The sequence below is a fragment of the Leucoraja erinacea genome, chromosome 1 (assembly GCF_028641065.1).
Source record: "Leucoraja erinacea ecotype New England chromosome 1, Leri_hhj_1, whole genome shotgun sequence".
NCBI classification, from domain to species: Eukaryota; Metazoa; Chordata; class Chondrichthyes; order Rajiformes; family Rajidae; genus Leucoraja; species Leucoraja erinaceus.
The window spans coordinates 64662666-64806844 of NC_073377.1; the positions used below are offsets into that span (position 1 = coordinate 64662666).

The window sequence follows — 144179 nt, forward strand, 5'->3', positions numbered from 1 at the left end:
GATTACCTTTTGTGTGGGAAGACAAGCTTTATATTATTTTAATATCCAAATTTAGATTGCTTATTAAAAAAATGCTAAATAGCGCTGATCCAAATATGTTTTTAAAAAAAGGCCACCCTCTGCCTAATTGTTTTGGAGTTTCTGCAGGATTATTATGCAAGGGAGTTTTGTTACGCAAACAAACTGGATTCCTTTGCAAGGTACCTGTCGGAGGAAGCCTTGTAACTCTCCAGATAAGATAATAGTTATTCTTAGGATGGCTGTGGTCTTCATGTTTGTGCAGATTGCAGATGGGTGATCTCAGTGTAAGAGAGCGTTAAAAACTGTGCAGTGGTGCACTTCCCCAAAACAGAGAACATCAGACCACAGAAGGATGCCATTTCCCGAGCAGCTGTGGTTCATAGAAGTTTGGAAACATTTTTCTGCCATTTCGACAAGCTTCTTGTTTCCTCTTTGCAACTGTTGAACTACTGTAATCAGCCGCTCAGCCACTAACTGCAGCAAGATCTCCTTCTATGCTTCCACTCTCTTTCTCTATTAATCCTAATATATAGTAACATTTGTAGGATCGGATTCAATTATATAGTTTAGTATAGTTTAAACACAGGCCCTTTGGCCAACCACAACTATTGATCATCCGTTCACATTAGTTCCATGTTGTTCCATTTTCGCATCCACTCCCTACACGCTCAGAGCAATGTACAGAGGTCAATTAACCTACAAATCTGCACGTCCCTGGGATGTGGGAAGAAACCGGAGCACCCAGAGGCGACCCACATGGTCACAAGGAGAACATGCAAACTCTATACGTGACAATACCCAAGGTCTGGATCGAATAGTAATTGTGAGGTAGTAGCTCTACCAGCTGTGTCACTGTGCCACCCCATCATGTGAACGATCAGGGAGCACTAGATTCATTCACGGAAGCTCAATGTTCTTCCTGATACCTAAATGATCATAAGATCATGTGATAGTAGAATTAGGCCATTCGACCCATCAAGTCTACTCTGCCATCCAAACGTGGCTGATCTACCTCTCCCTCCGAACTCCATTCTCCTGTCTTCTCCCCCTAAAACCGCTGACACCAGTATTAATCAAGAATCTATCTAACTCCGCCTCAAGTATATCCATTGAATTTGTCTCCACAGCGTTCTGTGGCAAAGAATTCCACTTCTGATAATGGATAAATTGAAGTAATTTTGCAGAAATGGATCTTATCTCAAATGCTTCAGCAAACTCACTATACTGGCCCTCAATATAAAATCAATCTCAAAATATGGATCATGAGATTTAGATCTGCATTTTTGAACAAATAACTAATATGTGCAGATGACATGGAACATTTTCTCACAGACAACAGAGCCAGTGGCTTTGTGCTATGTTTATTTACATCCTTCAGCAGATAATCACCCACTGTAAAACGTGGAACAATACAGATCATTTTGTAATCATTATGTCTGTGGAATAAAGTAGATTGGGAAGGCATTATTAGTTATTTCTTTCTTTGGCTCATGCTGTCTTTTAGCATGGCAACCAGCTGGGAGAACCAGATCATATGATTCATTTTTTTGTATCTCTTGGAGGGTATCGGATCAATTGATTGATGATCCTTCTATAAATCTCAGATCTAATTAACAATGAGAATGGCAATCATCATTTTCTGATTAAATCATTTTTTTAATGTTTAGCTCTCAAAGATAACTTTTCATCTCATGGTTGCTTTGATTAATCACAGTAAGCAACCTATTGAACATATCCTGAGGCATCAGTATGACAAGTTTAGAACTCAATAGGTTAATTAACTCATTACAAACCAACTGTCAAAATAATGGAGGTACTTATGGAAAACCACATGTGGTCATTCAGTTTTATGACCTCCAATGACCTTTGCTGCAATTGAATGCAGGTTGATGTACCCCCATGTCTAATTACCCACAGACACTCATTAACAGGCCCGCACATGAAATTGGTTATTGCTGCCACAACTCGAAGAGGTGAAGCTTTCCATGGAATTACATTATCCCAGGGACAAGCGCAAGAAATTGCAAAAATTAAGAATAATATTGGGAAAGGAAGATTTCCAGAGATTAATTTGCAAATAGGAAAAGATTAGATGGCCACTCACTCGGGTTTCGAATATGATCTTAAAACTGCTTTATTCATAATAAAGAAAAACTATTGAGCCTTTCTATATTTCACCGAATGTTATTGAAACTAAAAATAATTCTCAATGACTTACATTGAAACCATGCGGGATTCTCATTTCCCTGAAAGGGATATTGGCAGGAGATAAGGTCAAACAAGCAAAACGTTAATGTAAATGACCTCATCCGCATCATAGAAGATACGTGCCACGATTCAGGCTGTCACACAACAACCCTTAGATCGTTTCATCAGTGTAACAATGTGCCAAAGCAAACATTAGGAAGGAAATGTTCAATTACAAATGTTCACAGATTCTGATTTCAGTTTAACTTTGCAGCATTTCTTTGCAAATGCACTGGTCGTACAAAGTCAAACGTACTTCCCATAGATACGGAAGTACCAAGCATCATTACAGGATAAATGAAAATGTTATAGTGCATTAAAGCACATGTTACAAAGCTACAATAAAGTATTTGTTCTCTCACCCGCAATTTGAATGGAGGAGAAGTTCTTTGCTTTACTATTCAGGAGAATAGAAGACTGCTCGTATATTTTATGAAAGTTGTTTGGACTTCCTTGCTGCCCTTCTCTTGCAATGTAATGCAGTGTTATATTGCCCATCATACTAACTAAAACAATTGGAGTCATGGAGTCAAAGAATGATACAGTGTGGAAGCAGGCCATTCGGCTCAACTTGCCCACACTGGCCAACATGTCCGAGTTATACTTATCCCACCTGCCTGCGTTTGGTCCATATCCCTCCAAATCTGCCCTATCCATGAACCTATCCAACTGTTTCTTAATGTTGGGATAGTCCCTGCCACAACTTCCTCCTCTGGCAGCTTGTTCCATACACCCACCAACTTTTGTTTAAAAAAGTTATCCTTCAAGTTCCTATGAAATATTTTCTCCTTCAACAAACCTATGTTCTCTGGTCCTCGATTCACCTACCCTGGGCATAAGACTCTGTGCATCTACCCGATCTATTCCTCTCATGGTTAAATACACATCTAAAAGATCAGCCCTCATCCCCCTACACTGCAAGGAATAGAGTTCTAGCCTACTCATCCTCTTCCTATACCTCAGACCCATAAGTCCTGGCAACTTCCTCGTAAATCTTCTCTGTATACTTTCCAGCTTGACGACATCTTTCCTATAACATGGTGCCCAGAACTGAACACAATACTCTAATCAGTCTGAAGAAGGGTCGCGGCCCGAAACGTCACCCATTCCTTCTCTCCAAAGGTGCTGCCTGACCCGCTGAGTTACTCCAGCATTTGATGTCTACCTTCGATTTAAACCAGCATCTGCAGTTCTTTCCTACACAATACTCTAAATGCAGCCTCACCAACGTCTTTCTAGGTAATTTATATCACCTAGAAATTCTTTCACCTAACATGTGGTTTAAGAGCTCTTTTTAAGCGCTAATCAAGTTAGTTATTGCATTAAAAAGTGCTGCAATACAGCCCCTACAAATGCTGTCATAGATTGGAGGATTGGAGGGTAGCTAAAGTTATTCCACTTTTTAAGAAAGGTGGGAGAGAGAAAACAGGTTAGCCTGACATCGGTGGTGGGGACGATTCTGCAGTCAATTATAAAAGATGAGATAGCCGCACATTTGGATAGCAGTAACAGGATCGGTCCGAGTCAGCATGGATTTACAAAGGGGAAATCATGCTTGACTAATCTTCTGGAATTTTTTGAAGATGTAACTAGGAAAATGGACAAGGGAGAGCCAGTGGATGTAGTGTACCTGGACTTTCAGAAAGCATTTGATAAGGTCCCACATAGGAGATTAGTGGGCAAAATTAGAGCACATGGTATTGGGGGTAGAGTGCTGACATGGATAGAGAAGTGGTTGGCAGACAGGAAACAAAGAGTAGGGATTAACGGGTCCCTTTCAGAATGGCAGGCAGTGACTAGTGGGGTACCGCAAGGCTTGGTGCTGGGACCGCAGCTATTTACAATATACATAAATGATTTGGATGAAGGGATTCAAAGTAACATGAGCAAATTTGCAAATGACACAAAGCTGGGTGGTAGTGTGAACTGTGAGAAGGATGCTATGAGAATGCAGGGTGACTTGGACAGGTTGGGGGAGTGGGCAGATGCATGGCAGATGAAGTTTAATGCGGATAAATGTGAGGTTATCCACTTTGGTAGCAAAAACAGGAAGGCAGATTACTATCTAAATGATGTCAAGTTGGGAAAAGGGGAAGTACAACGGGATCTGTGGGTCCTTGTACATCAGTCTATGAAAGTAAGCATGCAGGTATAGCAGGCAGTGAAGAAAGCGAATGGCATGTTGACCTTTATAACCAGAGGAATCAAATATAGGAGCAAAGAGGTTCTTCTGCAGTTGTACAGAGCCCTAGTGAAACCACACCTGGAGTATTGTGTGCAGTTTTGATCCCCTAATTTGAGGAAGGACATTCTTGCTATTGTGGGAGTGCAGCATATGTTTACAAGGTTAATTCCCGGGATAACGGGGCTGTCCTATGCTGAGAGAATGGAGCAGCTGGGCTTGTACACTCTAGAGTTTAGAAGGATGAGAGGATATCTCATTGAAACATATAAGATTATTAAGGTTTTGGACACGCTAGAGGCAGGAAACATGTTCCCCGGTGTTGGGTGAGTCCAGAACTAGGGGCCACCGTTTAAGAATAAGGAGTAAGCCAACGGAGACGAGGAAACACTTTTTCTCACAGAGAATGGTGAATCTGTGGAATTCTCTGCCTCCGAGGGTGGTGGAGGCAGGTTCTCTGGATGCTTTCAAGAGAGAGCTAGATAGGGCTCTTAAAAATAGCAGTCAGGGGATATGGGGAGAAGGCAGGAACGGGGTACTGATTTGGGATGATCAGCCATGATCACCACATTGAATAGCGGTGCTGCAGGGCCAGATTTACGTGTAAGCTTGACAAGCTTAATCTTAGGGCCTCACGATCTAGGGGGAGCCTCGGCAGAGCCGGATTTACCAGGGATGAGGCTTCATAGGCTGAAGCACCTAGGGCCTGAAACCTAGGGAGATTTCGTCCTAGGCCAAGGCCAACAGGACACCTGAAACTTCAACTCCAATGGGCAGCCCCCCCTTTCTCACAGATCTCTCTGTGGAATTCTGCCTGTCACTCTCCATCTCCGGCCCGCCATCCGTATCCATGCTAGATAGTCTCTCTTAAAAATAGCTCTCTCCTCATCCGATATGGGGACGGGAACGGGGTACTGCATGATCAGCCATGATTGCCACATGCGCAGCAGTGCTGCAGGGCCAGATTTACGTGTAAGCTTGACAAGCTAATCTTAGGGCCTCACGATCTAGGGGGGCCTCGCAGAGCCGGATTTACCATTAGGCTTCATAGGCTGAAGCCCATGGCCTGAAACCTAGGGAACCTCCGGCCAAGGCAGGACACCTGCCGTTCAACTCTGGGCAGGCCCCCCTCTCTATCTCTCTCTCTTTCTGTCTGTCACTCTCTATCTCCGCCCGCCATCCGTATCCATGTCCGGGTCTCCTCTCCCCGCTCGCTCCTCATCCGCCGGCACGGCAGGCCGCCTTGCACATGCGCACTACGGCCAGCACATCCTCCCCCCTGCACAAGCGCACAGCCACGGCCAGCACATCATCGGCTGCCCTGCGCATGCGCACTGCCACGGCAACCGGTCGGCGCTGGGCACTTTCTTCCTCGCTTTGAATTGTGGGAGATCTGACCGCCATTGCTGTCCAGTCGCTACCTCTCCGCGACCGCTGAAAACCAATGACTCCCTGACCCTGGATCTGGAGTAACTCCCTGGAGTAACTCTTGCTTCTGGTTTCCTGGTCCTCCATAAATATTCCAAATGGAATTTAAACTGGAAGTGGCATAGGGCTGAACAATAACAGCCTATTGCATTTTATATGTTTATTTATTGTGTATATATATATATGGTCTATGGTATATAAACACACTGAACTTTTTTCTCCTGTTCTGTATTATGTTTACATATTCTGTTGTGCTGCAGCAAGCATGAATTTCATTGTCCTATCAGGGACACATGACAATAAAACTCTCTTGACTCTTGACTTGGACTTAAGCAAAAAAGGGTTCTTGGGGAAAAAAGAGGTATCTTAAATTTAGTTGCGTCTGGTTGGGTAACTGTAGTAGGGTGAAGACTATTCCATGCTTTAATTATGCGGGGGAACTCCATGGAGCAGCCAGCAACTCTGGATAGAAGAAATTGGATGACGTTTCGGGTAGAGACCCATCTTTAGACTCCCTCTGGTTTTAGTGTTTTAATTTAATTTAAAGATACAGCATGGAAACAGGCTATTCAGCCCACCGAGTCCACGCCGACCACCGATCACCCGTACACTAGTTCTATCCCTCACATTAGCGACGTAAGTCAATAGTGTTTTATTCTCTCACGTCCCAGTTAGAACAATGAAATTCTTACTTGCAGCAGCACAATAGAATATGTAAACATAGTACTCTGTAAACAATGTTATAAACGAGAAAACAAAACGGTGTATATTTATATATGAATATATAACTATATAAATATATGTGTGTGTGTGTGTATAATATATAAACACACACACATACACACACATACACACACACACATATATACACACACACACACACACACACACACACACACACACACACACACACACACACACACACACACACACACACACACACACACACACACACACACACAATTTCCCTCCTGGGATTAATAAAGTTCTATTGTATAGTATTGTGTGTGTAGGAAGGAACTGCAGATGCTGGTTTAAACTGAAAATAGACAAAAAAAGCTGGAGTAACTCAACAGGTCAGACAGAATCTCTGTACAAAAGGAAAATATTAAGTTTTGGGTTGGGTCTGAAATAGGTTCCTGCACACCTTTGGAATGTGGAAGGAAACAAGAGCACCCGGAGAAAACCCATGCGATCAAAGGCTAAAGGAGCAAACTCCATACAGACAGCACTCGTATTCAGGATCAATTCCGGGTCTCTGGCACTTTTAGGCAGCAACTTTATGGCCAATGTACTGCCCCATAGTCTTGAACTTAATTAAAACGACAAGTGTAGCATTTCCTGCGGTTGCAAGGGAAAGTGCCAGGAGAGGTAGTGGTTTGGGTGGGAAGGGGCGAATTGACGAGGGAGTTACGGAGGGAGCGGTCTCTGCGGAAAGCCAACAGGGGAGGAGATGGGAAGATGTGGCCAGTGGTGGGATCCCATTGGTAGACAAAAAAGCTGGAGAAAATCCGCGGGTAAGGCAGCATCTGTGGAGCGAAGGAATAGACGATGTTTCGGGTCGAGACCCTTCTTCAGATTGATGTCGGTGGGGGGGGAATGACATGAAAAAGAAAGGAAGAGGCGGCGACAGTAGGCTGTGGGAGAGCTGGGAATGGGAGGGGAAGGAGGGAAAAAGCAATTAGAGAAGCCAATGTTCATACCGCTGGGGTGTAAACTCCCCAAGCAAATATGAGGTGCTGCCCCTCCAATATGCGGTGGGCCTCACTCTGGCCATGGAGGAGGCCCAGGACAGAAAGATCGGATTCGGAATGGGAGGGGGAGTTGAAGTGCTGAGCCGCAGGGAGATCAGGTTGGTTTATGCGAACTGAGTGGAGGTGTTGTGCGAAGCGATCGCCAAGCCTGTGCTTGGTCTCACCGAGGTTGATCATACGCTGAATAATCCAACCACATTTTTGTTTGGAAGTGGAAAGAAATAATAGAAATTGATTTCATTGCAACGTGTAAAAAGAGTTGAGATACAGTATTACAATTTTGCTGCATGACATTGTGGCATATATCATGTCTTGATTGGTGAATATGTTTAGTTTGTGGCTTTATTTGAAGCAGAAATAATATGTGAATGCTTCATTGAGTATAATTCCGACTGGTAATTACGCACTTCGTCCAAGCACATTATCGCACGCGTCATGCAAGCTGTCTTAAATGACCACCTAAACTGTCATTTGGCAACTCAAAAAGCGGCCAAGGTTGCCCGGCTGGCAACAGAGAAAAAAAAATTAAGTAAGAGCCCTGCAAGGTATATAATATTTTTGACACTGTCATAGGCCTTTCTTACATATGCTGTCACAACGCACTGTAGTCTCTAAACAATCCTTCAGTAATTTTCCGTGCCCTCCATTTCAGAATAATAGTGATTTAAGCCAATAACTCGAAACTACCACTGGCAATAAATAAATAAAGCACAGCTTTCCAGCCCCTTATCTCATTGGCCACATTCGGCCGCAAATCGGTGTCAATCTGGTGGACCATCTTCCTCTAGTCGTGGGGTGGGGGATTGGGGGGGGCTCACAAGTGGGACAGCTTAGGGCCTCTCTTCATCTAAATCCGGCCCTGCCTACATCGCCAAGCCTGTCTGAAATTTGGAAATTCTAAGTTCCCAGCTCATTACTATATTAGGTCATAAGATCATAAGACATGGGAGCAGAATGAGGACATTCGGCCCATCGAGTCTGCTCCGAGCTATTTTTCCCCAACAACCCCATTCTCTAGTGTCCATCAGAGGCCATTGACTGCCTGTGAACGTCAAAGACAGGTCTTCTCTTGACATGATCATGACTGTTGACCGTTACCCTTTAGAAAAGGATCAATAACATCACTTATGATCACAAGAGAGCATTAAACAGGCACCGGCTGCATGGTTGTGAAGGCTCTCATGCAATAATGCTGTAGTTGATGATCTGCCAGTCTGTTCCTCCAGTAATGAGGTTCATGACTGGTTTCTGGCCAAACTTCTATTTGAATATGGCATTGAAATAATGTATCTACAAGCTTCCAGTCAAAATGAACGAAACCAAATATATGAAAACAACCCTTACCAAAGGTCAATACCGGGACAGGCTGCCTTCATGAGTGCTAGCCCAACTACAACAAACAATACTTAAGAAGTAACTGCAGATGCTGGTTTAAACTGAAAATAGACACAAAAAGCTGGAGTAACTCAGTGGGACAGCCAGCATCTCCGGAGAGAAGGACTGGGTGACGTTTCGGGTCAAGACCCTTCTTCAGACTGGCTCGGGATAAGGGAAACAAGAGATATAGACGGCGAATGGAAAGATAAAGCACAATGAATGAAAGATATGCAAAAAAGTATTGATAATAAAGGAAACACCCTAGTTTGTTTGTAGGGTGAAAATGAAAAGCTAGTGCGACTTGGGTGGGGAAGGGATAGAGAGAGAGGAAATGTCGGGGCTACCTGAAGTGAGAGAAATCTAAATTCATACCACTGGGCTGTAAGCTGCCCAAGCTTAATATGTGATGCTGATCCTTCAATTTGCATTTAACCTCACTCTGACAATGGAGGAGATCGAGTACAGAAAGGTCTGTGTAGGAACGGGAAAGAGAATTAAAGTGTCCAGTAACCAGGAGAACATGTTGGTTCACGCGGGCTGAGCAAAGGTGTTCTGCAAAACAATCGCCCAGTCTGCGTTTGGTCTCGCCGATGTATAAGAGTCCAGATCTTGAATAACGGATACAGTAGATGAGGTTGGATGAGGTGCAAGTGAACCTCTGCCTAACCTGAAAGGACTGTCGGGATCCCTGGACAGAGTCGAGGGAGTAGGTATAGGGACAGGTGTTGCATCTTCTGCGATTGCCTGGGGAGGGGGTTGTTTGGGTGGCAAGGGATGAGTTAACCAGGGAGTTGTGGAGGGGAATGATTGCTGCGGAAGGTGGGAAGGGGTGGAGATGGGAAAATGTAGCTAGTGGTGGGATCCCGTTGGAGGTGGTGGAAATTTTGGAAAATTATATATTGTATACGATGGCTAATGAATCGGAAGGTAAGGACTAGGGGTTCTCTGTCTTGTAGAGAGAGGGGGAGCAAGGGCGGAGTTGCGGGGTACCAAGGAGACATGAGTGAAGGCCTCATCTATGATGGGTCAGGGGAACCTCCGTTCCCTAAAGAATGAGGACATCTCGGATGTTCTAGTATGGAACACGTCATCTTGGGCACAGATGTGGGGTAGACAGAGGAATTGGGAGTAGGAGATAGAGTTTTTGTAGGAACCAGGGTGCGAAGAAGTGTAGTCAATATAGTTGTGGTAGTCAGTGGGTTTGCAATAGATATCAATTAATAGTCTATTTTCTTGTGATGGAGACTGTAAGACCAAGAAAGGGGGAGGGGGTGTCAGAGATAGTCCAAGTAAATTTGAGTGCAGGATGAAAATTGGTGGTGAAGTTGATGAACTCCATGAGTTCTGGATTGGTGCAGGAGGTAGTACAAACCTAATCCAACTTGGGCAACAGTACACTAAGCACTACCTCTTTAAAATGTATACTGTCATGAATGTTTTCCAATTGTATTTTGCACTAATGTCTTTTGTATAGTCTTTCTTTTCACTGCTTTGTCGAATTTATGTACAATTTATGTTTTGTGTGCTGTCTGTGTCTATTTACCTGTGATACCACTGCACACAACATTTTCTTTACAGCACCACACCTGTGCTTATGACAACAAACTTGACATGGCTTGACTGACTCCCTTCTTCTTCTTGTGTATGGTGCGCACAGCCTAAAGTTGTTGATCAAGTGGCATGAAAAACTATATCTATTTGTTTGTGCACGTCGGACTGATTGCATTAGTCGAAACAGGGTGGACCATGTGAAGGTTGCAATCTCCCACCCCACTGTCTCCCTGTCCTTTATCCAATACTAACCATCTCAATGGTCCCTCCAGCACACAGAAGTGGGAGCAAAGATATGAGTCATCAGCTTCACATGATTTAAAAGTAAAATGCAAATGTTCAAATGAATGACATGAAAACAAAAACATCATTATGCAAATGTTAATTGGAATGCTTCATAATCATTACCTTGAATAAACAGCATTCAGATGTTAGTGGTTTAACGTTGGGCCATATGAGGGTGGGTGCAGCTCACCCACAGCCCGAGCTAGGCCAGTCAGAGTACTGTTTGCACCTGTTCCCATCTCTACAGCCTTGAGATTTCCATTCTGCAAACATCCCATAGCAATGAGCAAACTACATAAGAGAAAAGTTGGTGATTCGTACTTTGTTTCATTTAGAGATACAGGATAGAAACAGGCCCTTCAGCCCACCAAGTACACACTAACCATCGATCACCTGTTCACACTAGGTCTATGTTATCCCACCCTCACATCCACTCTTCACACATGAGGGGCAATTTACAGAGGCCAAACAACCTACAAACCTGCATGCCTTTTAGATGTGGAAGCAAACCGGAGCACCCAGAGGAAACATACGAGGTCAGGAAGGTGGCCAGGATCGAATCCGGGGCTCTGGTGAGGTGAGGTAGCAGTTTTACCAGCTGCACCATTGTGCCTCCAAAACCTTGTTCTCAATTATATTTTGGCATGAGGTGCGTGAGAAGAAGCCACATCAACAGCTAGATATGGGTTACCTACACTTCACATTATCTGAATGGTGGCCGATTAGGAAAGGGGGAGATGCAACGAGACCTGGGTGTCATGGTACACCAGTCATTAAAAGTCGGCATGCAGGTGCAGCAGGCAGTGAAAAAGGCGAATGGTATGTTAGCATTCATTGCAAAATGATTTGAGTATAGGAGCAGGAAGGTTCTACTGCAGTTGTACAGGGTCTTGGTGAGACGACACCTGGAGTATTGCATACAGTTTTGGTCCCATAATCTGAGGAAAGACATTCTTGCCATAGAGGGAGTACAGAGAAGGTTCACCAGACTGATTCCTGGGATGTCAGGACTTTCATATGAAGAAAGACTGGATAGACTCGGTTTGTACTCGCTAGAATTTAGAAGATTGAGGGGGGATCTTATAGAAACTTACAAAATTCTTAAGGGGTTGGACAGGCTAGATGCAGGAAGATTGTTCCCGATGTTGGGGAAGTCCAGAACAAGGGGTCACAGTTTAAGGATAAGGGGGAAATCTTTTATGACCGAGATGAGGAAAACAATTTTCACACAGAGAGTGGTGAATCTCTGGAATTCTCTGCCACAGAAGGTAGTTGAGGCCAGTTCATTGGCTATATTTAAGAGGGAGTTAGATGTGGCCCTTGTGGCGAAAGGTATCAGGGGGTACGGAGAGAAGGCAGGTACAGGATACTGAGTTGGATGATCAGCCATGATCATATTGAATGGCGGTGCAGGCTCGAAGCGCCGAATGGCCTACTCCTGCACCTATTTTCTATGTTTCTATCACCACTCTCTGGAATGCATAACCTATAACCCAAAGAATATTTATGGATTCACTGAAGTAAATTTAAGGCAACAAAAGCACTAAAGTTACATTTCAGTGAATTTATTTTATTATTTAATTCAAAGACTTTATGCTTTGCAGCCAGATTATATAAACAACATTGAGACTGATCCTTTTCTATGTTTGGTGATATTTGGTTTGTTTGTCTTTGTGCTTAACTGCAGGCAAATAATAATTTCACAGAGCAAGCTGTTGGATCACTTAATTCACATTGTTACAACAAAAAGGAGGTTTGCAGCAAGAAAAAAAAAAGTTGATTTTACCATTTCCACGAAAGGATGTCTTGGCAAGTATCTCATTATCCTGGTCATGCTCCAGTGTGTAAGATGACAAATCAGCTGTGAAATGTGCTGGGACTTGCAAAAAGCTTATCGAGCTCCCTCATATTTTGTTTTCTAAGAATTATTGGATCAATGTAATCACAGTATTGGAAATGTCGTGTCAAAACTGTAATTTAGACACAATTTTTGTACTTGGGAATGCAATATAAGATTTATGTTAAGTTTTATTTTATATTTTGTTTTCAAATTAATAATTGAAAATGTGCAGAAATCTATCTATCTAAAATCAGCCCCTTGAGGTTTACACAATGATCTTCTATATCCTTACCATAGGCCCTTTCTTTATATACCTGAAACACAAAGCAATGAAAATGAATCACAAGAGCTGAACAAATGTGAACACAGTCAGAGGCAAAACAGGACTTTGTGAAGCTGCATAAGTGTCTGTTCATCTGAGAATTAGAGGCTGGCTATGGCACAGGAGGAGGCCATGCAGCCCATCAGTCTGTGTTAGCACTATACCGGATAATGCAGGTTCTCTGCAGCTTTGCAAATGTTCCTATTTCTCTTTTGGGCAGCACAGTGGTGCAGTGGTAGAGTTGGTGCCTTACAGTGCCAGGGACCCGGGTTTGATCCCGACTTCAGGTGCCGTCTGTACGGAGTTTGTATGTTCTCCCTGTGACTGCGTGGATTTTCTCCGAGTGCTCCGGTTTCCTCTCACACTCCAAAGACGTACAGGTTTGTAGGCTTATTGGTTTCATAAAAATTGTGAATTGTCCCTAATTGTCCCTTCCATGCTGTCCCTCTAAAGTCTAAAGTCTCAATTCTCTGCAGTTTTGTATATTTTTGTTTATCATATCTTTATGCAATCCCATCTCAAAGATCACAAAGGAATCTGTCTCCACTGCATCTGCAGGCAGCGTTGTCCACATCCCAATCATGGACTGTGTAAAAATGTTTTCCTCTCATGTCACTCTTAATTTTCTTCCCCTTTGTTTAATATGTGTGACCACTAGTCCTGCATCCCTCCACCAAGGGGAACAGCCTCCTACTGTCCACTCTGTCCATATCCCTCATTTATCGAATCTCTCTCAGCTTTCTCTTCCCCAAAGAAAATTATCCCACCCACTCAAACTTAACCTTATGCCTATACTTCTGCAGTTACTCAATGCAGGACTCATTCTCATACTATTTTTCTGGAACCTTTCTAATGCCTTCACATTCTTCCTGCAGCATAAAAAACAGAATTTCACACTCCAGCTGATGTAGGATTTCTGTTTTATAAAGGCTTGGCATGGCTTCCCATCTTTTATACGTTGTGCCCCTATTGACAAAATGTCATAAGGTCATAAGTAATAGGAGTAGAATTACGCCATTCAGTCCATCAAGTTTACTCCGCCATTCAATCATGGCTGATCTAAATCTATAAATTGTAACTTGCATCCTCGTTTAGGTAATTAATATAGATTAAAAAAGTGATGGAAGCAGGCTCTTCGGCCTATTGAGTCCACACTGACCAACGGTGATCCATACACTAGTTCTAACCTACACACTAGAGACAATTTACAGAAGCCAATTAACCCACAAAGGTGCACATCTCTGGAATGTGGGAGGAAACCAGTACACCCGGAGAAAACCTACGCGGTCATGGGGAGAACGTACAAGCTCCGTACAGGCAGCACCCCGAGTCAGGATCGAATCCGGGTCCATGGCACTGTAAGGTAGCATCTCCACCACTGCGCCATAGTGCTGCCCTTTGTGAAGAAGGAGATAACATTTGCTACTCTACAGTTCTCTGACACTTCTCCCATATGTAAAAAAGATCAGATTACTGTGAGTTTCCCATGATTTCGTCCCATATTTCTCCCAGAATCCTAGGAAGCATCCAATATACCCTAGCGACTTTTGGATATGCAGGAAATGAATGAATTTGGATCATGTTCAGGCAAAGGAAATCAGTTGAACTTGACATCATGTTCAGCTTGGACATTATGGGCTGAGGGGCCTGTTCCTGTGCTGTACTGTTCTATGTTGCTTTTTTTTTTTATTAGCATATCCTGTATCTTCTCCTTCACTATTACTTTGGAAGTTCTCTCTTTCCTGGTGAAGATTGGTGCACATTTGGTACCTTAAAAGTACCCTCAGCACCCACATTTAACTTCCCATATTTGCTACTAATAGGCCCTCCCTCCTCCCCTTATCCCACTTTTATGATTTATATACCTATATAACTTGTTATTCAATAATGAACGTTGATGATGAAAATAGCAATGTCCAAAGCCAACTCCCAAACAGTCTATAGCAGAGCAATAGCATTTGCTGCTGAGCATCCTATTATTTTTATTTATTATTTTAATTTTATTATTTATTTCGAACAGAATAAAAGAATAAAAAGCAAGTGTGAAACAGCATACAAAAAACAAAACAAACATATTTATAAAGTGTCATAAACAATATCTATAAATAAATGAAATCATGTGTCTGAAAAGGAGCAGGAAGAAGCCAAAGCTTATTAATTCCCACCCCTTATTCAACTGCTTGTAATGATCTTATACATATTTAGCAGCTATATGTACACCATATGTACACCAGCCACTATATGTACACCAAATTATTTACATTTGAACACTAATCAAATATTTACAAAGCCATACAAAAAAGAAAAAAAGAAAAAGAAAAAAAAAAACAGCATATACTATACAGTATCTTAGTCATATATACAACCCATCACTCTATAATCACCCTTCCCAATACAATCAGTATAACAAATATCACAATCACCTATCCTCATCCCAATATCCTTTTAAACAAGTGTTTTTGTACATCTTTTTAAACTGAATTATGCTTGTGCTAAGTTTTATCTCCTGTTCCAGACCATTCCACAAATTCACACCACAGATTGCTATGCACATACTTTTAAGAGTTGTTCTGTTTAAGAGTTTTTTTAAATTATGTTCCCCTCTCAAATTATACCCACCCTGTCTTTCCATAAACAGTTTTTGTATATTTCTTGGAAGTAAATTATTTCTTGCTTTGTACATGATTTGCGCAGTCTTAAATTTAACCAGATCAGTGAACTTCAGTGTATGTGACTTTAACCTTATAGTGTGTTGTGTCCTGTTGATTTTTATTGAATGGCTGTATGGAAATTCATTTCACTGCGCCATCAGGCACACGTGACAATTAAATCTATCTTGTATCTTGTATCTTGTATCTTGTTTAAGAATAATAAATTGGTATGTTCAAGATATCCAACGTTATTGATAATTCTTATTGCTCTTTTTTGTAATGAGCATAATGGCTGTAGATTGGTTTATAAATGACTAAATGGCCAAGTGGTTGGTCTCAAACCTTGATGGTTATTCCAACATGGTCTGTTGTACGCTACGGTCCAACGGTTTGAGTTATCTAAACCGTCCATTTCTGGAAAAGCAAATATGCCAACAAGACCATTTAACAGGTTCGCAAACTGCCGTTTAATTACTAATAATTCTACTGTAGAGCCTGCTTCCCATTCACCAGTAAAAATAATTACAAAGAAAGTTCAGCATTTATTAAAATGATATCTAGATTTGTGAACAAATTAAATATTACAGGGACGTGAGCTCATTTATTGGGTATCATCTGGAAAGATGAATGGAACCAGCTCAACACACGAGCCCACAACTGGATGGAGAGAGGAATCACTCCGACTGAATGCCTCGCCAGCGGGCACGACCTCCCATGGCCAACCTGGAAGACCCTCAACAGATTACGAGTGGAGCAGGGGAGGTGCAAAGCACTTATGAAAGCATGGAACTACCAGGCAGAAGACACATGCAGCTGTGGAGCAGTACAGACAATGTCCCACCTACTGGAGTGTGACGAAGCCCCCCAGTGCAACCCCCAGGACCTGGCTGAACCGACCCGACCAGCGCCTGCGCCAGATACTGGCAGAACGACATCTGAGATTGCAACGGACTCGAAGAAGAAGAAGAAGCTCATTTATATTGAAAACCTTTAAATGATTGTTTGTGTTTTCATTTTGAACTGTATTCTTAATTGGTATCCTTAGTTATAATGCAACTGCATAAATTGAGTTATGTTTCTAAATGTAACAAGCCAGTGCATTTTAGTTCCCTCTTTTCCAAAGCCTTAACCACAGTAGGAAGTAGTAAACAGTCTCTGTTCCATGTTATGGTCAGCTTCTCTTGCTTTTCTCCTTGGCCTGAACTGGGGGTGTAATGCTTGTAAAACCACAAACCAGAAACTGCCACAGTGAAAAAGCAGTAAACTAATAAATCATAACTGAAAACAAAGCTCCCTGTTTCACAATATCCAGTTGATCATCGCAATGCGGGACCATTTATAACAGAATTTTTTTTGTTAACTTTATAAATTTTTAGCTCTCGGGTTGCAAAATCATTTAATTTTAAATATTGAAATTAGCCTGTGCTCAAAAGAAATGAGTCCCACTATTCTGTTTGACCTGGGTGTCACATTGGCACAGCTGGCAGAGCGGATGCCTCATAGCCCCATAAAAACTCATGTTCGATCCTGACCTTGGGTGTTGTCAATGTGGAGTTTGCATGTTCTCCCTGTGAGAGTGGCAGAGTTTAAAAGAGATGTGTGGGGCAGGTTTCTTTGATGCAGAGAGTGATGGGTGCCTGAAACGTGCTGAAACAGGTGGTGGTGGAGGCAGACACGATAGTGGCATTTAAGAGGCTTTTCAACAGGCACACGGACATGCAGAGAATGGAGGGATATGGATCATGTGCAGGCAGAGGAGATCAGTTTAACGGCATCATGTTCAGCATGCATTGTTCTATGCATTCGGTGGTGCGATGGTGTATGTCAGACTTGTTGAAATATGTTGTGAGCTACAATTATTCAATCACACTTAGAAATGAGACTCCCAAGGAAGCAATGGTTCCCCTTCAAGTAAAGCATTCTTCAGAAGCACCTACCATTTACAAAATAAATAATTGCATAGCATCATTAGGCCACTCGGAAAAACAAATTAATCCAGGCAAGGGACATCTCAAGGAGCAACAGAGGCCAGAAAATTGCACTCCTGTGCAACTATCATTTGATCGTGCCATGTCTTGGGAAGGTACCAAACTGCAGCAGCAGGAAGCCTTTTTCAAATATACAAATTAGTGCCTTCTGGCACTAACAGGGTCACAAGTTACTTTAGAAACAAAAAAAAAGGCTCAGCAGTGGACCTACAGTGATATTAGGAACGACAAGCAGGAAGAATCATTTGTGGCACGTGATACATGTTTGTTTTAGGCTGGGTACTGTGGTCACCTGCCCACTGAGGCAGCTGAGAGGCCACTTTAGCTGCGAACATCTCACCCTGGATATGCCGTACAGTGTATGCCCCTGCATGGCCAAGAAGAGGGAGAATCCTAGCCGGCACAGCTGCTAAACTAGCTGACTGTAAACAGAGGAGACATGGCACTGGGCCTGGGCCAGACTGATCATAATATTTATTTGTGGTCAACTCCAAGTCCCACAAAGATGAATTTCATTAAGACTTGCTGGCAAATAATTTAATAAATTGTCAGTGATTAGAATTCAACAGCATACACAAGTTAGACAGAAAAAGCTGGAGTAACTCAGCGACGCAGGCAGATTCTCTGGAGAGAATGAATGGGTGAAGTTTCGGGTCAAGCCCCTTCTTCAGAATAGGTCTCGACCCGAAACATCGCCCATTCCTTCTTTCCAGAGATGCTACCTGTCCCACTGAGTTACTCCAGCTTTTTGTGTTTATCTTCGGTTTAAACCAGCATTGCAGTTCCTTCCTACAGCATACACAAGTTGTTGTCTGGTTGGATCACTATACGGTTTGAGCATGACCTTTCAAAGATATTGCCAGCTCCACTATTTGATTCATCAATGGCTGTGTTGCTTGATGCTCTACATTGATTGGCATGGCTTAGTACCAAATTTTTTGAGGTGTCTCAATCTCTTTTTTAACTACCCACAACGGAAAAACATTATTTTATGCCACTAATCAATTCTCCAAGCATTGAGATTTTTCAACTTTCCCTTTTTGGTTGTAACAAAAGAACAAAAGGGCAAGTCGCAACCTGTACTGTTGAATAACAACAAAGCAAGGTTAAGTTAAAAGAATTGGGAGCAGTTCAGGTTGTGCTGGCAGAGATTTGAATTGAGGCTTGTTCATTCTTCTTTAAATTAGCTATTTAATTTGGAGTCTTTACCAGAGGAATGTTCTGTACGCATTCAATAATAAAGGATACCACAGTAAAGCAGAGTTGTTTTGCAACCTAGAAAAATCATGAGATTTGTTAAATTAAGCAACTATGATTCAAGAGGAGTAGTTGAACTTTAAGATTCCTACTCCTAATGTAGGTTTACATTAGTTTAAAGTCTGTTTCCAATCTAAACTGTAATCCAAGTGCATCTAAAGTCACATAATATAATACCCCTTTAATATTCCTGACTTAATTAATCAATCAGGAAACTTGTTAGTTGCCCATGCATATATCTGCTCTGGTTGCCTGATGGGATTACTTAGTAGCTACTAATGAGAAAAGCCCTTTGTCTCAGCAGCCTGCTTGTCATCCAGTGGTCTGGATGGAAAACAGGGATGGTTGTGGATTGGTACAATAGGAAGCGCCACACCTGCTCCTCGCTATCAAGGCAAGTTTATATACCGTCACTAATCAGTTAAACATATGATTGAATTTTACATATGATGAGCGTTTGACGGCACTGGGCCAATATTCGCTGGAGTTTAGAAGAATGAGCAATGAAATGCCTCAGAATTAAAATACATCCTTTTAGGAAGGTGAGGAGGAATTTCTTTAGTCAGAGGGTGGTGAATCTGTGGAATTCTTTGCCGCAGAAGGCTGTGGAGGCCATCAATGGATATATTTAAGGCAGAGATAGATAGATTCATGATTAGTGCAGGTGTCAGAAGGTATAGGGAACAGGCAGGAGAATGGGGTCAGGAGGGAGAGATTTTTCAACCATGATGGAAAGGCAGAGATGGGCCAAATGGCCTAATTTTGCTGCTATCACTTATGGTCTTGTGATCTTATGAATCAGTGTGATTGCTTCAACACTAGTCAATCTGATATTTTTTGCTATCCTTCACTGCCTTTTATGGTATGGACCTTCTTCTTTAATGTTACAGTCCATGGGCCCAACATGGGATAATTTGGCAATGTGGAAACGTGGAATGACTTCACTGAGAAATAAATTCCCTATCAACTGCTGATACTAAATGTGTGGTATCGTAGTGAAGATAGTTATCAAAAATTGTAGCAGTCCCTTGATCAGCTGGGCAAGTGGGCTAAGGAGTCTAGTTTAATGCAGATAAGCGCAAGATGTTGGATCATTTTGTGAAGACAAATTAGGGCATGACTTGCACAGTGAATGATAAAGCCTGGGGAGTGTTGTAGAGCAAATGGATCCAGGATACAGGTACATAGTTCCCTGAAAGTGGCACCACGGGTTGATAGAGTGGTCAAGAAGACCTTCATCGGTCAGGGCATTAAGTTTAGAAGCTGCGATGTTATGTTAGAGTTGTGCAAGACCTTGGTGAGGTTACATTTGGAGCACATAGTATTTGGTTTTGGTCACCCTGCCATTAAGATGGAAAGAGTGCAGAAAAGATTTGTAAGCGGGTTGTCAGGACTTGAGGGGATGAGCTATAGGCTAAGACTTGGAGTGCTGGAGGCCGACTCTTTAACCCAGAGTCGGAGAATCAAAAACAAGATGAGATATGTTTAAGGTGAGAGGGGCAAGAGTTAATACAAACCTGAGGGGCAACTTTTTCACTTAGTGGGTGGCGAGTATATGAAATGAGCTGTCAGTGGAGGTACTTGGGGCAGATACTATAACAGCATTTAAAAGACACCTGGCAGGTACATAAAAAGGAACGGTTGAGAGATATGTGCCATATGCAGACAAATGTGACTAGCTTAGATGGAGCATTATGGTTGTAATGGATGAGTTGGGCCGAAGGGCCTAGTTTCATGCTGTATGACTAAATTTATAGCAAGCACTGGAAAATGAAGTTCCACTGATAGAAATGGTTCACGTTTCCCCTATGACCAATTCAATCAACAGTTTGTCAATTGCTATCCTTTACTGAAGTATTTACACTAGTCAAAGTAAATTAAAGATCAGTTCACCAACAGAGGCAGCAAATGCCTTCTCATGAACAAATGGGATAAATAGAACACATAGGAAAATAAGTATTCTTGCGCGCCTACCAAAATTATGTTTAACAGCAGTCTCAGCACAATCATAGCACTAGAATGCACGTTAGTGTTCTGTGGCAAAAAATGGTTCCCGGAAGAGGAATTTTCTTTTCATCAATTTTGAATGGATATGTATAACTGCAGTGGTGAAGTGGCCCAAGATCATGTGATATTGCAGTGATCATTTTCAACACGATTGGTAGCTGCAAGTAAGCTACAGGTGAATACAAACCAACTGTTCGTTCCTTAGCGACTGCACATTCTGTGAACCTTGCCAAGTTTCCGTAAAGCCAGCCATGCTGAATTCAGCATCAGCACCTGAATGGATAAGCACTGGATACTGTGACAGCAGTAAAGCTATGGTGCACCCATCCAACAAATACTGCACATTTAATGAATACAACATACTTCATTTACAACAAAATTATTTTATTTAAACTTTTCTTTGAAAACAATACACCATGTTAAATTACATAGAACCATATTGTAGATGCCTAAATTCTAAAAAAAAAACTCACTATATACAGCATAGATACAAAGGACAAGCCATCCATCAGAAGCAAATATTTCAGACCCATAGAATCAAGTACACTTTATTTCTGTTGGCAGAGACTGGCATTAACCGGGCATGGTGTGGGTTCAATAGCCAATGTTTATTATTGGCAGTAACCATAGATCATATGGGTCATGACTGTCCACCTAGGAGCAATAATGGAGGAGGTTATCATGAAGTAGAAACAAGGAACTGCAGAAGGTACACAAAAATGCTGGAGAAACTCAGCAGGTGCAGCAGCATCTATGGAGCGAAGGAAATAGGCAACGTTTCGGGCCGAAACCCTTCTTCAGTCTGAAGAAAGGTTTCGGCCCGAAACGTTGCCTATTTCCTTCAGTCTGAAGAAGGGTTTCGGACCAAAACGTTGCCTATTTCCTTCAGTCTGAAGAGGATTTCGGCCCGAAGCGTTGCCTCTTTCCTTCAGTCTGAAGAAGGGTTTCGGCCCGAAACGTTGCCTATTTCCTTCAGTCTGAAGAAGGGTTTCGGCCCGAAACGTTGCCTATTCCCTTCGCTCCATAAATGCTGCTGCACCCGCTGAGTTTCTCCATCATTTTTGTGTACCTTCGATTTTCCAGCATCTGTAGTTCCTTCTTAAAAACAAGGAACTGCAGATGCTGGCTAATGGACACAAAGTGCTGGAGTAACCCAACAGAACTGGCAGCATCTCTGAAGAACATGGATAGGCAACATTTCAGGTCAGGATCCTTCCTCAGACTCTTATTTGATGAAAGGTCTTGATCTAAAATGTCACTTATCCATGTTCTCCAGAGATGCTGCCTGACCTGTTGAGTTACTCCAGCACTTTGTGTCCTTTCAGGTTATCGTGAGGTTTACTTCTATCTCTTACTCCTCTTATTGCCTCTTGGGCTCCAGAACAGGGTGATGCCTGGCCCAGTACTTTGTTGGTCATATACTTGTACTGGGGTGTTGAAACTAGCAGTGGAAGGATTATCTACCTGCAAGCTTCCTTCACTCCAGTGTTTGTTAACTGTCTGTATTGCCTGCTGAGTGGATAGCATGCAACAAAAAAATATTTTCAGTACCTTGTTACACGTGACAATAAACAAAATTAAATTACGCACACCATTCAGATCCAATAGGCATCAAAAATTCTCAGCACTTTATGCATACATCATCAAAATGTAATAAAACAGAAAAACAGTCAACAACTGGAAATTTAACATTAGGACCCTAAAGGCAATATTAATTTTGGACTATCTATTTTCAGCCAGCACTGCTAATTGGAAGTCTGTTACTCTGGCTCTTATAAAATTGCTCAAGCAAAAATTCCCACCACCTAAGCAATCACACAATAGGTTTATCAACACAGTCATCAGATTACAGAAGATAGAAATTGTAAAAACTGTCATGATCTATACAATCAATGGTTTGATTTGCACTCCCAATGAAATTAGTGGAGTGCAGAAATGAATCAGGCAGGATGATGTATGTGCCACGATTCACTGTGAGAAACAGCATCTCATCCTCTACCTGGACAATTGGTCGCTTCCTGGGCTCAAGATCAAAATCTCCACCTTCCGCTAACTTGCTTTCTCAGCCTGAATCATCTCGTCTATAAGTAACCCGTCTGTTTAGTTTACGTCTTTGGAGCGTGGGAAGAAACCGAAGATCTCGGAGAAAACTTACGCGGTCACGAGGAGAACGTACAAACTCAGTTCAGACAGCACCCGTAGTCGGGATCGAACCCGAGTCTCCGACGCTGTAATGCTGTAAGGCAGCAACTCTACCTCTGCGCCACCATGGAGCCTGTTTACAATGATATTGGCTCAGTTTTTCTCTTTCCATTAACACACCTAGTGGATATGCCCTCAGCCTTGCCTCATCCCAACAACTTTTCATGTTTCTCTTCTGGTGTTTGGACTCTCTCGTTGCTCTCATTTCTTACTTTTGTTTTCATTGTCGCTATCAAACTGGCCTCATTACCCAATTGATCTGATGACCACCACAACCTATCCCCACAGAAATCTCATCTCGCCCTAACATAGATGTTCACTTTGTTTAGTTTAGTTTATTATTATTGTCAGGTTTATCGAGGATCAGTGAAAAGCGTTATTGTTTTCTTTTTACCTCTACAGTGCATTCAGAAAGTATTCAGACCCCTTCACTTTTTCCACATTATATTACATTACAGACTTATGTTAAAATGGAATAAATTCATTTTTTTGTATCATCAATCTACACACAATACCGCAGAATGAAAAGCGAAAACAGGTGTTTAGAGATTTTTGCGAAGTAATTGGAAAGAAATAACTGAAATATCACATTTACATAAGGATTCAGACCCATTGCTATGACACTCAAAATTGAGCTTAGGTTCATCCTGTTTCCATTGGTTATCCTTGAGGTGTTTCTACAACTTGATTGGAGTCCACCAGTGGTAAATTAAATTGATTGGACACGATTTGGAAAGGCACACACCTGTCCATATGAGGTCCCACAGTTGACAGTGCTTGTCAGAGCAAAAACAAAGTCATGAAGATGAAGGAATTGTCCGTGGACCTCCGAGACAGGATTGTGTCGAGACACAGATCTGGGGAAGGGTATAAAACAATTTCTGCAGCATTGCAGGTCCCGAAGAGCACAGTGGCCTCTGTCATTCTTAAATGGAAGAACTTTGGAACCACCTTCTTCATACAGCTGGCCGCCCAGCCAAACTGAGCAATCGGGGGCAAAGGGCCTTGTTCAGGAAGGTGACCAAGAACTTGATGGTCACTCTCACAGAGCTCCAGAGTTCCTTTGTGGAGATGGGAGAACCTTCCAGAAGGACAACTATATCTGCAGCGCACTACTAATCAGATCTTTATGGTAGAGTGGCCAGACAGAAGCTACCACTCAGTAAAAGGCACATGACAGCCCGCTTGAAGTTATCCAAAAGGCATGACAAACAAGATTCTCTGGTCTGATGAAACCAAGATTGAACTCTTTGGCCTGAATGCCAAGTATCACGTCTGGAGGAAACCAGGCACCGCTCATCACCTGGCCAATACCATACCTACGGCGAAGCATGGTGATGGCAACATCATGCTGTAGGGATGTTTTTCAGCGGAAGGAACTGGGAGACTAGTCAGGATCAGACGAAAATGGGAGAAAGTGCCCAAATACAGGTGTGTCAAGCTTATAGAGTCATACACAAGAAGACTCGAGGCTGTAATCGCTGCCAAAGGTGCCTCAACAAAGTACTGAGTAAAGGGTCTGAATACATGTAAATGTGATATTTCAGTTATTTATTTTTAATTACTTTGCAAAAATTTCTAAACACCTGTTTTCACTTTTTCCATTATGGGGTATTGTGTGTAGATTGATGATTTAAAAAAATGAATTGAATCAATTTTAGAATAGTGCTGCAATGTGCCAAAATGTGAAAAAAGTGAAGGGGTCTGAATACTTTCTGAATGCACTGTACATCCCTCTATTATATTCTCTGCAACTTAAAACTAACCTGTTCTCTCTCATTCCCACTTGTGGTGAAGGGTCCTGGACCTGAAATGTTAACTCTTTCTCTTTTCACAAATGCTGCCTAACTTACTAAATCAGTATCTATGGTGTTTTGTCAATGCATGCCTAAACCTGGATTCAAAATGTGCCATAAACATCATTGATCTCAGGCATATTTTCAGTTCCAATTTCCTGAGAGAATTCATATGAAAAATAGAACCGTGCAGCCTATTATTGCAATCACCTGACATATTTTGCCTATTATTTAAAAATCATTAAAATGAGAGTTAACATTTTTATGCAAATTCATGAATATAAAGAAAAATTGAATTGCAAATCTTTTACAACGTGCATACTTTATGCAAAATTTATGCAGCAATAAATCAACGAACATAGCTCCTAACCCAGAAACTCGGACATATTCTAACTAGCTGCAATAAACTAATCACCACTGCATACACTAATATGGATCTTTTTTTAAAGCAGAATCCTTTACTATTGCAGAGCATTGTAAAATGATCTTTCAAATGAGGAAGTTCACAACAGCAAGAACCTGCAAAATAGTTTATTTTCAAGTGAAAGCATGAAGAATAATAATCACTGCCTCTCAAACAATTCCTGAACTTGCAACATATCAAGGTCTTATTAACATAATTCTTTTGGGGCAGATCTGAGATACAAATTCAAAACAGACTGTTACTATATCCTGGAAACAAAGACTGTCCTAAAAATGTAAACAGTGTAACACCACACAACTAATAAGGCATAATGAAGAAAAATAAAAAAAAGTATCCAATTCTATATTTCAATCACGTGACAATAAAAATAAATATTGACCAACCATGGGTTGAACTTCACCCGGTAGCCATTGGCTTGTATAGGCTGGCTCTGTGGAAATGAGGCCTGGTGACTAATAACATGATTGCTTCATGGTTCAAAAGTATTTCCGGGACATTTCAGGGATCAGTATGCCCGAATTGCCAACCAATCTTCTTTACACTGGCAACTTGTATATTTGCAACAATTGCAACTCTCAATAATCTACATACACAGCAAAAACAAAGCTTTCCAAACATTTTTGTTATGTGGTCTTCCATCTTTTAAGTCCACCAGTTACGATGTCAATAAGCCAATGGCATTAAAAACTATTCCAAAAGAAACCAGCATGCAATTTTAGTTTTCATTTTAAACATTATGCTGGTTCTTAAATAGGAGTGGTGCATAAAATTAGATATTTGGGGCTAGTTTATGTGACATTACTTATGCATTCTCTTGCATTTCAAGTAAGATCTTCAGGATATTTTCCAGCACGCAATGCCTAAATGTACATCAGTTTGAGTAATGTCAGCGTGGTTATGTCAGAAAAGGCTACAAACAGCACAGGCATTGAAGTTATCCTGGCTAGAAGTTACTCGCTAGAATTTAGAAGATTGAGGGGGGATCTTATAGAAACTTACAAAATTCTTAAGGGGTTGGACAGGCTAGATGCAGGAAGATTGTTCCTGATGTTGGGGAAGTCCAGAACAAAGGGTCACAGTTTAAGGATAAGTGGGAAATCTTTTAGGCCCGAGATGAGGAAAACATTTTTCACACAGAGAGTGGTGAATCTCTGGAATTCTCTGCCATAGAAGGTAGTTGAGGCCAGTTCATTGGCTATATTTAAGAGGGAGTTAGATGTGGCCCTTGTGGCTAAAGGGATCAGGGGGTATGGAGAGAAGGCAGGTACAGGATACTGAGTTGGATGATCAGCCATGATCATATAGAATGGCGGTACAGGCTCGAAGGGCCAAATAGCCTACTCCTGCACCTATTTTCTATGTTTCTATAACTAAGTACTTCCAGAATTAAAGAGAACATGCAGGAAAATTCCAAATTTGTGGGGAATAAGGATGCTAATCTCTACCAAGTATTGTCCAAGAAACTTCTACTGGTACCTGGGACATTCATGGTAGGTCCACTTAATTAAATACCAAGGAAGAACTGATTATATCTGTTCTACGACTGGATAACTTCTCATTTTCATCAAGTTGTTGATTAACTGGTATGTGCTTCCAAATATAGAAATATGACACTCAAGTCTGGCAGGTATCAATACGATGACCTTTCATATGATTAATGTTTACAACTCAACGTGCAACTTACCTAAGTGGGTAAATAAAATGTACTCTTTAGAACTTAATAATGCTTTAAAACAAACACAAATGATAAAATGACATTAATATTTTCAAACACTGATTTTCATTACATGCAGGAATGTTGGTTAATTTCTTCTTCAGCTTTTACAGCCATTTAGTTTAGCTTATTGAAATCTAGCTACAGTTTTTGTACAGGTAACAGAGCTTAGTAAAAAACAATTTTAAGTCCACAAATTATTTATAACTGAACCCAAACCGAGGTTTGGCTAATTAGAATTCAAGCTAACTAAATAATAACAATGGAAGACAGGCAATGTGGTAACAATAGCTTCAGAAGGTGCATTTAAAATGCAATGTCTGCTCTTTGTACAGTGGCGCAGCGGTAGAATTGCTGCCTTACAGCGAATTACAGCTGGAGACCCGGGTTCAATCCAAACTATCAGTACGGAGTTTGTACGTTCTCCCCGTGACCTGCGTGGGTTTTCTCAGAGATCTTTGGTTTCCTCCCACACTCTAAAGATGTACAGATATATGTAGGCCAATTGGCTTGGTAAATGTAAAAATTGTCCCTAGTGTGTGTAGGATAGTGTTAATATGCAGTGATCGCAGGTCGGCGCCGACCCGGTGGGCCAAAGGGCCTGTTTCTGCGCTGTAACTCTAAACTAAACTAAAAAAAAACAACCTATCATGGAAATCAACAAACATGCTTATTATGTGGTTTTCATGTTGTGGAATAACATTTGTGTTAACTTATTAATCTAGACAAGACCATAAGAAGGTAAGAGATTATCTAACGTACTCAAGTTTTCTATTAGCTCAGTGCATTTGAAATTCTTTTTAATAGTTGCAGTGCGTAGGCATTATATTCACTCACAGCAGTGCTGGAGCTACAAAGCTCAGTAAAATAGCACATTTCCAATGAATTAAAAGTAGGTTGGACTCACGGTAATGCTATTTACATATGGTTGCATATGTAACAAAAATTGCTGACAAAGCTTATATTAATTAAAGGTCATATTTGAAGTTTGGCACATGCTATTTTTTCCCCAACACACAATTGCATTTGGAATCAACTCAGCAAAAAGAGTTGTATCTCATGCAGAGAATAAATGCTGGAATGGACATTTGGTTTCCATTCCATCGCTGGTGCAGATCTCCTTTAGTGAGCAAGCTGGTTCCTTCACATTTCTTATATTATCAGTCAGATTTTTTTAAATTTGCTGGTTAAATTAGCTAGTTCAGCATGATAGTGATCTGATGTAAGCATTGCAGCAAAATAAGTGATAAACGTAATTGCATATCATTCAAAACAAAATGACAAACGGCATCTAAAATGTCAGGCTGCATGACATGTCTGCAAAGCAGCCCTCAAGCAGTCTTGCAGTGAACAATCATTCTGATGCATTTAACTTGGCAACGGAGGACTACAGTATAGTAGTTTCCAAGTAGCTTTAGGATTCCAACATGAATTATAAAAAAATGTTAATAAAATATCCACTCAGTCATTTTTTTCTGTATATTAGTCTCAGCAGGGCATGTGCACTTTGGACACTTTGCTAAAGGTTAAATTCTCATTTGTTTGTTTTCATCTTCGAAGAAGACATCATCATTAATGAGTAGCGGTTGGTCGGATGCATTGCTGCTGCCAGCTGAATTAAGACGCGAGGAATGGCTGGAGAACTTAAGCCTCGTGGTGAAATTTGACTCCAGGTTGGAATACCTCTGTAAAAATAAGGGTGGAAAATGGATCGTCAGCCTGTAAAACTTCTGCAAATGATATTTTTTTAACATTTTGAAACGTGGGTAATTCTGGTTGCTCTGCTCTGTCCATTTCGTATTGTATTGACTGCAACAATAATTACCGAGACTGCAGAGAAACTGCAACATTCACATCAGATAGCAATATGAAAGAGTCATTGAGCTGATATTTTAATTAATCGTTCCTTTTGTTTACATAACAGATACTTATCTAAATGCCCTAATTATCAAATGGGCAATTATTGAACCATTTATTTTTAATGACTGTACCCATGTGTGAATCAACGTGTGAGTGTGAGTGTATTATAGTGATGGGCCTATTCCAATATGAATGTTATTACTCTACTACATCTAAATTATTCGTTTCCAGGCCATTAGAGACCTCCTCAATTTTCTTACCAGAATATACTACCACTCAGTTCTACTACAATGCCTGAACAGTCCACCTTCCAACCCATGAGCAAACTTTTCCACAACCCCAGGACAGATTTGTGTCCACACCAGGCATCTTATGGTTTGTTTGAATGGTATTGCTAATTACATGCCTGTTTCAATTTAGCAGCATTTTATTTTGTGGATTTATGGTAATGAGCGATTATGTGTAGTTGAATACCTTATAGAGAGAAAAGGATTTATTTATCCACCAATGGTAACTAGAAAAGTGTCTCTCTAGGGCGTGTTGCAGTGACAAAGTGTGTAATATTGTATTGGTTTATAGTTTTCACATGTACCAAGATGCAGTGAAAAACTTTGTTTTAGAAACATAGAAACCTAGTATATAGGTAGGTAGGCCATTCGACACTTAGAACCCATTCGAAACATAGAAACATAGAATATAGAATATAGGTGGGCCATTCGACACTTCGAGCCATCACCGCCATTCAATATCATCATAGCTGATCATGCAAAATCAGTTCACCCGTTCCTGCTTCCCCCCTCCCCACCCCCCCCATATCCCTAGATTTCGTTAGCCCTAAGTGCTATGTGCTATATCTAACTCTAGATGTTGTGTGATATCTGGGCAAATGAGACCATGCGTGAGGCCAATCAAGCCAAACAGAAGTATAACCGGTGATGCAAAGAGCTGCAAGTTGTGTAACAGTACGGCCAGGATTCATTACAAGGCCAATATTTATATAACTTCAGCCAGAAACCACTCACTGAGAGCCAGATACATTTTCATATTTGTAACGTATGTGAGCAGAAAGGACAATTGTCAGAGGCTTTGAATCTACAAGCATTTTCACATAATTTGAAACCACCTGTTGACTATGAATTTTCACTCTTGTTTTTTTGTTTAATTCCCCTTTGAATTGGTGCATTTGATTAAGTAATTTAAATTTGTATCTTTAAGTTACTGCTTATGGCAGAGATCCTCAAACAGACTACTGCGGGTAGATGTAACTATTGCAGCAGCTACCACATTCAGGAAATAACCAACCACTCTGGGTCATATCTGCCCACACATATTGTAGCCACAAGCCGCTGCATCCACTCACTCAGCTGCTTACATGTTTCGAGGTGTCTGAGAGCTGCTCTTCAATCATCTCCACTATTTGTTCAAATGTAGGTCTTCTTAAAGCATCGGAATCCCAGCAAGCTTTCATGACTTCATACCTATGAGACATTACTCAATTAACAATATGCACGGGAGACAGTAATTTGAACCAATTAGGTTTGCACAGAAAATAATTGCACTTTTCACTCGTATTTAATTGCTTAAATTCTTGCATCCTGCAGGGGATCTTTGAAACAAACAAAGGAAAGGTTTCCAAGAAAAGCTTTTAGGGTCCACATTAGGATGAAAATGAAGGCTGGGGTGGCCTTGCACAATTGACCTCATCTCTTAGACCTGGAGCAGGAGCAGGAAGGAAGAAAATTCAAACTGTGCCTCGTTAAAAGGATTTCAGCAACCGGCAAGATAAAGCATGCGTAACCCGAGGGCTCCATTTCATGAATGGCTAGGCTGATCCACTTTAAAGCCAGCCTGCACTTCTTCAAGAGGAGATGGTTGTGGGAGTCAGACAACAGTTATTTGCAGCTTGCTAAATGGCATGAGAAAACAAGGGCAAGAAGGGACAGGATCTTTTCCGATAACCCTGGATGCTTGGCTGAACAAAGTAGTGTGATTGATAGAAGACAACCACCCGGGGAGACCAGGAACACATACGGTGAAGCACTGGAGGATGTAAAGTCAAAAGTTCCATCACACTGCAATAAAGTTTACAACCACACATGCAGTCAAACTCAGCGAATATACCTTCACACCCATCCCTCACTAAATGCACTCCAATCTCATGCACTACTAAAGGGCATTGTTTTAAGGTGGAGGGGAAATATTTAGTGGAGATTTGAGAGACAAGTTTTTTAGCACAGATTCTGGTGGATTTATGGATTGAGTTTCCAGGGGAAGTGGTGGAGCCAGGCACAATGACAACATTTAAATGTCATTTGGGCAATTTGATGGATAGGAAAAGCCCAGAGGTAAATTGGACTAGCTCAGGATGGCATCTTTGTCTGTGTGGAAAAGTTGGACAGAAGGGCCTGTTTCTGTGCTCTATGACTCTATATGACTCAGCTGACAATAAAAGGCTATCTATCTATCTATCTATCTATCTATCTATCTATCTATCTATCTATCTATCTATGATCACCAACCTACCTAAACGTTTGGCAATCAGGCTTCAAACATATATTCAAACAATGCACCAGAGTTCAAGCACATTGCATACCCCTAGCCCGTGTCTCACAGCTTGCAGGAACTGCTCCTCATCCAGCTGTTCATATGAGAACACAGCAAAGGGAAAATTGTGTGTAGCACAAGCATTGTTCATTTACAGTACATGGCCCAAAACAAAAATTACATGAAGAACTTGTAAGCTAATGTTGCATTTATTGTAGTGAATGCCTGGCTGGAAGCTGTTGTCGTAATATTTGACTTGAATATCTGAATTGCAAGGGATAAAATAATCTGATTTTCCCCTTCTCTCTCCAGCCATTGATAGCCAAGAACATAAGAGAGCTCATCAAAGACAGTGAGGTAGTCAGCACTTTGAGGATCTCCTCAAAAAATAGGTTAATTGGTTGCTGTAGTTGGCCCTTTGTGCATGGGTGAGTGATAGAAACTAGGGGAAATTGATAACAATATGGAGAGTATAAAATTGGGTTAGACCAGTGTAAGGTTAGTGCAAATGGGTAATTGATAGTCGGCATAGATGGGCAATGGACCAGTTTCTCTACTGGTCTTTGGTCTTTGACATGAGTAACCTTAACATCTTCCCACATCTTATTCTCCATCATAATCACAACCTTTATCCAGCAAAAGGTTTATGATCACACCAAATGCCTTACTAAATAGTGGGCACAAGAAAACACCAAAGATAGGAGCAACAGTAGGCCATTAAGCAGTTCTAACCAGACTGCCATTTAAGATGATTATGGCTGCTCTATGCTGGCCTCTTTCCTTCCTCTCTGTCATTCCTCCTCCACTCCTTGACCTTTCAATTATTTATTCATTTCCATTGTTAAGTACTTCCAATGATCCAGCTTCCTACCAGGGCAGAAAATTCCAAAGGTTCACCAGAACACATTTCTGTGACCGCCATTTTTAATATTCAGCCCATTATCTTCTTGTCCGAAACTCCCCCACCAGTGAAAACATCCCAACATCTTCGGCTCTTGTACATTTGAATAAAGTCACTCTTCATTCTTCTAAATTTCAAGTAATACAGGCCCAAAGTATTTAGTATGACAACCCTCTCATCCCAAGAATTAGCCGGGCGAATTTCCTTTCTTTTGCTATAGATGTTACTATGTCTTTTTTCAGCTAAAGAGACCAAAACTAGACAAAGTAGTCAAGGTGAATCCTCACCAACACCCAGTACAGTTGCAACAAAACTTCTCTGTGGTTAAACTCCAATCCCTTTGCAACAAACTTAAACTCCAACCATTTTAATCGCTATCTTTAGTGAGCTCTCTTGTTTCTTGGCTCTCGACAGGGTGGGTCCTTGGATGTTTCAGCTGCCCTGATGCAGTACTAAAACATGGTGGTGAAGTCCTACTGGGATTAATTCATGACCTAATCTCCCTCATCAGGGAAGAGGAAGCATGCAAGTCCATCATAATCTTGGCTATCTTCAAAAAAGTCCAGAAAATAATCTCACTGCAACTTGGCACAGAGTGAGTCCTCACCAACATCCTCATTATGGACGGCAAGTGGTGCAGTGGTAGAGTTGCTCTTGCAGCACCAGAGACCCGGCTTCAATTCTGACTACGAGTGCTCTCTGTATGGAGTTTGTACATTCTCCATGTGACCGTGTGGGTTTTCTCTGGGTGCTCCGGTTTCCTTGCACACTTCAAAGACGTACAGGTTTGTAGTTTAATTGGCTTCTGCCAAAATTGTCGCTGGTGTGTAGGATAGTGCAAGTGTACAGGGTTGGGGTGGACTCGGTGGGCCAAAGAGGCTTGTTTCCATGCTTATCTCTAAAGTTTAAAGTCCTCCTAATGTGTGAAAAGTCTTGGGTAATCCCATAACCTCAAAAAGAAAAGCACAATTCCTAAACAATAAATAAACATATATCACAAATGTACTCACTTGGGCTTTCCTATAAGATTGGAAAATAATTCCTGTCAGATGCTTGTAAATTTCTAAACAATTGGCCCAGAAGGTCAGTACACCCAAATAAAAAGGACAGGAACACAAACAGCCAGCTTGCAATGTAACCAGTTAGGAAAATAATGACTGTACTTACAGTTCAGCAGATGCAAGTTCAGGACTGAGCATTCTATAACCTTCCTTAATCATCTTGTAGAACTTGTTGTCCACAGGAATGCCAGGGTAAGGGCTGCTCCCTAAAATGAAATTTGAGTTAAATCTCCCACACACATCTATCTAATTAAGGTAATCAGACTTAATGAAAAAGTAGGACTATTACCTAATGAGAAAATCTCCCACAGCAAAATACCATAGGACCAGACGTCACTCTCAAATGTATAGACACAGTCAAAAATACTCTCTGGGGCCATCCATTTCACAGGAAGACGAGCCTAGGGTTTAAAAAATATATTAAAATATCACTTTTATTGTCAATCATCATCAAACATCATATCATGAGTATTCAATCATCATATTTGCAAGGTTATCAACATAAAATGTAATTAAACTACAACCGTCAGATCATTCTTGTGTTAATTTGTTATCAAACAGATGTGTGCCAATTATTCCCAGTGAGTTCTAAATGTGAGTTCCAGGCATAAATGTTTTGGATGTAAGGATCATTTTCTTGAGATCATGTGCATGCTGCTAGCTACTAAACCATGGTCTGTAAAATGACAACATTCAGTAAACAGATAATTTGTTTGGTGCATGGTGTTCCACTTTGGGAAGTTGAATATAAGGGGAAAATATACAATTAATGGTAATATTCTTAACAGCATTGATGCACTGATTGATCTTGGGTTCCAAGTCCATAACTCCTTACAAGTGGAAACGCAAGTAGATAGAATGGTAAAGAAGGCAGGTGGTGCCTTGCCTTCATTGGTTGAAGCATTGAGTATAAGAATCAATGTCATGACACGGCTGTATAGGACTTTGATTTGGCCGTATTTGAAGTCTTTTGTACAGTTCTGGTCGCCACAACACAAGAAGAATGTGGAAGCCTTGCAAAGGGTGCAGTGGAGGTTTGCCAGAATGATGCTTGGATTAATGAGTATTAGCAACAAGGGGAGGTTGGGCAGGTTTGGATTGTTTTCCTGGGAATGTTGAGGGGAGGCCTGGCATGTTCTATGTTCTATGTTAGCCTTTGTGGGGAAAAAATGTATTTTACATCTGAAATCCTGATGATCCAGTGCAGAAGTAAGTCTCTGTATCTACTGGTCAGGATAAATTTGTGTTTGTGTGTTTTGTTATTTTATTATATGTATGACTGCAAGGCAATGAAATTTCGTTCAGACTGAAAGGTCTGAATGACAATAAAGGATACATTGACTTTTGACTTTGACTTTTTGAGATGATGGGATTCTGAATCTTGGTCAGTCAGGATTTACTATGCATCTGTGACTGTGATGACATGGTATTTCTGTGTGATTTTGTTTGATATCCTTAGCTCTCCTGAATCAGGCATCATGTATTGGTTTGTCATTTATTATTAACCATATCTTTACTGTGACATTATGTTTAACACTTGGCTGGTGACTTGTTGTTATTGTTCTTCATGTTTATAACTCACAATATAAATCTAGCAACTTGCAAGTAAAGTTTGATGTAAAAACATAACATTCCTTCTTTCATAAATAGTTGTTACGTTACAACGCATTGCAGATAGTGCTCTGGTTTAAAAAACATTGCCTCAAATAGGGAAGCAAATTAAATAACGTCATCGTGGGATACAGGCCCATGGGAATCGAATGGACACTAAGTATCAACGCTCCCGAATCACTTACATTGCCTTTCACCACGTAGTTGGAATCATTCCTAATGTCTCTTGCCAGCCCAAAATCACATATTTTTGCAATCTGTCCATTCGTCAGAAGAATATTTCTTGCCGCCAAGTCTCTGTGAATGCACTGTAATAGATGAAATAAGTATTTTAAATAGAATTAGTACAATTCATGTCATGATTTACTTACAATGTTATCAATAATAATACATCTGAAATTGTCTTTTACAAGTAGATTTAATCTTACATTTTTGGAGGAGAGGAAACTCATTCCTTTTGCCACCTGGTAGGAAAAGATGAGAAGATCTTCAACCTCAAGGGCCAGGTTGTAGTCTTCTGTGTCATCATTGTTGTTTTCCTTATCATTGAAGGATTCTAAACAATAAAGTATCTGATGTTTGAACAGGCAGCTTCTTGAATTTTCCCCCCCATTCATAATGTGTCCTATGATACAGATCTGGATCACACAGCACAATAATACAAAGGGACATGCAAAGGGACATGCAGCATTCAAAGTCTATTCATATTTAACACAAAGATAGACACAGAATGCTGGAGTAACTCAGCAGGCCAGGCAGCATCTCTGGAGAAAAGGATCTCTGGAGCATCTGTGGAGAGCTGCTGCCTGACCTGCTGAGTTACCCCAGCAAATTGTGTCTATCTTCGGTGTAAACCAGCATCTGCACTTCATTCCTACATCTCTACAACAGGAGGTGCCTCTCGATCATAGGATCTTGCAGGAATTCTTTGAAGAAGTAAATAGCAGGACAGACAAAGGTGAGTCAGTAGATGTTGTTTACTTAGATTTTCGGAAAGCCTATGATAAGATGCCACACATGAGGCTGCTAAGGAAGATGAGAGCAATCTATGGCCCCCGGGACAAATGCGGCCCATAACCCGAAATTGTCCAGCCCGCAGGCGTATTTTTTTTCCATATTTATCCGGCCCGCCGATTTCCTTCATCTCCAGTACCTCCCGGGCCCGAGGCCACGGTGCCCATGCGTGATGATGCAAGGACGCATGCACTGGCGACCGCAATGGCAGAGCGCCGAGCAGTGATTTTGGCTTTGCGATACAATTTATCCCAATTTTGATAGAGTCAATTCTAAATGCTTGTTATTCATTATAACAAAGACACAATTACAGTGTAGCTCAGATCACCATAGGTATCTTACCCTTGCTTGGCAGTCTTTTTTTGTCCTGGGTAGTCTGAGGAACTGCTGTTTTACTTGATCTCATTTCCATATATGATCCAGAGCTATTGCTATAGTAAGTAAAAGATACATGGAAAGAAAATAATATTGAGATTTGATAAATACAAAATATATATATATATATAGTATTTGTTTTAGGTGTATGGGATCTCTTATCTTTTGGAACCTTTCCTAAACACTTTGTCTTGTAAACTGATTCTGAAAAAATGTCTTTGACCAGCATGATGAATAGTGAGTAATTCTAGTAAACTAGAATGCATGATTTAATGAAGGAAATATTTATTTGAAAATGTGCATTAAATTGGTGGCAAATTGTGTTTACTACTGACAAAATAGCATGGTTTTGATTGCAAACACCCTCTGCCTAAACAGTCAGTTTTCATTTGTATTGTGGAACTCTCTGCCTCAGGGGGTGGAGGCAGGTTCTCTGGATGATTTCAAGAGAGAGCTAGATAGGGCTCTTAAAAATAGCGGATCATATGGGGAGAAGGCAGGACCGGGGTACTGATTGGGGATGATCAGCCATGATCACATTGAATGGCGGTGCTGGCTCGAAGGGCCGAATGGCCTACTCCTGCACCCATTGTCTATTGTATTCACCACTCGGTGTACCTTCGGTTTGAGGGCACTATTCTAAACGCATAGTCCTAAAATATAAACACTTCGTGCAACATGGAAATTTACTTGGTGTTCTGTATAAATAAGTATTTTTGTCTTATCAACAGCTGTGCTGAACTCCTGCTGAAGATGAATCCCCCAAATGTGCTACAATTTAAAAGTGATATTAATTGATGGAGAGTCAATTATCTAGAAATTCATATATAGCCAGTTACACAAAATGTGGAAGATAATGACATCAACACTTTGTGCCTTGCTTCTGAAATTCAATCCGTTAAATCATTGGAACAAATTTGAGGAGCGGAGTACAAAATATTCAAGTCAAGTCAAGTCAAGTTTATTTGTCACATACACATACGAGATGTGCAGTGAAATGAAAGTGGCAATGCTCGCGGACTTTTGTGCAAAAGACAAACAACAAAACAACCAAACAAATTATAAACACAATCATAACACACATATTCTTTTGGAACATATTCTCAATGGAAGACTTTGTACGGGAAAAGGCAAAGGTATTATTTTCATATTTTGGGGCAGGTGCGGTTGAAAACCTTGAAAAAGCAAGATGAGCAAATTTGATTATAGCATACTTCTGAACATATGCTGCTGCAAATAAAACTTTATACAGTAAACAATAAATATAAATAATAAATCCCCAGTATATGTTAATAAAGATTTGTTGCATTTGTTCTCTTACTTCTCAGGATCCCTCAGATTCAGAATATTCTTATATTGTGTCTTCTCCACATCCTGTTCTCTAGTTTCTGGCCAAATAAATGAGTCTCGCTTCCTCCTCAGAAAGTTCAGAAGGTCCCCAAAGCAGCAGTATTCAGTGATTACCAGAACTGGACCTGGAACACAACAGTAAATTCATTAAAATTTGCAGAAGCATTATTCAGAATCAACTGATGTTTGGAAACAATTTGTGCAATGCCGTTTCTCTTAATTCATGACATATATTAATACCTCATCTATTTTGGAAGAGGCATACAGCTACAGAGAGATATAGTTCAGAAACAGGTCCATAGCCCACCAAATCCACAGCCATTATGCATTCGTTTACACATTTTTTTATCCATTCAAGGTTACAGGCTCCACAGGTTGAGCCCGTATTTAGTTGGTCATCTCTAAATGCCATCAAGAAGGTGGTGGTCAGCTGCCTTCCTAAACTGCTGCAGTGTGGGTATATCTACATGTTTTTAGGGAGGGGGTTCGGGGGTTTTGGTCCAGGGGCAGTGAAGGAACAGCTATATATTTCCAATCGGATGGTATGTGGCTTGAAATAGTGGGTTTTTTTCTGCCCTTGTCTTTCTAGATGGTAGAAGCATTGGGGTTAGGTGTTATTGTAGATGGTACCAACTGCAGCTGCGGTGAAGTAAGTGAATGGTTGTGGATGAGGTGTCTATCAAGCAGGCTATGTCCTGTATAGTGTTGTGTATCTTGAATGTTGTTAAATTTACATTAATTGAGTGCAGATTACAAATAGATGGCTGGTTTGACGTCAATTGGGAAAGGTTACTGATCACCTTACAAGCTTCAGAGCAGTTGATTTCTCTAAAATCATGCAGTTCAAAGTCAAAAAATGGCTTACAAATAAAACATTTGGCCAAGTTATTCTATTATTATTTATTTTTAAATGGATTATTAATTTCCTAATTTGGAAAAAAAAATCCTAAATGGAATCATGTTGTATTGGTGGATTGGTTGTATTTCTTTAAAAACCATTGAATGCAACCCAGATCTATGTGATTTGTCTATCTTTAGCCCTCTAAGTGTCTCTATCCTAAAAAAAACTTAAAATGGAGACGAGGCAGCAAATGCTTGATCTTGAGCAAAAAATAGTGTTTGAAGAACTCAACAAGTCAGGCAGCATTTGTGGAGGGACATTTCAGTCGGTCAGAAGGGACCTGACTCTAAATATCGTCTGTTATTTACCTCCAAATATGCTGCCTGACCTACTGAGTTTGGCCTGCACTTTGTTATTTGCCAAAATCAAATGGGCACTGTTGCACCTTGGAATATATAGCAGACGGCTTAAGCACTGTAAACTTCATCATTAAAGGTCAGTGTTTTAATTCTTACGATTGAAATTAATATTGGTCAGGACAACAGGGAAATCTCCTTGTTATTCCTGAATTACCCCCTGGAATAGTTTCTTTCCAACTGAGGGGCCAACAAAGTCTTGGTTTACATAGAAACATAGAAACTTAGAAAATAGGTGCAGGAGTAGGCCATTCGGCCCTTCGAGCCTGCACCGCCATTCAATATGATCATGGCTGATCATAACGCCTCATGGCAAAGATAGGTTTTCTGTGCTGAGGGTGTCAGCACTGTGCTAAACTGTCAACAAAGCTCTTGAAATAGAACTTGAATCTGCAGTCTCCCATCACAACAGTGCCACTATTTGACTGACTATTTCTCTTCCAGTCCATCACCTGCTCTGAACTCCCCACAATCAAAAGTATTTACCAGAGTCATTGCCTCAAAAAGCAGCCAGAATTATCAGAGACCCACACCACCCTGGTGACACACTCATTTCACCCCCACCATCGGGAAGAATGTACAGGAGCCTGAAAACTGTAATGTCCAGGTTCAGGAACAGCTTCTTTCATGTAGAGATTGGGCTATTAAACATTACAACCTCAAATAAGCTCTGAACTACATAGACTATGATTGTTATTATTGCACTATTTTTGTGTTTACATATATATGCGTATGTGTATATATATATATATATATATATATATATATATATATATATATATATATTATATACACACACACACATATATATATATATATGTAACACACGCGCACACATATGTAAACACAAAAACAGTGCAATAATAGTCTGTGTAGTTCAGAACTTATTTGAGGTTGTAGTGTTTAATATATATGTACATACATACATATGTGTGTGTATTATATATATATATATATATATATATATATATATATATACACACACACCTGTAAGTTACTGAATATACTGAAAACACATACTGAACGTTTCCTCTCTCTCGTTTATTGTATTGTTATAGTGTACATATTCTGTTGTGCTGCTGCAAGTAAGAATTTCATTTTTTATCTGGGACACGTGACAATAAAACACTCTTGACTCTCTTGACTCAATTCAGATAAAATAGTTAAACAAGGCTCAGTCTCAGGTTGCATGAACTGACCTCCCACAGTGCATGCTCCCAGCAGGTTGACAATGTTGATGTGCTGCCCCAGATGGCTCAATACTTTCAGTTCAGACATCAGAGCTTCCTTCTCTGTGGAGTGAGCACTTGCTGCAAAGCCAGATTTGCAGTTGTCAGTTTACATTGTAGTCAGTCAGTTGTCAGTTTACATTCAGACACTTCACACAGAATATTTAATATGTGTAGGCACAAAGTGCCCGAGCAACTCAGCGGGTCAGGCAGCATTTCTGGAGAAAAGGAATAAGCGATGTTTCTGGTCCAAACCCTCCTTCAGGTGGGAGAAAGTGTTTGAAGATGTGTTCTGACCCTAAACGTCATCTGTTCCTTTTCTCCAGAGATGCTACCTGAACTGTTGAGTTGCTCCAGCACTTTGTGCCTATCTTCGATATAAACCAGCATCAACAGTTCCTTTCTACACATTTAATATGTATACTTACGTTTAAGCATCTTTACAGCAACTGTTAGAGTGGAGTCAGCCTTGCTCAATCCATAAGCTGCAGCCTCCACGACCTTCCCAAAGGCTCCAGCACCAAGGGTCTTACCTTAAAATAACAGCATACTGTTCAGAACTTAATGTATCAAATTTGTAAAATCATAAACTTAATCTTTCAGTTGCGAAACAGTATCCATATTAAGAAAGATAAAAGGAAAATAAAATGGAAATAAGAAGGATTAAAATTATTAAATAGATGTCAAACATCAAAAAGATATTAATATATGAGGAGTTGCCTGTTGGGTCTCATTATGGTTAAATTTGACTGAGCTTCATTGTCAGCAAAGCTCAGTCAATGAACACTCTGGAATATCCAATCGATATTTTCTTTACTAGGCAAGATGATTACTCTTGTGGATGAACTGGACATCCTACTGCCAGTCTCCTATCAGCTATCTTATTAATACTTTCTATCTGCCTCACCGTGATCTAATATCCCGTGGCCATCCCTTTTATATGTTCTTTCTTCATATCTCTTGTGGAATTTTAGTCCTGATGATTGCCAACATTGTCACCTGAAAAATGTCCTTCACCGATGCTCCTCTCACTCTACTTCCACAGCCCACCAACCCATACTTTTTGATAACACCCTATTTTCCACATATCCACCCTACTCCCTATTACATGTTCTATATAACAGTGTGTTTGTGTTAAGGGCCTGTCCCACGAGCATGCGACTCCATGCGGCAAGCGCGACCTAAAGGGCCTGTCTCACGAGCATGCGACTCCATGCGGCAAGCGCGACCTAACGTGGTCGCTTGAGCCGTACGGCCTCGCGGCGCAAGTCCCACTTCGATCACCGGAGCCGTATGGAGTTGTGCGGAGCTAGTCCTGACATCGCGCGGGGTTCCGAAAAACTGACCGTGTTCAAATATTCCATGCGGCAACGGCCTGCCGGCCCGCAGCCACCTCGATGCCGTACGCACCGCCTCGACGCTGTACGTCGCGCGTGAACTTCCCGCGGACTTCGCACGAACTACATGTCACTCACTCAACGTCCGCGCGGCCCCCGCTTCTGGTTTGGTCGCGCTTGCCGCATGTAGTCGCATGCTCGTTGGACAGGCCCTTTAGGTCGCGCTTGCCGCATGGAGTCACATGCTCGTGGTACAGGCCCTTTACCCATTATTTCCACTGTTCCGACTATTAGATTTTAAGCACAGTCCCCTGCTATACTCCTTTGGTACTTTGTAGACTGTTCACTCGCAACCACTTACTCTGTTGATAACACCATTTCCATAGTCAAACCTGAATCTCTAATCCATGCACTCACCCCTGATAGCCTGCTCACATTCTCAAAATCTAGTTAAACATTCCAAACTTTCAGCCTGAATATTTTGACAGAGATTGAAAATTGTAATTTTCTTTCCCATGTTTTAAATTTTCCATTAAATTGCATTTATAGTGAAGACAATAAAGGTTCTAAGGTCTTCACAATTCACATAGACCAAACAAAAGGTCAACGAACCAAAACGCAGCTTATCCCTGGGGAATTCCCACTTATCATCATACGGTAACTGTGTCGGGTCGATGTATGTGTAGTTATTCCCATGGATTCCGTCAACTACCTTCCACTGAATCTGGTACCTGGGTTTCTAAAAAACAACCAAGGTTTTGTTAATACTCACTTTTACAATACAAAGCAACCAAAAGAGTTTTAAAAATGTGTGAGTTTTGCTGTGCTTTACCTGTTGATATTTGTAAAACAGAATAACTAATATCACACACAGTATGCCTGCTGCTGCAGCAAACAGGGACAAGAGTGGAGTAAAGAGATGATGAGTCTTCATAATTTCTGTAAAATATAAAATATAAAATAATTTCATTGGTTCTGAACGTGTTGCTTCCAAAATAACTATAAGCAATTTTATTTACTACAAGGCTGCAATATTATAAACCAATTATGATCAAAATGCAAGGATGAAAGTCCATCTCTACTTCTGAGCAGGAGACCGGGATAAAACTAATGAACAAGACTGAATACTCCTGCTGCCCACAGACTCAATGATATCAACAGCTGGGCTCATAGAATAAAAAGAGGCGAGCTGCCAATATTAATCATGGTCCTGATAGGAGACGGCTTTGAGGGGAAAAGTCCAGCAGGTTGCGCGCTGATGTGGGGCTGCAACAGTACTCTAAAGGGATGGGCTGAAACAAAGGAAATACACAAAGCAATAGACTGAAGTGCCAGCCATTACATTTTTTGGGCAGTTTCTGGATATTTGCCAAATTGCAATCTGTTAAATATGAACACAAAGATTTAATCCTTTGTCTTGTTAAATATGTTAAATATATACAGTCTAATTTGAACCAAAAATCACTAAAACATGCAATATAGCAACTTGGTAACCTTTAGATAAGCATCATCCATGCAAAGTATCTTGATATTAAAACATTTAGTTTTTCTTGGATTTGTACTTGCAAACAAAATATTACCTCCTTTTATCAGATAAATCGCGCGATTCTTGCCCACACTGTTGTATGCCAGACACTCGACGGTAATGTTGCTCTTCAGTTCTTTGGTGTTAAGAATGCTTTCTACTTCAACGCTACCAAAGCTGGGCTGGCCAATTATCCTGTTTGTCCAGTGTTCTTCTGCTGGTGCTGTGGCTGTCTCAGAGCACCTGAAATCAAACAGCCAACACAATGGGATAAAATGTATTGTCATCGGGTTTTAGCAGGTTAATGGTCATAAAGTAGAAGAATTTACATCGTTGTTTTTTAACAACCTTCTCACCACCTAATAAATTGAAGGTAAAATCAATGGAAAGACAGAGAAGTGGTGAAGCTGGCTTTTTGTGTTGTTTCTACAGGGATTCTACAAATTCACCCACTAGAGAACTGCCACTAGAAGAATTCAAGCAGAAGTCAAAATCAGATCCACCGTCTGATGCAAAGTAAAAGTGTTGCAACTCTGTGTTCAGGTGTCTTCAAAGCTGCCAAACTGGAAGGCAAAGTTGAGAGCAATTTAAACAAACCTAGTCTCATCAGCGACAACAATGAGTCGGCATACAGGATGGAGATGGAGCTGCTTACAGAGTGGTGCAGACCTCACAATCTCATCCTCAACGTGGAAAAGACAAAGGAGATGGTGATTGATTTCAGGAGGCCTGGAAAACACCATCACACTCCGCTGCATATTGATGGTGCTGCTGTGGAGAGGGTTAGCAGTGCGAAGTTCCTGGTAGTTCACCTGACGGACGACCTGACCTCAACAACTAACACCACAGCAGTCATCAAAAGAGCACAGCAGCGGCTCCACCCCCTCCGGAGACTAAGAAAAGCAGGTCTCCCTACTGTTCATCTAAGGACCTTCTACAGTGGCACCATCGAGAGTATATTGACCTACGGCATCACTTCCTGGTTTGGGAGCTGTAAGGCTTATGAACAAAAACAACTTAACAGGATAGTGAAGACAGCCAGTAGGATCATTGGTTCTCCACTCCCTTTCCTGTTGGAGATCTATCAGAAGCGCAGCATCCGCAGAGCCATCTCCATTATTAAGGACCATTATCACCCATCACACCACATCTTCTCCATTCTGCCATCTGGGAAGAGGTACAGGAGCATCAGCTGCAGAACCAGCAGGATGCTACACAGCTTCTTCCCACAGGCAATAAAACTGGTTAACGGACTGTGTCCCCTCCCCATACATCATACACCAACACATCTAACCTCGCCCATACTTTGACAGCTAGACACCTGTCAAAGCAAAGCCACTGTCGGGTCTGAATGTCTGTTTTTAGTTCAATTTTAAAGTCTATTTTAGATAAGTTAATTTTAAAGTTTTATGTATTTATTCTGTTTTTATTAACTGCACTGACAGGAACTGATTGAGAAACAATTTTTCGTTTCCTCTGTGTATGTAAGTACTCAGTGAAAATGACATTAAAGTAAGTACTGAATACTGAATACAATATGATATGGTCAACTTTATACATGAATTGGCAGATGCTTTTCAGTCTAGTTGCCCCAGTGGCACAGGGGCAGTATAGTAACGCAACAGTAGAGTTGTTGCATTAGAGCGCCAGAGACCTGGGTTCGATCGTGTCTGCTGGTGCTGTCTATATACAGTTTGTACATTCCCTGTGAAAGCATACGCTTACTCCGGGTGGTCTGGTTTCTTCCCACACTCTAAAGACCTATGGGTTTGTAGGTTGATTGCTTTTGTTAACATTGTATATTGTCCCTAGTGTGTAGGATAGTGCTAGTGTACGGGGATCGCTGGTTGACATGGACTTGGTAGGACAATGAGCCTGTTTTCGTACTATATCTCTAAATTCTGAAGTCTAAATCCCAACACGCAGCCCGAGTTGAAGATACGAGGAACTGCAGATGTTGGAATCTTGAGCAAAACACAAAGTGCTGGAGCAACTCAGCGGGTCAGCCAGCATCTGTGGAGGGAATGAACAAGCAACAGTTTGGCTCAGGACCCATCTTCAAGGGGGAAGAATGATGGAATTGGTGTTTGCGACTATTTAAATCACATGCCTCATAAATCCCCTATAAACTCTCTCGCTCCCACCTTACACCTATGCACTCTAGCATTTGACATATCCACCCTGGAAAAAAGATTCTGACTGTCTCTCATAATTGTACGTACGTCTGTCATGTTACCCCCTCAGCCTTCATCGCACCAGAAAAAAACAACCCAAGTTTGTACAACCTTTCCGTATAGCTAATATTATCTAATCTAAGCAACATCCTGGTCCACCTCTTCAGCACCCTCTCCAAAGCCTCCACATCATTGCTGTAAAACATGAACAGGCAGCATGCAATAATCTAAATATGGCCAAACAGTTTTATAAAGCTGCAACATGATTTGACAACTTTTATACTCCATGGCCTGACCGATGAAAGCAAGTATGGCAAATGCCTTCTTTACCAACCTAACCACTTGTGTTGCGACTTTCATGGATCTATGGACTTGTACCCCGGGATACTTCTTTCCTTCTTTGCATCAATAATCCTAAGGGCCCTTCCATTAACTGTTTACTTTTCGCTTAGATTCGACCCGCCTCTCCCCCCCAAGTGCCACACCTTAAACATGTCCCGATTAAACTCTATCTACTCTTTCTCAGCCCATTTTCCAAATGATCTATTGATCTATCCAGCTGTATCCTTTATTAATCTTGCCCACTCTCCAATTTTGTGCCATCTGCAACTTACAATCAGTCAACATACAGTTTCATCCAAATCATTTACATATCATCACAACTCATAGAAGCCCCAGCACTGATCCTTGCATAACGCCATTGACCACAGACTAACGGTCCACTACTACCTTCTATCACTGCCAATTTTGCGTCCACTTTGCTAAATTCACTGTGGATGCCAGTCCATACTTTTTGGATCAGCCTACCACAAGTGACCTTGTCAAATTATTTACTGAAGTCCACTATACAACATCCACTGTGCTACCCTACTCATTATCTTGGTCACCTCATCTTTAAACTCAATTCAATGTATAAGACATCCTCTCCCACACAAATTCACACTGACTGTCCCAGAACATATCCAATCTTTTCCAAATGTGAGTCGATCCTACCCCTGAGAATACTTTCCAATAATTTCCCTAACACTGATCTAAGACTCACCGACTTATAACTTCCTGGTTCATCCCTAACGCCCTTCTTAAACAAAGGAACAACATTGGTTATTCTCTGGTATTCTAGGGCCACACCTGTGTCTAAGGAGGATACAAAAGTCTCTGTGAAAATAATCTCGTCTCCTGACTCTCTCAATTTCCTGGGATAGATCACATCATGCCCTGGAGGCTTATTCACCTTAATGTTCTTCAGGAGACCCAACACTCCCTTCTTCGTGATAACAACATACCCTAAAATATCAGCATGCCTTCTTTTAATCTCGCTATCAACCATGCTGTTCTCCTTGGTGTATACCTACTCATTTAGTGTCTCACCCTCCTTGAATGACAAAAAAACTAAGGAGCTGATCGTGGACTTTAGGAGGGCACAGGCATATTGTCAGGAAACATCACAATTTGGTTTGGGAACTGTTCTGCCCAGGACTAGAAGGCTCTGCAAAGAGTAGAGCGTTCGGCCGAACGCCCTATGGGAACTACACTCGCCCCCCTGCAAGAACTAGACATCAGAAGGTGCAACTCCAGAGCCAACAAGATCATGGGAAACCCCTTCCAACCCAGCAGCGGACTGTTCCAGCTGCTTCGGTCAAGCAAACGCCTTTGTTGCCATGCTGTGAAAACGGAGAGGATGAGAAGGAGTTTCTTCCCAGAGGCCATTAGGACTGTAAACTCCTATCTCACCAGGGACTAACTTTACTGAACCAATTTACTGTTGTGTGGTGTCTTTTTAAAATTGCTGTTTTTTCTGTTTTTTCCTCCCACAAATATGTAATATGTAAACATATGATTCTGTTCCATTCTGTTTTATAGTTTTTTTTGCACAATCTGCACACATTGAACTTTTCATTTCACTGCACATCTCGTATGTGTATGTGATGGGTAAACTAGACTTGACGTGACTTCCTTGGTTCCAGGCATAAAATCTGTGTCCTTGAGTGGTCCCATCCACTCCCGAGTTACTCTCATGTTCTTGATGTATGTGTAAAATGCTTTGGGATTTTCATTTATCCTACTCGCTAAATATATTTACTTGGTCTTTTTAGACCTCTCGATGTCTGTCTAAATTATTTCATCGCCTATTCAATAGACAATAGGTGCAGGAGTAGGCCATTCGGCCCTTCGAGCCAGCACCGTTACTCCAGCATTTTGAGTTTATCTTAAATTCTTTCTAGCTTCCTTTATGTCCCTCAAGGGCCATGTCAGATTTCAGCTTCCTAAACCATTCAGTTACTTCCTTTTCATTTTTGACTAACCAGAAAGGTTACCAAATAATAATTACAGGTCTACATTTAATTAAAAATTCACAACGAGCGATAAAGCAGAGGGTTTTCAGAAAGTTTTGCGTTCCTCAAATCTTAAATTCCCACCAGATCATTGAATGTTTCTGTGGATTAAGCTAGAGAATAGAGTAGCAGGAAATCATTCACAGTAGCGGCTGAACAGCTTTAATTAATTGCATATGCACACTTTGAAAGTTATTATCAATTCTGCAGAAGAACGGAAGAAACCCTCAAAGTTCCACAGCGAGTCATGACCTCTCTAAGTAGACATGTGTTCAGTGCTATTCACAGCTCAGACAGAGACGTGACCTTCTCGCTCCCCCATCTTGCAGAGACTGACTGAGGCACTCAACACTTCTGGGTTTTATAGTCCCTCCGTGGCGTTCAGGAGAGATAATCTCTACATTTTTTAAGCACTAATAACTCTTTTATTTTTTATCAATGTGAAAAATCCTCTTCTCCTGCGCAGCGGAAGGGGATTCTGAGTAAGATGGCCAAAAATCAGTCGTAAATGGCAGTTTTTAAAAATCAATATACAAAGCAACAGAAAATGGTCAAGATCAGACTTTTAGTAATATAGATATCACAGCTCATATTTCTCACCGTTTCTGTTGTCCAGCACAGTGAATCCATTTTATTTTTGGATCTGGGTATCCGACTGCTACACATCGAATTTTAGCTGGCCTGTATTCTTCAAGAACAATAATCTCTGGTCGGCCTAAAACATAAATATTTCTCATAATCAGCTTTTTTTAAAAGTTCTGCAATAATTCACACGCCCACAAAACAATATCTAAGAGCTATAATAATAACATGGGGTACCACAAGGCTCGATGCTGGGACCGCAGCTATTTACAATACACATCAATGATTTAGATGAAGGAATTCAAAGTAACATTAGCAAATTTGCAGATGACACAAAGCTGGGAGGCAGTGTGATCTGTGAGGAGGATGCTATGAGAATGCAGGGTGACTCGGACAGGTTGGGGGAGTGGGCAGATGCATGGCAGATACAGTTTAACATGGATAAATGTGAGTTTATCCACTTTGGTAGCAAAAGCAGGAAGGCAGATTACTATCTAAATGGTGTCAAGTGGGAAAAGGGGAAGTACAACAGGATCTGGGTGTCCTTGTTCATCAGTCAATGAAAGTAAGCATGCAGGTACAGCAGGCAGTGAAGAAAGCGAATGGCATGGTGGACTTTATAACAAGAGGAGTTGAGTATAGGAGCAAAGAGGTCCTTTTGCAGTTGTATAGGGCCCTAGTGAGACCACACCTGGAGTATTATGTGCAGTTTTGGTCACTGCTATTGAGAGAGTGCAGCGTAGGTTTACAACGTTATTTCCCAGGAGGGTGGGACTGTCATATGCTGATGGAATGGAGCGGCTGGGCTTGTATACTCTGGAGTTTAGAAGGATGAGAGGGGAGCTTATTGAAACATATAAGATTATTAAAAGTTTGGATACACTAGAGGCAGGAAACATGTTCCTGATGTTGGGGGAATCCAGAACCAGGCGCCACAGTTTAAGAATTGGGGGCAAGCCATTTGGAACGGAGACGAGGAAATACTTTTTCTCACAGAGAGTTGTGAGTCTGTGCAGTCTATGGTGCCTCAGAGGGCGGAGGAGGCCGGTTCTCTGGATACATTCAAGAGAGAGCTAGATAGGGCTCTTAAAGATAGCGGAGTCAGGGGTTATGGGGTAAAGGCAGGAACGGGGTACTGATTGGGGATGATCAGCCATGATCACATTGAATGGCGGTGCTGGCTCGAAGGGCCGAATGGCCTACTCCTGCACCTATTGTCTATTGTCTATGATCTCTTTCATCTAACAGTGTTTCCTGCACCAGACATTATGTGTAGTGCTGCATAAAGTCATGGCATACATTAAAAGGAAAAAACAAATAAAATAATAAAGTGCAGGGAATTTAAAAGGAATTGGAATGGCTGCACAATGATGCAGCAATAGAGTTGCTGCCTTAAAGCGGCAGATACCTGGGTTTGATCCTGACCACGGGTGCTGTCTGTACAGACTCTGTACGTTCTCTTTGTGAGCATGTTGGTTTCCTCCGGGTGCTCCAGTTTCGTTCAACATTTCTAAGATAGTGCAGGTAGGCTAATCGGCTTTTGTAAATTGTCCCTACTGTACGGGATGAACTAGTGTACGGGTGATCGCTGGTCAGTGAAGGCTCGGTGGGCCGAAAGGAGTTTTTCCACACTATCTCTAAACTAAACTAAATCTATAAAATAATAAAAAGGAACTGCAGATGCTGGTTGGGGGGCTTTCTGGAGCACTAGTATGGGTGTTGTGGGTTGAAGGGACTCAGAGGGCTAGTATGGACATTGTGGGCCAAATGAATTATTGGGCTGGCTGCTCAGTCACTCAAGCCTGTTGTGCTGGCAGCTCACTCACTCATGGCTGGTGGGCTGGCAGTTGACTCATGGCTATTCCTTGAAATTCCATTTCAAGCAAGGTGCAAGGCCACCAAATTCAAGTGCAGTTTCATACCATTTCAAGCAGGGTGCACGGCCACTAAAGACAGCGAGTTATGACCTCTCCCTCTTCCATCTTGCAGAGACTGAGCCACGCCCACACTTCTGGGTTTTATAGTCCTCCCCCCTCCCACCAGAAGTGGTGTGGCCTTCATGGCGTGATTGACAGGAGAGAGAATCTCAACATTTTTTAAACACTATATATATATATATATATATATATATAGCAAAGCAAAATAAATGATTAAAGAGAAAGATGAAATGTACCAGCGATCTCCTCCTGTCCAACATGATTTGATCCATGCTACTTTTTAAACTTACTATTTATGTATACATCGAATGAAACCGATGAGTTGGAATCAGAATTCGAAGCAAAGAATGTGTAAATTCCACCTTCTGTTCCCTTTACTCGGACCAGATGAAGTTCACCAATGTATCTATGGGTAAAATATATGATGATTATAAAACAGTGACTTTTAGATCAACAATTAAGGATAGCTACAACTTCATAGTGTAATGGGCATTACCCAAATCTCTCTCAATGACAATCATGAAAGTTGTGGGTTATTAAGATTTTGTAATCGAGCTTATCAACAATCACTGATTCCAAAAGGTAAATCAGATAGAAAGTTAGGATTTATTTCAAGGGCGCTGAAGAGCAGAAGTCAAGAGCTTGTGGTCTAAGACACCCTGCCCCTTCAAAAGCAGCCTGACCATGGAATCCTGCCAAGAGATTCACCATTAATATACTTGAAATTGTATAATATGTGTCCTTTCCTCATAGGCAAGGACTAGATTTGACAAAAAAAATAGTCAAGCTTTGTCCATTCTACTAGAAAGCTTCCCTTTAATGCCAAACTACCTCTGCCACTAAAATAATCACAATTTCTCAATCTCCGTCAAGGTTTTAATTATTGCTAGAAATTATTTAATAAGTACAAATCATGTTCCATTTGCTTTTTTTTTCTCTTCTCTATTTTTCAATCTGTGCCTGTTTTTACATTCATTAAATCGTGCAGCTGACATTCTGAATCAGGCTCTGCTATTCCTTACTCATTCATGATTCTTCAATTTGATTGATTTAGGAAACACTTAGTAGCTCTGTAAAGGGACTGCACATTTTGGATAAAAAAACAAACACTGCAGAGGACATTGGGTAAAATCCAGTCCAATGAGCCCAAAGGATAGGATTAGCAGAACATTAACTATGATATGGTATAAATATAAAATAACTATTGCCATGAAGTATTCTACTTTTGTGTTCAATTTAATTTGGGTATGATGTACCTGTTCCCACTTTCAGTAGATTTCATGTAGTGATCAGATGTGTTAAGTAATGTCTCTTCCGTGTGAATCCAGTACTGTTGATTAGGCGCAGGGTAGGCATCAAACTCCACTTTTAACACTAGATTTTCCCCAAGATCCACATGAACAGTATTGTTCTCTGGAGTTGAAAACTTTACATATCCTTCAGCTGGTTGAAGGGAAAGTAAAGGGAAAAGACCATGTAAGTCATTCATTAGCAACCTTGAAATCATTTTGCAGTAATCATAGAGAAACAAAGAAATGCTATTATAAATTAGAAAAAATGCCAAAAGGGTGACATGGTGGCACAACGGTAGAGTTGCTGCCTTACAATGCCAAAGACTTGGGTTGGATTCTGACTGAGTGCTGTCTGTATGTACATTCTCCCCATGACGGTGTGGGTTTTTTTCTAGGTGCTCCGGTTTCCTCCCATACTCCAAAGATGTACAGGTTTGTAGGTTAATTGGTGGTTAATGGTTGCAATAGACTTGGTGGGCTGAAGGGGTATATGACTATATGATTCAAACAATATGGTTTTGGAATCAAACAGTCAAATATTATGCTTGAAGAACAATGTGCTTACTATGTTCCAATACAACTTCAGATGTCCTTATCATATTGGAGACATCTTATAAGTTGAGTTGCATCAGGCATTTTAATTAAATAGAACCAGAAAATCAATGACTGTCTGTGCAGTATCATTAGCGAATGTTGTATAAGAAAAGACACATGCACAGTTTTGTTTAGTTTAGAAATATAGCATGGAAACAGGCCCTTCTGCCCACCAAGCCCATGCTGACCAGCAATCCTCAGTCTATCGAGCACTAGCACTATCCTACACACTAGGGACAATTTACAATTTACACCAAAGCCAATTTTCACTAGTCACACACTGTTCCCATTTTATTCTCTCCACGCTCTCATCAACTCCCCCCAGAATCTACTGCTCATAAACATACCAGGAACAGGGGCCATTTACATTTAATCTGCCAATCTGCATGCCTTTGGGTTTTGGAAAGAAAGTGGAGTTGCTGAAGAAAGTCCACAAAATCACAAAGTGAATGAGCAAACTCCACAAAAACAACGACAAAGGTTAGGATTGAGCCCAGGTCATTGCACTTGTGAGGTAGCATCTCTACTAACTGTTCTATTTTCTTCCCTGGCCTGTGATTCCTCGTATGATTGGGAGTTCAGGGTGAGCAGCATTCTGGAATGAATGAGTTCATTTCTGCATTGGGAAGAAGTGAAAGTAAATCATCGTTGCATTTATGTGGGGTAGTCGATAATGGAAGCTGCCATCTGCCATCTGGCAGAGTGTTACGAACAGGGTCAGAATGAAGAAATGTAGTCTGACAACTGACTGAGTGTCAGCGAGATGAGGCAGGATCATAAGGCTGGATGGGCACTGATCAGGAGGTTGGGGTGGAAACCATGATTCGGGATGGGGAAGTCTTTGAGCTGTCAAGTGAGATTGTTTTTATTCGAGGCACAAAAAAGGAGTAGAAACAAGAAACTGCAGATGCTGGTTTACATAAAAGGACTCAAAGTGCTGGAGTAACTCAGCAGGTCAGGCCCGACAGTCCTTTCAGGTTATGCAGAGGTTCGCTTGCACCTCCTCCAACCTCATCTACTGTTAAAGATGTGGACTCCTATACATCGGCGAGTCTGATCGTTTCTCTGAACACCTCCGCTCAGTCCACCTCGATATACCTGATCTCCCAGTTGCTAAACGCTTTAATTTCCTTTCCCATTCCCACACTGACCTTTCTGACCTATGTCTGTCAGAGTGAGACTGAAAGCATATTGGAGGAACAGCACCTGAAATTTCACTTGGGAAGCTTACAACCCAGTGGTATGAATATTGATTTCTCAAACTTCAAGTAACCCTGGCATTCCCTCTCTCTCCATCCCTCTCCCACCTAAGTCGCACCAACTTCTCATTTTCACCCAACAAACAGCTAACAATGGCCTGTTTTCTTTATCATTGTTAATTTTTTGCATATCTTTCATTCATTGTTCTTTATCTCTCTACATCATCATCTATATCTCTCGTTTCCCTTTCCCCTGAATAGTCTGAAGAAAGGTCTCAACCCAAAACATCAACCATTCCTTCTCTCCAGAGACGCTGCCTGTCCCGCTGAGTTACTCCAGCATTTTGTGTCTATCTTTGGTTTAAACCAGCATCTGCAGTTCCTTCCTACACAGGTCAGGCAATATCTCTGGAGAACATGGATAAGTAATGTGTTGGGTTGGGACTCTTCTTCAGTCCAAAGATCTCAACCGTGTGAACCTCATGCAGAAACTGTGTACGGTTCACTTGGTTAACTCAATACATGGAAATACCCGGCCAAATACCACCACTATGCAATCAAACTTCCATGCAATTATCTTTAAATGGGCAATTATCTTTTAAAACAGTCAAACGGGCAAGAACAGCATCAGCCCCAGGGCCCAATGGCATTCCATACAGGCTCTATAAGAACACCCCTGGTGCCCTGAAATACCTTTGGAAGTTAATGAAAGTGACATGGGGGAAAGGAATCATACCTAAGGCATAGCGAAGAGCAGGAGGGATCTTAATTCCCAAAGAAAAGAACTCCTTAACCATTAGCCAATTCCGCCAGATCAGCCTTCTGAACGTGGAAGGAAAGATCTTCTTTGGTGTTGTGGCCCAAAGACTCTAAGCTTTTTTGCAGAGCAAGAACTTCATTGACACATCGGTGCAGAAAGCAGGGGTACGTGGTTTCTCAGGATGCCTGGAACCTGCAAACATCATCTGGCACCAGATACAAACTGCCAAGAAGAAAAAGAGAGATCTTCATGTGGTTTTCTTAGATCTTGCCAATGCCTTTGGTTCGGTGCCCCATGAGACACTTTGGGCAGCTTTAAATTTCTTACAGGTCCCAGAGGTCATCACAAAGCTGGTAAAAGCTTACTTCCAGGACCTCCAGTTCTGCGTCAGAACACAGGACAACACCACCGTCTGGCAGCGCCTTGAGGTCGGCAAAATGGCAGGCTGTACCATGTCTCCTCTAGTTTTCACCATGGCAATGGAGCTCATCATTCGAACATCACGATGGGTGGTCAGAGGGGAACGCTTGAAGAGTGGGCTGCGTCTTCCTCCAATCAAGGCATACATGGATGACATGACCACAACAACAACAACAAAAGCGTGCACCAAACGCCTGCTGGATAAACTTCAGGAAAACATCATTTGGGCACGAATGGAGGTTAAACCCAGCAAATCCTGCAGTATTTCCATCGTCAAAGGCCGGCTCACTGACGAAAGGTTCCGCATCAACAACGAGACAATACCAACTGTCCTGGAGAAGCCTGTCAAAAGCCTAAGGAGATGGTACACCGCATACCTCAAGGATGCAGAGCAGTTGGAACAACTCAGGCAGGATATAATCAGTGGCCTCAAGCAAATCAACAACACTGCTCTCCCAGGGAAGCTGAAGCTTTGGTGCCTTCAATTCGGTCACTGCCCCGACTCATGTGGCCAATTACCATCTATGAGGTCACTTTATCCCATGTCAGCCAGCTGGAGAGACTGGTGAGCTCACAAGTGAGGAAGTGGTTTGGGCTACAGAGATGCCTCACATGGAGAGAGCTGTGGACCATGGAGTCAAATAAGTTGAGCTTCATTATCAGACCCACATATGACGTCCGCCCCTCTCTCACAAACCTAAATCTTTGGCTGGGAGAGGATCCAGCCTGCTCCCTGTGTGCAGTTCCAGCAAACCTCAAGCACATCCTGGTCGGTTGTAAGACTAGCCTAACACAAGGCAGATCCACCTGGCGACACAACCAGGTGCTGAGGTGTTTGGCAGCTGAACTCGAGTGCAAGAGAGTTACCACCAACGCCATGCCTATCAATGCCCAGATAACATTCCCGCAAATACCATCCTTCATCTGGGAAGGAGAGAAAAGGAGGACTAACCCCTCACCTCTCAACTCATGCCCACTGAATGCAGCCAGGGACTGGGAAATGTGCGTTGACCTAGGCCAGAGGCTTTCGTTCCCATAAAGAAATCGCAGCTACCAACCTGCGACCAGACCTCGTTCTCTGATCCAACTCCTGTCGGCGTGTTTTCATCATTGAGCTGACGGTTCCCTGGGAGGAGGCTGTGGACGAAGCTTATGAAAGGAAAAAGCTTCGATATTCAAACCTTACAGTAGAGGCAGAGGAGAGAGATTGGAGGGTAAGGGTGTGTCTAGTGGAGGTGGGGTGCAGGAGCTTTGTAGCCAGTTCCACCGCAAAGCTCCTGAGGGAAGTAGGAGTCAAAGGGCGGGTACAAAGTTGGGCAATAAAATAACATGCCAATGCCGCCGAACGGAGCGGCCACTGGCTGTGGCTGAAGAGGAAAGATGCTGTCTGGGCTGCCACGTGATCATCTAGAGGCTAACCAGAAGACACACACCCAGGTCTGATCAACCTGCGGTGGGCCTGCCTCGACTGAGGGTGTCTTGTGATAAAAGGCCAAAACACCCAGTGACGTTGAGGTACACAACTGAAGATGTGTCTGATTGTTAGCAAATTCACCTAGTGGTCATACCCAAGAATGTCAATTGTAGTGAAATCTTAGGGATGGTAACACCCAGTCCTACTAATCAATATTACAAGTCAAAGTAAAAGTAGCCTTTATTGTCAAGTAGCCTCCCTATTAGTGGGTGACTGATTTCTAAAGAGAATCAAACTAATCTGAACAGATCAGATCTGAAAAATTTCCATCAATAATGTCAACAATAATTCACTTTTAAAGGTATTTTCATTATCTACACCTTTGCAGAATATATGTAGATAACAATCATTCTTTCTCCAGGTTTCATTGTCAAAGTACAGTTTGATTACTTGTTGAAACCTGCCTACCCTCTGTAAAATCAAACATGGTGGCAATAGGCTGTTATCATATTTCAAAATCAACTCCACATACAATACTGTGGTTGTCAGACACACAGATGAGAACTGATTGTTAATACCGGGGTATGTGATAAATATTTTTGCAGGTATTTTCAGGTTTAGTGCAGAACAGACGTCATAATAGCAGCGGTTGCTGACAAAGATTTTCATTGTCTAGCTGCTCCAACTGCTTGTGGATTTAATCTTAAACAGATCATATTTAAAGTTGGCAAAATTATGTATTTACAAAGATTTTTGTGAGTGATAGAGACACTGTTCATCTTTGTACGTGGCCTTTGTACATGTAAAGTACAGGCAGTTGGCAGTCAGCTTCCATCATTACAACTACCCCTGCCAAACAGGAGTATTAAACACAGCAGGGAATTTCTGGGGAATTTACAGCTTTGCTGTAGTTAAACAACAATGTTAAGAGTTGCTACATAAAAGTAATCTAGATTGTACTCTCAAAGAAAAACTCTCATTTAAATAATGGAAAGAAACAAAAGATAAAATTTATAATAAACTTACGGTACATCGTACAGACATTTGAGCATCTTCTCTTCTTTGCTGACACTCTTTTGTCTCTTTTTATCTCTATTCTTTGTCACTTAGTCCACCCACCTGCCAAACTAATCTCATCACCTCTACTCAATCACTTACCAGGCTTTGTCCCGGCTCCATGTCTCCTTTCTACCTTTCTCCCCCATACTACAATAAGTCTGAAGAAGGGTCCTGACCAAAAACTTGGTCATCTTTCCATTCCCTCCACCGATGCTGCTTGACCCACTCCAGCACTTTGTGTTTTGACACGATTCCAGCACCTGCAGTTCCTTGTGTTTCCCTTATACAGATATTTAATGGGCTGATATCAATTATTGGACTACTATTTTCAAATTATTGTTGATATTCTTCCCTTAGCAGAGTCAATGTCTTTAATAAAATACCAGATAGAAACAAACCTTAGAATTTACTTTAGAAACAGGCCCTTTGGCCCACTGAGTCCACGCCAGCCAGTGATCACCCCGTACACTAACACCATCCGACACACAAGAGACAATTTTACTGAAGCCAATCAAACTACAAATCTGTACATCTTTGGAGTGAGGGAGGAAACTGCAGCACCTGAAGAAAACCTATGCGGTCACAGAAAGAACCCACAAACTCCGTACAGACAGCCCCATAGTCAGGAGCGAACCCGGGTCCCTGGCGCCGTAAGGCAGCAACTCTGCCACTGTGTCATTGTGCTGCCTCGTTTTTAAATTGTTGACATTTGATTATAAATTTTGAACATTGACACAAAGGTACATAGTTGAAAGAAAGGCAAATGCAAGCATGGGGCATAGAAATGTAATGGGCCTGTCCCACGAGCATGCGGCAAGCGCGACCAAACCGGAAGCGGGGGCCGTGCGGAGGTCGAGTGAGTGACGTGAAGTTCGAGCGAAGTCCGCGGGAAGTTCGCGCGTGACGTACGGCGTCAAGACGTGCGTACGGCGTTGAGACGCTGCACACGCCCATTGGCTGCAGGTCGGCAGGCGGTTGCCACACGGAATTTTTGAACACGGTCAGTTTTTCGGAGCCCCCCGCGCACGATGTTGGGACCAGCTCCGCACAACTACATATGGCTCCGGCGATCAAAGTGAGACCGGCCACGCGAGCCCGTATGGCTCAAGCTGCCACATTAGGTCGCGCTTGCCGCATGTAGTCGCATGCTCGTGGACAGGCCCTTAAGGCTGCGATGGGAGAGATTTAATGAATTGGGAGGAGGCTCATGTGTCGTCCCAACAACGGCAGAGACCAGTTGGTGCAAATGGCATTTTACTGCAGTACAATTAGATAATATATTATATCAGCCATACGAATGTTCAAACTGCATTAACCCAAGCAAATAGAATTAACTTTAATAAAAGAGAACATTATTCTGGATCAGACATGCATGGTAAAGTGTGACTATTTGTTTGTAATGAAATTAAACCAAAAAAAAACCTCAAATGAACTTTGGTTAATTTCATACCTCAATAACATTTAAAAGCTTGTGTTTATATAAAGTCATTAGAATTGGTCCTTTTATTTAAAACATGATCTTAGAATGAAAATGCCATTGCATCATGATCTATCATCTTCTGTTGAGCAATAATAAAGTATTTTACCTACAACCTGCAGGAATACTGAAGCACTTGACTTGCCAAACCCATTCCACGCAAAGCAGGTGAAGTTCCCAGTGTCATTCACGTTCACTGAATCAATCGTCAATCCCTCTGTGCTTTGATAATGTTTTGGAAGGTTTTGGGATGACCGTGTTTTTGTAGGTCCCTGGAAGTAATGTAAAGGAGATAATTATATTTTATTTTGTCAGCTATTTTTAGTCTGACTGGGCAACACAAATCTCTTCACAAAGCTTATGCTAATTTTATATACTTTTCATATTAGTTTCTGTGGAATTTATTGCCTTAACTTATAAATCCCAGTATTCTTCTGCAGATAGACACTACACAATAGACATTAGACAATAGACAATAGGTGTAGGAGTAGGCCATTTGGCCCTTCGAGCCAGCATCGCCATTCAATGTGATCATGGCTGATCATCCCCAATCAGTACCCCATTCCTGCCTTCTCCCCATATCCCCTGACTCTGCTATTTTTAAGAGCCCTATCTAGCTCTCTCTTGAAAGCATCCAGACAACCTGCCTCCACCGCCCTCTGAGGCAGAGAATTCCACAGACTCACCACTCTCTGTGAGAAAAAGTGTTTCTTCGTCTCCGTTCTAAATGGCTTACTCCTTATTCTTAAACTGTGGCCCCTGGTTCCGGACTCCCCCAACGTCGGGAACATGTTTCTTGCCTCTAGTGTGTCCAAACCCTTAATAATCTTATATGTTTCAATGAGATATCCTTTCATCCTTCTAAACTCCAGAGTGTACAAGCCCAGCCGCTTCATTCTCTCAGCATATGGCAGTCCCACCATCCCAGGAATTAACCTTGTAAACCTATGCTGGACACCCTCAATAGCAAGAACGTCCTTCCTCAAATTAGGGGACCAAAACTACACACAATACACCAGGTGTGGTCTCACTAGGGCTCTGTACAACTACAGAAGGACCTCCTTGCTCCTATATTCGATTCCTCTTGTTATAAAGGCCAACATGCTATTCGCTTTCTTCACTGCCTGCTGCACCTGCATGCTTACTTTCATAGACTGATGTACAAGGACCCCCAGATCCCATTGTACTTCTCCTTTTCCCAACTTGGCGCCGATAGTAACTTTCCAAATCCCAGCAGATCCTATGGTAACTTCCCAAAATTTTTTAACATTTTCAAACACAGAGTTTTTTTTGTTTGTTTTTTTTTTTTGTTTATTTTATTAGAAGTTAATACAGTACAAAACAGTACAGTGGAACCTAATTTTAGGTGCCAACTATGTCATACCGTAATCCATTCTATGCACAACCTCTAATTTTATGTTTTGAGAAGGAAGTAAGCAAGACAAGAAAAAGAAAACAATAGAAAGGGGAAAAAGAGGAAAAATAGATGGTAGAGAATAGAAAAACGTGAAGTGTGTATATAAAAAAAAAGAAAAAGTGGAAAGTAGAAATAGGAGAGAAGGCCCCTTAAAAGAGAAATTTTCAAATCTTTATTCGGAGATGTAGATCTATCCACGGCATGAACTGAAATCAGCAATCTTTACGGTACCGCTGCATCACATGATTCCAAAAAGTCGATGAAAGGAGACCAACTCCTTAAGAATTGGTCATATTTATCTATTAGTCAGAGTAAGCACAGAGTTTAAACCAGAAGATCTAATTTTTTTTTTTTTTTTTAAAGACACCAAATGCTGGAGTAACAGCAGGTCAGGCAGCATCTCTGGAGAACATGGATAAATTACATTTCGGATTTTCATCCCTGAACAGTATGATTAATTTCACAATCAACTGAGATATTAGATTTTGATTAGCTCATCGAAACTAATGCGCATACTCATGTAAATCTATGTTAACTGATTGATTAGAATGTCTCTCCATTTACTTTAAAAGTTCAAAGGAGTGGAGGTTACAAACCAAAAGGGATCTGAAACATTAACTTTATTTTCCCTCTGCAGATGCTGACTGATTTGATGAAGATTTCCAGCATTTTCATCGAACAAATGTAATAAGCAATCATTTTAATGGTAATTTACGTATGTATATTAATTCCACAATTAAAATCATAACTGTAATATTATTTGAACCATATCAGCTATTCACACACTAATACTACACAAATACTGATATAAAGTGCATTTTAGAGACCCAGTGGACTAACTGATCACACAGTTATCCTGATGGTTCTATTGCGATTTTTTCACGGTCAAGTGGCAACATCACAACCTTCCAATTGGAGCTCATGAAGATGGTATTGGGATACTGGTGGGGAGAGGGCAAGTGGGGAGTTGGAATGGGCACAAGGAAAAGTGCTTGAAGTAAGGAAATCTAGAGATGCCTCTACAAGAGCAGTACTTAAGTGAAGGGAAGGCAAGTGGTTACAGAATTATTCGATTTTCGCTTTCTCAACAGCAAAAGTATCAGTGTCAAAGACAACTTATCCTTTGGAAGTAAATTCCAGCATTACCTTTTTGGGACCACTGGTTACCCTTCTGGTTGGATGTATGTAGGATATGCTCCATTGATTAGTACATGACAATTATGTCCAGTCCCCTGAACCAGTAGAAGACCTTGATTTAGATATTTTAATATGGACCCACGTTTCCGGTGAGAGCACATTAACCCATTTCAAGACATGGAAATTGAGTTGGACATGTCTAAGGCAGTGAAGTGGCACAGAATTCTGTGTGTGCTCTCTGTCAACCATTTTGTTTCTCAATGTAAGTAGGGGACTAGGATCTTGACAAAAGCACTGTGGTACAATGATACTTTAATGTCCCATGTATGTAAGTACAATGGAATTCATTTTTTGCATACAGTTAAGCGACAATCTTCTATACATTAGGCACAATCATATGAAGTATAAGAGTGTAAGAACATAGACCACACTGAGTCCATACACAAATGTAGGTGCCATCTTGTATCCTTATAAATATTAGAACACCAAATCAACCATTATCATGCTATTTAATTCCTCAATTGTGTGATAGTTTTATAACTTGGTCATTAATTTATGATTAAGAACATTTTTAGAAGAACACGCTAAGTTCTACTTTTTTAGAGAAGTCTGATGCACCATCAAATGAGAACTGTTCCAGAGATTCAAGACTGGTCCACAGTGGAACAATAATGAAGGAACCGTACGTAAAAATGATAAATTGTCTCCCATTACTTTAAAAGAGGAACAGTGGCCTGAACAAGTGCTGTGGGGCGAGGGGGATTTTGCAAAGAAACAAGGCGTAGCACTCAGATAGTAATAGAACAACATGTCAACAAAATATTTGATATCACCAAGTTGCTTTATTGAGCAATTTTGCAATATTGCCTCAAGCTTTTGATGATGCATAATTCCTTTTATATAGTGGAATGAAGGAACAATATCATAATAATAGAATACTATTTAAAGAGATGGACCGGTGGTTTTGAAGACTATATAAAGGGTGGTTGTAAAGCAATCATTCCAGCATCAGCCTTAGGAACTTTAAGATATGATTCAAACATGGCGTATCTCCTTAGGTTCAAAATCTCTACCATTTTGTTACTTAAAACATGCAACCAGGCTGTCATTAGTAATGGTGCAGTGAGATTCAAAAATATAGTTAAGGTAACAATGGCACAAGATATATAAATATTGCTGTGTCATTTCCCACAGCTTCAAGTACTGGTGCCTACCAGGTAGACTTTGCTCTCAAGAAGTGGGCTAGCAATGGATGTGAGCTCCACAAGTCTTCTAAGGCTGGTGGTCTGCAGCTAAAACAGGAAATCAGGCATTTGAGGCATCCAGTAGGGAAAGAAGGACTTAGGTTGGAGTTGCAAGGAATGCCTTTGTGCAAGTGAAGGTAAGAATAGGAAGATAGGGGAAATGAATGTGTGGCTGAGGAGTTTGTGCAGGGGGCAGGGATTCAGATTTCTGGATCATTGGGATCTCTTCCATGGCAGGGGTGACCCTGTATAAATGGGGCAGTTTGCACCTAAACTGAGTTGGAAATTGAGTTGGAAATTGAGCTGGACATGTCTAAGGCAGTGAAGTGGCACAGAATTTTGTTTGTCAATGTAAGTAAGGGACTAGAATCTTGATGACAAAGGCACTGTGGTAAAATGATACTTTATTGTCCCATGTATCAAAGTACAATGGAATTCATTTTTTGAATACAGTTAAGCGACAATCTTCTATACATTAGGCACAATCATATGAAGTATAAGAGTGTAAGAACATAGACCACACTGAGTCCATACACAAATTTAACTGCCATCTTGTATCCTTATAAATATTAGAACACTAAATCAACCATTATCATGCTATTTAATTCCTCAATTGTATGAGTTTTATAACTTAGTCATTAATTTATGATTAAGAACATTTTTAGAAGAGCACGCTAAGCTCTACTTTTTTTAGAGATGTTTGATGATCTAAGCTGCACCATCAAATGAGAACTGTTCCAGGGATTCAAGACTGGTCCACAGTGGAAATAAAGAAGGAACCGTACATAAAAGTGATAAATTGTCTCCCATTACTTTAAAAGAGGAACAGTGGCCTGAACAAGTGCTGTGGGGCGAGGGGGATATTGCAAAGAAACAAAGCATAGCACTCGGATAGTAATAGAACAACATGTCAGCAAAATAATTGATATCACCAGGTTGCTTTATTGAGCAGTTTTGCAATATTGCCTCAAGCTTTTAATGATGCATAATTCCTTTTATACAGTGGAATGAAGGAACAATATCATAATAATAGAATACTATTTAAATAGTTGGACCGGTGGTTTTGAAGACTATATAAAGGGTGGTTGTAAAGCAATCATTCCAGCATCAGCCTTAGGAACTTGAAGATATGATTCAAACATGGCGTATATCCTTAGATTCAAACTCTTTGCCATTTTGTTACTTAAAACATGCAACCAGGCTGGCATTAGTAATGGTGCAGTGAGATTCAAAAAATATAGTTAAGGTAACAATGGAACAAGATATATAAATATTGCTGTGTCATTTTCCACAGCTTCAAGTACTGGTGCCTACCAGGTAGACTTTGCTCTCAAGAGGTGGGCTAGCAATGGATGTGAGCTCCACAAGTCTTCTAAGGCTGGTGGTCAGCAGCTAAAACAGGAAATCAGGCATTTGAGGCATCCAGTTGGGAAAGAAAGACTTTTATTTTTATACAGGGACCGTATAAAAATAAAAGAGAAGAAGTACAACATAGCAAAGATGAGCGGGAAGCAAGAGGATTGGGTAATGTTTAAAGAGCAACAGAAGATAACCAAAAAGACAATACAGGGAGAAAAGATGAGGTATGAAGGTAAGCTAGCCAAGAATATAAAGGAGGATAGTAAAAGCTTCTTTAGGTATGTGAAGAAGAAAAAATTAGTTAAGGCCAAAGTTGCACCCTTGAAGACCGAAAAAGGTGAATTTATTATGGGGAACAAGGGAATGGCAGATGTCGAACAGGCACTTTGGATCCTTCACTAAGGAGGTCACAAACAATCTTCCTGATGTACTAGTGGCCAGAAGATCTGGGATGACGGAAGAACTGAAGGAAATCCACATTAGGCAGGAAATGGTGTTGGGTAGACTGATGGGACTGAAGGCTGATAAATCCCCAGGGCCTGATGGTCTGCATCCCAGGGTACTTAAGGAAGTGGCTCTAGAAATCATGGATGCATTGGTGATAATTTTCCAATGTTCTATAGACTCAGGATCAGTTCCTGTGGATTGGAGGGTAGCTAATGTTATCCCACATTTTAAGAACGGCGGGAGAAAGAAAACAGGAAATTATAGACCAGTTAGCCTGACATCGGTGGTGGGGAAGATGCAGGAGTCAATTATAAAAGATGAAACAGCCACACATTTGGATAGCAGTAACAGGATCGGTCCGAGTCAGCATGGATTTATGAAGGGGAAATCATGCTTGACTAATCTTCTGGAATTTTATGTGGATGTAACTAGGAAAATGGACAAGGGAGAGCCAGTGGATGTAGTGTACCTGGACTTTCAGAAAGCATTTGATAAGGTCCCACATAGGAGATTAGTGGGCAAAATTAGGTCACATGGTATTGGGGGTAGAGTGCTGACATGGATAGAAAATTGGTTGGCAGACAGGAATCAAAGAGTCGAATTAACAGGTCCCTTTCAGAATGGCAGGCAGTGACTAGTGGGGTACCGCAAGACTCTGTGCTGGGACCGCAGCTATTTACATCCATGATATGGATGAAGGGATTCAAAGTAACATTAGCAAATTTGCAGATGACACAAAGCTGGGTGGCAGTGTGAACTGTGAGGAGGATGCTATGAGAATGCAGGGTGACTTGGACAGGTTGGGTGAGTAGGCAGATGCATGGCAGATGAAGTTTAATGCGGATAAGCGTGAGGTTATCCACTTTGGTAGCAAAAACAAGAAGGCAGATTACTATCTAAATGGCGTCAAGTTGGAAATTGAATGGCGGTGCTGGCTCGAAGGACCGAATGGCCTACTCCTGCACCTATTGTCTATTGTTTATTGACTTAGGTTTGAGATGCAAGGAATACCTTTGCAGATTCGAGGCTTTATTAACACTGGTGAATAGAGCATCTTGGTCGGTATGGGCAAGTTGGGCCGAAGCGCCTACTTCCATCCTGTATAACTCTATGACTCCCCAACAGACGAAGATTGAGCCTTATACTGGTTCACATCTTCTTTCTCCTGTTAAGTCCTCTGGAGAGAAGGAATGTGTGAAGTTCTGCCTGTGGTGCTTCTGTGCAAGATCAGCCCAGTCAGTCCTATTCCCTGGCTCTTTCCCTCAGATTTTCATTCTAGTATCCATCTAGTTCCCTTTGAATAGCATAGTTTATCTCATCCATTCAACCAGTGCATTATAGTTCACAACATCTTGATGAAATGGTTTAAGTGATGTCTACCCAGCCAACTAAACCCATTGGAGCCTCTTATTAACTATTTAAATAGTTGAACCTACTTTTTTTAGGTTTTAATACTGATCATTTTTATCATTTGCCTTCCTTTAAATTCTGCCCCATTCTACTCTTCCTTCCACCAGTGCTGCCTTTACAATTTTATGAACCCATTTACTGTAATGTCATGATGATGCATGATATGCATTTGAAAGAAGGGACCTCCACTGTACTGCAATGGAATATCAGCCTAGCCCAGAGCAGGACCTGAACTCAGTCTTCTGACCGGGAGGTGGCAGTCGTAACGAAGAGGTACAGGTGAAAGTGAGTGAATGGTTACGCCACTTGTTGAAGAGGAAGGACGTACAATCTATATCCCTCCCATGGTTATGCTCTTCTTGGCAAAATGGCATTGATTGTTAGAAACTATTGGTTATGAGAACACAGGCTAATGTTATCATACTTACTGGACTTTGCGGATGGTCCCATTTCATATTGACTGCATGGTTTACATTTTTTATCATGCAAGACATTTGAAACTTTTCTCCTTCCTTCAGCAACTTCTTGTTGACTTCCAAAGTGATTTCTGGTGGACTTTTGGGTACTGAAAAAAATGCATGAATAATTTATTTATGAGCTGTAATTGCTGACATAAAATAGCACACCAACAATTGAATTTTTCTGATCCAAATAATTTAACATTCATCCCCTAGTGAACTGACCGATAGCCCTAACATTGCATTTGCAAAGCAATTTAATTCTGTAATTATGACTCCTTTTTAAGTATACAGTATATTTAACATAGAAATAAAATATGTATTTTCTGGTCTCCTGAAATAAAGGCTAATATTTGCTGGGAATTTTGTGTTTTTTTCCTCAAAACATTAAAAAGCCCAAGTTTAATGTTAAAATCCGGAATGTTGACAAATGCTTTTCACCACTTTTACTGGAAAATTCACGACCGCAAACTTCCTTAGTCTGCATTGTTCAGTCGCATGTGACAGAAACTGTTTCCTTCCGATAGGGGTATTATAAAAATTAATAAATGCTGATAGAAATAAGAAAAATGCTGAAACATCTCTCATTCCTTCAAGTAAAACAATTCCTTTTGTTCCTTATCACAAAGTAATATTATTTTAAACATAAAGAATTCTTCCTGTGTCAGAATCAAGAGATGAAATATAAATGCATGTTCTTCTGCATTTGTTTTGTCTATAACGTACATTTAATGTCAACAATGTTTCATAAATTTTAAAAAAATATGTGAAATATTTGTTTAATAGGGTATTGACAACTTGACAGTCAAAAACAGCACTCTTTCCATGAATCGGAGGGTTGCATCATGAAGCTTCAATGTGGCTTTGAACGTCCTCCTCATACACCTCTACAATAATGGGAATGATTGCACAGACTGACATAGAAACATAGAAACATAGAAATTAGGTGCAGGAGTAGGCCATTCGGCCCTTCGAGCCTGCACCGCCATTCAATATGATCATGGCTGATCATCCAACTCAGTATCCCGTACCTGCTTTCTCTCCATACCCTCTGATCCCCTTGGCCACAAGGGCCACATCTAACTCCCTCTTAAATATAGCCAATGAACTGGCCTCAACTACCCTCTGTGGCAGAGAGTTCCAGAGACTCACCACTCTCTGTGTGAAAAAAGTTCTCCTCATCTCGGTTTTAAAGGATTTCCCCCTTATCCTTAAGCTGTGACCCCTTGTCCTGGACTTCCCCAACATCGGGAACAATCTTCCTGACGCTCTGTCTATCTCTGCCTTTTCGCTCTAAATTGTCTATTTTAAAGGTTAACATATAGCATTTGTTTCAGGGTGAATGCATGTCACAAAAGCAGGATTGTTAAAAGCCTTTAAGGCATCTGTTGGAAAGGTGTTGCTGCAATTGCTGCCAACTACACTTGCAGAAAATGTGTCCAAGTGCAGATCCTGAATGAACGCATTGGGGAACTGGAACAGCAGTTGGATGACATCAGGATCAACCGGGAAAACAAGAGTTTCCTGGACAAGATCTTCAATGAGGTTTGTCACACCAAGGATACAGGAAGAGCAAAGTTGGGTGACAAGAGGAGTAAACGTGGATTGCAGGAGACCCCAGTGGCTGTATCTACTGAAAACAGGTACACCCTCTTGGGAGCAGACGGCACAACAAGATTAAGTGGTAGCCAAGGCTGTGATTCCAACCCTGGTGCCGAGGCTCAATGGGGAAGAGTGACGTCAGGCAGAGCCACAGTGGTGGGAGTCTCCATCGTCAGAGGTGCAGATAGGAGATTCTGCGGCAATAGGCGAGACTCCATGATGGCGTGTTGCCTCCCTGGTGCCAGGGTCCAGGACGTCTCAGAGCGGCTGCACAACATCCTCAAGAATGAGGAGGAGCAGCCGGAGGTTGTTGTGCATGTTGGCAAATGATATAGGTAGGAAGTGGAAGAAGGTTCTGCAAGAAGAATTGATGGAATTGGGTAGAAGACTGAAAAGCAGGCCTGCGGGGTAGTGAGCTCAGGATTGCTTCCAGTACCTCGTGCTAGTGAAGGTAAGAATAGGAAGATAGGGGAAATGAATGTGTGGCTGAGGAGTAGATGCAGGGGGAAGGGATTCAGATTTCTGGATCATTGAGATCTCTTCCAGGGCAGGGATGACCTGTATAAAAGAAGCAGGTTGCAGTTTGCTGGAGGGGGACCAATATCCCAGAGGGAAGGTTTGCTAATGTTACACACGAGGGTTTAAACTAGATTAGCAGGGGGGTGGGATCTCGTGCAGGGCAGAGGCACGTGAGAGGCTAGAAGTTGGTATGGAGGGTGGTGTGGGGAAGGTTACTGGACAGAATAGGCAGGTGAAAGGCGGAGAGCGAGGAAGGAGGTTAGTTTAAACTGCACGTATTTTAATGCAAGGGGCCTGACGAGTAAGGCAGATGAGCTTAGGGCATGGATAGGTACGAGCGACTGGGACATTGTAGCCATGATTGAAACCTGGTTAAGGGAGGGACAACACTGGCAGCTCAATGTTCCAGGGTACACGAGTTTCAGGAGAGACAGCGGTGAGGGAAAAAGTGGATGGGGATTTGCATTGTTGATTAAGGAGGATGTCACGGCTGTGTTCAGAGGTGACATTACGGATGCTTCATCTAGTGAGGCTATATGGGTGGAGCTGAGGAACAAGAAAGGGATGATCACCTTTTTGGGGGTGTACTACAGACCCCCAAATAGTCAACAGGGATTAGAAGACCAAATGTGCCAGGATATTGCAGACAGCTGCAGGTCAAATAAGATTTTTGTTGCAGGGGATTTAAACTTTCGCAATATAGACTGGGAAATCATAGCGTGAAGGTTTAAAATGGGGTGCAATTCCTCAAAAGTATTCAGGAGAGTTTTCTTAAGCCGTATGTGGAGGCACTCACACATGAGAGGGCAATGCTGGAACTGGTATTGGGAAATTGGGAAGGACAAGTTAATGAAGTGTGTGTGTGGAGGAGCCTTTCGGGACTAGAGACCACGGTTTGATTAGGTTTAAGATAGTTAAGGATGTGGACAGAGAGGGCCCACGTGTTGAAATGCTCAACTGGGGTAAGGCCAACTTTGAGGGTATGAGAGAAGATCTCGCTCAAGTTGACTGGAGCAGGTTATTTGAGGGGAAAGGAACATCGGCCAAGTGGGATGTTTTTAAAAGTGTACTGAAGAAAGCTCAGGATGTGTACGTCCCCGTTAGAGTGAAGGGCAAAGCAGGCAAACGTAAGGATGCTTGGCTGACGAGGGAAATTGAGACGTTAGTCAAAAACAAGAAGGATGTGTGGGACAGGTATAGGCAGCTGGGATCAAGTGCATCCTTGGAGGAGTTTTGGGAACGAAGGAGTAAACTTAAAAAGGAAGTCAGAAGGGCTAAAATGGGCCAGGAAATAGTTCTGGCGAGTAGCATTAAGGTCAATCCCCTAAGGAGGAAAAAGCTAACTAGAGAGAATGTGGGGCCTCTCAGGAATCAAAGTGGTCATCTCTGTGTGGAGCCACATGAGATGGGCAGTGTCCTAAATGAGTATTTCTCCTCTGTATTTACCGAGGAGAAACATAGTAGCATGGAGGAAATTGGAGCAGTCACTGGAAGTGGCTTGACAGCAGTCAGGGTAATCGTTGAAGAAGTACTGAAGGTAATGTCATGTTTGAATGTAGACAAACAATCCAGGGCCGGATCAGATGCATCTGAGGACATTGCAGGAAACTAGAGAGGAAATTGCGGGAGCCCTGTTTGAAATTTGCGAGTCATCCTTAAATACAGAAGAGGTGTCGGAAGACTGAAGGGTGGCAAATGTTGTGCCTCTTTTCAAGAAGGGCTGCAGGAAAATGCTGAAAAAGCTAGACCGGTGAGAACATCTGTAGTTAGTAAGTTACTGGAGAGTATTCTGAGGGATAGGATATACAAGCATTTGGATGGGCAAGGGCTGATTAGGTACAGTCAGCATGGTTTTTTATGTGGGTGGTTGTGTTTCACAAATCTGATTGATTTTTTTTGAAGACCTGACCAAAAAGGTTGATGAGGGCAGAGCTGTAGATGTTGTGTACATGGACTTCAGTAAGGCATTCAACAAGGTTCCGCATGGTAGGCTGCTCTGGAAGATTAGATCGCATGGTATCCAAGGAGAGATAGCTGAATGGATAGCAAATTGGCTCCATGGAAGGAAGCAGAGGATGATGGTGGAAGCTTGCTTCTTGGACTGGAGGCCTGTGGCTAGTGGGGTGCCTCAGGGTTTGGTGTTGGGCCCGTTACTGTTTGTCATCTACATCTATGATTGGGATGAGAACATACAGGGCAAGTTTAGCAAGTTTGCTGATGATACAAAAGTGGGTGGTTGTGTGAACGACTGCAGCAGGATCTGGATCAATTAGTCAGGTGGGCGGAGGAATGGTTGATGGAATTTAATACAGAGAAGTGTGAGGTGATGCCTTTTGGGATGTCGAATAAGGGCAGGGTCTACACAGTAAATGGTAGGACTCTGGGTAGTGTTGTAGTGCAGAGGGATCTAGGATTACAGGTGCATAGTTCCTTGAAGGTCGAGTCGCAGGTAGATGAGGTGGTCATACAGGCTTTTGACATATTGGCCTTCATCAGTCGGAGTATTGAGTATATAAGTTGGGAGGTCATGTTGCAGTTGTATAAGATGTTGGTGAAATTGCATTTAGAATATTGTGTTCAGTTCTGGGCACCATGTTATAGAAAAGATATTGTCAAGCTTGAAAGCGTTCAGAAAAAATTTACAAGGATGTTGCCAGGACTAGAGAGTGTGAGCTATAGGGAGAGGTTGAGTTGGCTGGGTCTCTATTCCATGGGGCGCAGGAGGATGAGTGGAGATCTTTTAGAGGCTTAGAGGTATACAAAATCAGGAAAAGAATAAATTGGGTAGATGCACAGAATCTGTTGCCCAGAGTAGGGGAATCGAGGACCAGAGAACATAGGTTCATGGTGAAGGGGAAAAGATTTAATAGGAATCTGAGGGGTAATTTTTTCACACCAAGGGTGGTGGGTGTATGGAACAAGCTGCCAGTGGAAGTAGTTGAGCCTGGGACTATCACGTCATTTAAGAAAATATTAGACAGGTACATGGATAGGACAGGTTTGGAGGGATATGGACCAAGCGCAGACAGGTGGGACTAGTGTAGCTGGGACATGGCTGGCTGATGTGGGCAAGTTGGGCCGAAGGGCTCGTTTCCACACTGTATCACTCTATGACTATGACTCTAATTCTAACTAAATAATACCGGAACAGATGTAAATCATGTGCCATACCAGGCAATGACTGACACGTCAATGGAAATGGTGACATATCCTACTAATCCCTGGGCTTTGGTTGATGGCACACTCTTCGCTTGCGCTGATCCAAGGGCATAAAAGAAGCGGAAAGAAAAGGCAAATAAAAAGTGGATTTTTGCCAAGTTATGCAAAGTTGTGGTTGAACTACATCACCAATGACCACGTGTGCCATGACTGTGAATTGTGAATAGCCGAGTTGTTCACCTGTGGTTCCACCTTTGCTTTCACTCGTCTATGTAGAGTTGTAATCATAGAGATATATAGCATGGAAATAGGCCCTTCAGCCTCTGGCTAACAAACACGCATTCTTGCACTAATCCTATATTTTTTGTTCTCCCCAAATTCTCATCAACTCTCTCCAGATTCTACCACGCACTGACAAACACACAAAAAAATAATTTATAATGGTCAATTAACCTGCCAGTCCAGAGATCTTTGGGACATGGAAGGAAACTGGAGCACCCAGAGGAAATCTATGCAGTCATTGACGGGGAATGAGGGGGGAAAAGTTAAGGGGGGATCTTATAGAAACTTACAAAATTCTTAAGCGGTTGGACCAAGATGCAGGAAGATTGTTCCCGATGTTGGGGAGGTCAGGAACGAGGGGTCACTGTTTAAGGATAAGGGGGAAGTCTTTGAGGACCGAGATGAGAAAAACATTTTTCACACAGAGAGTGGTGAATCTCTGGAATTCTCTGCCACGGAAGGTAGTTGAGACAAGTTCATTGGCTATATTTAAGAGGGAGTTAGATGTGGTCCTTGTGGCTAAAGGGATCAGGGGGTATGGAGAGAAGGCAGGTACAGGATACTGAGTTGGATGATCAGCCATGATCATATTGAATGGCGGTGCAGGCTCGAAGGGCCGAATGGCTCACAAAGGGATAGGAGAGTGTGGCCAAGTGTAACAGGGATCGATGTGAAAGGTGAGATGCGTAAAGAATTAAAAGTATTGTATATGAATGCGCAAAGTATAAGAAGTAAAGTAAATGAGCTTGAGGCTCAGTTAGAGGTTGGTGGATATGACATTGTGGGGATTACTGAGGCGTGGCTGCTGGAGAATCTGGCCTGGAAACTTAATATTCAGGGTTATACATCCTATAGAAAGGACAGGCAGGAGGGCAGAGGAGGAGGGGTAGCTCTGCTGGTGAGGGAGGGAATTCAGTCCCTTGCGAGGAAAGACATGGGGACTGATGAGGTAAAGTCACTGTGGATTGAGTTGAGGAATTGTAAAGGCAAGAAGACACTAATTGGTGTTATTTACAGACCCCCAAATAGTAGCCTGGATGTAGGGTGTACGTTGCAGAAGGAGTTAAAACTGGCATGTAACAAAGGTAATGCCACTGTGGTGATGGGGGATTTCAATATGCAGGTAGACTGGGAAAATCAGGTTGGTTCAGGACCCCAAGAAAGAGAGTTTGTTGAATGCCTCCGAGATGGATTCTTAGAGCAGCTTATAATGGAGCCGACCAGAGAAAAGGCAATTCTGGATTTAGTGTTGTCCAATGAACCAGATATGATAAGAGAACTTGAGGTAAGTTAGTTTTAATCTGCAATTTGAGAAGGAGAAAGTTAAATCGGAAGTGTCAGTGATGCAGTTGGACAAAGGGGACTATGAAGGCATGTGAGGGGAGCTGGCCAAGGTAGACTGGAAAGGGATCCTAGCAGGAATGACGGTGGAACAGCAATGGCTGGAATTTCTGGGCATAATCCGGAAGACGCAGGATCAATTCATTCCAAAAGTGAAAAAAGATTCTAAGGGGAGTAGGAGGCAACCGTGGCTGACAAGAGAAGTTAGGGATAGAATAAAACTAAAAGAAAAGATGTATAACACAGCAAAGAGTAGCCGGAAGCCAGAGGATTGGGTAACCTTTGTAGGACAACAGAAGGAAACAAAACGGGCAATACGGGCTGAAAAGATGAAGTACGAGGGGAAGCTGGCCAGGAATATAAAGAAGGACAGTAAAAGCTTCTTTAGATATGTTAAGTAAAAGAGTAGCAAAGTCAAATGTGGGTCCCTTGAAGGCAGACACGGGTGAAATTATTATAGGCAACAAGGAAATAGCAGAAGAGTTGAATAGGTACTTATAATCTGTCTTCACTATGGAAGACACAAACAATCTTCCAGATGTACTGGAGGACAGAGGATCTAAGCGAGTATAGGAACTGAAAGAAATTTTCATTAGGCGAGAAATAGTATTGGGTAGGCTACTGGGACAGAAGGATGATAAATCCCCTGGACCTGACGGTTTGCATCCCAGTGTCATCAGGGAGGTGGCTCTAGAAATAGTGGACGCATTGGTCCAATGTTCAATCGATTCAGGATCAATTCCTGTGGATTGGAGGATAGCTAATGTTATCCCACTTTTCAAGAAAGGAGCGAGAGAGAAAACAGGGAATTACAGACCAGTTAGCCTGACTTCGGTGGTGGGGAAGATGCTGCAGTCAATTATTAAAGAGGTAATAATGGGGCATTTGGATAGCAGTAAAAGGATTAGTCCAAGTCAACATGGATTTATGAAAGGGAAATCATGCTTGACTAATCTTCTGGAATTTTTTGAGGATGTGATGAAGGGATGTAGCCAGTGGATGTAGTGTACCTAGACTTTCAGAAAGCCTTTGATAAGGTCCCGCACGGGAGACTGGTGACTAAAATTAGAGCACATGGTATTGGGGGTAGGGTGTTGAAATGGATAGAAAATGGGTTGGCAGACCGGAAGCAAAGAGTAGGAGTGAACGGGTCCTTTTCAGAATGGCAGGCAGTGGCGAATGGAGTGCCGCAAGGCTCGGTGTTGGGGCCGCAACAGTTTACCATATATATTACTGATTTGGAAAAGGGAATTAGGAGCAACACTAGCAAGTTTGCAGATGACACAAAGCTGGGTGGCAGTGTGAACTGTGAAGAGGATGTTAGGAGGTTGCAGGGTGACCTGGACAGGTTGAGTGAGTGGGCAGATGTGTGGCAGATGCAGTATAATATAGATAAATGTGAGGTTATCCACTTTGGTGGCAAAAACAAGGGGGCAGATTATTATCTCAATGGGGTTAGGTTATGTAAGGGGGAGGTGCAGCGAGACCTGGGCGTCCTTGTACACTGGTCACTGAAAGTTGGCGTGCAGGTACAGCAGGCATTGAAGAAAGCTAATGGAATGCTGGCCTTCATAACAAGAGGATTTCAGTATAGGAGTAAAGAGGTTCTTCTGCAGTTGAATAGGGCTCTGGTGAGACCACATCTGGAGTATTATGTACAGTTTTGGTCTAATTTGAGGAAGGACATCCTTGTGATTGAGGCAGTCCAGCGTAGGTTCACGAGATTGATCCCTAGGATGGCGGGACTGTCATATGAGGAAAGATTGAAAAGACTAGGCTTGTATTCACTGGAGTTTAGAAGGATGAGGGGGGGGATCTTATAGAAACATATAAAATTATAAAAGGACTGGACAAGCTAAACGCAGCAAAATTGTTCCCAATGTTGGGCGAGTCCAGAACCAGGGGCCACAGTCTTAGAATAAAGGGGAGGCCATTTAAGACTGAGGTGAGAAAAAACTTTTTCACCCAGAGAGTTGTGAGTTTATGGAATTCCCTGCCACAGACGGCAGTGGAGGCCAAATCACTGGATGGATTTAAGAGAGAGTTAGATAGAGCTCTAGCGGCTAGTGGAGTCAAGGGATATGGGGAGAAGGCAGGCACCGGTTATTGATAGGGGCCGATAAGCCTTAATCACAATGAATGGCGGTGCAGGCTTGAAGGGCCGAATGGCCTCCTCCTGCACCTATTTTCTATGTTTCTATGTTTCTAGAGCATCCTGAAAATAATCCAAATAATGTTGCAGGACTGAGGGGTTTAAGGTATACGGCAAGACATGTTTCCTTGGAACGAACGAGGCTGAGGGGTGACGTTAAACAGGTTTAAACAATCACGACAGACACAGATAAAGGGAGGTGGTCGCAGTCTTTCTCCCCAGGGTAGGGACGTTTAAAACTAGAGGGAATAGGATTAAGATAAGAGGAGAAAGATTTAATGGCAACCGCAGGGGTAAGTTGGTGGTAGGTATGTGGAAGGGAGAAAGTGGCAGGGATGGGTACAATTGCACCATGTAAAAGGCATTTGGACAAGTACATGGATAGGAATGTTTAGTTTAGTTTAGTTTCGGGATACAGGGCGGAAACAGGCCCTTCAGCCCCCCCCGGGTCTGCACAGATCAGCAATCCCCGCATATTAACACTATCTCTACATATACTAGGGACAATTTTTACATTTGCCAAGCCAATTAACCCACACACCTGTACGTCTTTGTAGTGTGGGAGGAAACCGAAGATCTGGGAGGAAAACCCACGCAGCACCAGTAGTTGGTTTCAAACCCGGGTCTGCGGTACTGCAAGCTCTGTAAGGCAGCAACTCTACTGCTGCGCCTCTGTGCCACCGTAATGGTTTAGTGGGAAATGCAAAACACGGGCAAATGGGAGCAGCTCAGGTAAACATCTTGGAGGAGTTGGACAAAAGGGCCTGTTTCGATACTTTATGACTATGATTCTGTGACAACTTGAAATTGGTATCTATTCTAAAAATTAAAAAATGCTGATTAAAATTTATTTTTATTCACAGACATGTAACATTCTAAACGATAACAAGTCTAAATCAGTAAGTCGGCAAGTCTCCTTCAGGTTCATTTTAAATCTTTCCCCCTACTTAAACCTACTAACCAACCCTGGAAACTTATGTTTTGCAAGTCTCAAAGGACAAATGTGAAGATCAATTATTATACTGAATGTAAAATAGAATGTTGGAGGAAAATAGGAATAAAGCCAAAGTATGTAATTTAAAATCACAATTGTCAGACAATTCTAGCATATGGAGAGAGAAAGTTGCCATTGAACCGTGGTTAAGAATCCAGCTGCTGACTGCACTCAACCACTGATATTCAAGTCCATTAAAGTCACTCACACATCCTTTTACCATTAGCCACCGAGGATGAATTCTCTCCCTGTGGCCGTGACCTTGTTCTACTCTCTGGTAAAATATCATTTAAATTCATGGGTGATTTTTTTGTCTACCCCCTCCCCCCTACCTCTTTGCAAAGAATGCCATCTAGTTTATTTTGTGTGGAGAATGTATACTTGCACAATAGTCAACAACTGTTTCTATGTTTCTTGGTAACTATGTGAAACAATTGCTCATAGGTAGACTAAACTTAAAAGAAAAATTTGAGCGAGTCATTATTGGTAATTTGCATGAGGTAATAAACTAGATCCCATAAATCTTTCTCACCTTACTTTTTTACAAGTACTTCTGTTTTAGGGAGACTGGACAATACACACCCCATCTGCACACTAGACCTCAATTACCATTGCTCCAGCACCTAAACTGAACCTGACTTTCTGTCTTCCACTGAAAATCAGAAAGCAGCAGATGCTGGAAATCAAAATAATAACAGAAAATGCTGCAAACACTCTGCTGGTCAAGCAACATATGGGGATATAGAGACAACGAGAATATTTCAGATCCACCGGCATACAATCAGAGACCATGGATCTTTGACGTGACATGTTTAATCTGATTCTCTTTCCACAAATACTGCCTAACCTGCTGATGCCTAATGGCCTACTCCTGCACCTATTGTCTATTGTCAAAGGCTTCCCGGAGGTTACACGTGGTTGCCGGAGGTTACAGGTAGTGGAAGCAGGTAGGGAGATTGACAAAAAGCTCCTGGAACCTCCGGGAACCGCACGGAAACCTTGGGTGGGGCGCAAAGTCTCCAGAGGTTTCCATTCAGGTTTCCTAAGTGTGACAGGGGCAAAAAGGATTCAAAGGTAGTTCATACGCCCTCCTGACTGCACATCAGAACCACCGGACCCTTACCACGGTCACCTCCCTCACTCTTGGATGGGGTCCAGAAACATTGCAATAATGGGCGAGTGCCCAGATTGGGAATGTGCTCCAGGAGGTACCTAGATCATAAATATCCCATGTGGATCGAGTTTGCAGATAAAATATTAGAGGGTCCGGGACCCTTAAGACAGAGTATTGGGAAGAAACCAGGAAAAGTCAAGCAAAACAAGCTTCAAAGCTTTGTAAAGGCTTTGTACAGCAAGGACCAGTGGTTTGAGTGAGTTATGGGAGAAAGAAATTGAGAATTCAGAGTTGGTAAAGGAATTAGAAATTGTAAAACAAGAAGCGCAAGAGAATCAGCTGCAGTTAAAGAAGGAATTGGAAGGAGCACAAAATGATCAGCTCCATTTAAAACAGGAATTAGAGGCTGTAAAACAAGAAGTGAGTAAGTTAACTTGAGAAGGTAGCAGAGGAACAGAAGAATCAGCTGCATCTGATGCACCTTTTCAAACGCAGTTTGAACAGGCTTATCAGGAGAAGGAGAGAAGTCAGAATGTGCGAGACTGCTAAGCAGGAGACTGCAGCAGCAGCAGGCAAATACACAAACTAGCAGACGGCAATAAAAGTCCTCCACCAGGTAGGAAGGAAAGATATGTAGAAACCAGCTGATCATGTTAAGTGCCAATATGAAATTGACAAGTTAATGTCGCAGCTCTCAGTTCAAAGAGGTATGCCGTGCTCCGACGGAACTTCTGATGTAGTTGAAGAGGAGAGTGAAATAGATTGGGGAGAATTGGATGAGATAGCCCGGAGATATAGAGAGAGAAATGGAGAATTGGAGCGTCACACCATCCGCACCCATCAAACCCATCCCTATGAACCCATTTACCACACGTTGAACAGACCCCGGGGCACAGGCAGGCCATTGGGAAATAACATATAGAACACCATATACAGTAGCACAACCGTCTGAGATAGCAAAAAGCATTCCAGTCTTCGAACCTTCCGCTGACCCCCACAAGCTCTTTGAGCGTATCCGCCAGCAGAAAGATCTGCATGGGCTAGATGATGATGAGGAAAAACAAACTGCTTCTTGCATGTCTCAACCCTATCATACAGTCAGCGTTACCCACCCACAGAACACTGGGGGAGGGAGCCTGCAGACCATGAAGGAAGCCATAATGATGGTGATGGGAAGTGATAGAACAGATCCAGTGGAGGGTTTGAATAAATGTAGATAGAAATAAGGAGAACACCCCACAGCTTATGTCAGCCAATTATGGGTGCATTTTAATGAAGTGCTGTATATGGACCAGGTCTGGACCGGCGACACTTACAGACACCTAATGGTAATAGATGGACCAGGACCCTGGTAACACACTACACAGATGATAGTAGACAGACATGCAAAAGCTTTGAGCCAAGTGACCCAACTCCCACTGAAGCAACGGTATTGAGACGTTTGGTACGGGCTTTGGAAAAGGAGGTTAGAGAAGCTGCAAAGTTTAAAATGACCAAGGAGGGAAGAATGAATCTTATTAACACCCAGGACAGAGGTCCAGGATGGGAAAAAGAGGGAAGGGATAGAGAAAGAGGTGACAATGGTTACTGGGGTTCGCCATCTCCGTACAGATCCCTGGCAGGGAGGGAACAAAACCAAGATCAGAGAGCTGATTGGAATGAGGGTCTGAGATATCAGAGTCAGTGTTACAACTGTGGTCAAAAGAGACACTATGCTGGAGATTGTCGAGTGCCTCACTCAAGTGCGTGAGAGCAGGGGCTAGGCACAGAACATCAATATTTATCACTGGAAGGACCCAGATTGTTGGAGTTTTGTCTGATGTTGGGTTGCATTATTTCACATGTTGAATAATTACTTGATCAATAAGTTCCAGTATTCCTCTGCTTTAAAGGGTTAAAGTCAAATTCTCCCATTAAAGTTTGTATGTTTTTGTACTTGTCTTGTTAACTGCTTAACACAATAAAGAAAGTCATTAACTGGTTTAAAGTATGAATTATAGATGAGTTTTAAATTGTTGCAAGAGGTGTGGCACTTGAGGTAATTTTGATTTATATGAGAGGAAGAGAAAATGCATGAAGTAGGAGAATGCAAAGGTTGTTGCATGTTTGCTAAATCTGTCGGGAGAATATTGAATTAATCCTATGTTCTAGACAGAATAGGATGTGACTGGAAGATTGTGCTTTTCTGTTTTAAGAGGTAATGTTGCTTTAAGAAGTTGTGTGAGCCTCATCCATCTTTTTGTTTCCTTTATTCGTTGGATTATGTGTTGGAAGTTTTCACTGTGCAAACTACAGGGCTTGTCCCACTTGCACGACCTAATTCACGACCTTTTTTACTCGTGGACATTTTTCATCAGACTAGAAAAATGCCTCGACCTACTTGATGCCACGAGTACATGCGACTAGCATCACAACCTACCTACGAGCTAGCTACGACCTCCTTTGACCTCCTACAACCTCGTGACGACCATGCTGCGAGTATGAGTCAAGGGCAAACTCGGCAGAGGTCATGAATAAGGTGGTGAAAGTCGGACAGGCCCTTAACTTTATTCTAAGTTTTCCAGTTATTTTGAAGATTTTAAAGAAAGAAAAGTGCAAACATCAAGTTTTGTTTTGTCCTATTTAAAAAAAAAATATATATATATATATAGTTTCTTTCCTTGGAAATTAATTAGAGAAAGACCAGGATTCCATGTGGAATCCAGGTTAAGGTGTTGGAAAATGAGTGGCTCTATTCCGGATTTGAGATGCCCTCAGTTCAGTAAGAAATTGGCATTAGGGGATATTGGTTATTAGGGTATATTTAAATTGGGGATTTGAAATTGGTATTTTGAGAAATTGGAACATTGGGGAACAATCTTAAAAGTTGTTTTACTAACAAGAATGTTTATTTTCCAAAAGCTTAAAAGATTTTGAGCAAGATTTTAACATGCTGATATTGAGAGTTGGTGGTTCTTTCAAAATTGTTTTGACGTAATAAATTTCCTTTGCAGATGTTCTAAAACGCTTTTTGCTGTACCTCGGTACACGTGACAATAAACTACACTAAACTAATTACACTGGAGAACAGCAATCGTGTCAAGTGTGGACAGCAAATGATCCCAAGGGGGCATTTGTGCCAAAACAAAATGGGGGGAGGCTGTAGGGTAAAGCATTACGTGATTCAGGGAATAATGAGGTTTGTAGACAAACTACTAATGAAAATGAAACCACAGATATTACTTAAAACATTTTTGTTGATGGATTTTCTAGGATAGTCAGGAATCAGGAAGACTGGATGTGGCATGACCAAGACATACCGCCAGCAGAAATAGCTTTAAAAACTACCAGATAGAATGAATGCTTAGCCTAATAGCAGTAGCCTACATGGTCAGCCACCCTGACATGTTTCTCCAACAGGCAACATATACTCAGACACCATGTATGTATGTATGTAACAGCATAACTGATTTTTGCCACTATGGGAAGCGAGGGGTTTTGTGTCAGCGGACAGTAAACCTTTACCATCTGTATCTCTTTCCTCAAATACATCATTCAGGAAGTTCAAGGAGGAGAATGTGGTATAATTAAAATAAAAGCACACCATACCATAAAAGCACATCCAGGACAAGGGGTCACAGCTTAAGGATAAGGGGGAAATCCTTTAAAACCGAGATGAGAAGAACTTTTTTCACACAGAGAGTGGTGAATCTCTGGAACTCTCTGCCACAGAGGGTAGTTGAGGCCAGTTCATTGGCTATATTTAAGAGGGAGTTAGATGTGGCCCTTGCGGCTAAGGGGATCAGAGGGTATGGAGAGAAGGCAGGTACGGGATACTGAGTTGGATGATCAGCAATGATCATATTGAATGGCGGTGCAGGCTCGAAGGGCCGAATGGCCTACTCCTGCACCTAATTTCTATGTTTCTATGTTTCTATAAATTTCCCCCTGCAGGGAACATACGAGCAGATGAATTGGCAAAGATACGTGTCCAAGAAGGAAAAGTATGGCAACCTCTAAAAGGTGAACAGTTAGATGCAGTCGCAATCAATCAGAATAAGATTGAAGATCTGATACAGGCTCAGATTGCAGACAATGAACTAAAACAAATGGCAACAGGGTTGATGCAAGCACTGGATTAATTAATATCTTGTGCTGGTGGCCAAGTATGGGTAACGACATAAAACACTATTTTACTGCCCAGGTCATGCAGAATGTAAAGTCCTTATTGGCAATAAACCAGAAACTCCATCTCCACTAGCATACCATCCGCAGTCAAATAGTGTAATTGAAAGAATGAATAGAACCCTGAAACCATGATTCAGAAAACTGACCAACAGAACGATTCCATGTGAAATGGATGGCATCATGTCAACAATTCAGTGAACAGAGTAACCACCAGTACCACATCCTGGTGGATGCATGTGAGAATTTCTCTCCGACTCCCATCCATCACAAGCAAAAAAATAAAGTCGACATATTAAAATACTGGCCTTTTAGCCTGTACCAAGAACTGTAAATAAGAGCAGATAATACTTGTTTTGCAGATAATTGATGTTCTGCAAAGTGAAATAGTTGATTGCGGTTACAACAGAGGGGATACGATCAGTGTTGAAACTACTTAAGACGTCGGACTGATATATAACCTTACTGAGACGTTGTGCCCCAGAGATTGGACCATGCTAGCATATTCTGGTATAAATACACTGGAACGAGTGGTCAAAGTTCTGGAAAGTCATGTAAAAACAATGAGTCACATCATAAAGTAAATGACAAAAGATAAGCCGAGCTCCCACAAAACAGGACCCTGTGTAGTATCTATAGGAATTAGATGCGAGAACAACTGAGAAATCTTGAGTGGGTCAGTCAAGGAGACGTTCCCTCTTGTAATAGTGATGAACAATTGAGGAATTTAACCAACAGAGAAATACATCCAAGAATACCAGGGAGTCAATTCCACCGGTTAAGTAAAGTCTGGTTCAAGGAAGAATGTGGGGGGTGGGGGGTGGGGGCTACCACTAAAGCTTTGGGAATGATACTGGGGCTCCCAATCATCCCTCCAGATAAACGTGGGCTGGAACTTTACCGGGTAGAAAATATAGGCATTATAAGGGAAGGGATATGGATAGGACATGAAGATATTTTGCCTTATGCCATAAAAAATACAGAGGATTGGGAGGAACAGCCCTGACTAAATGTCAACATACTGACAGGATTGTTGTCTGTCCATACCCTATATATGCCAATGACCAAGCTATATGTTGATTTGAGGTGAAGGCAGATTTGAATTGTACAATGGAAGCTAGGCCATTGAGGGTCGACATCACCAAGGTGGCATATAGAAGAAAAGGGGAATACTGTATAACCACCTCTTTAAAGGAAAATCAGTATGGGGTTCAGACATGTCCTATTATCAATATGACCATCTGTATTAACCCACAAATACCCACCTGAAATGGCAAAATAGAGTTGTTTGATATACATAAATGTAATTAAATCATGATGGAAGTTACTGAGGGAATAAAGGAAGATTTAGGCAAATACATCCAAACATATATTACTGAAGTTTGGCTCCTGCCTGAGAATTTACAATGGATAAAGAAACAGCTAATTAATGCCCATAGTACATTCACCAAGGTCATCCAGCACACTGGAGAAATTGAGATGAATATTACAAATATTAAGGAAACCAGCTGGTGGGATGATATTTGGAACTGGAGTGCCAATGTACAAATCCACCGTGGGTAAGGATCACCTCCCACATTGCTATCATTGTGATGGTTTTAATTTTAATATATCAAATGTATGTATTGATGATGTTTATACGTTGGAAAGTGGGAATAGCGAGAAAGCTAAACATGGAACTTTCCCTGCAGAAACATAATCAAGGATCAGAAAGGACAAATATTAGAGAACAAGTAAGAACTGACAAATAATCGAGGCAACAAGCGGTCAAACATGTTTAGATAAGGTAAAAAATGAGGGAATGCTTTAAGAGTATCATAAAAATCTTAATTACTATTTGCATGGCTACGCTTTGTAGAAAATTGCAACATGGCAAAGACTCGGATATTTACATGTATGAGATGAAATAAGGCTCAGTGTGATCTAATTCGCTAGCGCTCAATGGATCAAAGTGGGGGGGGATATATAGCCTGGGACTGGATGTCAAGTATCCCAACTGGCTTTGGGAGGATGCTACTAACTAGAGACAGAGCGAAATGCTGGAGTCAGGAGAACAAAGGAGCGCAGGGAAAACGGTCACGCCTATGACATCTGGTGGGAGCAGAGCTGAAGGTAACTTCACGGCTAAGGCAGTACAGCCTTGAGAAGATACGGTGCCTAGAACGGACATGTTGCAAAATAACTATAATGAGAAGGAGATATGAACAAGCAACATAATTAAGAACTCCCGAGCCTGATAAGGAATGAAGATGAGTTTCGTTTATTCAGCCCTTGGAGGAGTGACAGCTTGAAATGATTGACTGTAAAGCCATGCGCGCCGTGGGTTAGAACAAAGGCTTCCTTTCGAAGATGGAAGGAAAAGTAGTATAAAGAAGGGCGGTTCAAGACATCGGGAGCGACAACCCGGGAACAACCATCGCAAGAAGGAGGGACCTGATTTCAAAGCTCAGAGAAGACAGAGTGAATCTGGCCAATTCATTATACGGGTAATATCTGACTCCAAGTCATGAGTTTTGTGATTTAGTTTAAGAAGTGAAATAGTAAAGTAAATGAAAAGTTATTAGAAGTCAATTGTTTGTATGCATGTTTAAGGTTATTCTAGTGTTAATAAAGATTTCCAGCCATTAGATCCAGCTTAGGGGAGATTCATACTGATCCTCTTAGAATTAATGAAGCATTTGCTAAATTCTACGCTGAACTATACGCTTTCGATTGTCCTCCCACTGCAGATGACATGCTCAGTAGTATGACGTTTCCCCGAATTGACGATGAAGCCACGAGAGACTTGGGTGGTCCCATAACTGTTGCTGAGGTCCAAGCAGCCATCACAGCGCTGCAAAGCAGAAAGTCACCCGGCCCCAATGGCTTCACTGTAGAATATTACAAAGCTTTCTCTGCTCTCCTCGCACCAGTCCTGAGAGATATGTACAATGAGGCGTTTCTACATCGTCGCCTACCGCCCACCGTGTCGTGGGCTACTATCTCCCTAATTCTTAAAAAGGAGAAAGATCCCCTGCTTTGTAGTAGCTATAGACCAATCTCACTCCTGAATGTGGACCTCAAAACCCTCTTTAAAGCCCTTGCGCTCCGTCTTCAACGAGTGATGCCCTCTATTATCTCGTTAGATCAAACAGGGTTCATGCCAGGCCGACAGTCCTCCCACAATGCTAGGCGTCTCCTTAACATCATCCATTCACCGAGTAGTGAGACCCCGGAGATAGTGGTCTCCCTCGACGCTGAAAAAGCTTTTGACAGGGTCGAGTGGAAGTACCTATGAGGCGATGGACAGGTTTGGCCTCGGTAACAGTTTTATTCTTTGGGTCAGTCTATTATACTCGTCCCCGGTGGCCTCAGTACAAACAAACGACACACTGTCGCCCCACTTCCCCCTTCAGCGAGGTACCAGACAGGGTTGCCCGTTATCACCACTTCTGTTTGCTGTCGTTATAGAGCCCTTGGCGGTTTGGTTATGCTCAGAGAAGGGCTTTAAAGGTATTACACGGTTCGACACAACTCATGAAGTCTCAGTGTATGCGGATGACCTGCTCCTGTACATCTCGAACCCAGTCAGCTCTCTCCCTGCGATTACAAATATTTTGGAACGGTTCGGTGCATATTCTGGTTATAAACTTAACTACCAAAAGAGTGAACTATTACCGACTAACTCATTGGCTAAGCAGCTCCCTCGCTCTTTAACCTCATTCAAATGGGCGGAGGATGGGTTTCGCTACCTCGGTGTTTTTATCACAACACCTATATCTGATATGTTCCGCACAAACTTTCTGCCTCTGGTTGAGAAAGCTGAAGAGATTTTGACCGCTGGTCAGTTTACCGCTGTCCCTCGTGGGCCGGATAAATCTGGTCCAGATGGTCGTCCTACCCAAATTCCTGTATCTTTTCCAGCACGTCCCTAAGCTTATCACTAAATCGTTTTTTGATAAATTAGAAAGGACAATATCTAAATTCTTATGGGGTAGCAAACCGGTTAGAATCTGAAAGGCGATACTAGTCTCCTAAGAGTGACGGCGGTTTGGCACTTCCTGACTTTAGGCGATACTATTGGGCAGCTAACTTGCAAAAACTCCTGTATTGGATGAATGATGATTACGACCACCTACCGGCCTGGGTACACATGGAAAAGGCGAGTTCACGTCTCCTGTTGCGGTCTGTCCTATGCTCCCAACTCCCCCTTCCTATAACATCTGTGGGTGCAGGCCCAATTGCGTCCCTTTCGCTCAAGATATGGAGTCAACTCGGAAAAAACTTTGGTTTACAAGGCCCTTCCATCTTGACCCCACTGCTTAAAAACCACATCTTTAAACCTTCAAGTACAGACCCCACATTCAAAACTTGGCAATGGTAATGGTATCAGTAGTATCAAAAACCTATACAAGGATGGCATCTTTTCGTCCTTTGCGGAGCTCTCGTCCAACTACAGCCTCCCAAACTCCCACCTTTTTCGTTTTTTCCAGATTAGGGATTTTGTGAAGAAGATATTCCCCCATTTCCCAAATCGCCCCCTGAAACCCTGACTGATACAATCCTAGCTCTAGATCCCAACCGGAAGAAATGCATCTCTGTTTTGTATAACTTGTTAGGGTTGGTTATATTGAAACCTCATACCTCATTAAAAGTTGCTTTGGAGGGCGAGCTGAATACGAAACTAACAGACCAGCAATGGGACTCTGCCTTGGATTTGATCCATTCTTCCTCCATATGTGCCCGTCATGGCCTAATCCAATGCAAAGTCCTTCACAAAGTCCACTACACAAATGCAAGATTATCTAGAATTTACCCCGCTGTTAGGGACACCTGCAACAGATGTAATCAATCCCCTGCCAACCATAGTCATATGTTTTGATCTTGCCCTAAGCTAGCAACCTTTTGGAGGAGTGCTTTCGACGTGCTAAGCAGAGCCTATGGCCAGACTATTCCTCCAAACCCACTGTCAGCCATTTTTGGTATTCCTCCCAACACCAACCTCTCTGTTGCGTTGAAACGGGTTCTAGCTTTTACAACCTTGTTAGCCCGGAGACTGATCTTGCTTAACTGGAGGCTCACCTGTCCCCCGACACACGCCCGCTGGATCAAGGAGGTGCTCTACAATTTAAAGCTTGAAAAACTTAGGTTCTCTCTCAAAGGCTCTACCAAGACATTCTTAGACACATGGAACCCTTTCCTGGAACTTGTTAACTCTCTTAACTTGTCCCCGGATTCGGAAGAGGACTGAGTGCTTTCCATCACTGTCCTGCTTTACTGCAGCTGCTCCCCCCTTAACCCCCCCCCCCTCCCCACACTTATTTATTTAATTACCTATTTATTTACTGTTATTAGTGATTTATTTTTTTCCTTCCCCAGTACATTTTGTTTTGTTTATCTCTACGTATTTGTGTGGATGTGTATGTATGTGAGTGTTGTTTGTCCCCGTTTGGTTCCGACCTGATTTGGTGGGTTGAAGGTGGGTAAGGGCAAGGGTAAGGGCTTTGAGGGCCGCTTTACATACTGTTGCACAATTATGCCTTGAGTGTCACTGTCTGGTATCATTGTATGTATGCAAATTGCTGTGAAATTCAAATAAAAAGATTTCAAATAAAGATTAACTGTACTAAACTAAACTAAAACTTTTAGAGTCTTTTGTTCGACACGTCAGCTGATATCCTCTAGAGGTAATAGGGTAAACAGTGTTGTAATGAATAGTGATCGCCAGGTCTTATTAAACAAAACCATGGCTTGATTCAAAAGACAGAATTACCTGGTACTATCTGCAATTTAAATTCTTTTGATTTCTTCATTGTTCCATCCTTTATGGCAGTGCACACATAATATCCATCAAAACTCCTTTTCAGATTTTTGACGCTTATCCCTGTGTAGATGTCAGCTGTATAGGACAAGTTTTGGGGCATTGTGGCCCCCCTACTTTTCTCCAGCCTGAGGTCTTTAATGGTAGGAGATGTTACTCGACAAGGTATAAGTGCCTCAGCTCCTTCATTTCCACTAACGAACTTCTGCCACGATGTTGGATTCAGAAACAAATTCTTGGAGTCTTTAGAAAAAAAAAAGAAAAATATTAATTTGAAGCAAAAATGGTTTCAAACCTGTAGATATTTAAAGCCACAATATCATCACACTTGGACAGCAAAATCAATATTGGATAGCAATGAGGAGCTCCAGCAGGCCTTAGCAGACATGTGACCTTGCAGAGATTTACCAAATCATGAGAGGTGTAGATACGGTGAATAGTCACAATCTTTTCCCAAGGATATGGGAGTCAAAAACTAGAGGGCATAGGTTTAATGTGAATGGAAAGATGTAAAAGGGATAAATTAACTGGTAAACTCAGGTAAAATGGCAACATTTTAAAGACACTTAGACTGGCACATGGATGGAAATGGTTTGGAGGAAAATGGACCAAGTTTAGGGGTGTGTGTGTGTGTGTGTGTGTGTGTGGGGGGTTGGGTGTGTGGGTGTGGTGTGTGTGTGTGTGTGTGTGTGTTGTGTGTGTGTGTGTGTGTGTGTGTGTGTGTGTGGATGTGTGTGTGTGTATTTGTGTGTGTGTGTATGTGTGTTTAAACTCACATATGAGCAACAGCCCGGGACTGCAAGCACTGTATGCATGGTGTGCTATGTGTGTGTATATATCTTCAAGCTTTTTGAGCCATTTTTAACTCAATTTCTTTGAATATCACCATCCTCTGCAGCAAGGCAGCCCTCGCCTTTTAGGAACTGAAGAGGGAGCACACCACTATATCATGCACCAGTATGCAAATGTTGAATGGCCTCGCCCCGCCTTACTCTCTGATCTGTTGTGCCATGACAGCGATCAGCCAGGTTGATTGATCTTCAAGCTTTTTGAACATTTTTCACCATTTTTAAATCCACCCTAAAAACTATTTTTATTCATTGGCTTTCGACACTGGCTGGTTTTAGTGCTTTTAATTTCTTTGAATTGACTTTTTTTTTTAGTCCATCCTTATCATACGTTGCTTACCCACACATAATGACAATTAGGATGAACTTTTACAAATATAGGCAAATAATGTGACAGTGGTACAATTACATCCATAAACAAAGAGACTAGTCTCGGAAGAATTGGGATTAGTGCATGTGCCCATCTGAAATTATCACAAATTTGTCACCAATTAGTTTATTCACACTGGCAGATGGAAATCAATCCAAAAATCACTTGACAATGGAACAATTACCTTCCACAAACAAGTACAGAGAGCGGTTCTCAAAAGACGTGGGATTAACACATGTGTATTGGCCGGTATGTCTTGGCTCCGCTGTCTTGATGTTGACTCTATTCCGAGCAATGTTCTTCTTCGCACTCAGTGGAGTTACCCATTGCACTTTAGACCAGTCCTTGCATTCAAGATCAATGGGATCACCTTTCGTCCTGACCAATGTACCATTTTTCTGATAAATCAAAGGTATAGTTATACCTGCAAGAGAAACACAAGAATTATTTAATTTGCAGTGGCGATTTGATATTCTAGAATACAAGAGCATATGAACATGCTTTCCTGTCGCATTGTTTGTGTTGAACATGATGCCAAGACCATCTCTTATCTAATTCACATAAAACATATCCTTCACCTGCCCCTACCTTTCCCTATTCTCCCCAGCCTCCATCCAGGGACCCCAGCAATCCTTCCAGGTGAGACAGAGATTCACATGCACCTCCTCTAACCTCATCCACTGTGGCCTCCAGTACACCAGCCAGACCAAGCATAAACAACCTTTTCGCTGAACACTTGCGCTTGGTCCACCAAGGCCTACTGGATCTCCCGATTGCTAACCATTTTAACTTCCCTTCCCATTCTCACGCTGGCCTTTCTGTCCTTGGCCTCTTCCATTGCCTGACTGAGGCGATATGCAAACCGGAGGAACAGCACCCCATATTCCACTTGGGTAGCTTACAACCCATTGGTATGAACATTGAATTCTCCAATTTTAGCTAACCTCTCACAAACTCCCCCGCACCCTTTCCCCCAGATAAATGTTTATTTCCCTTTATGTTTGACCTCCCAAAGTGCAACACCTCACACTTCCTCAGACTAAATTATGTCTGCCATTTCTCCACCCATTGTGGCATCAGATCCATATCAAACTGTATACCTTCTCATAGTCCACAATCCCAGCAATCTTGGTGTCATTTGCAAACTTACTAAGCAACTAAGCAACCCATCTGCATTTACATCCAAGTCATTTATATATATATACTAGACTAAGTGGGACCCTTTGGGTCCCAGCATCACACGGGAGGGCTGGTCCCCAAATGCAATATTACACCTCTCCACCAATTCCAATATTGGTGGCCAGTGGGGGGAGGGGGCTTTCTGGAGCACTAGTATGCATGTTGTGGGCTGAAGGGACTGGTTTTCAGAGGGCTAGTATGGACGTTGTGACCCAAATGGATTATTGGGCTAGCGGCTCAGTCACTCAAGCCTGGTGTGCTGGCAGCTCACTCACTCATGGCTGGTGGGCTGGCAGTTGACTCACGGCTATTCCTTGAAATTCCATTTAAAGCAGGGTGCAAGGCCACCAAATTCAAATGCAGTTTCTTACCACTTCAAGCAGGGTGCAAGGCTACCGAATTCAAGTGCAGTATCATACCATTTCACTAAGGACAGCAAGTCGTGACCTCTCCCTCCTCCATCTTGCAGAGACTGAGCCATGCCCACACTTCTGGGTTTTATAATCCCTCCCCCCATCCACCAGAAGGGGTGTGGCCTTCATGGCATGATTGACAGGAGAGAGAATCTCGACATTTTTTAAACACTAATAACTTTTATTTTTCATCGATGGGAAAAATCCTCGGTACCTGATGAGTGCAGGGGGGCTCTGAGTAAGATTGCCAAAAATCACAGCTGTACATGGTAACGTTTTTCTAAAATCAATATAAAGCGCAAACAGGAAGTGGTCAAGATTAGACTTTTAATTATATAGAAGGCAAGGCAACTTTAATTTGGAAGGAAATTTTATTTAGGCAAGGCAACTTTAATTAGGCAAGGCAACTTTAATTAGACAAGGCAACTTTAATTATACAAGGCAACTTTTATTAGGCAACACAGCTTTAGCATTTCCAAACCAAAGGCAACGCAGCTTTAGCATTTCCAAACCAAAGGCAACACAGCTTTAGCATTTCCAAACCAAAGACAACACAGCTTTAGCATTTCTAAACCAAAGGCAACACAGCTTTAGCATTTCCAAACCACAGCTTCAGCATTTCCAAACCAAAGGCAACACAGCTTTAGCATTTCCAAACTATATTTTCAAACCATATTAAGGGCACTGACAGGTCAGTAAAACCACTCACAGTTTAGTAGATATGTGTTCAGTGTTATTCACAGCTCAAACTGAGAGATGTGACCCTCTCGCTTCCCCATCTTGCAGAGACTGACTGAGGCACTCAACACTTCCAGGTTTTATAGTCCCTCTGGAAGGGCCGTGGCCTTCAGGAGAGAGAACCTCAACATTTTTTTAAACACTAATAACTCTTTTATTTTTCATCGATGGGAAAAATCCTCTTGTCCTGCGCAGCGGAGGGGGACTCTGAGTAAGATGGCCAAAAATCACAGCCGTAAGTGGCAGCGTTTTTTTTTAAATATCAATATACAGAACAACAGGAAGTGGTCAAGATCAGACTTTTAGTAATATAGATCACAAACAGCAGAGATCACAGATAAGGGGTTTATCCTCCATAATGCTTTCAAGAGCCCCCAACAAACTCTTCCTTCTTAATCTAAAATTTGCCTTGCATTTTGGTATTCTCCACACTGATCTCACTGTCCTCCATGTCCTTCTCTTTGGCAAAAATATGTGCAAAGTACTTGTGGTTCTCGTTTAGTACCTCGCCTACAACCCCAGACTCTAAGCACAAATTCCCTTATTGATCTTTGAGCGGTCCTACCTTCTCCCTGGTTACCCTCGTGCTTTTAATGTAGGTGTGAAGAGCTTTCATGGCACATCTTGGCCCTTTTAACTGCCTGCTTAAGTTATTTCCTCCTTTCTTGATATTCCTCAAAGGAGGTCTGATTCCATCCTCTTAAACCTTGCATGCATTCCTTTTTTCTTTTTGTCCAAATATACAACCTCTTCGGTCTTCCAAGGTTCCGTTACTTTGCCATCCTTAACCCTCCTCTTAACTGGAACATGCCGGTACTGATTTCAATCAACTGATCTTTAAAAAACTCCCACGTGTCAGATATAGACTTACCCAATAATAATTGCTCCCAGTATCCGCATACCATTGCAAGAAACCCTATTGGATACACCTCACAAATTCTGCCCCGTCTAACCATTTGGCACTGAACAAGTCCCAGTCAATACGGGGGAAGTTAAAGTTACCCATTAAGACAACCCTGTTGCTTTGGCATCTTTCGGTAATCTTTGTATATATCTATTGCTCTATCTCCGGCTTGCTATTAGAGGGCTATAGTATAATCCCATTAGTCTGCTTGCATCTTTCTTATTTCTACCTGTATGTACCTGTATCACCTCGGCTGACAAACCCTCCATTCTACCCATATTATTTATGAACAAAAGCATTTACATTAGTAATGCTTTATTGTCACATGAGACTAGGCACCGTGAAATTCTTTGCTTGCATACACAATGTATACCAATTTTGATGGATAGATATGGAACTAGATGAACACATTTATAGCTGAATGACCTGTTTCCATAAAAATCTATGTTTGGATTTGATTTCATTTAACATTTTCATAAACATCTCTTATTGTACTGAGCCATTCATAGTTGGAACAAACATTAAGGGGATATTGCAGATACATGTTTTCATCCTTGTAATGTACAGTTTAGATTTCATTACGGGTGCCTAACCACAAGGTTTGTTTGGCATCATGATGCATAATTTCAAACCACAGTTCGCTTTTCCATTCGTTTACATAAACATAATATACAATTCATTATAAACATTTTGTGCATAACAATTTCAAAGCCAGTTTTAACTAAAACCTCCTCTGGGCATCTATTGCAACATGTAATTGGCAGCAAGAGTACAAATAGCTCGAGCTTAGCTACTATTCTATTTTGAAGGTTGTGATGAAGGCAGGTTAATTTTCAGTTGGAATGCAGGCCACAGATGCTGGAATTGTGTATAAAAACAAAGCATTTGAAGAACTCAGTGGGTCAGAGCATCTGAGGAGGGAATGTACAAACAACATTTTGGGTCACGACCCTTAACCATTTAACCATATAACAATTACAGCACGGAAACAGGCCATCTCGACCCTTCTAGTCCGTGCCGAACACATAATCTCCCCTAGTCCCATATACCTGCGCTCAGACCATAACCCTCCATTCCCTTCCCATCCATACAACTATCCAATTTATTTTTAAATGATAAAAACGAACCTGCCTCCACCACCTTCACTGGAAGCTCATTCCACACAGCTACCACTCTCTGAGTAAAGAAGTTCCCCTCATGTTACCCCTAAACTTCAGTCCCTTAATTCTCATGTCATGTCCCCTTGTTTGAATCTTCCCTACTCTCAGTGGGAAAAGCTTTTCCACGTCAACTCTGTCTATCCCTCTCATCATTTTAAAAACCTCTATCAAGTCCCCCCTTAACCTTCTGCGCTCCAAAGAATAAAGCCCTAACTTGTTCAACCTTTCTCTGTAACTTAGTTGCTGAAACCCAGGCAACATTCTAGTAAAGCTCCTCTGTACTCTCTCTATTTTGTTGACATCCTTCCTATAATTAGGCGACCAAAGGCGACCTTCTTCAGACACTGAATTTGATGAAGTGTCCTGACCTGAGATACCATCTGCCCATTTTCTCTGCAGTTGCTACCTGACCTGTTGGGTTCATCCAATTCTTTGCTCTTGCTTAGGAAGCTCAGTTAGCAATAAACTGTTTGACTTCAAAGCCTCTTTTGCATATTTTGACAACACCAGCCCAAAGCTAGCAGAACTATCAAAATAGTGTGATCAGGCAGCTGCTTTAATGGAAGAGGCCACAGCAAGAAGCTGAGAGATGAATAGACTGTTGAGAGACTGAAATCTCGGACATTTGGTGCAAAAAACACCCAAGATGCTTCTGGAGGGGCAGAAGCAGTATTCCAGCTCATTCTGGGCTGAAACCAGAGCAAGCAATCACAGTAAGGAGGAGGACGTACTTTAGCCTGGATCTTGCTGCCACAGCTATTTGCCAAATGCCGTGGGGACTGCAATTAGGCCTACCATTAATGTGGCATGCATGGCCCAATAATGCCATTGCAGTGTGACTGCAGCACCTATGAACTCACCCCCTGTGAGGGCAATCGGCCATGGGGAAACAGCATTAACCTCTACCACACTAATCTCTCCTCTTACTCCAAAGGACTGCAGAGGCAGGGTTAAAAATTGTCCATTTAATTTTTATGTGGGATCCAATTTGCATTTTCGCAGGAGGTGCCTACAAAACCGATGATAGAAAAAATAAGAGTAATATTTTATTTGGTCTTTCAGTGTTTGTGCAATGTTTCTAGACTTATCATGCCTCTTTCAAATGATTAGACTAGCCCATTCAACCTGAAAGAGCTTTAATGAAGATTCAAGCAAGCTAAAACAAATTAAACCTGTTTGTTAGATAATAATCCCCCACCAGTAAACAGCCCTGGTTTCCAAATTAGGTGAAGATCCTCGGAGCAACATGATACTCTATCTGAGATTAGAGATAAAATAATGTCTCTTGTTAAAGTGCATGCCTCAAGGGGCTCCGTCTAGACTGATGGGTTGAAAAGAATGATGGATTTCCCATTGTGAAGGTTGTATTTATCAGAGCGAGAGAACTGATAGCAGGGATGCAATCAAAGATCCAACATTGAGGTTTAAAGCCCCAGCAGACAAAATTCTCTTCACCAAAAGTGCCCCTTAAAATAATATTTTCCCCAGGCCTAAATCATGGTCACTTTTGCCTGAGTTAATTGCATTATTTCAGCTTGCGTGCATACTTACACATTTGAGAACTGGGATACATTTCCATTCTTGCTAAAACAGTGGATGGAGAGCATAAAGAAGGCCTGATAGTTAGTTAGCAAGTCATTTCTGAACTCAGGAATGAAAGAAGTAGAAGATAGACAAACAATAGTAGAGTAACTCAGTGGGACAGGCAGCATCTTTGGAGAGAAGGAATGGGTGACGCTTCAGGTCGAGACCTTTCTTTAGACTGATAGCAGGAGTCCATCCGGCTCCTGATCTTTGACCTCAATGCCACATTCCATATTGCTCGATTGCTCTAATACCTAACAATTCAGCCAATTGAAAGCAACAGAGAAAAAAATAATCGCCACATAAACCAGTGCCAATTATCTTTCATGTTTTCTCCTCTCATAGAATATTATTTTCACCCTCAGTACTCCTTCAGAGCATTAGCAACTGCTTATATGATACAAGGACTCTAAGCTCCCAGCTTCATTGCAATAAATCCGGCATCGGCAACCGTAGGACCTTCACAGAATCTTCACCTCTATAAAAATAGCTGGACAATCATGTTGCAAATGAGATCAAGTCTGAAATTTCAGGGCTAGTAGGCCAGAACATCCAACATGCTGGACGAATGTTACTACAGTTATTTACCTGTTTAACCTTGTCTCCGGTCAGAAAGAAGGCAGATTGCAGTTGCTCGTCAATCATCAAAGTACCTACCTTCTCACTTGCCGGTTCCGGGTATCCATCAACAAAGCTGGGAGCTTGGAAACTCCCAGTCTCTGTATCAATGGAGGGCTCCTTGACCAGAGAGCCAGACTCTACCAAGATTTATTGGAGAACCTGGACTGCTGAATGGAAGGAGCCCCTTAAATCACACAACCGTTTCCAGTACTGTTATCTGTAGGTATGAGTACAGAGAAAACTACTGGAAAGTAAGTGGAAAGATATAGAGCCATACAGTGCAGGAACTGCAGATGCAGTCTTACATCGAGGATAGACACAAAATGCTGGAGTAACTTAGCTGAACTGGCAGCATCTCTGGATAGAAGGAATGGGTGATGTTTTGGGTCGAGACCCTGTTTCAGACTTCTTCAGAGAAGAGTCTCGACCCGAAACATCACCCATTCCTATCCAGAGGCTGCCTGTCTGCTGAGTTACTTCAGCATTTTGTGTCTATCTTCAAGCCAAACAGTGCATTTGGAGCGGAAAGTTTAGGGATATATTGGCATAACAGTGAGCATGGAGCACAGAAGAATGATCCAAGTCACCTTTCTTCACAATAGAATCAAGGAACTGCAGATACTGGTTAATAGAGGCCTTAGTTCAGACTGACGCCTCGAGACGGGATCCTTCTCTCGACCCGGGCGTCACCTATCCATGTTCATCAGAAATGCTGCCTGACCTGCTGAGTTACTCAAGCACTTTGTGACCTTTTCACCACTCCTCACATAATAGTTAAAGAAATGATTGTGACTGTGCACCTTGACAATACCCCAGTTGATTTTATATATCTCTATAAAGTAACTCCTCAGCCTCCTTCACTTGAGAAAAAACAGTTTTAGCCTTTTCAGTCTTGCCTTATAACTTATGCCTCCAATCCTGACAACATTCTTGTGAATCTTTTCTGCACCCGTTCTGGCTTAGTCACATTCTTTCTATAACATGGCAACAAAAACTACACACAATACCACAAGTGTGGTCTCACCAATGTCATAATATGACATCCTAAGTCTTGTAGAAACAAGAAACTGCAGTTGCTTGTTAATATATGAAATGACACGAAGTGCTGGAGTAATTCTGCACATCAGGCAGCATCTCTCGAGGATATGGATAGGTGACGATTCGAGTGCCTGGACTCTTGAAGGCAAGCATTCCATATGCTTTCCTCACTGCCTACTTGTGTCGCCAATTTAAGGGGACAATCACTTTGCACCCAACAGGGGCCTGCTGTTCACTATACATGTCCTGTTCTGGTTTATCTTTCCAAATTGCATAAGTTGGCACTTTTTGAGTTAAATTCCATCATCAGTTCCTTTGCTCATGTTCCCATTTGATCTATCCAGTCATAACCGTCACTGTTCACTATACCACCATTTATTGTATCATCTGCAAATTTATTAATCATGCCATTTACATTCCCATCAAAATTGTTAATATATGTATGATCTTGCGCTACAAGCCGCCAACCGGAAAAACAACCCTCTAATACCACCCTCTGACTCCTACCACCAAGTCAATTGCACCCTGGTGTACGGTATCTAATCAACAAATAACTAATCTAATCAATTTCGTCTCCAATTTTGTTTTCTCTGCGCTGATTGTCATTGTTAGTTTATCAGTACAAGGTTTCTTAATCTCTTCATATTATCTCTTGCCTGTACTAGATGCTATTCAGATTTCAAGTTCCTTCAATTAAAATGAATACCACATTATTATGAAAAAAATAAAATGAATGGGACGCTAGCAATATAGGATGGAAAATGGTAACATAGCAGTTAATATATTCTGTATTTTCACATATATGATCCTAGTAAGCATGGAAGCTGCAGGCCACAGCTACTACACACTTTGACATAAATTATACAAGACTCTGAGGCAGATGTATGAGTGGGTGGTCGTGAATTTTCTAAAGGAACCTCTTCTACTTTGAATAGACTATAACAATAGACGTTAGACACTGAAGGGAAGCAATCAATGAGAGGATCTTTATCCTCAAAGGTGTTCCGAAAGCAAAACAGTCAGACTGAATGATGCCAAGTCCAGACAGGTTTGCAGCATCTCCTCCTTCTGGAGGAACTTAAGGGGTTGGACAGGCTAGATGCAGGAAGATTGTTCCCGATGTTGGGGAAGCCCAGGACAAGGGGTAACAGCTTAAGGATAAGGGGGAAATCCTTTAAAACCGAGATGAGAAAAACTTTTTTCACACAGAGAGTGGTGAATCTCTGGAACTCTCTGCCACAGAGGATAGTTGAGGCCAGTTCATTGGCTATATTTAAGAGGGAGTTAGATGTGGCTAAGGGGATCAGAGGGTATGGAGAGAAGGCAGGTACGGGATACTGAGTTGGATGATCAGCCATGATCATATTGAATGGCGGTGCAGGCTCGAAGGGCCGAATGGCCTACTCCTGCACCTAATTTCTATGTTTCTATGTTTCTAGGTGGAGAGTTGGCAAACCATGTGCTTTGCCTCAGAATTCCCCAAGATCGTCTGCTGATCCACGTCCCCTCCGTGGATGTGCTCACGCTTCTTCTTCCAGAAAGTTCACAGGGGGAGCTCTGTGATCCACAGCTTTAAGGAAGAGGACGGCTTGATAAATTCCTTGCAGACGAACATATTGAGGATCTGCAAATCCTTCCATATCGGTGGTATGAAGGAGGCTGCAGACAGCACAGCCTTCCAGAGCTTCCTGTCCTCTATTGTGAAGGTCATAGAGGACAGCTGGCAGGATACTCTGGATCAACCACTGTCCCCAGAGGACCTGACGTGCCCCAACTCCCGGAAGTGATGGTTTACCAGCTGAGTTGTGGTCGGCTCTGTGGGACTAGGTGGGCCCAGACCTGTTGGCAGTGTACAATGGTATACTTCTGGTCAGCAGCAGGTCAAAATCCAGGTGGAAGGGCATCATCATCATCATCATCTACATTCGGGGGGGGGGGGGGGGGGGGGGGGGGGGTGAAGGATACCCTGAAGAATTGGAGACCCATCTCACTGTTGAATGTGTAGGAAGGAACTGCAGATACTGGTGGACCCAAAATACTGGAGTAACTCAGCAGGTCAGTGGGTCAGGCAACACCAGGGTTCCATCCCTACTACAGATGCTGTGTACGGAGTTTATATGTTCTCCCCGTGACCTGCGTTGGTTTTCTCCGAGTTCTTCGTTTTTTTCACCATACTCCAAAGACGTACAGGTTTGTAGGTTAATTGGCTTGGTATAAATGTAAATTATGCCTAGTGTGTGTAGCATTAGTATGGGGAGATTGCTGGTCAGTGTGGACTCAGTGGGCTGAAGGGCCTGTTTCCATGCTGTATCTCGAAACTAAACTAAACTAAATTGCATTGATCCAAAGTATGGGCACCAATTGTCATTACCTGTTGAGGTTGTATCTATGCAGAGAGTTGCAAGGAAAGGGCCTGGCACTGTTGTTACTCAATGTGCCACTAGCTGGAAATAGCCACATTGCCTATCCTTTGTGAAAAAGTTCTTCCAGACCAACATCACTAACTACGAGTCCATCAGTCCATCAGATCTATAAAGAAGGTCTTGCAGACACTTTCCCTGAGTAGACAGACCAGTATGTCTGGCAAAATGCTTTGTCGCCAGAATTCACCAACAAGTACCAAAACCTTCCTTGGTTGACGGTGAGAAGGACACTCCTAGTCAGATCTTTCTGTGAAGCTGGAGTTTTACTCCTAATTCATGCTGCACGGAGATGGTTGCCATGGAGGGGAGATGGTTGCCCACCTCTTTGAAGATTGGAAATTTACTAAGAAGATCTGGAGAAAGATGCATGGCTCCTTATCATGGTTCATCGCAAACAACTGCATAACAGAGAACTCTCTGATTTTAAACTTTCCCTGGGACACATTCAGAGATGTACGTCAAGTGCTGCTGGGAAGTCATCAATTTGGTGAAAAATGCTCGTTGATCTGCCTGAAATTTGTTGGCCTTCCTGCACAGCGATATGTCAGTAAAAGAATGTTGCCAACTGGCCCATTCCAGACAAAAAGAGTACATGCTGAGGGACGCGTTGAAGCTCCTCACAGCCAACACTAAGGCTCAGCTGGGGAAGACCACAATCTAAGGCCCTTTGGCTCCTGGAAATCGAATGGCTGAGTCTAGTGGGGACACCCTCAGACATGGGTAGGGATATCATCCCAGGTGGCCACATGAGTGGCAAGTGTATAATGTGATGCTAAAGAGAGGTGCTAATGCTACTGGGTATAACACTAGCAATATTGAATATGTAGCCTCATGAAGAATATATTTTGCGCTTTTAAAATTTTGTATATATTTTTATTATGAATAGGCAATAGACAATAGGTGCAGGAGTAGGCCATTTGTCCCTTCGACCCAGCACCGCCATTCAATGTGATCATGGCTGATCATCCCCAATCAGTACCCCGTTACTGCCTTCTCCCCATATCCCCTGACTCCACTATCTTTAAGAGCCCTATCTAGCTCTCTCTTGAGGCAGAGCATTCCACAGACTCACAACTCTCTGTGAGAAAAAGTGTTTCCTTGTCTCCTAAATGGCTTACCCCATATTCTTAAACTGTGGCCCCTGGTTCTGGACTCCCCCAACATCGGGAACATGTTTCCTGCCTCTAGCATGTCCAAACCCTTAATAATCTTATATGTTTCAATATGATATCCTCTCATCCTTCTGAACCCCAGAGTATATAAGACCAGCCGCTCCATTCTCTCAGCATATGACATTCCTGCCATCCCGGGAATTAACCTTGTGAATGAACTTTATTTTTGAAATTAAAATCTGCACATGATCACTGCATGTTATCATGTTGATAGTTCAACATATTACCATAATGTATATGTGTCACATGTTGGGTGAGAGGCTGCAGCTACAATGCATGGCACTGGTGGGAGATTCACTTAAGATCAGTGCAGAAATTTAAAATAGGATGCCCCTAAAAGCATTAGAGTATTGCAACACACAGAGAATAAACTCACCTCTGGTATTTATTTTAGGAATAAACCAGGAAAATCAAATGGATGAGGTGCTTTGTGAAGGACGCCTCTTAACCTTGCATAATTACAACTAAGCCCCGCTCAGAAATTTAACAAAATCCTTGATTTACTTCAATTTCCCTCAATCTTGGTGATAGCGGAAAATATTTTGGAATGAAAATGGACATTTCTCAGCATAATTTACATTCAGCTAGATAGTATAAACTTTTCATTTGCTAATTGTAGGTAACAATACTTACCTCTTGCCCCATCCACCACTTTCCTCCCTCTCTTCCCTGTACCCACCCAAGTGCACACCCATTTCTCCCACTATCCTGCGTCTCATTTCACCATCCCACTCTCCCCTTCACTTATACAGAATATATCCCTTACTCTGGCTTCCCATTTCACTCCTCTCCTTATCTTATACCTTGTTGGCCCCTTTTCATCTCTAGCCTTTACCCACCTATCTGTCATTTAAACATCCTCCTCACCTGTATCCACCTATCACTCCCCAGGCTTTGTCATGCCTCCACCACTCCCTTAGAACATTCCCACCCCCACTACAACCAGTCTGAAGAAGGATCCTAACCCAAGATGTCACCATGTTCTCCAGAGATGCTGCCTGACACGTTGAGAGATTTGTGCTCTATGTAAGGTTCCAGCAACTTGAGTTTATTGTGCCGACTAATGTTTCTATTTTGTATTGGTAAAACAATTTCACATACTGTCAATGAGCTCACATTTAGGGAACCAGCTTCAAATGTACATCTAGGAGCAGACATTTCACCACAACTTGTTTCAACATCTCAGCAGCAGAAAGCTTAGAAATTCCATGCAATTTCTGTCATGTGCAGGAATTACTTAATACTTTATGTATTCGATCAATTTCTACTTAAAAAAAAATATTTTCACAGCACCCGTGCCAATACTCCACCTTCTCCCTAGGTAAAAGGTCAATGACAGCTAATCATCAAACATACTGCATTTTTGTTTAGTTTAGGGATACAGCATGGAAATAGGTCCTTCAGCCGACCTTGCCCCACACATTAACACTGTTCCACACACACACTAGCGACAATTTTACATTTACACCAAGCCAATTAACCCACAACCTACATATTTGGAGTGTGGGGAGAAACCGAAGATCTCAGAGAAAACCCATGCAGGTCACGGGAGAAAGCACAAACTCCATACAGACACAGCACCTGGAGTCGGCATTGAACATTGGCATTGTAAGGCAATAGCTCTACCGCTACGCCATCGTGCCGCCCTTATATTCAATTGGAATTGTTTGCTTCCAGCTTCAACTCCGTCTTGCTCACAAGCAATCAGAAAGTTAACCCTTGCCTGAGGTTTCAAAACATCTAGATTCCACTTCGTCCATTCTTTCTTTACTGTCCTCCACACCCACAACCATCTAAATTTCTGCCAGCAATATCCCTGCATCCCTGCCTGTATTAAGTTCTGTTTGACAAATTCCTCTTGCCTAGCTAGTGTACAGTAGCATTTTAGTTTTAGTTTTAGAGATGCAGTGTGGAAACAGTCCCTTCAGCCAACTGAGTCCATGCCGACCATCAATCATCCGAGCACCAGTTCTATATTATTAATTTACAGAATCCAATTCATCTACAACACTGTATATCTTTGGAATGTGGGAGGAAACCGGAGCAGCCAGCAAAAGCATTTGTGGTCTCAGAGCATTTGTCGGCACTGGGCCTGTACTCGCTGGAGTTTAGGAGAATGAGGGGGGTGCTTATTGAAACATACAGCATAGTGCAAGGTTTGGATAGAGTGGATGTGGAGAGGATATTTCCACCAGTGGGAGAGTCTAGGACTAGAGGTCATAGCCTCAGTATTAAAGGACATTCTTTTAGAAAGGAGATGATGAGTTTCTTCTTTAGTCAGAGGGTGGTGAATCTGTGGAATGCTTTGCCACAGAAGGCTGTGGAGGCCGTTAGTGGATATTTTTAAGGCAAATAGATAGATTCTTGATTAGTACAGGTTATGGGGAGAAGGCAGGAGAATGGGGTTAGGGGGAGCAATAGATTCGCTATGATTGAATGGTGGTGTAGATTTGATGGGTCGAATGGCATAATTCCACTCCTACTTCTTATGACAGGGAGAACGATTAAACTCTGTACAAACAGCACCCGTAGTCAGGATTGAACCCGGGTCTCTGGCATTGTATGGCAGCAACTCAATCGCTGCATCACTGTACCACTCCTGGCTCCCTAGTAAAACAAATCTGTAACATACTTATCTTGTCTCCACAATTTCTAATGCCACCTTTTTGTGCTGCTACATTGCTCCTCTAAATCAGGGCCATGCCTCATACCTTATTGTGCGTCGTGAAGACCTGCAGAATATTTTATGTAAGTCTTCTATAACCATATAACATATAACAATTACAGCACGGAAACAGGCCATGTCGGCCCTACAAGTCCATGCCGAACAACTTTTTTCCCTTAGTCCCACCTGCCTGCACTCATACCATAACCCTCCATTCCCTTCTCATCCATATGCCTATCCAATTTATTTTTAAATGATACCAATGAACCTGCCGACATCACTTCCACTGGGAGCTCATTCCACACCGCTACCACTCTCTGAGTAAAGAAGTTCCCCCTCATGTTACCCCTAAACTCCTGTCCCTTAATTCTGAAGTCATGTCCTCTTGTTTGAATCTTCCCTATTCTCAAAGGGAAAAGCTTGTCCACATCAACTCTGTCTATCCCTCTCATCATTTTAAAGACCTCTATCAAGTCCCCCCTTAACCTTCTGCGCTCCAGAGAATAAAGACCTAACTTATTCAACCTATCTCTGTAACTTAGTTGTTGAAACCCAGGCAACATTCTAGTAAATCTCTTCTGTACTCTCTCTATTTTGTTGACATCCTTCCTATAATTGGGCGACCAAAAGTGTACACCATATTCCAGATTTGGTCTATAACATTTTAATGCTTTGTACAATTTTAACTTTACATCCCAGCTATACAATGTTATACAATGTTATAGATCATAAAGACCCACAGCATGGAAACAGGCTCATCAGGACCATACCAATTATTTTGAACTTACTCCCATCAACCCTACACAATTCCCACTCATTCTCCCAACAGTCCTATCAAGTTATTCCCAGAAACTACCACGTAGCTTGAACAGGGGCAATTTGCAGTGGTCAATTAACCTGCTATCCATGCACCTTTCTGATGCAGGAGCACTCAGAGCAAATCCACACAGTCACAAGGAGAACGTACAAAACCATGCACGGATAGTGCAAGAGGTCAGGACTGGACCCTGATCATTGGAGGTGTGAGGCAGCAGCTCAAAACGCTGCATCACTGTGCCTCTAATACTAATATTAATGAAATGATTTATAGAGAATGACATCTCAAGCAATCCTGGATACAAACGTTGAGTTAAAAGGAATAAGGTCAAAGGGCCTAATCAAGCAATTTATTTTCTTATGTGTCCACATTGGAAGAACTGAACTCCATATCTGAGGTCTTGGACTTTTGCTCCCCAAAAAGGAACATATCTGAGAGCATGACCCAAGAAAAAAGTTGAGTGGGGTTTTTAACAGGTACAGGGAGAACATGTGCAGTTTGAAGAGCTGGATGTTCATGATGAACAATGGCAGAAATTTCAGTGCAAAAGAAGATATGTCCACACTAAGTTTTCTCCACTGCAGGACAAATCCACCGCAATTTACTTCTCTTTTTTGTCCTATTCATGAAAGATTTTCTTCTTTAATTGTTTATTTTATTTACGGGCAAATATTGCGAATAATTTCCCTTCAATGGTTATTGATATAGGGGGGCGCTGTCGAGTATGGCTGCCCAGCCTACAGCTGTCTGTTCTTTCGCCTTTTTTTTATTTTCTAGTATGTTAAAAAGTTTTGTTTGTAGGTCTAATCTTTTTTATGTGGGGGTTGGGGCGGCGGGGGGGGACCAGGTAGGGACTGCATTTCTCAGTCCCTACCTGGTCGTAGATGCGGCTTTTCTCCGAGCCATATCTTCACCCCTTCCTCGTGGAATACCAATGGGACTGGAGCGGCGTTTCCTGCTGGGACCAGCCAGAACTTCGGCGACAGCGCAGCGCTGGAGCGCCATTGTAGAGTGGGCGATGCCTTGCCCGGGTCGCCGTGCGGTGGGCTCTGGAGTGCATAGACCGCCGACTCCCAACATCGCGAAGCTGTCATTGCGGAGCTTTCAGCCGCGGCGGCGCTGACTTTTAAATACCGCGGAGCCTGGGACTCTCGCCGAGATCGTCAGTGTCGGCGCTCTGACCAGCGCGGCCTGTGGATTTCGGGAGCTGCGGTCTCTGGCAGCAGGCGGACGTTCCAGACACTCCAAGCCACTGAAGAGTGTTCTCCCGATGCCGGAGCCCCATCATCCTGATACATCGGGCCGCCATCGCGGCGACTGCGGAGGCCTCAAATAGGCCCCGAGCACGGGGTGAACAACAGGATGAGGACTGGACTTTGTTGCCTTCCCTCAGTGGGAACCATTATGGGGGGATGTTTTTTATGTTTTATGTTAAATTCTTCTTTAATGTGGTGTCTTGCTTTTATTGGCGTGCTACAAATGGCAACTCAAATTTCACTCCACCTGAAATGGTGTATGTGACCATAACTGTCCTTTGTCCTTGTCCTTTGTGATATCCAATTTGAAACTTGCACATTCTGAACTTCTCATTGAAAGAATATCGTCCACATTAACTTTTCGGTTTATATTTCCTTTAACTTCCTATGTTAATGGAATGGTGGATGAAATGTATGTCTGCACTTTGTGAAGGAAGAAACTGCAGATGCTGGTTTAAACCGAAGTTTGACACAAGAAATAGAGTTAAGGGCCTGTCCCACTTGGGCGTCATTTGCGCGTCATGCAGGTGGCGAGCGAAGATTTTGCGAATCCCAAAATACTGGGGCGCCGCGCGTGACCGCACGTCACTATCGTGACGAGTGCGCAGTGCGTCATGACGCGTAAATGATGTCGCGTAAATGACGTGCAATTTACGCCCAAGTGGGACAGGCCCTTAACTCAGCGGGTCAGGCAACATCTCTGGAGAATAAGAATATGTGGAATTTCGGGTTGAGACGCTTCTTCAGGCTAGAGTACATTTTGTGAGTTTCATTGGTACTTTAGATACTATACTCGGTGGCATAAAGTATTTTTTCATCTCCCTGCAGTAATCAGAAACTAGGCTTACATTTCATCAATGTAATTAAATTGGGAAGATCTTCTGGAGAAGCCCGAGTGAGTTGGTACCAACTGATGGAGTGATCTTATCCACTGTATCCAATGAAACTATTACGGTTGCTGTAAATCAGAAGTGAAAACAGAATATGTCCATAAACATTATTAACAAGGAAGCATTTGTCTTCGAGTGGCAACATGAACTGCCAGTAAAACTAAAATTAGTTGCAGTTAGCAGAAACGTTTTACCGAATGGAATGAAACACAGGCAGAAACAGGATGTATCTAGTGGGGTAAGACCAGAGGGCACAGCGTTAGAATAAAAGGATGTACCTTTAGAATGGAGGTGAGGAGGAATTCCTTTAGCCAGAATGTGGTGAATTTGTGGAATTCTTTGCCACAGATGGTGGTGAAGTCCAAAATGTTAGGTATTTTTAGAATGGAGATTTATAGCTTCTTGATTAGTAAGGGTGTAATGGTTACGGAAAGATGGGAGGAAAATGGGGTTGAGAGGGGAAAATAGATCAGCCATGATTGAATGGCAGAGAAAACTCAATTGGCTGAATGGTCTAATCCTGCTCCTATTTTTATAGTCCACAAACAAAAAGATGGTTTGATTATTAGATGCCAATTATCTCGTTCTGAACGATGCCAAGACGATGCCAACAAGCCTGTGACACATGGCACAACACTTGAACAACAATCAGGCATTCATTGTTGCAACAATCACCAAAACACCCATGAGCAACATTCTGTTTGAAGGGAGGGAAGAAGTCCTTGTTGATCATAAAAATATTGTTTCAACAAGAACAGGTCAGAGTTTGACATTTTAATTCCCCAAAGATGTTCCATCTAAGAAGCTAACACTCAGAGCTTCAGAACTGTCCTGTACAAAACTATCCACTCGGTTGACTTCTCTTTCGCTGTCTTAAGCATTAATTTTATCCGTCACTGGCCCGCAGTGGCATCAGTGTGTCCTGTTAAAAGAACGCATGGTACCAACTCACTCAGGCTTCTCCAGAACATCTTCCCAACCATCATTTTAGCTGAAGCTAATGCTTATTGGTCAGTACTGATACATGGAACCATGTTCACGTTCACTCCAAGTCCATCCAACGCATTCATTTGGAAATATATTGTATTTCTTTGAACTTGAACTTGAACTTAATTTATTTCATTTATCACGTGGACAACTTGATCACCACTCAAATGACATTATGGGATTAATCAGTTCAAGAGTGCAGCTCAGCTTAAAAATAAAAATAGGGATGGTGATAAATACTGGTCTTGCCAACACATATCACCAAAGAATAAAATGACAGGATAGAGAGCTTCTTAAAAGTGAAAAATAACAACAAAGTCTATTTATTTCACGTTTTTACTGTGATTGAACATTTCAAATTGTCTTGACAGAAGGGTTATCAAACATCAAGCACGCCACCAGGTTATTCCAAGACAGATGGTCAAAAAGAAACATCTTCAGGATAACTCTGAAGAGGATGAGGGTGAGAGCGGGTGGGGGAGGGGGGGGTGTAGAGTTCAGGGAGGGAACACCAGAGACGGGGTGAATGCTGTTAAAAGAACCATTATAAATGGTGGTGATAATCATTATCAATAGATTAAAGTCAGGAATTTGTAAAAAAAAAAAGTGTTTCATCAATATGAAGTTATTATGTTTCACCCTCTGCAGCCACTCTCTGGCCTAAGTAAGTAACCACGATACTTCCAAAAAGTTGGAGTAAACTCAGCGGGATAGGCAGCATCTCTGGAGAGAAGGAATGGGTGACATCAGGGCCAGATTTACATATAAGCTTGACAACCTTAAGCTTGGGGCCTTGAGATCTAGGGGGGGGCTCGCAAAGCTGAATTTACCACTAGGCATCATAGGCTGAAGCCTTGGGCCTCGAAATATAGGCGGCCTCTGGCCAAGGCAGGACACCTGCCATTCAACTCTGAGCGCCCCCCCCCCTCTCCCTCTGTCTATCTCTCTCTGTCACTCTCCGACTCCGCCCGCCATCCGTATCCGTGTCCGGGCCGCCGGGTCTCCGCTTTCCACTCGCTCCTCATCCGCCGGCACGGCACGGCCGCTTTGCACATGCGCACTACGGCCAGCACATCCTCCCCCTGCACAAGCGCACAACCACGGCCAGCAAATCATCGGCCGCCCTCCGCATGCGCACTGCCACGGCACCTGGTCGGCGCTGTGCACTTTCTCCCTCGCTTTGAATTGTGGGAGATCTGGCCGCCATTGCTGTCCGGTCGCCACCACCGCTGAAAACCAACGCAGAATCACTCCCTGACCCTGGATCTGGAGTAACTCCCTGGAGTAACTCCCTGGAGTAACTCTTGCTTCTGGTTTCCTGGTCCTCCATAAATATTCTAAATGGAATTTAAAAACTGGAGGTGGTGGAGGGCTGAACAATAACAGCCTATTGCATTTTATCTGTTTATTTATTGTGTATATATATGGTCTATGGTATATAAACACACTGAAATTTTATCTCCTGTTCTGTATTACGTTTACATATTCTGTTGTGCTGCAGCAAGCAAGAATTTAATTGTCCTATCTGGGACACATGACAATAAAACTCTCTTGACTCTTGACTTGGACTTAAGCAAAAAAAGGGTTCTTGCGGAAAAAAGAGGTACCTTAAATTTAGTTGCGTTGGGTAACTATGGTAGGGTGAAGACTATTCCATGCTTTATTTGTGTGGGGGAACTCCATGGAGCAGCCAGCAACTCTGCATAGAAGAAATTGGATGACGTTTCGGGTAGAAACTTTTCTTTAGACTCCCTCTGGTTTTAGTGTTTTTAGTTTAATTTAAAGATACAGTGTGGAAACAGGCCCTTCAGCCCGCCGACCACCGATCACCCGTACACTAGTTCTATCCCACACATTAGCGGAGTAAGTCAAGATTCAAGAGTGTTTTATTCTCACACGTCCCAGTTTGAACAATGAAATCCTTACTTGCAGCAGCACAACAGAATATTTAAACATGGTACTCTGTAAACGATGTTATAAACGAGAAAACAAAACGGTGTATATTTATATATGAATATATAATTATATATATTTTTTTAATTTTTGTAAGTTTTTAATTAAGTTATTGTACAGCTTCAATTTTGACTTTAGCTATAATTAAGGGAAAAGAAAGGAGAAAAAGCAAGAGAGAGAAAAAGTGGAATGTGCAAGGATAGAACCCCTAGACTGCCAAAGTAGTGTAGCCAAAGAGTGAGTAAATAAAAGAAATAAGAAAGGAATAGAGAAATAAAAAGACAAAAAAGAAAGAAAGAGAAAAGTGATGATATACCTGCCTCGCGTCCCTCCCCACCCATCACCCAACCTGTAATTAGATTTAACTCCAAAATTGTGTTGCACCATACTATCCTTGTAATAAATTGTAGTAAAGAAGGGCCGAATGGCCTACTCCTGCACCTAATTTCTATGTTTCTATGTTTCTATGTCTAAATCAATGAATGGTATCCATGTCTTCGAAAAATATCTAAGACAAGTCTAATATTTTCACGATGTAGACATGTTTGTGATCCACATTTTAAGAGTAGGGACAGATGTATGTTTCCAAAATTTGAGTATTCGTTTTTTTGCCGTTATCAGGCCATAATTAAAGAAAAGTTTTTGAAGTAATCATAGCTCAGAGCAGGCTTCTGACATACCTAGAATAATCAATTGCGTGTTGGGGTCCAATTTTGTTTTTAGTGTTTGTAAGAAAATTTCAAAAATTCCTCTCGAAAAGTGATGCCATTTTATGCAAGAGGCGAAGGAATGTGTTATAGTTACTTCCTGAAGGAGACATTTATCACAAATAGGATACATTTGGAAAGATCTTATTCAGTTTAGACTTTGAGTAGTAGAGTTTGTGTTTTTAGAATTTTTAGGCCTCGTTCCTCTTCCCGGTCTCTTCAAATTGCATCTGACGATGGGATTTCTATATTTAAAAGAGTGTTATACAAATATAATGTTAACTTGTTTGACTCCGAATTTCTATTTATACATTCATCTAGTATGTCTGGCAGTAAATGTTGGTAATCTTGGGTATATGTTTTCAGATAGTCTCAAATTTGAAGGTATCTGAAATATTGATTACCTTTCAGGTGATATTTCAACTGTAATTCTTGAAATGAGAGAAGAGTTCCCATCTCATAAAGATCTCCAAATTTTTTGATTCCTAATCTTTCCCAATATGTAAATGTTTTGTCTAAAATAGTTGGCTTGAACAAAGGATTATTGACAATTGGTGAAAGAAGAGCTAAATTTCTCAGTTTAAAGGATGATTTCACTTGTCTCCAGATTCATAAAGTACTGTGAATAATCGGATTTTTCTCATATAGTGTGTTCTTCTAATTTTTTGGAGAGAGAAGCATTGCGCCTATATTAAAAGGCCTCTCTCTCCATTATTAACCAATTTACCTGTTGGCCTTTATTGTCCAGCCAGTAGATTACATTTTTAATATTTGTTGCCCAGTAATAGTATAAGAAGTTGGAGAGAGCCAATCCACCAGTTTCATTGGGTTTACATAGGTGCCGTTTATGAATTATATGTGTTTTATAATCCCAAATAAAGTTTGAAAAAAAATTTAGGAAGATATATCGGTATTGATTGGAATAAATACAGGATTTGTGGGAGGAAGATCATCATTATAGCATTTATTCTGCCTATTAGAGACATTGGGAGTGTTTTCCAAAATTGACTAAGTGTGTTTAATTTAGTAACTAAAGGAGGGAAGTTTGCGTTGAATAGAGAAGTATATTTTCTGGTTACCTGAACACTCAGATATTTGATTTTTTCCGTAGCAATTTCGTAGCAATTCTGAAAGGGAATCTTAGAAGGTATGTCGTCTCTTGAGGTTTTATTGACATAATTTCACTTTTGCTCCAGTTTATTCTATATCCTAAAAAGGAACCAAATTCCTCTATAAATTTTAATATACTTGGAATGCTAACTTGGGAATTGGTGATATATAATAATGCATCATCTGCATATAATGATATTTTATTATTGGAGTATTTAGTATTATAGCCGTGAATGTTCAGATGTACTCTTATACTTTTGGACCTTTGAAATGTGGAAGGAAACAAGAGCACCTGGAGAAAATCCATGCAATCAAAGAGAAAAGGAGCAAACTCCGTACAGACAGCACCCATATTCAGGATCTATTCCGGGTCCCTGGCACTTTTAGGCAGCAACTTTATGGCCAATGTACTGCCCCATAGTCTTGAACTTAATTAAAACAAACAGTAGCTGCAAATGGGGGACATAATGTCTAGCAGCTGCGGCTTGCCTGCAGTCCGTTTGTCTTTTCTTTTTTTAGTTTTCTTCTTGTCCTGTTGTTACAGTTTATTTCAGTGTATTTAGTTGTATATGTATGTATGGGGGGGGGGGTTGGGATAAACTTGTTTTTTGTCTCTTCCTTCGGGGGGGTGCAACCTTTTCTTGTCGTATCCCCCGTCTCTGTCTGCGCTGAGGGCTAATGGCGGAGCTGGCGGCCTCCAACTGGGACCGACCTCGCGGCTCCATAGGTAGAGCCAGCCAGGACTTGCCAAAGTGAGGCTGGCCGCCTTCGGGGCTGTAGCGGCGTTGCGGCGGAGGTGACCCGACTTCAGAGCCTCGGAGGCTCGGTCGAGGGCCCAGTGGACGACATCGTCGGGAGCTCGCAGGTCCCAGGTTGGTGACCTGTTTTTCCGGAGCTCCCATAACAACAGCTTCGTCCGCTGGACTGGAGGGTGGCAGCTTCGGCAGCTCCGACCACCACGGGCCGCGGAGTTTGAACCGGCCCGTTCGCGGAGCTCGGATTCAGCCGCGAGACTTACTTACCATCACCCAGCCTGGTCACAACATCGGAAGCTTGGATCGCCTCAACGCAGAGGGAGAACAAGGAGGGAAGAGAGACAAGGACTTTAAGACTTTTGCCTTCCGTCACAGCGAGGAGGGCTGGGAGGACTCACTGTGGTGGATGTTAAATCTGTGTTTATTATGTGTTTTGTTATTTTGTTCTATGTTATGACTGCAAGGCACGAAATTTCATTCAGACTGAAAAGTCTGAAAAGTCTGAATGGCAATAAAGGATACTTGATACTTGATACATGATACTTGGCGATTTAAAACTGAAAATGGATATTTTCATTTTTTTAGTAACCAAAGTTATCACCGTATAATGATTAGTGTGTTGGAAAACAAAATATAGTGGCACAGCTGGTGGACTTGCTGCCTCACACGCCAGAGATCTGTCCTCGGGCACTGTCTGTGTTGAATTTGCACATTCTCCCAGCAAACGTGTGGGTTTCCTCCCACATCCCAAAGACACGTTGGCTTTGTAGGTTAACTTGTCTCTGAAAAATTGCTCCTAATGTGTGGGGAGTGGGTGAGAAAAGTGGGATAACAGAACTTATGTGAGTGGGTAGACAAAAATACTGCAGATGCTCAGCGGGTGAGGCAGCATCTATGGAGCGAAGGAAATAGGCGATGTTTCGGGTCGAGACCCTTCTTCAGACTGATGTGAGGGTGGGGAGGATGGGGAGAAGAAGAGGGAAGAGGTGGAGACAGTGGGCTGAGGGGGAGCTGGGAAGGGGAAGAGAAAGCAGGGATTACCTGAAATTGAAGAAGTCAATGTTCATACCGCTGGGGTGTAAACTGCCCAAGCAAAATATGAGGTGCTGCTCCTCCAATTTACGGTGGGCCTCACTCTGGCCATAGAAGAGACCCAGGACAGAAAGGTCGGATTCGGAATGGGAGGGGGAGTTACAGTGCTGAGCCACCGGGAGATCAGGTTGGTTATTGCGGACCGAGTGGAGGTGTTGGGCGAAGTGATCGCCAAGCCTACGCTTGGTCTCACCGATGTAGAACAGCTGACACCTAGAGCAGCGGATGCAATAGATGAGGTTGGAGGAGGTGCAGGTGAACCTCTGCCGCACCTGGAAAGACTGCTTGGGTCCTTGAATGTAGTCTAAGGGGGAGGTAAAGCGGTTGCAAGGGAAAGTGCCAGGAGGGGGGGGTTTGGGTGGGAAGGGACGAATTGACCAGGGAGTTACGGAGGGAGCGGTCTCTGTGGAAAGCCAACAGGGGAGGAGATGGGAAGATGTGGCCAATGGTGGGATCCCATTGGTAGACAAAAATCTGGAGAATATCAGCAGGTAAGGCAGCATCTATGGAGCGAAGGAATAGACGACGTTTCGGGTCGAGACCCTTCTTCAGATTGATGTCGGGGGCGGGACACGAGAAAGAAAGGAAGAGGCGGAGACAGTAGGCTGTGGGAGAGCTGGGAATGGGAGGGGAAAGAGGGAGAAAGCAAGGACTTGCTGCATTAGAAAAGCCAATGTTCATACTGCTGGGGTGTAAACTACCCAAACAAATATGAGGTGCCGCTCCTCCAATATGCGGTGGGCCTCACTCTGGTCATGGAGGAGGCCCAGAACAGAAAGGTCGGATTCGGAATGGGATGGGGAGTTGAAGTGCTGAGCCACCGGGAGATCAGGTCGGTTATTGCGAACTGAGTGGAGGTGTTGTGCGAAGCGATCGCCAAGCCTGCGCTTGGTCTCACCGAGGTTGATCATATGCTGAATAATCCGACCACATTTTAGTTTGGAAGGGGAAAGAAATAATAGAAATTGCATTCATTGCAACGTGTAAAAAGAGTTGAGATACTGTATTATAATTTAGCTGCATGTCATTGTGGTATATATCATGTCTTGATTGGTGAATATGTTTAGTTTGTGACTTTATTTGAAGCAGAAATAATATGTGAGAACGCTTCATTGAGCACAATTCCGACTGGTAACTACGCACTTCGTCCAAGCACATTATCACACGCGTCATGCAAGCCGTCTTAAATGACCACCTAAACTGTCATTTGACAACTTAAAAAGCTGCCGAGGTTGCCCGGCTGACAACAGATAAAAAAATTAAGTGAAAGCCCTGCAAGGTATATAATATTTTTGACACTGTCATAGGACTTTCTTACATATGCTGTCACAATGCACTGTAGCCTCTAAACAACCCTTCAGTAATTTTCCTTGCCCTCCATTTCAGAATAATCGTTGTTTAAGCCAATAACTCGACACTAGCCCTGGCAATAAATAAATAAATAAATAAATAAATAGATAGATAAATAAATAAATAAATAAAGACAGACGAATAAATAAATAAATAAATAAATAGATAAATAGATAGATGAATTGATAAATAAATAAATAAACAAATAAGGGCAGCTTTCCAGCCACTTATCTCTTTGGCCACGCTCTGCTGCAAAGTGGTGTCAATCTGGTGGACCATCTTCCTCTAGACATGGGGTTGGGGGGTTGGGAGGGGCCTCACAAGTGGAACAGCTTAGGTCCTCTCTTCATCTAAATATGGCCCTGGGTGACGTTTCGGGTCGAGACACTTCTTCAGACTGCGCATTTCCATGTCCCGTTTAAATTCACATTTCCAACAACCTGAAGCGACGGTGCAGGCAAAACCAGCGTCTCCAACCTGTAAACGCTGGCGGCGGAATCTTCAAACGCGATCGCAACCTCGCATTACAATTGGTGCTCGCGAACATGAAAGCGCCTGCAAACTCAATGAATTGGCTGTAAGGAATTTACCATTCAAACTAAATTCATATTCCCGTTCCCCCCAGAGGGCTAACCTGCTACTAAACTTTCCGGCTAAACCCACACACACGGACGGCGCTACAATCAAAGCCACTTTTACAGCAAGACTTTGAACGGATACCACATCACTGCTATGACCTATGTTAGCACATCTGATTTCCAATCGTTCATTCTGCATTTAAAAACACCGAGGATGATTTCCTGTTATTTCCCCAGCTTCCAATTGTACCTTTCAGACCGACACGCCCCACCAGACAAATCAAGAGGAACGTTGGAGGAGCACCCTGTACTGTGCGCGCAGGCGGTTTCACGAAAAGAAATGCAAGAATATGGAATATTTCCAGTGCTTTCAAGTAGTATTTTCTTTAAATGCTAAAAATGCTCAGGTTTATGTGACTTTCGGGAACATGCCACATGGAAGAGCGCCTGGGGGCAGCGATCAGAGGAGTAACAGTTGGAAATAGAGAGAAATAGCAAGAAAACGTTTAGAAACAAAATACTGCATATGCCGGTTAATACAGAAAAGGATACAAAGTGCTTTGAGAAACTCAGCGGGTCAGACAGCATCTCTGGAGAATGGAGTTTCGGGTCGAGCCCCTTCATCAGTCTGAAGAAGGGTTCCGACACTAAATGTCACCCATCCATGTTCTCCGGAGCTGCTGCCTGACCCGTTTACTTCAAAGTAAACATCACCACTCCTCCAAATGTTCTTTTAACTTTCCTAACTCCAGAGCAACAATTGGCGGCCGACTATACACGGCCGAACGCTACTCTTCTGCCGCCGCTGCTTTATTTACCTTTTACAGTACGACTACAGTCAAAATGTACACAATCATTCACTCAACAGCCAAACTTCTCAGCGTGAACATCACACGCAGCCGGATATTTTAAATGACCAGTATTCCCAAAGTAAAGAGACAGTCGCTTGCCTTGATGGAGAGCCAGGGTGAGGAGCAGTGGAGGAGCCCAGCGCAGAGCCATGAGGCAGCGTTGTGGCTGCTTATTCGATTGAATCACCTGCCAGAGCTAATGCTCGCATGTCCCAGTCTCACGCTTCTGAACGATTCAGTTCTGTTCCCAACGGTTTTACATACTGACGGCTCTGACGCGCTTCCCCTTTTCTCCTGAAGGTCGGTTTGCCCGACCTAGGTTGACTCCGAGAATATTGCTTTTGTTGATGTTGATGCATTTGAATAACCGCCGGTCGCAAGGAAAACGCGTTGTTTTGAAAGTGGGATATTTAAAGTAAACTAAACGATGAATTACATCCACTATTGGATGTGGTTTAAAAAAAGAGGAAAATGCTGGCAATGTAACTCGAAATTGGGCATCAGTTAAAAAAAAAAGTTGTAAACACGAATGTTCCTTCACTTTGGATATCTTAGTCGCACGTCACTGAAACCATTATTGATTTCCAGCATTTTGGTATTTTCCATTTTATTGGATTACTTTCATGCAACTGGTCTTATCGGAAAGTCTGTAGTACACCTGTTCTACATTTCAAAGCTTTTGGACAATTGGCCTGTCTGCATATAATTCGATAAGGGAGAGAAATGGATATCACTTACATATGTCAAAGACCTGGGATCGGTGGTCAGAAATTATGTACAACATCTAAACGGTGGATGGGGAGTTGGAATTTCACATGTCCTTCAATAAACGTTCCACTAATATAAATGCATCCGTTAAATAAGACATAACAATCGGAACACACGATTTCTCAAGACTCTCAACCAATTGCAACCGTTAACTATATCTGCTTTTAGCTTGTGTAGGAAGGAACTGCAGCTGATGGTTTGAATCGGAGATAATCACAGAAAGCTGGAGTGACTCGGCGGTCAAGGATCATCGCTGGAGAAAGGGAATAGCTGATTTTTCAGGTCCTGGCCCAGTTCTATCTGCTATGAGAAAACCTGTCTACCTGTCTATCTGCTTTTAGCGTGTGCCTTCAGCACGATAGAATTGAATGCCGCGACCCTCCTTGGAACAAATATCGGCACTTGAGCTATTAACGCCAACAGTAAGTAAGTAAGTACGTCTATTGGCCAAGTATTCACATACAAGGAATTTGCCTTGGTGCTCCGCCCACAAGTAACAACATGACAGACAGTGACAGTTACGAATGACTCGGAAAACTAAACATTAATAATAATAAAACATTAATGATAAAAACACCATTGATCAAGCATGTGAACCAACAAAATACCAGATCAAAGGGAGGCTACAGAGATCCATAGTGCATCATAATAGATCCATAGTGGATCATAGATCCGTATTAAATGCATTCGCATTTCCTTCCCACACAAACACGACGATTTACCAGCGCCCGTTGGAAATAGACTTATGGGCGTTATTGCCGAGATCTGAGCGAGCTCCAAGGAAACGTCGGCTGCAACCTTGCATTTGGAGATTGCTGTGGGGCATTAGCAACGGTGCAGACAAAACCAGCGACTCCAACCTGTAAACTCTGACGGCGGAATCTTCAAACGCGATCCCAACCTCGTATTACAATTGGCGCTCGCGAACATAAAAGCGCCTGCAAACTCAATTAATTGGCTGTAAGGAATTTACCATTCAAACTAATTCAAATTCACGTTCCCCCCATAGGGCTAACCTGCTACTAAACTTTCCGGTTAAACCCACACGGACGGCGCTACAATCAAAGCCACTTTTACAGCAAGACTTTGAACGGATACCACATCACTGCTATGACCTATGTTAGCACATCTGATTTCCATCGTTCATCGTTCTGCATTTATTAACACCGAGGATGATGTCCTGTTATTTCGCCAGCAGAATATTTCTAGTGCTAAGCAGTATTTTCTTTAAATGCCAAATGCTCAGGTTTACGTGAGTTTCGGGACCATGTCACATGGAAGAGCGCCTGGGGGCATCGATCAGAGGAGAAATAGTTGAAAATAGAGAGAAATAGCAAGAAAAAGTTTAGAAACAAAATACTGCATGTGCCGGATAATACAGAAAATGACACAAAGTGCTTTGAAAAATTCATGGGTCAGACAGCATCTCTGGAGAATGTAGATGGTGATGTTTCGGGTCGAGCCCCTTCATCAGTCTGAAGAAGGGTTCCGACACGAAATGTCAACTAAGGTACACAAAAATGCTGGAGAAACTCAGCTGGTGCAGCAGCATCTATGGAGCGAAGGAAATAGGCAAGGTTTCGGGCCGAAACACGTTGCCTATTTCCTTCGCTCCATAGATGCTGCTGCACCCGCTGAGTTTCTCCAGCATTTTTGTGTACCTTCGATTTTCCAGCATCTGCAGTTCCTTCTTAAAACCGAAATGTCATCTATCCATGTTCTCCGGAGCTGCTGCCTGACCCGCTGATTTACTTCAGCACTTTATGTCCTTTTGGAGAAATAGTAAAGGTCTGTCAGAAATAGTCAGAAATGACCAGGAACAACAGCATTCTATAGTATGTTGTCTAAAAGTAAACATCACCACTCGTTCACTTAACTTTCCTAACTCCAGAGCAACAATTGCCGGCCGGCCGTGATACACGGCCCAGCGCTACTCCTCTGCTCGCCGCTGCTTTATTTACCTTTTACAGTGCGACTGCAGACAACATGTACACAATCATTCACTTAACAGCCAAACTTCTCAGCGTGAACATCACACGCAGACGGATATTTAAAATGACCAGTATTCCCAAAGTAAACAGACAGTCGCTTCCTTGCCTTGATGGAGAGCCAGGGTGAGGAGCAGTGGAGGAGCCCAGCGCAGAGCCATGTGGCTGCTTATTCGATTGAATCGCCTGCCGGAGTTAATGCTCGCACGTCCCAGTCTCACGCTTCTGAACCGCTCAGTTCTGTTCCCAACAGTTTTACACACTGACGGCTCTGACGCGCTTCCCTTTTTCTCCGGAGGGCTGATTTGCCCGACAAAGGTTGACTCCGAGAATATTGCTTTTGTTGATGTTGATGCATTTGAATAACCGCCGGTCGCAAAACAAACGTGTTGTTTTGAAAGTGGGATATTCAAAGTAAACTATACGACGAATTTGGATATGGATATACCACTCTTGGATATGGTTTTAAAAAAAGAGGAAAATGCTGGCAATGCAGAGCGAAATTCAGCATCAGTAAAAACAAGTTGTAAGTAAGTAAGCAAGCAAGTTTATTGGCCAAGTATTCACATACAAGGGATTTGCCTTGGTGCTCCGCCCACAAGAAACAACATGACATACAGTGAGATTTACGAATGACTCGGAAAACACTAAACAGTAATAATAATGACATTAATGATAAAACACCATTGATCAACCATGTGAACCAACTAAATACCAGATCAAAGGGAGACTACAGACTTGTGGCTGTTGAGCCAAACAGACATTTTGGGTGTCACACAAATGTGTAACACACACTTTCCTTCTCTTTGGATATCTCTTGGTCGCACGTCGCTGATACCATTATTGATTTCCAGCATTTTGGCATTTTCCATTTTATTGGTTTCATTTTATGCAACAGGTCTTATCGGGAAGTTTGTAGTTTCAAAACTTTTGGATTATTGGCCTGCCTGCATATAATCTGATAAGGAAAAGAAATATATATCACTTACATATTATCAAAGACCTGGGATTGGTGGTCAAAAATTATGTACAACAACCAAACGGTGGCTGGGGAGTTGGAATTTCACTTGTCCTTCAATAAACGTTCCACTAATATAAACGCATCCGTTAAATAAGACATAACAATCGGAACACGCGATTTCTCAAGCCTCTCATCCAATTGCAACCTTTAACTATATCTGCTTTTAGCTTGTGCCGGAAGGAACTGCAGATATACACAAAATCCTGGAGTAATTCAGCGGGTGGGGCAGCATCCATGGAGAGAAGAATGGGCGACGTTTCGGGTCGAGACTGAGCTCTGATGCTGCCTCACCCGCTGAGTTACTCCAGCATTTTGTGTCTACCTTCGATTTAAACCAGCATCTGCAGTTCTTTCTTACATAAAGGAATTACAGATGCTGGTTTGAATCGAAGATAGAGACAAAAAGCAGGAGTGACTCAGCGGGTCAGGCAGCATCGCTGGAGAAAAGGAATGGCTGACTTTTCAGGTCCAGCAGGGTAGAATTGAAGTCAAGTCAAGTCAAGTTTATTTGTCACATACACATACGAGATGTGCAGTGAAATTAAAGTGAATGCCGCGACCCTCCTTGGAACAAACATCGGCAGTTATGTTATGCATTGTTGATCCATAGAGATAAATAACAGTGGAAGTTTTAGTCATTAGTTACTGCTCATGTGAACACATCAGTATCTCTAATTCTGGTCATAGGGAGGGGGATTGTTGGGGGGGTGTGGGGGGGGGGGGGGGGGGGGGGGGGAGTGTTGGGGTCATTTTAAAGGTGGAGACGATGCAGAAGTGCGCGCCCTAGTGTTAATGTCTCCAACGTGACCAGAGTCTGGAGAAACTTAAGGTTCATCCACCTTGAACATATGCAGGGTTAAATCAGTTCATCCTGGAAAATGTCGCCGGGATGATAGTGATCGGGGAATCCACGCCCATGACAACGCCCGCACATGCACAAAAAAATAATATTTGTTTATTAATTATGAAATTAGCAACCCCGCAGCGCTAACCGACGCTTATTGCCTTGGTGCCTCTCCATTGAATTCAATTGCACAAGAGACTAGCGCCAGTGGAGAAAGCTACAGGCACAAACTGCAGGAGCTGGAAATCTAAAATAAATACAAAAAACGAACTGCTCAAGTCAGCCTGTTTTTATTTTAGATTTCCAACTTCTGTGGAAAGAGGAACAGAGGTAATAGTACAGCTTTCCTCTGGCTTTAAATTTCACTCCTCTTCCGACACTTTTTTGTCTCCTTTTCATTTCAGGCTCATGTCCGCCCGTGCGCCGGTCAAACCCTTCTCATCTTTTCCACCCATCACTTGTCCCGCCCTCCGTTTCTTTTCCAATTTTCTCTTCTCGATTACAATCAGTCTGAAGAAGGGTCCCGAACCCAAATATCACCTGACCGTTCCCTCCACAGACGCTAGCTCAGGTGATATTTGGGTTCGGGGCCCTTCTTCAGACTGAGTTACTCCAGCACTTTATGTTTTGTAACTCCATCAGTAGAGTTAATATACCTGCTACTATTCCTAGCTTGTATTTTTATTTTTGCTTTTGTTTTTTTGGCCTGTATCTGTGCTGTATAGTTCTATTATCTAAATGGTGGCCGATTAGGAAAAGGGGAGATGCAATGAGACCTGGGTGTCATGGTACACCAGTCATTGAAAGTAGGCATGCAGGTGCAGCAGGCAGTGAAGAAAGCGAATGGTATGTTAGCATTCATAGCAAAAGGATTTGAGTATAGGAGCAGGGACGTTCTACTGCAGTTGTACAGGGTCTTGGTGAGACCACACCTGGAGTATTGGTACAGATTTGGTCTCCAAATCTGATGAAAGACATTCTTGCCATAGAGGGAGTACAGAGAAGGTCCACCAGACTGATTCCTGGGATTCAGGGCTTTCATATGAAGAAAGACTGGATAGACTCGGCTTGTACTCACTAGAATTTAGAAGATTGAGGGGGGAACTTATAGAAACTTACAAAATTCTTAAGGGGTTGGACAGGCTAGATGCAGGAAGATTGTTCTCGATGATGGGGAAGTCCAGGACAAGGGGTCACAGTTTAAGGATAAGGGGGAAATCCTTTAGGACCGAGATGAGAACAATATTTTACACACAGAGAGTGGTGAATCTCTGGAATTCTCTGCCACAGAAGGTAGTTGAGTCCAGTTCATTGGCTATATTTCAGAGGGAGTTAGATGTGGCCCTTGTGGCTAAAGGGTCAGGGGGTATGGAGAGAAGGCAGGTACATGTTACTGAGTTGGATGATCAGCCATGATCATATTGAATGGCGGTGCAGGATCAAAGGGCCGAATGGCCTACTCCTGCACCTATTTTCTATGTTTCTATGATGTATGGCTCTACTCTCTATTTTGTAGAAGGTGGGATGTAATAGGAGACCAATGGTGGACAAATACACATTCAACACTACAGTCCTGAAGAGGAGAATACTGTCAATTAGTCTTGCAGCAGCCATGGTGACTATTGCCAGCAGCAACATTGATCATTGAAAATGAAAGCACCTTATTCTTCATGCTCTCAACTCCTCTTCATCCCAGAATCTGTTCAGATTTTTAAGGATGTAATTAGGGCATTGGTTTTCCCACCTATGGCCATCATCATTTGTCCTTGTATCCTTCCACATGTTCATAACTTATAGGGGCAGAATTAGGCCATTCGGCCCATCAAGTCTACCCTGCCATTCAATCATGGCTGATCTATCTTTCCCTCTCATCCCCATTTTCCTGCCTTCTCCCCCGTAACCCCTGACAACTGTCAAACTCCTAGTTTACCCAGCACAGCAGCTGCACAGTTTAAGGGGAAAGAATAAGGGGTAGGCCATTTAGGACTGAGATGAGGAAAAACTTTTAATCCAGTGAGTTGTGAATCTGTGGAATTCTCTGCCACAGAAGGCAGTGGAGGCCAATTCACTGGAAGTTTTCAAAAGAGAGTTAGATATAGCTCTTAGGGCTAATGGAATCAAGGGATATGGGGAGAAAGCAGGAACGGGGTACTGATTGTGGATGATCAGCCATGATCATATTGAATGGTGGTGCAGGCTTGAAGGACCAAATGGCCTAATCCTGCACCTATTTTCTATGTTTCTACACAAACGTGACACTGGCCTGATATGATGCCTGATAGACAATGTCCCATTTCCAGATACAACACATCTGCTGGGTACTGCCAGCATCTATCTTCCAACAACCACCCCCTCACCTCTCTTTTCAGTCTGAAGAAGGGTTCTGACCTGTAACAACACCTGTTCCTTTTCTCCAGAGATGCTGCCTGACCCACCGAGTTACTTCAGCATTTTGTGTCTGTCTTCGGTATAAACCAACATCTGCAGTTCTTTCCAGCCTAACCACCTTGGATTGTTGACCAGAACACCAGTGGTTTTTTGAAGTATAAAGGGATTATTTTCTCAAGCCAATAATTGTCATGTCCATCACTCACAATCAGCTAATGCCTTTAATGTTTTCTGTCAGCTGGTTTCATGCAGACTACAGATTTATACCACAACACTTCATGGCTTGATGCTGGATACTTAGGTCAGAAATAGAACTTCGAACAGTACAGCACAAGAACAGGCCCTTTGGCCCTTAAACAAATTTCCTCTGCTTGCACATGATCCATAACCCCATACCCTGGAATGCATGTTCAAGGTCATTATTTAGGTATGTTACAAAAATTACCTTCAGCGGTGCTGCAGTTCTGCCGCTCCCCGTGTGCGCAACTTTGGCGCCTTTGAGAGGGGGGTGGGTTTAAAATGCGATTTTTCTGCAGCCTATTCAAATCGATCTCGGTTAGGCTGTTTAGTTGCTAAAGAAAAATCGCTTCGACTGCCGTTTTATTAAGTTTATTAAAAATTAGCGCTGGATAATTTAATTGTTAGAGTAAATTAAAAATTTAGGCTATTTAAAAATGTAAATCTTTTCTTAAGAAATGGATAGATCTAGTAATTGAATTTTGGAATTAGCTACAATTGGGTAACTAACTAATTATATGCTTTAATTTCAGGTCATCCAAGTAAGATTGTTTCATATTTGTTTCAGAATGCTTCAATCTATAATAACTGAAAACTTATTTCAGTTCTCTTAATTTTTAATAAAGTTATGGCCATTTGACTGTCCTTGATTATTCAATGCCATTTTTACCACTGCAAGCAAGCAGCTTATCACTGGTTTTGCATTAATGTGTGCATTAATTTTCTTGCTATTTTTGCACTTTCCAGTCCTTGGCCTCCAATAAAGGTCATTGCAAAATTAAAGAACAACACCTCAGATTGCGACTAAGCTAGTTGCTCTCAATCTGTTGGCTATAGTGCGACTCAGATGCAGCTCTCGATATCGATGGTGTCTGCACCCTCAGAATTGACTTTTTGTGTAGTCATTTAAAAAGTATTTTCAAAAGGATCTCACATGGTTTTTTGGTTTCATTTTTAGTTGTAAGATATACAGTGCCGGGTCTGCGCTGACCACAATATCCACATATTCACACTATCCCACACACACACACACGAGGAAACGGAAGATCTGAGAGAAAACCCCACGCAGATTACGGAGAGAACATACAAACTCCGTACAGAAAGCACCCATAGCCGGGATTGAACCTGGGCCTCTGGTGCTGCAAGCACTGTGAGGCAGCAACTCTACCACTGCGCCACCGTGCCGAACCCGTGGCTTTCAGCAACAAACAAATAAACTATATACATTGGATAATGATTTACTTATTGCTTTAACATTTCCTCTTGCCTTCTACTTTCTTCCTTTTCTTTTAATCTCACCCATCTTCTACTCAATCCCAGACTTTATTTTCTTTCCTCCTGCACTCTCTGGACTTTAAAACATGGTTTCACCTCCGACTTTTCCCAGATCTGATCAAAGGTCCTTGACCCTACAATTGCTTCCTGATGCTCAGGTCCTCAGCATTTTGCTTTTGTGTTCTTAATATAGAAAATGGGTTCCACCCCTGTTGGTGTGAAATAGCAGGAAGGACTTCCACACTAGGACCTTGACATCTCTACGAGGTCCTCCTTATCTTCTTCTGCAAGCACAGAACCCCAGAGACACTTCTATCTTTACTTGATTACATTATTTAAAGCCAACGCATCTTAATTTTTTTTTAAACTAAAGCATTTAAAAAATATATCAGATTACTAAAACAATCAAGGGGTAAAACTTTATTCATTCATTCTTCAAGGATTTGACCTGAGTTTAAGGAATTGGGAGAATTCCAAGATTTTGTACTCTATAATGGAGGCTAAAGTAATGGAGGACCGTTAAGATTGGTGTTTTTTGTGATTGTTGAGCTAAACCCTATTTCTAAATATTAGCTTTATAACACAAGTTTTAAAAACACCAAGATTTCATGAAGATGAGAATATCAATGGCCAACATCTTTGTCAGTAGTTGCTAACTGGGGTGGCACAATAGTGCAGTGGCAGAGTTGCTGCCTTACAGCGCCAGAGGCCCAGATTTGATCCTGACTACGGGTGCTGTCATTTCGGAGTTTGTACATGCACCTTGTGACCGCATGGGTTTTCTCCGAGTATTCCAATATTCCACAAATGTGCAGGTTTGTAGGTTTGTAGTTTAATTTGCTTCTCTAAATTGTCCCTGGTTTGTAGAATAGAACTAGTATACGAGTGATCGTTGGTCGGTGTGGACTCAGTGGGCCGAAGGGCGTGTTTCCACACTGTATCTCTAAATGCTAAACTGTAAAATGTATTTCATTTAGAAAATGTTTGCCATGCCAAAATCTAAAGAAGATCCTGTAACTTAAGGCAATACTGCATCAGAGTGACATATTACAGCTATGGAGGCAACTATGAAGGCCAGAATGAAACAAGAAAAGGCAGGCTCAAAATGATCTTCACGTCCATTTATCGAGGCCTTGCTTGATCTATATCCTACTTCAATCCACTCAAAAGAGCGCTACATTACAAATAACTCTTGACAATTGATTACAGAGTTGAAAATATTATTTGAGATGACATTCCGTCTCTTTTCTCATCATCAGTATAAATGGTTGACTAACTTCTTTCTTGTTAGGCCCAGTTCTGATTTGCTCTCTTCCTACTTCCCTAGGCCGCCCCTTCCTGAATGGCAGTCCAGCTTGATTTTTCTCTAAAACTCTACCAACCTCATTTTTTATTCATCTATATTTCAGTAATTATCTGCTTTAGGTAATCCCTCTTCTCAACCTAATCCTCAGAGCCCTGGTGAATCCATGCTACATTCCTTTTAATGAACCTTTCTGAATGCCAAATATTACACATTTCTCTCTGTCCATCTAAAGAGTTTTTATTGTTACTGTAAATAAGCAAACTGTACAATCTGGAGTTCAAGACCATCTTTAATCGGTGCCCATAGTATAGCGGTACAGCAGGTTGTTGGTGTTAGTTCATCGTTACCGCTTCCAAGACTGACCAGTGTAGGAAGGTGTTAGTATGAATCATACAGTAATCATACAGTAAGGTGGGGTTAGTGATGCTACTTCTGCTATGATTGGTTCACATGCAATAACCAATCTACAGTTACCACAAAGTTTCCTTCACTTAATATTGTAGCTCTCGTCAAAAAAGTTAATGTGCCATTAGACTTGCTAATAACTGATGTATTTGACCACCAGTCTTTAATGATCTATGCATTTGGAGATCGACTTTTCTCAACTCTTCAGCATTTAAGCTATGTCCTTCAACATTAAATGGCTTATCTTGCACTTTCCGTGTGGAAATCCTTCTGCCCTTGTATTGCTCCCTTAATTTCTCTTTATAATGTTCTGCTCCTGTTTGTTGCTTTGCTATTAACCTTTATGATTCTCCTGGCTCCCATGGGATCTAACTCGTCACTTTCTTCCAATTCAAGTAGAGCTGCCATTTTCCTTTCACCAACATCTATTACTCTTTTCTTTGAGCAATTCATTCATTTTTCTTTAATTGCATGGAATTTAATTTTACCTAATGGTCTCCAATATTAAACTATATAGAATAGAATGCCTTTTATTGTCATTCAAACCGCTTGGTTTGAACAAAATTGCATTTTCTGCGGTCTTAACAATTACAAAAAAAACCAAGACCCACACATAACACAGTTTACACAAACATCCATCACAGTGGATCTCTAACATCTCCTCACTGTGATGGAAGGCAAAGTCTTATCTCTTCCCTTTGTTCTTCTCCCACGGTCCAGCAGTCCAACTGCAGCATCAAGGCAAACTGGGGTGCCCGATGTTAAAGCCCCTGGTGGGCGATGGTAAGTCCCGCTGCCATTTAAGACGCGCCGGACGATGTTAGGCCCCGCTCCGTGTCATTTCACCCTGCGATTCCAGAGGGAGAAGTTGCCGTTGCGGGAGCTCCGAAAAGCGATCTCTCACCAGGGATCTGTGAGCTCCTGATATTACCATCCACAGGGCCTGTGGCCGGAGCCTCCGAAGCTCCGGTCGGGTCGCAGCCGCCCGCCTCCACAGCTCCTACTGCCCCAAAGTCGGCCAGCTCCGCGATGGTAGATCCGCAGTCTCCGCGACTGGAGCCCCCAGGTAAGTTCCGGTTGGAGGCCGCCACTGGATCCACGATGTTAGGCCCAACGACACCGGAGACCCGACAGGGAAAAAGTCGGGTCCCCGAACGGGAGAAGAGATTAACGGTTTCTCCCCCCCACCCCCACATATACACAGCTAAAAAATAATAAAACTAGAATCAAAAATACATTTAACAAGACAAAAATTAAAAAAAGACAGACGGATTGCAGTCGAGCCGCTGCCTTTAGGTGCCGCCACACTACACCATTCAATATATTACAGAAATCCATAGAAACTACTTTCTCTTTACAACATTTTCCATGAACTCTTCAGTTAGATTTGTTAAACGCAATCTAATTTACTATGTCTGGGAGCTCTTTTCTGACCATCACAGTAATTTTATTCTTAACTATTTATTCCAACAACCATACATAAAGCGTAGAAAAATACAGCACAGGAACAAGCACTTTAGTTCACAATGTCCACGTTGACCATAAAGCCAATTGAAACTAATATTTTCTGCCTGCACGTGAGCTATATCCCTCCATTCCTTGTCTGTTCATGTGCATGTCTGAATGCTTCTTAAACATTACTGTTGTATCTGCTTCCACATCTTCCCCAATCTGTTCTAAGCATCTCCTACTACCTGTATGAAAAATGTCATAAGTTATAGGATGCAGAATTAGGCCATTCGGCCCATAAATTCTACTCCGCCATTCAATCACGGGTGATCTATCTTTCCTTCTCAATCCCAAAACTTGCTTCGTAAATTTATTTTATACTTTCTCATTCTCACCTTCAACCTAATCTTCGTACTAGTTGAGACATCCATCCTGTAAAAAAGAAACTACCCTGTATCTACCATATTTATGCCTTTTCAATTTTTTATATATTTTGTTAAGTCTCCCCTCAGCCTCCAATGCTCAAGGGAATTAGAGAGTATTGGCAATAGGTTTGTCTAAACTCTCCTTATAGCTAATGCGCTATATCTCAAGCAGCATCCTGGTCAACCTCTTCTGCACCCTCACCATAGCCTAGCATCCTTACTGTAATGAAGTGACCAGGAATGCACACATTAATTGAAAGGTAACCTAACCAAAGTTTTATAGAGTTACAACATGAGTTCCCAACTTTCAGACTGATAAACACTGACCGATGAGAACAAGTATGCTCTGTGCCTTATTTACCATCCCATCTACTTATGTCGTCACTTTCAGGGAACTTTAGACTTTCACCTCAAGATCCTGCTGTATATCAATGCTGCTAAGAGTCCTGCTATTTACTAGTAAGATTAAACAAGAACTTACCAGTTCGAAGTTTGATCGTTATTTTATGAGGAGTACGTTGAGGGAATACGTGAAGAACCCCGCCAGGACGCATGCGTGTCATTCTTCAAAGCAGCGGTGTGAAATCACAGATAACTGTAATGACTGAACATAGTAAGATTAGAGAAGAAAATACCAGTTGAGTATATGATCAAGGGTGGGAGCGGAGGGCACGTATTCCCTCAACGTACTCCTCATAAAATAACGATCAAACTTCAAACTGGTAAGTTCTCGTTTAATCTTACTATTTTACTTCGGAGTCACGTGAGTGACTACGTGAAGATTTCAAAGCTCTGTGATTTCATGCCGTGGAAACGAGTCCATGCATCACATCTGCCTTAATTGACTGTGGGAGGAATTGTGTTAACATGTATAGATATGAATCCAACATTGAAATCCATGATAAATTGTTAACAACAAATTATAGCCTCTATTTATGGGGTGAAATTATATTACAGAACTTAAAATTGGCTCTGCAAAGTTCCAGTTTAACTACTGGTTTGTGGTAGAATAGTTGGAACATTTCCCCCTGATCCATCCTGCTGTCTCGAGGATTTGGTTCATTGGTACATCCAACTCCATAGCTGCCGATGTAGTTGCAGCCCTGGTGGAATAAGATTTGAATATGTTAGTATCCACCCCAGCTGTTGTTAAAACCTGTTTCAGCCATCTGGAAATAGTTTGAACCGACACTTTTTTGTGGGTTTGTTTGTGGCTGATTAGTAGTGCCATCTCATAGCCTCAGATGTTTTTGGTGTTCTCCATATAGAACAATAATTGTCTTACTATACAGAGACGATATCTGTAGGGTAATCCCTAAATTCTATTTTGAGGCCTGATGATCCCGGTCTGTTTTGTTTGACTAATTCGTAATATGAAAAGTTATATTCCTGTTGAAGAAGTCATATAGTCCAGCCTTAACTTATGTACGACTGTACCCTTAGTGCCGTGACCAAAGCCATCAGCATGACTGTTTTGTGCATCAGTCTTTGCAGGGACAGAGCTGTTGCTGGAGACCAATTCCTTAGCAACATTAGGGCAATACTCATATCCCATTTAGAGAGCACCTGGTTCTTGGGGGATTGATATTAAAAATTCCCCTCATAAGTTTGATTACCAGGGGTGAGTCCCAACAGAATGACGCTCTGATCCTCACCATAGATATGTTGATAGGGCACTTCTGGTGCAGTGAATGGCACTGTAACTGAGCCCCTCATCATAATGGAGGCCTGCCAGGAATTCGAGAACAGACGTTATGTTCATCAAACTGTAGGTGATGTTGTTTCTGTGACAATATATCTCCCATTTCCTGGTGTATACCAGATATAGTTTTTGGTGGACTGTCTGTGGCCCGCTGAGATAATGTTCAATTTTTGGTCCGCCAGTCCCAGTTGCAGTAGAGGTTTCTTTAGACTCTACAAATTGATAGGTTTGTTGTTTTTGACATGGATGGGTTCCCCTGTTATGGGATGAACCAATAATCTGGTTGTTTCAGGATGGTGATACATGGTTAAAACCCATGTTGAGTATCACAGGGAACCATGGTTAAGTAGGCCAATCGGCACTACCAATTAACAGATGCTGAGTCTTGTTGTATTTTTCGTAATACCCGATTGATGATGCATAGATAAACAATTGCCCCCTCAATGCAGTGAAAAGCATCTGTCCCTGCTGTCCCAGGGTCTGGTTCCCAAGAAACACAGTTTGGTAACTGGTGATTAAGTCTTATTTTATTGAATTTGCGTGACCTGATGTCTGTCACTGAATTTTGGGTTACCTGGTAGGTAAGTAGCTGATATTCAAATATTTCTCTGGATACATCACTACCAAATTGTATTAGTCAGATTGTTACTCTGTAGTCTAACATGCTGGTGATTTATCCCAGAGCAGTATGACTTTAGGCCATAGAAAGCACCCCACATTTCCAGGTAGTTTATGCCCAGTGTCTGTGATAATGATGCCTCCTGTGCCTTTCATCTACCTCCACAGATGGAGATGGAAATTTGTAGTACCCCAACCAAGCGCACTGGCATCAGTTTGTAGTACCACTAAGGGTTTCCTGATAATGATAGGGTTGGAACAATGCCGAATGTTATCCCTCCACCATTTTAATTCCATAAGCTTTGATTGGTGGCTTATTGGTCTGTCGAAATGACCAGTATTAACTTGTTTGTATTTTTGCCCTTTGTAGATTTTTGGTAATACAAAGGTCCAAATTGTGTGGCTGGAAAGGCAGACACTATATGCCAATTACCCTTGCTACCAATCTGATAGACGGTTCACTGATGTCAGTGGGGTTGTTGCAGGCCTCAGTTAAGACTGTAGCCTTGTCCTTTGGTAAAGTCACCGACATGTGAGCTGTCAATAGTGAACCCCAAATAATCCATTATGTTGGTAGGCGTTAGTTTAGATTTAACTGGATGGATGATAACCCCAGTTTTCACCCAATTGTATGGCGGCTGTTACAGCTAGTTTGGCCAACTCCAAAGTTATGCCCACAATTAGTATGATCATATGATTTATGTATTTGGTAGAGCTCTATACTGCCAGAGCTGCCCCATCCAGTTGAATTTTTTTTAAATAACGTTTGTGATCAGTCCGTGTAGGCACTGAATAGTAAGCATCTTTTAGGTCGATGCTAGCCACGGAGTAGCCTTTGGAAATCAGTCCTTTAGCAGTTACCAGTTCCCATTTTGTACTGAATATATAGTACAATGTATTCAATTTGGTCAATTCTATGATGATGCGACTGTCACCATCTATTTTGTTTTTGGTCAAGATATAAGACACAAATTCCAGCCAATCGTGTTGGGTTTACCCATTACCCCTTTTGCACAATTCAATGGTATATCCCTGGATACTGCTTAGGATATAAGTGTCTGTAGTTAATATACACCATGTATCCAAAAGAGTGTAATCTCCCACCAATGAGTGTATTATCCACTCTTCCTATAATTTGTAAGGGACCAGACCCACCTACCTCCATTGTTACCAGTGGAAGTTTGCTTCTTCTGTGTGGTCTTCGTGGAGGTTGAGGCGCCGGTGTCTGGGATTGTTTTTGGGTTGGGGGTTTGCGCATCTTCCAGAAAGGCCGGTCTGGGCTATGGTCTAAAAGACCACTGTCCTGTATGCCCGGCCTTTGAGCTTTCACCAGCTTCTCTTGTTCTGCTGGTGAGTGCATAAGGGTGCTGTCTTTGGCTGTAGGAGATCCTTAATGATGTCGACTTTATGAGCCCCAGGGCTTTCCTTAGTCCTGTTCCGACATGTTTCCAGATGCTATTTCCACGACTGGAACATCCAGGGATGCGCAGTTTCCTGGTCCCAAGTATTTTTGCAGTGGTGTCCATCGTGGTCTGGCTGTATGTAATTTGGACACCATGACCAGTAGATTTTGCCTTCCTGCACCCCCTGCACACTTGTAGTTTTGTTCGTCAAAACCCCTCTTCAGGGTCAGCCCAGAATTGACCCCCCAGTACTCCCCTCTGACGAGGGAGATGCACTGTTCAGCCCTACAAGAGGTGCTGCTGTGGGTTTTACATAGTGCCCACAGTGACTAGACTCCATCTCCCGGAGCCTGTCATGTTGGAGCTCGGCTCCATAAGCCGCTCCAACCCGCTCCAGCGCTCACGGTCGCTGGCCGCTCGCGGCTGCTCAAAGTCGGACTCATCAGTCAACAACTCTTTTGGTTTTCTTCTTGCCTTCCCGCCCAGATGCAGTGTTTAATCTGGCCGGTGCGGGGGCGAAGTCGGGCACAGCTGTTCCCTTACGGGTGATTCCTGTGCCGCCGGCCGCTGCTGGCGTCCGCAACTCCGCGGTCTTCCCCCGCCAGCTTTGTCGCAGCTCTGGTCGACTTCTTTGCCTTGTGCATGTTTCCCCACCTGTAGAACAGTATGGGAACAATAAAGACCGCAGTATCACTTACCTGCAGGTCCAGGTTTAAACTGTCGCTACGGGGGAACGTCGTTCCACCCCGCCTCCTGCCGTTTCGACTTGTCAAAGTCGACGGCCCCATTCTGAATAGTCTCCCGCCCGGCCGTGGTGTTCTGGCCGGCGCGGGACCAAAAGTCGGCACAGCTGATCCCACTTACGGGGCTTGTGCTTCAGCTGCTGCTGGCTCCCGCAACTTTGCGGTCCTCCCCAGTCAGCTTCACTCGCAGCACTTGTGGACACTATTTTGTCCAGTTTCCCCCCCTGTGTAAAAACAGCGCGGGGACAAACAGTACCGCAGAGTAAATCTCTTACCTGCAGGTCGCGGTTTCAACCTTACCGCTGCGGGGGAACGCTCCACCCCGCCTGTCGTTTCGCAAGCGTGAAAGCGATATGACACGCATGCGTCCTGGCGGGGTTCTTCACGTAGTCACTCACGTGACTCAGAAGTAAAATGTATATTTTCCTCTTACATTTGAACTCCTGGAGTGCAACACCACAGACTTGCCCAGATTAAATTCCTTGCCATTAATCTGCCCACCTATCCAACTGGTCAAAATCCTGATGAATACTTCTAACAACCTTTCGCACTATCCACAACTTAGCCAATTTTTGTGTCATCTGCAAACTTACTAATCAGCCCACCTATATTTCCATCAAAAACACAAACAACAGAAATCGCAACATTGATCTCTGTGGATCCCCACTAGTCATAGACCTCCAGTCAAAATAACCTCATTCCACCAATACCCTCTGTTTTCTATGACCAAATCAAATTTAAATCCAACCTACCAAGTTTCCATGGAACTCAAGTGCCTCAAGGGCCTGTCCCACTGCGGGGACCTAATTCGCGACTTTAGAAGAGTTTGCCCTCAACATATTCGCAGCATGGTCGACACAACGTCCTAGGAGGTCGTTGTAACTGTCCTTCATGCTCGAGAGTAGTCTCCACGTACTCAAGGCTTCGGTTAGGTTAAACCTTTTTTTACTTGTAGGTTTAGTCGAGGTAGGTCGTAGTAGGTCGGCATGTTAACCGTTGGTAATCGAAGGCAATCGAAGGTAATCGAGGGTAGTCGAAGGTAAAGCTCATTGAGAAAAAAAAAGTAAGTAAACCGACCGGTAATGTTAAATGCCCGCTAAACTTTATTAAAAGTTGTCTAGCTTCTTAAAAGTGTCTCCACTCCTTCTAACCCCCTTCTGCCCCCTTCTGCCCCCCTTCTGCCCCTTCTCTCCCCTTCTCTCCCCCTCTCTCCCCCCTCTCCCCCCCCCCCCCCCCCCCCCCCCCCCCCCCCCCCCCCCTCCCCCGCTTACCGTACTTACCGTAACTGTGCCAGCCATCTTTTACCCCGTAGGGTTGCATCCTCAGCCCCCTATTGTACTCCCTGGACACACATGACTGTGTGGCTAGGTTCAGCTCCACCTCGATAATCAAGTTTGCTGATGACACTGTGGTGGTGGGCCTGATCTCAGATAACGATGAGAAGGCCTACCGGGAGGAGGTGTCTGATCTGGCACTCTGGTGTCAGGACAACAGCCTCCTCTTGAATGTCAAAAAAACTAAGGATCTGATCATGGACTTTAGGAGGGCACATCATCCGAGGACGTACACTCCATTGAGGATAAATGGGGATCCTGTGGATAGGGTGAACTGTTTTAAATATCTGGGAGTCCACATCTCTGAGGATATGCCATGGACATCACACGCTGCAGCACTGGTGAGTAAGGCAAGACAGCGCCTTTAACACCTCAGGCAATTGAGGAAATTCAGAGTGTCTCCGAGGATCCTCCAGTGCTTCTACGCAGCGGCTGTGGAAAGCATCTAGTCCGGAAATATCACAATCTTGTTTGGGAATTGCTCTGCCCAGGACAAGAAGGCTCTGCAGAGAATAGTGCGTTTGGCCGAACGCACTATGGGAACTTCACTCGCCCCCCTGCAGGAACTATACATCAGGAGGTGCAACACCAGAGCCAATAAGATCATGGGAGACCCCTTCCACCCCTGCAACGGACTGTTCCAGCTGCTATAGTCAGGCAAACGCCTCCGTTGCCATGCTGTGAAAATGGAGAGGTTGAGAAGGAGTTTCTTCCCAGAGGCCATTAGGACTGTAAACTCCTATCTCACCAGGGACTAACTTTACTGTACCATTCTACTGTTTTTTTAATACTGCTATTTTTTTTCCCTTTTTCCTTCCGCCCACAATATTTAATATGTAAAAGAATATGTGATTTTGTTCCATTCTGTTTGTAGTTTGTTTGTTTGTTTTTTGCACCAAAATTTCACCTATTGCTTTTCTCCAGATGCTGGAGAAAAGATGCTGTCTGCCCTGCTGCGTTACTCCAGCTTTTTGTATCTAACCTCTGACTATCCTTAGTACATCATTGCTTTTCTAGACACAAATAGAACCTTCCTTAACTTGGGTTAGCATGCCTATAATGTCCAGGTTTACCCTTACTAACATTTTTTAATCTAAGCCTTAAATTACTGCACATTTATGAATGTCTGACTGAACACGAACACTCCTTGTAAAATCACTCAGAATATGCTTTCTGAACAATTCTTAACTTTGAAGATTTATATTTGTTCTTTTCATTTTAGTATGGTCATTTCAAAAGCCTAATACTCGTTAAAGAAATGTGGACAAATGTACGTTCCAGGAAAGCAGCTGACAGTACAGGTGCACAACCTTTTATCCGAAGATCCAAATAACGAAAACCTCCGAATAGCGGACATTTTTTTCGGTCCTTGAAGAAAGGTCCTTGAAAACGTTCACCGAGGGCGGCCCGCAGAGGTGACAGCGGGCCGCCCTCGAAGAAAGTGGAACTAAATCCCCATTCATAAAAGAGAAGGTGAGAGTATATTGCGCGGGAGGGTTAATAATTGACAATATGCTGCTACCTGCCCGCTGAGTTAAAAAGTTCCCACGGTAGACTCACGATACACAGTGTATCGTGAGTCTTGCGTGGGAACTTTTTAACTCAGCGTGCAGACAGCAGCAGATTGTCGCTCCCTTCAGTTTCACCCCACCTTCACCCCTCTGCTTCCCGGCCATGTGTGTGACCCCTTCCCTCCCCAGCTCCCCGCCCATTGCACCGGCGCGGGGGCTTTGCACTGTCTTCACGTCGGCGATGCTAGCAGCACAGTCCCAGTCACCGGAGACGTCAGGACCAACGGGACACCGACCCCCAGGCCCACTGCAAGCACGGAGATCCCAGAGACCCACAGCCAGCAGCAGCCCAGCCCCGTTCCAACTCCAGAGGGAAACTGCAATCTGGCCGGAGACGTCAGGACCACCAGAAGCCGCTCCCCGAGCTGCACCCCCTCATCGGGACACCGACCCCCAGGCCCACTGCAAGCACGGAGATCCCAGATCAGCAACTCCAGCCCAGCCCCGTTCCAACTCAAGAGGAACACGCTCCCCGTATATGGGTAGAAGCTGATGGTGTGCAAGGGACGTCTTGTTCTTGGGGTCGCGCAGCTCGGGCTGTGGGCGAACTGCCACGTAGCGGCCCATCGGGGAGCGGATTCCTCTGGAGTTGGAGGGGGAGGGGGGTATTGTGCTGTTTGATCGCCCCCTACTATCCCAGGGACAGGGAGACAGGACGTTCACCGAGGGCGGCCCGCAGAGGTGACAGCGGAACCTCCAGTCGGTCCTCGAAGAAAGGGGAACTAAATCCCCATTCATAAAAGAGAAGGTGAGGGTATATTGCGCGGGAGGGTTAATAATTGACAATATGCTGCTACCTGCCCGCTGAGTTAAAAAGTTCCCATGGTAGACACGATACACAGTGTCGGCAGCAGCAGATTGTCGCTCCCTTCAGTTTCACCCCACCTACACCCCTCTGGTTCCCGGCCATGTGTGTGACCCCATCCCTCCCCTCTCCAGCTCCCTGCTCATTGCACCGGCGCGGGGGCTTTGCACTGTCTTCACGTCGGCGAAGGCAGCCAGCAGGTCAGTGCAGTCACCGGAGACGTCAGGACCAATTGGATGTCGACCACCAGGCCCACCGCAAGCACGGAGAACCCAGAGACCCACAGCCAACAGCAGCCCAGCCCAGCCCCGCTCCAACTACAGATGAACCTGGGTTGCGGATGACGGGGCGCAGCTCGGGGCGTCGTAGGGGCCCATCGGGGAGCGGGCTCCTGTTGGTCCTGACTTCTCCGGCCACCTGCTATCCTCCGGGAACTGTACCGCCCTTGCAGGAGAGTGTGGTTGTTTGCAGTTGCAGAGGGAGGGGGCAAGGGCGGTACAGTTCCCAGTCTCAGCTCCAGTCCAGGGGGGTGACCAGAGACGTCAGGACCAACGGGACACCGACCCCCAGGCCCACGGTCAGTTTTTCGGAGCCCCGCGCGATGTCGGGACCAGCTCCGCACAACTCCATACGGCTCCGGTGATCAAAGTGGGACCGGCTCCGCGAGGCCGTATGGCTCAAGCGTCCACGTTAGGTCGCGCTTGCCACAGGGAGTTGCATGCTGGTGGGACAGGCCCTTTAAAATGTCAGTATTCTGTTGTCAGTATATATGACAATTAAACACTGTTGACTCTATTTCATCAGTCTGAAGAAGGGTCTTGTCCCAAAACATTGTCTGTCCATTTCCCTCCACAGATGCTGCCTGGCCCTGCAGCACTGTGTTTTTTATGCAAAGGGCTTATGCTGCATAAGATTTTCTGAAGTGGCTATTTGATTCTCTAACATTTTTCTTCCTGCTTGCCCATCTTAACGTTCTGTTTTTCTTTCCTTGAGTTTCCCTTTGTAGACACAAAATGCTGGAGTAACTCAGTGGGTGGGGCAGCATCTCTGGAGAGAAGCAATGGGTGACATTTCGGGTCAAGACCCTTCTTCAGATGTCACGGGAGTGGCCAGGACAAAGATAGACTGTAGGCAGAGGCAGTAAGACGATTGGGAGAATTGGGGAAAAAGAAGGGAATGGAGAGAGAAAGCGAGGGCTATCTGAAGTTAGAGAAGTCAATGTTCATACCATTGGGGTGTAAACTACTCAAGCGAAATATGAGGTGCTGTCCCTCCAATTTGTGCTAGGCCTCACTCTGACAATGGAGGAGGCCCAGGACAGAAAGGTCAGATTGGGAATGGGAGGGGGAGTTGAAGTGCTGAGCCACCGGGAGATCAGGTAGGTTAAGACAGACCGAGCGGAGGTGTTCACTGAAATGATCGCCAAGCCTGAGCTTGGTCTCGCCGATGTAGAGAAGTTGACACCTGGAACAGCGGTAGAGAAGTTGACACCTGGAACAGCAAATAGAGTTTTCCTTTGTGTCTTTTTGTTTATTTCTGTTTTCCTCCTTGTCTTTGAGGCAACGTCTTTGTTAAATTTTATTTCTCCATCTCCACCGGTTACTTTATGGGTTTTTCTTGCATTCCCTGTTCATAGTTATAAAAGCACATTCATTAATGAAAGCACTACTTTCTTCCCAGATCCCAAAGACATGTGGGTTGATGGATTGATCTGCCAAATGTAAGTTTCCAAAGAATATTATTGGTGAGTGGTAGATTCTGGGGAAAGTCAATATGTGTGTGGGAAGAACAAAAAAAATGGGATAAATATAGGATCAGTGGGCACAGACTCAGAGGGCTGAAGGGCCTGTTTTTATGACTATGGTTATTTTGGTCAACATTAAAAAGTTGACTATTTGCAGAGACTCCAAGAGCCTATTTTTCTTTGACATAAAGTAGACACTCTAATTGAACAAAGTGGATTATCCAGCCCTTAAAGGCCTTTCATTGTTCAATTACAGTTTTGCCTGCCAAGATTTAATTCTAGTTTTCTTAGGCAGACCTGTTCTCATTCCATTGAACCCAACCCCCTCTAAACTTTTTCCCAGGGTGGAAATGTCAAACACAAGAGAGCACAGGTCTAAGATCAGAGGAGGGGAAGTTTAAAGGATATGTGTGGGGCACATGTTTTACACAGAGAGTGGTGCGTGCCTGGAATATCTGCCAGGGTTAGTGTGGGAACCAGGTACAATAATAATATTTTGGGCTTTGGGATAGACACATGGATATGTAGGGAATGGAGATATGGGCCACACGAATGAAGGGGAGATTAGGTTAACCTGTCATTATGTACAGCACAGACATTGTGGGCTGAAGGGTTTGCTCCTGTGCTGTACTGTTCAATATTTGATGTTAATAGAAGTAGACCTCAAAGAGTTAAAACGTGTGATGTATGACTTTCCCACAAAAATACATGAACTTCGATTTGCTATTTTGGGATAATCCATCCAGACGTTTTATGACAACTGGACTCACCTGCTATATTGAAATTAGACCAATTTCAAATACTTGGGTCAGCAAGCATTATATCCGTTGTGTGGACGTTGAGGAAGTCCAATGTCCACTTCTACCTCTAGTTACACTTCTACCTCTAGTTAGAGTGAGGACAAAGCAGGTTGGAGTAAAGAACCATGGGTGACACGAGAAATTGAAGCTGCTCAGGAAAAAAGGAGGCATGGGACAAGGATAGGCAGCTGAGATCAAGTGTATTCCCAGAGGAGTATGGGGGAATGAGGAGCATACTTATCAGGAAATCAGGAGGCAAAACGGAGCATGATTAAGGAAATCAGGAGGCAAAATGGAGCATGAGATGGCTGACAAAGGGGATTAGGGAGAATCCAAAGAGATTTCATGCAAAGTAATGGAAAGGGATAACTAGAGATAGAGCCCCCTCAGAAATCAAAGAGGACACCTGGAGATGAGCAAGATCCTCAATGAATACATATCAGTTTTTACCACGGAGAAAGACATGAAGACAAAGGAAGTTGCCAAACTTAATGGAGATGTCTTGAGTCCAGGTATGACCTCGATAAGGCCATCACAAAGGCTGAGATAATTTTGGTCTAAATTGAAGGAAGAGACAGATGTCTAGCAGTGTGAAAAGCTGGAAACTATAAACCAGTAAACCTAATATCTGTGGGAGTAAACTTACAGCTGAGGATTCTGAGGAATAACGTTATAGGATAATGCACTTGGAAAGACAAGGTTGATAACTTTTTTGAAGAATTGACCAAGAAGGGTGATGAGAGTAGGCCATATATGTAGTCAATAGAAAGGCCTTCAGCATGGCCTTTGATATGTTTTTGGTAGACCGCTCTGGAAGATTAAATCGTATGGGATCCCGGGAGAGCTGGATAACTAGATTAAGAATTGGCTTCAGGAAAAGTAGCAGAGGGTAATTGTGGAAGATTATACTTCAGATTGGAGGCCTTTAACTGGCGATGTGCCTCAAGGATTGATGCTGAGCCTGTTGCTGTTTGCTGATGATAGGTGGCATCGTAGACAGTGGAGATAGTTATCAAGAATTACGTGGGATCAGCCCCCACCCCTGTTGCGCAGGAGGGTAGGGGCTGATGTTGGATGTGTATAAAATCACAAGGAGCAAAGATAGGGTGAATGCTGTCTTTTTCTCAGGATAGGCCAATCAAGAACAAGGACAAGGGGTCACAGCTTAAGGATAAACTTAAAGATCCTTTAAAACCGAGATGAGAAGAACCTTTTTCACACAGAGTGGTGAATCTCTGGAACTCTCTGCCACAGAGGGTAGTCGAGGCCAGTTCATTGGCTATATTTAAGAGGGAGTTAGATGTGGCCCTTGTGGCTAAGGGGATCAGGGGGTATGGAGAGAAGGCAGGTACAGGATACTGAGTTGGATGATCAGCCATGATCATATTGAATGGTGGTGCAGGCTCGAAGGGCCGAATGGCCTACTCCTGCACCTAATTTCTATATTTCTATGTTTCTAAGAACTCAAAATTTAACACAAACCTGGGGATAACTTTTTCACACAGAGAGTGGTGGGTATATGGAATGAGTTGCCAAAGGTAGTAATTGAGGCAGGTATAATAACAACTTTTGTAAGCCATTTGAACGGGTACATAGAGGCATCTGGGCCAAAAGCGGGCAAATTGACAGAATGGGCAGTTTGATCTACATGGATGGGTTAGTTGGGCTAAAAGGCCTGTACCCTTGCTGCTTACATCTGATTCACAAATAGAACATATAATCAGAACAGTTTAAACAGGCAGTTTAGCCCATAAAGTCTGTGCTGAACACAGTGCCATATTAAACTAATCCTTTCTGCCTGCATGTGATCCATATCCCTCTACCCTGCATGTTCATGAACCTATCCAAAAGCATCTTAAATGTCTCCATCATATCTGCATCACCACCACCTGACAGCATGTTCCATGCATCTTCCACACTGTGGATGACAAAATCTTGCCTCATATGTCTCCTTTAAGCTTTCCCCCCTCACCCTAAAGCTGTGCCCTCTGGTATTTGACATTACGACCCTGGATAAAAGGTTCTGACTCCTTTGTCCACTGGATTTGTTCAGTCCAGGTGACAAAGCTCCACACACATGAGCGGTGGTGAATGCAGCCAACAGGCAGGCCCAGTGACATTAGGCTCATCATCTATGGTTTCTAACCTGCCACTGGCACAACCTCAATAATGGCCCCTCCACTCATGGCATGCACCACTGCCTCCATGAAATGAGATGATGAAACCATAATTGGTACCCGCAGATTTCCCTCCGTTGGCCCCAGCTTTGTGTGATTTTCAGAGGCAAGGGAGGGGCTTTGATGGGAGCTGCGCGGTGTCCTCAGCTGATGTGCCTTTCACATGAATAGCTGGTGATAGTGAGGAAGCAGCGTGACATGCCTGTGAAACCTCTGGCAGTGCCTCATGTGTGAGGGTACAGTGGAGCATATTGTTGTTTTGCCTCAGCGTCAATCTAGATTGTTAGTGATTGTCAGCAGAGCCCTGAAGCAAGGAGTTGAGTTGAGTTGAGTGACACAGCATGAAAACAGCACCTTCAACCCATGGAGTCCATGCTGACCACGATCACCCATACACTAATTCCATCCTACACACTAGGGACAATTTAAAGAAGCAAATTAACCTACAAACGTGTACGTCTTTGGGTGGTGGGAGTACACGGGGAAAATCCACGCAGTCATGGGGAGAACATACAAACTCGGTAGACGCCTCCCAAGAGGCTGTGGAGAGGCGACAATCCTCGCAGCCAGACTCTGGGTAGGTGCTGCTGAGGCGTCAGGAGTGGACCGGCGGTGGTCGACGAGGAGGTTGGTACAGCGATCTACAAGGGCGCCGGTTCGGCAGTCGACGTGGGTGTCGGCGGTCGTTGAGGGCACCGAAGGACAGATGCGCCACCGAGGACAAAGGAGGAACAGGCGTGGGACACTTTTGAAGAGTTTCGGACAAAGGAGGAACAGGCTTTTTTGTGTGATACTTGGTTCCCTCTTAAACACTTTGTCAGCGCTCTTTATGTGGCGACTCTTTGCATACCTTGGATGTGCTAAACATAGAATAACACTGTGACATATCACACGTGACAATAAAGTATCATTCTTATGATTCATCATTCATGGATTCAGACTCCATTTAGACAGCACCCATAGTCAAATTCTTCCAGGCCAATTGCCACCCCAGGGGATTGTCATTTGATATGAATAGACCATGACAAACATGAGGAGTCACTACCCCAGGGGTTGGCACTTTAGGCTAGATCAAGGAAGATTGCCTTCCCGATGTGTTAATAGTTGATCAAAGTCCTCTTAAATCAGTAACTCTCTCCTCCTTTCTGCCAGCACCTCCAATGTGATATCAGAACACTGAAATACCACCCTCTATCACATGGTGGTACTCTCCGTGAGAGGGGGAAATCCACCCTCTATCACATGGTGGTACTTTAAAACCGAGATATGAGAAGAACTTTTTGTCATTGTAACAGAGATGTACAACGAAATTTAAAATCTCAGTGCAGCATTCAAACATCTCTAAAGCTAACGAAACAGACGGTAAAATAATAAAGATAAGAAATAAATAAAATCACAGACCAGCATACATCCATCCGGCTCTATTTAAGAGGGTTAGTTAGTCTGTGCCCCTGCGTTCCTTGTGGCCACATTTAGGGCTTTTATAGCAGAGGGTATGTTTTTTAGAGTCCTTGTCCTTGGCAGGGATGGGTCTGCCTGAGTTTCAAACAGGATGATCAGCCATTTATTATATTCTGGGTTTTTTTGGTGCAGCGGGAACTGTGTAAGTCCTCCAAGGTAAGGAGAGGGCAGCCGACAATCCTCTGGGCCTAATTTCCTCTGGAGCGCTTTCTCTGTTGCAGCTGGTGTACATTCATACACAGTCATATGCTCTCAATGGAGCAACTCCATAAAGGACAGCACACCCTAGTCAGAATTGTTCTTCCTGAGGCCCCTGGAAGTGCCAGTCTCCTGGAACCTTTTTCAGACAGGAGTGGTGTCATTTGAAAATGTGGATTTATAGGACCATGACCACACATGAGGAGTCACTACCCCAGGATTTGGCACTTTATTCCTGGCACTTAGATCAAAAGCTATCCCTTCCCTTTGCCTTCCCCATGTGTACCATGGCCGTTTTGTTTTTCCTGAAGTCTATTATTACCTCCTTCGTCTTTGAATGGAGTTGCATCAAAGTCAGCTGCTCCACCTCATCCCGGTAGGCGTACTCGTCCCCCGCGGAGATCAGTAACTCTTTGACAATCCTCCTTTCTGCAGTCATGCGTCCAATGTGATATCAGGGGGCTCAGAACGCAGCCACCCTCTATACTGAGGCAGGGCCGTGGTACTGATCCCACTCTGACTCTCTGAACGACCCGACAGCAGCTATTTATCAAAACAGGTGGTGTGGACCCAAGTCCCCCATTTGTCCACCAGTGTGAAGGATATATTAAAAGGAGCTGTAGAAAGAGCATCCGCACGTAGCTCCCCCGCTGCTCCAGGTGAGACAGTGCAGCATGGAGAGCTGTATAAATAAAATAAATGTATTCCATGTCTCCAAAACTGGCTTCAAGTACAGCGGCTCCCTGGATTGAGAATGAGCTGACTAGCGACTTAACCCAAATTTTCCAATAGTTCTTTAAAACATTTTTCAACCTGCTAGTAATAATAATAAAATCCTTCATGTTATGTCGGAGGAATTGCAGGCAGTGAGGAAGGGTGTTAGAAGATACATTAATGACTAGATACAATATGGGTAGTGCTGAAGTGATTGTTCCATAAAATGAATTAATGATAACAAGTGCCTGTAGAGTGAAACAATATGGGTAGCTGTTGGAAACAATAATTTCTAACTTATGGAAACATCAGCTTACAGACAGTTCTCAGGAACAGAACACATACAGTATGTAACACAGGGACTGCTTGTATTTGACGTACGTCGACACGTATCTGGGCTACATGTACCTCCGCTAATAGAGGTGTACAGTGGCTTTAAATGGCAAATAATAGGTTTCACTAGCGGTTACCATAGACAAAATCAGGCTGGATCCAAAATCGATACAAAAGAATAAAACTGCAAAGCAAAGTTATTATCATGAGTCGGTAGCACAAGCTTGGCATGTTGCCTGCATCAGATCAAATGAACATACATTAATCAAATATCATGAAATCATTTATTTTATAGGCTCTTCAATTTCTTTTTATGGGCTCTTCAATTCAGAGCTATTAAACTTATAATTCCCATTATCTGGAGTTTTCAAGTATTTATTAAGTGTGTAAGCACTTCCCCTCATAGATCCTGTTCTTCATGATTAATGCACGCAACACAGAAAACAACACGATTACTGAAAAGATACCAGGTGCAGGATCCTGTTACTCGTGGTCCTCATGATTTATAAAAATTAATAGTTCTCATTTCCACGACTTACAAAATTATTCCCAGAAATGTGTTGTCCTATTCAAAAGTAATTCGCTGTGAGGCCAGAGATACAGTGAGTCTCATGTACCACGAGCAAAACATCAGCCAACCTTCAACAGGGTCAATCTACTCGAATTTCCTGATATTTATATGTTAACATAGACTTCCCATCCATTTGTCTGCTGGCCAAAGCTGCTGGAAAATTGACAGGGATTATCTAAAACTTGGCTACTGGAATAAGACAAAAAGTTATAAACAATTCTGTCATACACTTACGTCATATGCACTGCTCCCAAGATTGTGCTACCTACTCATGGTAATAACTTTACTAACTGCTTGTGCTACCTACTCATGATAATCTTCGGTTTGCATCCAGTTTTATTCTTTTGCATGCTTTTGTAGGCTTTTTCACTCTAGGAGATCCAAGATATACTCTTTCTTCAGTAAACATATTGTTTCTCCCTACTGTTATGGAGGGTTCCATCGTCCGAGTCTAAGGAATAAGGATAGTGTTCCTCTGGTCCTCACCTTTTACCCCATCAGCCTCTGTATCTAACATATCAATCTCTAGCATTACTGCCACCTGCAACATGATTCCATCAGTCACATCTGCCCATCCCCAACGTTCTTCCAACTTCCACAGAGACCACTCCCTCTACAACTCTTTGTTACACTCATCCCTTCCTATCTAAACCACCTCCTCTCCACATACTTTTCTCTGCAACCGCAGGAGATTAAACACCTGTTCCTACACCTTCTCCCTCACCTCCATCCAGGGATCCCAGCAACCATTCCAGCTAAGACAGAGGATCACATGCACTACTTCAAACATCATCTACTATATTTAGTGTTCCCAATGTGGCCTCCTTTACATCGGCTAAACCAAGTCGACTGTACTTGCATTTGGTCTGCCAAGTTCTGCTGAATCAGCCGGTTGCTAATCATTTTATCATCCCTTCCCATTCCCATTCCCATTCCCATTCCCATACCATACCTTTCTGACCCAGGTCTCCTCCATTGCCAGAGTGAGACCACATGCAAACCGGAGGAACAGTACCTCATATTCCATTTTAAGTTAAGTAACTCACTGTCTAGGTCAGTGAGGACGACTGAGGAGGTCTGCGTCCAAATTTTCGATTTTTATTTTTTTGGATTTTCCATCAGGTAAACGTATGTAGTTTATGTTTCAGATGTTATTTTGAGTAAAAAAGGTCTTTATTGTGTAGTTATTACAACCAAGGTATTGGCGTTTTAAGCTTCTTCAGCTGAAACGGAGTTCACTTTTTAATTGATAAGAATTATATATCACCACATGGGGGGGGGGGGCATCAGGATTTAAGAGGTGATTAGGTGGGGCATGGCCAAAAAAAGGTTGGGAACCACTGGTCTAGGTAGAATGAAAATGTGTAAATTATGTAAAATAAATTTATTATGTTATCATTTAAGATTTAATGAATGCTGGTTTAAATAAAGTATCACAACAAGAAAATTGTAACTGTGTACTAAGATTTAAAACGTAAAAAAAGGAGA

At 42.6% G+C, this 144179-nt stretch overlaps 1 protein-coding gene across 2 annotated transcripts; it reads right to left on the minus strand.

Moving 5' to 3' along the window:
- Window positions 1–21820: 21820 nt before the first annotated feature.
- On the minus strand, window positions 21821–116448 carry kita (KIT proto-oncogene, receptor tyrosine kinase a). 2 transcript variants are annotated; one of them, XM_055636043.1, is made up of 22 exons: window positions 114511–116448; window positions 88353–88592; window positions 86903–87193; window positions 65794–65930; window positions 63464–63541; window positions 58461–58623; window positions 51393–51579; window positions 50427–50542; window positions 48218–48332; window positions 43166–43353; window positions 42418–42524; window positions 42198–42324; window positions 40677–40781; window positions 40219–40329; window positions 37734–37887; window positions 36380–36468; window positions 35452–35579; window positions 35209–35331; window positions 33702–33813; window positions 33519–33618; window positions 30279–30384; window positions 21821–28731 (listed from the first exon to the last, which is right to left on the minus strand). In XM_055636043.1, the coding sequence occupies exons 1-22, from the start codon at window positions 114560–114562 to the stop codon at window positions 28573–28575; spliced, it is 2988 nt and encodes a 995-aa protein (XP_055492018.1). In that variant the 5' UTR covers window positions 114563–116448; the 3' UTR covers window positions 21821–28572. The 2 variants fall into 2 exon arrangements, with proteins under 2 accessions (XP_055492018.1, XP_055492026.1); XM_055636051.1 differs by lacking the exon at window positions 63464–63541 and having other exon boundaries at window positions 114511–116446.
- Window positions 116449–144179: the final 27731 nt, after the last annotated feature.

Excerpts from the sequence above, each read along its gene's own strand:
- kita (XM_055636043.1), bottom strand. The coding sequence starts at position 114,562 with ATGGCTCTGCGCTGGGCTCCTCCACTGCTCCTCACCCTGGCTCTCCAT. Across the intron at positions 51,580-58,460 it reads AGTATTCCTGCAGGTTGTAG|CTGAAGGATATGTAAAGTTT; the intron begins GTAAAATACTTT and ends CCCTTCAACCAG. Across the intron at positions 33,814-35,208 it reads ACTACGTGGTGAAAGGCAAT|GCTCGTCTTCCTGTGAAATG; the intron begins GTAAGTGATTCG and ends TTTAAACCCTAG.